Source organism: Theropithecus gelada, chromosome 2 (genome assembly GCF_003255815.1).
Source record: "Theropithecus gelada isolate Dixy chromosome 2, Tgel_1.0, whole genome shotgun sequence".
Lineage (NCBI taxonomy): Eukaryota > Metazoa > Chordata > Mammalia > Primates > Cercopithecidae > Theropithecus > Theropithecus gelada.
In genome coordinates, this window is record NC_037669.1 from 70,562,476 (window position 1) to 70,706,654 (window position 144,179).

A 144,179-nucleotide genomic window follows, 5' to 3' on the forward strand; every position below is an offset into this window, starting at 1 on the left:
GAAAGATAAGAAAGTAAAGGCTAATTTTGTTTTAAAAATACTCTACTGAAAACTGTCTGTCACGCACAAACACATTCGATTCCGTTAATGCTAGGGATAAAAATCATAGATCAGGGATTCTCAACCTTGGTATTTTTGAGATATTTGGCTGGATTTTTTTTGTTGTTGTGGAGGTCTGCCCTATGCATCGTACAATGTTTAGAAGCATTCTGGCCTCCACCCACTAAATGTCAGTAGCACATGCACCATCCAGTCACTTGAGACAAGCAAAAATATCTCTAGGCTTTGTCAAATGCCTTGTGGGGACAAACTTGTTCCTGGGTGAGAACCACTGATAAGAGATGGAATATCCCCGGGAAATTGCAGCCAGAGGTTTGAGGTCCAGGGGTGGGAGAGTGAGTGTCAAAAGAAAACTCTTATTCCCATTCCTTTAAGTGTAGTTGTAAAGGATAAAAGATGTCATCTGGATTCTAGAGGTTATAAATAGAGCCTTCTCTAGCAATTGGCACTAAAGTGAATAGTTGAAGTCTACTTCAAGACTAGAACTGTGCATTTTTACAGAATGTCCTTCCTTTCAGAAGAGGTTCACATAGTAAAGATGACTGTTTAAAAATGTATGTCATGATTTATTCTGAATGATTAAAAAATTATCTGGGAACTCAGTAGATCAAATCTTAACTACTGATTAAACAGAATTCTCCCTAAAACATTGAGGTCAGCTTTTCTTTACTAGCTTGAAAAAAATAAAAGCAGGTCACAAACATCTGTTTTAAGTCCCTGGAAACTTGAAAAGATTAAAATCAAAAATAAAAAGAAAATAAACAAAGTTTATTTTACCATCTGTTTCCTTACGGTCTCTCACTTCACGTTATTGCATTTGTGAAGAAGGACAGAAATCTTAAGCCTTTTGAATCCCTAAAGGAAGCCAGTAAGGAGGTCTTTGTGGATAACTTTAAAGGCAGTGAGAATTCAACTAAATCTTTTTTTTTTTTTTTTTTGGTTTTAAATCCAATTCAAAACATGTATTACAATCTCTTGGTGATGTACATGTTTCAGTGAAGTAAAAGGGCTGCCAGTCTATGCTACATCAGGCCTCCAGCAACTTAAGACAGAATCCTTTCATTAATAGCATAGAATCAAAAAATGAATCCTTGGATATTTTGAATTCATATTGAAAATTTAGGAAGCAATCTTAAGGACACAGGAACATTACTTACTTTGTTTTGATCCATTTAGTGGTATAATACATAAACAAGACCATCCTCTTTAGACCCATCAAATATTAGTTTAAGGGGAAGAAGCTTTTGCCTCTCATTACCGGTATCAAAGAGCTGCCATTTTCTAATAAAGCTTTCTTGTGACCAGTGCACAAATGTTTCTTCATCCTAGGTGTATGTGAACATTCAATCTCCTTCCTTATTGAACTTTATTCTTCTCTCAAATGGAGGGGATGCCTAGTTGCTGTTTTTATACATATTTTGTCTCAGGTGTTTATAGAGTCAATTTACTTTCTACCCCACCATTACCCAAAGCCATAGGTCCTACTTATAAGGCCACAGCAACATTCTTTCATGTGTTCCTACAGTTGAGCATTTTGTATATTAATACTTGAATATTCTCCAGTACTTCACTCTTTGCATTTGGGGGTTTGTTTCTTGGATTTCATTATGCATGGTTAAATGGTTAAATATCCACTGTGCTTTGTTCCTACCAAACAGAACTAATATTTGAACTATTTCTAACGTAAGTCATTATTAACTCCATCTAGAAACTGGCAAAGCCAACAGCTAAGTGAGCTGCCTGGTGGTCCTGACAGTTGAGTGGCTGGATAAAGTTTCATGGATTTTAAATCCTAAGTTCTAGTCATTATTTTTTAGTCTAGTAGGGGAGACAGACATTAAGCAAAGAATTACACAAATGAGTATAAAATTGCCAATCTGTTTAGGGTAGGGTTTCTCAACTTCAGCAGTACTGACACGTGGGGCTGGATAATTCTTTGTTGTTGAGAGGTCCTTGTGTGCATTATCGTACCTATGACAGCGTCTCTGGCCTCTACCCACTGGGTGACAGTAGTAACCACTGCACCCCTCCTCCCCAATTGTGTCCACCAACATTTCTCCAGATACTGTCAAATGTTCCCTGGGAGACAAAGTTATCCCTGAATGAGAACCAAGAAAATGTCAAGAGGAGGAAGAGATTTACGCTATTATCCAGAGTGTATTTGGTATGCTGTTATTCAGAGTGTATTGGGTGATTTGACAGGTCTTGGATCACCCGGAAAGATTTTCCTAAGGCCATGCTATCTGAACTGAGGTCCCAGTGATTAATAGGAGTTAGCTAAGCAAAGAGGGAAGGGGCAGCATTTAATTCCAAGAAGTACTTAGTGAATCTCTACTGGGTGCCAATTCCGTTCCAGGTGCTGATGATACAGCAATAAGCAATAGTCAAAAAAGGCCCTGATGTGTATGGAGCTTATCTTATGGTAAGGGAAGGCAGTCGATAAAAAGCTAAACAATTAAGGTAGACAACGTGGAGGGTTACTTTCTTTAGGGTGGGCAGGGCAATACTCTCTGAAGAAGTGATCTTTTCCTGGTCCCTAAATGAAAAGAAAGAGTCAGCCAAGCAAAGACCTGAGGGAAATGACTTTCAGGCAGGGATAGCATGGCAGCATATACATAAGTTACCACAGGGGAGAGTTTGAGAATGTCCAGTGCCAAATCTCCTTTCTGTTCGCTTGGAATCCTGATAAGATTGAGAACTAAAAGCCAGAGCTATTAAGCAGTTGCTTTAATGATTCCTGTTTCTGGTATTCATGTAGGCACAAATGAACTTGTGCCCGTATCACCATTGACACAGCAGAAATCAAAGATATATTGTTAGTGGAACTGGCATTACTGTATCTTTCAGGACAATTCACCCAAGATCACATTGGTTGAGTTGTCTAGAGAAGCTTTCATTGGTCATATGTGTTCTGTGGCTAAGAGAATGAACTCTTAAAATGTCGTTGATTATAAATCTGGCCCCCTTTCTTGAAGAACAAATTTACAAGAGAGATAAACAGCCAGCAATTCCTGTTAATAGAGTCTACAAGATTGCTTTATAATGAGGAAAGCAATTGGCAAGATCATTTAAAAAGAAGCAATGTGGCAAATGTATCCAGAAGCTATGTTTTCTAATAAAAAGGTTGCTTTGGATGACATACTATACTTAGCAGAGCACTTTTCTGTGTTTATTTTTCCCAAAACAGCAGCAGCTTCCAAATACTAGTCCCTCACACCCTTTCTGATAATTCACCAAGGACTCAGATTTCAAGGATACTGTAGAATTTTAGAGCTAGATTTATCCAACCATCCTGTTGTACAGAAATTGAATAACTTGACCAAGGTCATAAAATAATTTGTGGCACTGCCAAGACAAGTACATCCTTCTGTGAGTACTCCAATCAGTGTTTCTTCCCCTGCATGAACTCATGCCTCTGTTTTGCACAGATTGCTCATCCAAGGAAGCATTTTACAGACTGATACCCATACTTCTCTTTGGCATTGCTCATCACATTAAGCCAGCGGTTCTGAGCTGGGTAGATTTGCCTCCTGGGAAACATTGGAGAGAGCTTGGAGATATTTTTGGTTGTCACAACTTGTGAGTAGAGGCTACTGCATCTAGTAGGCAGAGGCCAGGGGTGCTGTAAAACATCCCATCATGCATAGGACAGCCCCCACAGCAAAAATCATTATCCAGTAAAAGTGTCAATAGAGACATCCCTTTGAGAAACTCTACATTGGCTTTGACATTACCTTTCTCACCAGACTTTTGTGTTAGTGAAACACAGGGCTATTCTTGACTTGTTTGTGTCCTTGCTACTGGCACTTATCCCAGCTACTGATATTCAGTGCATTTTCATTGCTTAACTGTTGAATTTAATTTAATTGTAAGCCACAATAAAAGATGGCAATTCATTCAAAAATCGTGGAAGAAAGCAGAACTGCAGAAGTAATCACTATGATTACTTCCCACGGTGAGTGGAAGATATTTAAAAATAGCTATTCTTTATTTTAGGGGTTGACACAGACAGATTTTAATCTCATAAGTGCTATCAACCCTCCCTTCAGAAAAATGTCATTCATAACAAATTTTCCATACAATGGGACCAATGAACTGTCTGACATACTAGAGGGTCAGGAGTCCTGGGTCTAGAAGAAAGTATACAATATCTTTCTCCTTACCCTTTGGATAGCGTAATAAACTACTGGCTTAACACTGATTGTCAATCTTTTCTGGAAAATTAGTTCCTACTTTAAATATTTTAAAATAAAATGACTCATATATGGAAAATGGCCTAGTAGCCATCTACCGACATAAACAAATAATATATAAAATATCATGAAGTGGCTAAAAGGAATGAACTAGGTCCATATTCTTCAACTTGGATAGATTTTTAATTTTTATTTATTTATTTCCTGATTTTATTTTGTTTTTTTACTTGATCTGATTTAGGTCAGATGGACAGATTTTTGACAGGCTGTTATTAGAGGAAACACACAGGCTCTGGTATGTTACATATAGTAGGATATCATGTATGTAAATTTAAAAATGTAAGTAACAAAGCTATACCATATTCATGGGTATGTATAGCCATGCAAAAATTTGGAAGCATTGATACAAACTTCATGATAATGGTTACTTCTGGGGAGTTGGAAATAAGAATTAAGTTGGTAGTAAGGAACAAAGAGAACTTCAGCTTTTCTGTAAAGTTTTTTATTTTGTCCGATGAAAAACAAAGGACAATGGACAATCCTGAGTAGTAGCTGTAGGGAAGTTTGTTATCATCTATTCTGAACTATTCTGTTTTTAAATTTTTCTGAAAAAGAAAAAATAAAAACAATCTCAGACATATAATGGAAGTTTTCAGTTACTGAAACTCTTAGAAAAATTATCTCCACTCCTTCGCTGAAGTGTGCCGAGGTTCTTACAAGTTTACTGTGTATTTTGTTTGGCAAAATAAGCAAACTGCCCTGAAACATTATATATGCTTGGCTTAGTTTTTACAGTCACTGGTTCACAAGTATTTTTCTTTTTCTGCCCACCTCGTTCTTATTCATGGTAGAGTAGTCAACCTGGTTCTTCTTAAATATTTTACTTTTTCTCCAAATTTGGCCAGATTTAGTAACCAGTTGAAGGGAGAAGAAGTGTAGGGAAGTAGAGATTAATAAAGTTTACTTAGTAGATGAATGGAAGTAGAATTATGCTGGCCTTATAAATGTTAGGAGCAATTTAGACTATGTGATCGTGTGGCTGAAAAACCACTTATTGTAAATTGTGTGCTCCAAAGCCAATGAATATTGTTATTTTCTTAACAATGTACAATGTTTGAAATCATGTAATTAGGAACATCATTTAAATCTTAGCAAGAAAATAGAAGCAGATGTTTGTATTGGAAAAGCCCTAGGACAGAAGCCAAGCAGACAAGGTTCTACTTCCTGTACTATTACTTTTTACTCTTAGGCAAATCACATTCACTCTCTGGGCCTCAGTTTCCTGATCTGCACAATGAAGAGGTTGGAATCTATCAGCAGCCACAAACTGGAGGCTCTTAAGTTATATGGGGCCAGTAGATATGGTTTTGTTTGGCTAAGTATTTAAAAACGGCTTCAAATTAGCTGTCAACATTTTATAATCAAGAGATATTCATAAAAAATCCACATTTCTGGCCTCTCTTGAAAAGCAATTCTGGCAACACTGCTATCTCAACAATAGGTTGTTACTGAGCGGGGGCAGGCGGGCCTGTAGACAGGGCACATGCTCTCCAACTGCCATAGTCTCCACTATTCCCTGTTGACATACATCTGACCCTCTGCACATGAGTTGTTGCCTGACCTAAGCATTTGAACTTGTAACCCTCAGACCAAAAGTTTTCTAAATTCCTTCGAGTTTTATAATTTCTTGATACTAAGAGAAAAAGGTGTTACAGAAAGTCAACAGAATACCTAAACTGAAGCAGGCATAAGAAAACTGTGCAAAGTCCGCAATCAAACTGGAAGAGCTCTTCTATTCACGTCTGGAGTTGAAAGGAAAACCCTGATGAACTCAATGGGACTTTTGTTTCCCTGTTTTATTCATTTTTAAAGAAAATAATGCATTTTGATGAAACAATCCTAGAATAATGAAAAAGGGGCCTAATTTTTAAAGGAAGTTATATTTCTAGAAAATTGGCACATCCAGAGTGACATTTTTAAAATCTAATTTTAGAAATAATGGAACAACATCAAACGGTGTAGGTTGCATTTGGAATCTTCCCTCTAAATACACTCAGGCACACCCACACACTAATCCAGATGTTTATGTTGAAATCTCCAATGTGTAATCACTAGCAACTTAGAAAACACTATACAAATGAAAACCCATGCCAGTTTGCAACCTCTCCAGTGAAAAGGAGTATTTCCCAATGTAATTACCAAATTATTTACTCTAATCAGTTTGGGATCCTTGTGATTAGGTAACATGGTTACAAAAAAAAAAAAGGAACATTTGTTTTATTTCCCGTGGAGTATCCTTGCTTTTTGGAAGGAAAATTGATAGTCTCTGAATACTCTAATTTAAGATTCCACTGGACTGCCAACCCTCAGGCTATCCACGATGGAGCTGGACTGTGGCACTGGCCTCTCGCCAAGGCATTTTAGCTGGCTAAGTGCCAAAAGAACATTATTAAAAAGCATTTTCACATGTAAGAAGTGCTTATTGGTGTGCCCTCGAAAGACAGTTATGTATGCATGATCACAGGGTTCTTATTCAATTACATTACCTCCATAATCTGGAAGCAAGTGCAACCAGAGTTAGCCTCATGCCACACGTTCATAGTCACAGCTAAATCAGCAACAGCTTCATGTTATGTTCAACCCCATGAAGTTGCCCATATTTGACCTATAATCCACAGAAAGACAATTTCCTGTGATTTAACCAATGATCTTTCTGTTTATGTTTAAACATAATTATTTAAGTTTCCTTATTTTGTTTTAATTTCAGGGTGTCATAATTAGTACACTTAAAACAAAGCACTTATTTTATGTTTATTTACATATTCAAAGATTGGAGATAACCACTTAATAATTCTGTGCTATGTTTGAGCATAAAACACATCAGCCTTGGTTAGGTTAGTGAAAGGAAAGCTTTAATTTCATCTCAAGGCCCTGGGGTTAAATAGAAAGATAAGGCATCAGTGATGATGAACATCCCATGGAGGCATGAAGTAATGGTTCTCCTTTTTGTTGATTACAGTGTGTTGTGTCTTCAAGGTGCAGAGTATATCTAGGGCTTATACAGAAATATATGCTGCAATGATACTCTTTAAGAAGTAGCAAAAATATCTTGAAGTATATCAGTGGGTGGCTGTTATTCTCATTAGCAGTTCTTAGTTATCTAGAGAGTGCTTTAGAAAGAAAACATGATTGCCCCTGAGTAGCAACAAGTATGGTTTTCTTTATGTGTCCAATGTCATTGTGATTCAATTTTTTTAGTCTATTGAAAATCCAGAAATCACTGAGATCTACCCCAGTCATTACATTCACAACAAAAGTACCACGTGTCTCCTGTCATGGTGGGCTAGACCTTCATTCCCTCTGGGTCAAACAGACCTGGGATCAAATTGTAGCTACTGACTTGATAGTTACAGGACCATGAGCAAGTTATTTCACCTGCCTGGGTTAATTTTCTCATGTGTAGAATGGAGCAAAAAAGGGTGATGATTACTTCACAGGGTCACTAATCAAATGAGACCACATGTACAAAACACTTAATGGACATGAGCACGGCTTCTTGTTACAAATTAATGAACGTCTACCCACTCACAATCCTTTAGCTATAAAATATGCAAGCAGTATATATGCTCTTGTCTCAAATTTGAATAACCAGCAGGAAATCTTTGAAAGGCAGAAACACTCTAATGAAAACGATAGTGCTGTAGGAATCATATGACCTCCTTTTAACTTTGGTTTTAAAATTGTGCATAAAAGAAAAATAAAAATCAAAGATAACTAATTGGCTTGGGTGAATACATTACGGCATATTAATATAATAGCTGATTTGTATGTTTTGTGTTTGCATGTACATTTTTAAAAGTTTGGACTATGTATGTCAAAGGTACTCATTTAGGGTAGTGAACTTGCAAGTAATTTTTCATTTCTACTTTATGTATTCTTTATATTGTCAAAAACTTCTCAGCGGGGTGCGGTGGCTCACGCCTGTGATCCCAGCACTTTGGGAGGCCAAGGTGGGTGGATTACCTGAGATCAGGAGTTGGAGACCAGTCTGGCCAACATGGTGAAACCCCATCTGTACTAAAAATGCAAAAATTAGCTGGGCGAGCTGGCGCACCCCTGTAATCCCAGCTACTTGGGAGGCTGAGGTGGGAGAATTGCATGAACCCGGGAGATGGAGGCTGCAGTGAGCTGAGATGGTGCCACTGCACTCCAGCCTGGGTGACAGAGCGAGATCCCATCTTAAAAAAAAAAAAAAAAAAAACACTCCCATGAGCATATATCTATACTTAGTACAGATAAATAAATAACTTTAAATTTAGAAAATAAAATATTTATGATACATGTTCTTATTAATTCAATAGCTGAATCTCAAGTCACACTCCTTCATACTGTATAAGACTGAGGGCTTGAAATGGGGGTCTGGGGAATTTCTAACACCCTCTTGCATCAAAACCATTTTATTATATATACAGCAGTTGGTAGGTCCTGAGTTTTCACCTGGAAATTCTATATTTCAAGACAGAATTGTTTCCTCTTTATGCTCCTTGCTGTCACTTTGTCCATATATATTTGTCTCATCACAACAACTAAATTATGAGCTTCTGAATAGCAAGACTCATTTCTTTTATCTTGTTTGTTGCAGTATTTTTGTTTGGTTGTTTTTTTAAAAATTTTTTTTTAATTTTTTTTTTGCATAGTACCTATCCTAGAGTTAGGTATTTGCTAGTCGCACAAAAAGTAAAGATGTGTTGTTTTCTCTCTGGATGTGGTTACCCCAGCCAAGTCTATAATATATAATACAGAATCCAAATAGGTAGTCCATGAGTAGGTTTCAGGTAGTTCCTACGGACATCCTATGGACATTTCAGTGGTTCCAATCTTTACTGTACAATGATTTCACCTACAAAGCTTTAAGAAAATCCTGATGCCCAAACTCCACCCCCCAGAGATTCTAATATAACTGCTTCCAGTATTGAAAACAAACAAACAAATAACAAAATAACAAACAAATAAAAACAGCCCCCAGAACTCTAATATGCAGCCAGGTTGATAATTCTGTATTACGATAAAATAAAGGAAAAAAATTTTGTAGGTTCAATTGTGTTGTGGTTTTAATTTTGCTGTTTTCCATAAATACTCCATAAATATTTATTTTTCACAAGATTGAAGTTGGAAAGAAAGCAGTCTCCCTCCTTTAATAATAATAGCTAGTATTTATTGAGCATTTATCATGCATGAGGCACTATTCCAAATGCTTTCCATATATTGACTAATTTAATCCTTATAATAACCCTATAAGTAATGCATTATTATTAACCCTGTTTAACAGAAAAAGCAAATGAAGTCTAGAAAAGCTGAGTATTTTGAAAAGCTGGGCTTCAAACCCAGAGAGAACAACCCCAGAGCCCCCATTTTTAAGCCAGAGCCCCTTTGCTCCAAGAAAATCCAGTAAATATCCCACATCTTCAAGGAAATTCTTCTGGACTACTCTCACCCATACAGATGGACCTTTCTGACATCTCTTACGTTGCATTTTCATGTAATAGTCTGTATCCAGTTTTTTCCCCAAACGTAATAAATGCCAAACACTTCTTAGATGCCCAGCCTTGTGTTGTACATCTTACCTGCATTGTTCCATTTTGCCTTACACTCTGTAGTGTTCTCTAACAACTGTGCTACATGTATTTATTTTCCCTCTGGAGAAATTGTGGCATTTGTGAGCACTGGGCAAACCATTATTCACTGCATCACTCCCCTACCTGGGGTCCTTATGCTCCGGTACCTGTTGAATAGATTGTTATTGTGCAATGGGTAGGGAGTTACCACACCTGCATTTATAGATAGGCACTGCCACTTTCCAGTTTCATACTATTGGGCAGGTCAACTAACCTCTCAGAGCCTCAGGTTCCTCCTCGGTAAAACAGGTCTCCCTTAACTCAACTGACACAGAATAGCTATTGCTATGTGCCTTATGCTGAACAAGGCAAAGGTAGACCCTGGCCCCAGGGGGCTTTCAGTCCACTCCCATTCCCCCAGGAGAATGCAATGAGATGATGCCAAGTGAAGTGCTTATTTGGCTCAAGTCTTGGGGGGCGGGGGTGGAGGCAGGGCATGTAATTACCACTCAATAAATGTTAGCTATTCATTCAATATATTCTATTTAATTAAAAGCAAACAATCCATTCGACATCAGAAGCAAATGTAATTAAACCTCATCCTGCACACATACAATATTCCACATCATGCCATCTTGAGCCTTTACTACTTCAGATCTTGCTTGCTACTTGCTCCCTCATGTCAGTAGCAGCCATACCAGGGCCTGCGAAATCAAGATGCCCAGTGCCCTCATTCTTTTTCTAGACTGGTGACCTGTCAAAAAAGAAGGGAGGAAGGCGGAGAAAGAGGGGTAGGGGAAGGAGGAGGAGGAGGGGAAGACGGAGGAGAAGGAGGAAGAAAGGCCAAAAACAGGGTCACTGAAACTGTGGAGTCTTTAAAATATTGACATTGGATAAATCAATTTAATTTTCAACAAAAATCCAAAGCTATGTGATTGTGTAGTTGTGAGACAATTATTTTTAAAAATGGATTTGCTTTTTAAAATAAATTAATTCATAATGTGTAGAGAAAAATTAATTCATGGTAGGTAGAGGAGTGAAGTCTGGTCACGGGACATATATTTAAGGCTGTTTGGGAAGTATTTTCTCCCAGCCCTGTCAGAGCACCTTTGGTGCTCTCCTTGTCAACTCATTCGAAGAGAATAGAAAAACTCTCAATAGGAAGTCGTTCATGAAGAATCCTCCTTTCCTCTCCTTCCTCTCCCATTTGCTGTGTTACACTCAGCACCAGATCAAGTTGGAATCTCTGCCCTGTCACTCATCAGCTATTTTAAGCTAACCTCTCTGAGCCTCCCTAGTTTCCTGTGAGGAACGCATAATAAAACAAAAATTGTTCTTAAGAATAAATGCCTGGTATGGGATAGGCTCGCCTTTTTTTTTTTTTTTTTTTTTTTTTTTTTTTTCCTTTCTTTCTTTCAAGTGCAATGGCTTCAGATTTGCGGGGATCTCAGAAGTCATTTCGCCAGCCCCTGGCTGGGTGCATTCTGCGCCTCCCTCAGCCACCGGTGCCTCATACCCTTTATTCCAACAGCATTCAGGTCCTGGGATGCCTGAAGCCGGGGAGGCAGAATCAAGTCCCGCCCAGCGCTTGGAGGAGTCAGAGGGAGCGATGGAGAGGCGCGGGCTGGTGACCCTCTCTTTCCCCTCCTCCTGGCACCGGCGCCCTTTCTCTGTTGGGGAAGGCTAGCCCAGCCCGCAGCCGCGCGCGGCTGGGGCCGAGGGCGCCCCCTCCCTTCCTCCCTCTCCCCCTCCTCTTCCTCCCCTCCCGATACAATGACTGGGCCGGAACAGCGCATCAGCCGAGCCTCATTGGCAGCGGCCGCCCCAGCCCCCGGAGAGGCGGCGGGCGGGGGCAGCTGGGGAGAGAGGGAGCCGAAAGCCCCGGCTGACAGCGAAAGGAGGCAGGCAGGACGGAAGGACGCGAGAAAGGCGGCCCGGGGCACAGCTGTAAGTGTGGATCAAAGCGAGGACGCACGGCGAGCGGCGGTGGCGGGGGCGACCTGCAGACCCGGGCCGGGGGATGCGGCAGGCGCTGGCTGCCCAGAGAGCCCGGGAGTCGGGCTGCGTGGCTCACGTGCTGAACTGGAGCTTGGACAGAGAGGAAGAGGAAGAAGAGGAAGGCAGCTGCCGCAGAGAAAGGCACAGCGCAGAGCGGACTTGCAGGACTGGCGCAGAGCTGGGTCTCCAGGTCCCGCGCGGTGCGCAGCCGAGACAATAAAGTAGCGGTCTACAGCCCCGGAGCGCCGCAGGGAGGAGGCGGCGGAGCAGGTAGGTGGGCGACCGCCCCAGGCTCCCCAAGCGTGCTGCCAGGGCGCGGCCGCAAGACGCGGCCACAGGCGCTCCCGGTGCGCCCCGGGCGCAGCGCGCACGTTTGGAGACCCCCAGCGGAGGTGCGGATCCCCGGAGCTTGGGAGAGTAGAAAACCCCGCCCTGGGGTTCGGGGTCTGGTGCAGCCTCCGCTGGAGTCCCTGGGGCACTTGGCACGGCTCTTTGGTCGCTTTGGTGGTATGGAGACAGGAAGTTTGGCGGTTTCGAGGCGTTGGCGTTGGTGGGGTTTGTAAATGCGCCGCCGGGGACCTCGTGCTTTGGTTGCCGCGCGTTCGTGGGAGGTCGGGAGAAGAGCTGATGAAGCCCAGATCCGGCCCCCAGAGATACTTCCAAAAGGCAGCGAAAAGGGGGGGGGCGGGAAATCCCTGGAGTTAGCAGCGGACACTAAGGGTTTGGTTTGGCTGCGCTTTTCAAATAGGTGTGTCAGATCCTAGCCGCTCCTATGTTGGAGAGGCAGTGTGCATGTGAATCGCTTCTTATTTTGCGGAGTATTTCACTTTTCATTTTCATCTGGGGAGGAAAAAATAAATATAATCTTTAGCTCCTACTTTGAGAAGTGCCATTTCGTTTGGAATAGAGGACAAACTCTTCCCTTGCATTGGATGTCCTGTGCTTTGAAAGATACTGAACAGTGCTTGCTCTTGTTCACAAAAGGGGTGAGACGTGTATTAAATCTTCTCCGGCCTGAGAAAGCAGCCGCGGGAGGAGGTCTCTCTCTCTCTCGCTCTCCTTTGTGTGGCCGCTTCCTTCCAGATGTGAGAGGGTTGGGCTGGGCGCTCCTGGGTGGAGTAATAATTATCCTGAACATTCCTGCGATCTGTTAGGACTTGTAAACATACCAGAGCCAAGTCCTCTGAACTTCGCGAACTGATTTGGTGTATTTGCTGGTACCCAGACGGCTGCGACTAGAGGCAGGGCCTTTCGGGAAAAAAGACCTTAGGGTGCTGATAGCAGCAGTCTTTCCGGAAAGCTGGTTGATGCTTGGAGATTAGGCAGTGGCGCCCCTAGAAACTTACTAGCCAAGTCGGAAGATGTGTACAAGATTATAGCGCGATCCCCAACATGCTGTTTCCCGTCCTAAAGGGAATGGATCTGTGAGGTTTCCAAATCAAATGTCTGGAGGGGAAGAAAAGCAGTTTCGCCTTACTTAACCTCACCAAGACGCACTTTCATCTGTCATACACGTGCTGTGAAGAATGGTGGTTTAGAGAGCTTACTGTGTGCCAGGCATCCTGGTAGGCACTTTTGGGGCATCATCCGTAATCCATGAAGTGGTAAACCTAGCCCTAGAGAGAGATTAAGTAACTTACCGGAAGTCCCACCAGTAATCTGTGCTTTATATAAGATCTAATTTCAGGTGCCAGGCTCTTAACAAGACAGTGCCTCTGAAAGGGATGTGCTGCAATGGTGGTGTTAATGCAGATGAAGAAAATAATAACAATAACTACCATATATATGTATATATACACATATATGCATATATACACACATATGTATATGTATATATACACACACATATATGTATATATACACACATATATATGTATATACACATACATATATATATATTTTTTGAGACAGAGTCTCTGTGGCCCAGGCTGGAGTGCAAGTGCCCGATCTCGGCTCACTGCAACCTCCGTCTCCCGGGTTCAAGCGAGTCTCCTGCTGCCTCAGCCTCCCGAGTAGCTGGGATTACAGGCACACGCCACCACGCCTGGCTAATTTTTTGTATTTTTAGTAGAGACGGGGTTCCACCGCATTAGCCAGGCTGGTCTCGATCTCCTGACCTTGTGATCTGCCCGCCTCGGACTCCCAAAGTGCTGGGATTACAGGTGTGAGCCACCGCGCCTGGCCCATATATTTTTAATAAACTTAAAAAGATGTTTAAGAGAGACTGACACTCAGTAAGCACTCTGTATGTATTTTTGTCTCTAAATTGTGACAAAACAGGTGGTGGATGTATTGGTGTTGCTACAATTCTTCTTCTTCTTCTTTTTTTTTTTCCCCGAACTCTGTCACCTAGACTGGACTGCAGTGGCTCAATCGCGCCTCACCGCAACCTCTGCCTCCCAGGCTCAAGCAATTCTCTTCCCTCAGCCTCCCTTGTAGCTGGGATTACAGCATGTGCCACTACGCCCGGCTAATTTTTGTATTTTTAGTAGAGACGGGGGTTCACCATGTTGGCCGGGCTGGGCTTGAACTCCTGACTTCAAACGATCCACCACCCGCCTCGGCGTCCCAAAGTGCTGGGATTACAGGCGTGAACCACTGCGCCCGGCCATTTCTTTCTTTTTGTAATCTGAAAATGTTGTAATAAAAAGTAACACACACACACACACACACACACACACACACACACACACACACCCCTCTTTTGAACAGTGCTTACATTTCCTAAAAGGGTGAGAAAAATTTAGACAACTCCAAGGACTTATTGAATGGTAGAAGTTTAATCACTTGTTTGTGACATCTGCAAGTAATATTAATCAAACATTTTATTTGCTTAAATTCAGAAATACAGGTGGAATGCATTTAAACAATATGGTGCTGGAACATGAAGAAATTACCTAAATACCGTATTTTAAGGTTTAATTTTCATTATCCATGGGAAAGTTCTCAGAAGATCTTTCCCCTGCAAGTGATCATGGTGATCACGATCCTGTTTTCCTGTATTAAACTTCACTTTGTTTTGAAATTAATAACTTTCCGTGTTAGTGGCAGAAAAGTGAATGGGTTTCTCAAACAGGCAGATGGTTGCATTTGAGCCTAATCTAGAAAAGCGTGGGAGGAGTTAACTTCATAGCCACTCCCAAGTGTCAAATCAGCTGAAGTTTTCTCAGTAATGTTTATTGTCACTGGCCTCTAGTTTCAGCAAGCCTGAGAATCCTAGTTCTCCATTTGATTCCACAGATTTAATCAAGACTCTGCATGCTTTGAGCAGACAAAAAGAAAGTTTTGGCTAACTTACAATACAAATAGGGTACGTGGAAAACAGTTAAAAATACCCTGCCTTATCCAGCCTGCAGTAATTGTCTAGCAGGAAATCTTCATAGTTATCTTATACACATAAGTGAAGGTTTGAGGCTTATACTGCAAGTGATCTTTCTATTTCTCCCTTTAAATCTGCCCCAGAGATCTGATCGTATCATGAATGCACTATTTGTATATGTTCGGGCCTGCTGAGGCTCACTGAAATGACTATCAGCCTATAGATAAATAATGTACTCAGTTCATCAGCAGGTCTTACATGTATCTTCCTTTACTTACGTATGTGGTTGTTAGATGTGGTTGTGATTTTGTTTTAGATGGAAGATTCTGGGGGGATAATTCATGTATTTCTAAGCCAGTAAAATGGTTTGTTTTCTCCTCTTCTGACAAATATGTGCCATGGGCAGTTAGAGAGAAGTGGTAAGATAACAATTTTCTGTTGCCAGATGTTTGATAAACCCTCTAGGTAATTTAGAGGCCAAATCTCTTATTCTCCCCAATGACTGGATTTACTGAAATTATCATGTCATTTCTTATCTCATTCTTCCTGGTGAAATCAATTTTTAACCTAATCTCGTAAGACAGTGTTTTTTCAATATGAAAGTCATAAAATCCATTTAGTGGGTTACTACCAGTATTTTTTTTAGGTATAACAAGACAACAAGTGTCAGCATCATCATATGTTCTAAGAGTTCTGTAATTTCATGAGACTTTGAGTCACTCCTATGTGCATTCTAGGTTGCAGTATAAAATGTGATTCTTAGCCATCAAAAAGTTTGAAAAGCACTGCCACGGGATGCATGTATCTGTTAGTGCTATTTTGATAATGAGTTACAAATCCAAATTTAAGTGGAATTAGGGTATTATATATGCATATATAGAATATATATATTTTTTCTTACATATGGGTTCAGGTTACTAAAAGGTACACGGGTAGGACTGACTTCAAGAGCATCTTGCTTAGGACTAAACAGTGACTTCAGGATCTGGTTTCTTTTCATTCCTCAGGTCTGCCTTTTTCTTCATGCCTCTGTGTATTGGGGTCCTTCTTGGGTGACAAGATGACTGTATAGCACTTGGTGGTTTACGCAGTTTCAAGTTCAAGTCCAGCAACCAAAAAACTCCCCTTCCCCAGTTGTTGAACAAAAAGTTTCAAAATGAGCTCTGATTCGCCCAGTTAGCACAGCTGGAGGAAATCTGTGTTAAGTGGCTTCTGCGGAGGTTGAGGGTTTTGCCCCAGCAGTGGAGTCCTACCCAGACCGTCTAGATGGAGGACATCAGCGGGCTGGACTGTCACATGAATACAGTTGTGGAAAAAGGGGGAAATTAAGGCTAAGAAAGTCTGGAATAAATATTCACCACAGGGTACAAGTGCCTAATGCACATAGGCTGATTCTTCTTCTTTTTGATGCCCCAAATAATGGAAAATGAGCTGAATTGTATTCAGGCAAATAGGTTATAAATACGATACGATTTTTCATGTGTGTAAGGAAAACTTTAGCTGTCACTTTTAACATGGTCAATATCAGGACTTATGAGATCAAGATGCAGAACAAGTCAAATTGATAGTAGTTACTTTATTTTCCAATGACACTGAGAAGAAAAAGGCAGATATATTGATTAAAAACCCACAGCCGTCCCAAAACCTCTTACAAGGGGGTGATTGTGATCCTGTTTTCATTTATGTGCAAATCTTGGAAGACATTTATTTGAATCAATTTGCTGTGCTAATCTAATGAAAGCAGTTATTTAAGTAGTGTCTTAGAGCAAAGTATTTGAAGAATACACCTCCTTAAAGCCCAGGGCAAATGAGCGCTCTATTCTGCAGCTCTTCAGCCTTGAGGTCTTTATTTGGGTCTGTGTTACTTTGTCCTTAGAGATGTGCTGCTTTTAATTGTCCTCTGTCACTTTATGTACAGTTATCCAATGGGAAAGGGGGCCCTAGTGTGTACAGCTGTGGGGACAATGTTCACTCATAGCAGAGGGGCCCTAGAAGTAGGGTGATCATGCTGGCTTGCCTGGGTCAATCCTTGTTAATGTCTATGCCTCCAGTTTGGACGATAAATTATATGGCCATCCCATGTATAAAGGCTACTGTTTTAGGGGGCCATGAGTAGGCATCTATTTAATAGATTAAATTATGTGATAAAGAATTCCTGGTGGGGTGCACTGTAATCCCAACATTTTGGGAGGCCGGGGCAGGAGGATTGCTTGAGCCCGGGAGTTCAAGACCAGACTAGGCAACCTAGGAAGACCTCATCTGTACTTCAAATTTTAAAAATTACCTGGCTGTGGTGGCACATTCCTGTAATCCCAGCTACTCAGAAGACTGAGGTGGAAGGATCACTTGAGCCCAGGAGGTTGAGGCTGCAGTGAGCCGTGATAGTGCCGTTGCACTCCAGCCTGAGCAACACAGCAAGACTCTGTCTCAAAAATTAAAAATTAAAATAATTAAACTGAGGAAGTCCTTACCATAACTGAAAGATAAAACTCCAGATGCCTCCCCTCCCCGGAGCGTTACCAGCGGCACCTCACCCTCCTTCTGACTTCCATAGCAGGATCATCCAGGTCTCCTGAATCTGAAAAGCCAGATTCTCCTGAATCTGAAAAGCCAGACCTGAGCTGCAGCAGCTTCCCGGTGGGGTGCCGCCTCCTACCCCCTCACCGTCCTCCCCTCCTCCCAGCTCCCCCACCCCCCACAGGGTGGTAGAGGCTCTGCAGGTGGGGGAGCAGCGCTGGGGCTCGTCGGCGGTAGCCATCAAGCTGTACATCCTGCACAAGTACCCAACATTGGATGTCCACCGCTTCAAGTACCTGCTGAAGCAGGTGCTGGCCACTGGCACGTGCCGCAGCCTCCTCGCCAGACCCCTCAACTCCAAAGCCAGGGGGGCCACTGGCAGCTTCAAATTAGATCCCAAGCTCAAGAGGAAAATCCAGCCCAGGAAGATGGCCCCTCGACGGTCTCCAAGAGAGCGGGAGAGGCCAAGGGGAAGGACCCCAAGAAACCAAGTGAGGCCAAGGAGGATCCTCCCAACGTGGGCAAGGTGAAGAAGGCAGCCACGAGGCCAGCAGAGGTGCAGAAGGCTCCTCCCAAGCCAGGTGCAGCCACAGAGAAGGCCCACAAGCAAGGCGGCACGGCCAAGGACACCAGGCCACAGCCGGGCGAGGCTAGGAAGGCACCCCCAAGCCAGACAAGGCCACGCAGGCCCCTTCCAGTGCCAGCAGGCTCAGTAGGAAGGCAAAGGCCAAAGGCAGCAGGAGCAGCCAAGGAGATGCTGAGGACCACAGGAAAACCAAAGCTGGGAGTAAGAGTTCAAAACCCACTGTCAGCAAGGTCAAGAATGGTGCTGCTTCCTCAACCAGAAGGTGGCAGGCCAAGGCCAAGGCTCCTAAAGGGCAGCTGCCTAGGGGGCTGGGCAGGGGCCAAACGCTAAGTCTGCTTCTGCTGCTAAGGACAGTGGCTCCAAGGTGGTGCCTGCACACCTGTCCAGGAAGACAGAGACCCCCAAGGGCTCAGGAAAAGCTGGACTGCCCATTACAGTCTCCTCATCCCAAGTGTCTAGCCAGAGGGCTGTATCCTAGGGCCGGAGGCAGGGGTGGAGAGAGACCGAGCCTCTGCCCTAGTTTTCATTCTTCAACAAACCACTGCTCTATTTATTTCATCATAAGCTATTTATCAATAAAGACTTTTGTTTCTTTCCCCCACCCCCAACACATACACACAAAATCTTGTGCAGATGTAAAGGCTCAACAAATAATAGTAGAACTAATGGTAACAATGGCAACACATGGTTACCAATTCACTTATGCTGGGAATTGCTCTGTGATGTCCATGAGGGTGCCCTCATTCAATGCTCACCACACCCTATGAGGTGGGGACTCCTAACACCCCTCACTATACAGCCAAGGAAACTGGTTATGCGGTTGCCACTTGGCCAAAATCACATAATATTTGTTGAGTTGGCAAAGTGTGTATGTTGACTAGTGTTTTATAAGAAGGCAGGACAGGTCATTGTTGTGAATACTGGTTGTAGCTTCAGAGGATCTACACTCAGATCCATCTTTGCTTCTTACTAAAGGTGTGCTTTGACCAAGTGACTTAACCTTTTTTGTGCCTCAATTTCTTCATCCATAAAGTGGGAATTATAAGAATTCCCATCTCATCAGGTTATTTTGAGGATTAAGTGACAAAATATAAAGAAGTGTTTAATGTAGTAACTGTGGTGGAGTAAATACTAAAAACATTCTAGCCATTATTATTTGTGCTTTGTAGAGGCTAGGAAAAAATAAATAATTCATATTATTTGTTGAACACCAACTATGTGCCACATTTTAAGCTAGGCATTTTTCAGTTGTCTTCTTTCTTCTTACAAATCCTCTGAGATGGGTGTTATGTCCGCTTATTGTTCATTTTACAGATGAGGAAAACTGAGATTCAATGAAATGAACAAGTAATGGAGCTTTAGTTTCAACTCCAGGTCATTCTGACTCCGAGCCTTTGATCTCATAATTATAATGTCATATTTTTTGACTTGGAAGGGAGCCTTGAGATCAGCTAACCCGTAAAAGTAAGCCCCAAAGAGAGGCTGTGACATGACAAGTCATTAAGGGATGGTGCAGGGCTAGAACCTAGGTTTTCAGCCTCCCACAACCATCTCTGTCTTGAAGACAAGTGCATTCACCCCGTAGGATAACCATGCTGAGTGGGCACAGCCACAGTTCAGGAGCACTGGACTTAGATGTCTTCTAATCCAGCTACAAAAAGTCTAGAGCTGTGTTTGCTAAAGTGGGTAGGTGTATCCCTGGTGGTATATGAGTTAATTTTAGATGATAGATAGAGAAACATTTTTCCTTATTGGCTATTTATTTTAATGTGTACCAGAAAAAAAATTCACCTATACCTTCATGTCTTGCAAAAGATTATATTCCTTTCTGCCTTGCTGAACAAACTATTAACAGATTGAATAGTATTGCTTAGAACGAGGCTGAGAAAGAAATCATGTCAGTGTAAAAATACGTATTAGGTAAAACATAGTGTAGATAGTACTGGAAAATGGCAAAACCTATGAAGGGAAGATGTGAATGACTGAAGTCTGGGAAATACTGGACTGGAGAGATGGTTCCTGAACTTGGTGCACATGAACCACTTGGAGATCAGATTCTGCTTCGGCAGATCTGGGATGGGGCCTGAGACTGCATTTCTAACAAGCTCCAAGTGATGCCAATGGTGCTGGTCTGTGGACCATACTTTGTGTAGCAAGGGATCAGGGAACCTGGAAGACTCTTGGGCATGTATTAAGTGCTGTAGAGGATATATAAGGCAAATCCCTGTCTCTCAGAAGCGTAATCATGTCAGGGAAAGGAGATGTGAATGAACATGGAAGGTGAACTCCCCTATCCAGACACCAAATGAGAAGTATGGTGATCTGTCTGGAGCTGCTGCATGGTAGCAGGGGGTGCACGGGATGGCATTGCGGCTTGGGCCTGAAAGATTTGCACAGCAAGTGGAGAGTTTCAGAGCATTTGACAAGTAGGAGGAAGGACAGAAGTAGCAGGGAAGCCTCAAAAAAGGCCCAAATGGAGTTTTCAGCAACAATCTGATGAACACAGAGAATCAGCATGGAAGGTCGGATCAGAATAAGTCCCCTTTTCAAAGCACAAGCCCCACTAACTGGTGTCTGATGATAATGGCTACCTTTTATTGAGCCCCTATAAGTGCCAGATGCCAGGCATTTGCCAAATACTTTCCAAGCAGCATTTAATTCCATCTCCACAATGACCCACAGTAACCCACATTCTGCAGAGGTGGAAACTGAGGCTTGGAGTGGGCGAGTGACTTGCCCAAAATTGCACAGCTAGTAAGTGACACACCTGGAATTCAAACTCAGAATGGAGTTTGTGCTCTTTGCTACCATGCTGCAAAAGTCTCTGCTTTTTGTTGTCCTTGGCAGTCTCAGCATAAGAGCTTGCCTTTTTCTCCCAAGAGCCTGCCTCCCAGAAGATTCTAATGGTTCATATTGTTCCAAATGAGACTATTGCCCCCTACAACAGATCCTGAACAAGCATCCAAAGTTATCAAATAGGTTGTCCTTAATCATTATTTATAAAAGATGTCATTCCTTTCTGCCTTGCTGACTAAACTATTACCAGAATGGAATTTTCGGCATTGTGATCTTCCATAAGAAGTAAGTGCAAAACTCCCCCAGATAAACACTGAATGTGTTGTCACAGTGAGGAGGAGCTTGGCTTTGGAAATCACTAAGTAGCCTAGACAGACAGTTATTGGAAATAATTATGCTCTTGCCACAGCATGGGGCCTGTCACAGCCCCTCCTGATTCAAAAGGTCTTTCTGGAAATACCAGCATCCATCTTCCAGCTGGTGCTTATAACAGCCGACAGCATCGGTGGGGGACCCAGCAATGGATGTGGCTGAGGATTATTGTCGGGCTTCCCTTGTTGCACCTGACTGAGCCCATCCCATCAATTCAGTCTTTGCAAAAGAGCAGAAGGCTCATATGTGACCAGAATGCGGGACAGGCACAAGGCATGTACGGCCAGCTTTGGCCCTGCTTCATCCAAGTGTAATACTCAACCCGAGTTCTGCCAGATAAAGGAGGGGCTGGGGAGAGAGGGGAGCTGGAGTTGGCACTGAATCAAGAACCAGGAAGGCCAAGTTCTGATCCCACTTTGGCAGCAGACTGACCAGAAACATGCTCATTAGCTCTCTGGATTTGTCAAATGGGTATTGACACTTGAGGTCCTTCCACCTCTAAACATTTTATGCTATGAACAACCAGAAGTGTGCACCCTGCACTTTGTCTGTGTTGGCTGGACTAGTCTCACTTTAATTTTTTTTTAAATGTCAGATAGATGCACTTAAAAGGCTTCCTAAGCAGTGGTGTATCAGTGGATAGTTTCAGTATAATTATTTGCCATGCAGTAAAAGTGGTATTTTGTGTAACTTGTCATATCAAATAACCTTTTAGTATTTAGACAAATCTCAAAACATTAAGAGAGTGTGGCTTATTCAATAAATCAGAAAAGATAAGGGTATGTGGGGCCATCACAAATGAACTAATTGCATTTATTTAAATGTGCAAACTGAAATGCAGAATCCTGACAAACTAATGAAAACCATGTGCCCCTAGACTGGGAACACAGAACGCCATCCCAGTTGGGCTGTAAGACTTAAATTGAGGACATATCATGGTCATTTGCTCCAACTGTGTTAAAGTAATTCAATTTGTATTTTTAAGAGGAAAAAAAAGTAGTGTAGTGTTTTATATACCTCCAGGTTCCCAGTCTAGCTGCTCTTTTACTGCCTGAAAGAATGGGGCATCCAGTTTACTAGAGGTCAAAAGTTTGATTCAAACACATTAAGAGGAAGAAATTGTTTTTGCAACGATTCAGATGCTTTAAACAGTTCAGATCGTGAGTGGTTCTCATTGTACTTTCTAGCACTGAACTTGATTACACTTGGAAAAGCATCCTGGAAACTGATCTTTGATCTTTTCTGGATCTCAGAGAAAAGCTATGAAAATGATGCTAATAAAGGGTATTTAAAAATTGGCAGTTTGTCAGCAAGGCTTCATGCTATTCCATAGATGCTTTCACTAAACGATGAGTGGGAAATGTAACTTTGTCTTCTTGCAGAGCCTACAATGCAAACATTTTTTCTACCATGTGTACAGTTTCATTTATATAGTGTTGTCAAGGAATAAGTAATTTGTTTCACTTATGTGATTTTTCCAGGTGATTGAAGCTTATCTCTTTGTACACACATGATTTTTTGCTTAAACTTTCTTTGATGAAAACATAGCACATGCTTCTTTACTTTTTTTTGCTTGGTGCATATAATGTGGCTACATCTTTTCCTGACTTGGGGTTATCATGATAAAGATTGCTTTTTGTTCTGTGCTGTAATCCTGTTATTATTTGACAGCTGAATTGTGTGGGATTGAGAGCCTCTGTGTAAATAGTCACAGATCCATGTTCTTTTAGAGTTACCTTTATTACTAATAATAGAGCTCCTCTGAGTAGTTAGCAAATCCCAGGTAGGATGCTAAGAATTCATATACATTATAATCATGGCTAAAAAACTGTCCACCCCACTCCAAGAAATGATCATTATTATTCCTCCTACTTTACAGGTAAAAATTGAAGTTTAAGAGATAAGTCGTAAGTGGTAGAGTTGAGATTTGAACCCATGTCTCTCTAACTGCAAGATGCCTATTGCCAGTTGTTGTAAAAGCTACTTCTTCTATTTCTCCTCTCTACCCCTCTTTGGGTATTTCTGTCTGTCCTGTTGCTTTAAAAGCCTTTGCCCAGGTAAGGACCCAAGATTAAGTCTGTGCCTATTTCGTGGAACTTACTGTTATGTTTTTCCTTAAGTGGAGTTCTGAGGGTATTTTTGATGATTTCTGGGTTCCCAGACATCTGCATATTTGCAGTTTCTAGAAGTCTAACCTGTGAATTCATCGCTGTGTATGCTAAGGCTTTGGGAGGGATTATAGGATTTTCTGCATTATGATTAAGCAGCACAATCAAGAAACTTGCAGTCAGAGGAAAGCTTGGCAATTCTGTAATGCAGAAGTTGGCAGACCTTTTCTGTGGAGGGCCAGATACTAAATGTCTTAGTTCATTTTGTGTTACTGTAAAGGTATACCTGAGGCAGGGTAATTTATTTAAAAAAAAAAAAAAAAAAAGGTTTTATTTGACTCATGATTCTGATGGCTGGAAAGTCCAAGATAGGGCTGCATCTGGTCAGGCTGCTTCCACTCATGGTAGAAGGGAATGGGAGCTGGTGTGTGCAGAGATTACATGATGAGAGAGGAGGGGAAAGGTGAGGGTTGGGGCATGCCAGACTCTTTAACAACTAGCTCTTGTGAAAACTAACAGAGTGAGAACTCACTCACCTTTGAGTGAAGGCACTAATCTAGTCATGAGGGATCCATCCCCGTGACACAAACACTACCCATTAGGACCCACCTCCAACATCGGGGATTAAATTTCAACATAAGATTTGGTGGGGACAAACAACCCTTATCCAAGCTATAGCACTAAATAAAACAGGCTTCGTGGGCCCTGTGGCCTGTATTGCAACTCCTCAATTCTGCCGTTGTAGGGCAAGAATGGCTGCAGACGATACATAAATTAATGGATGTGACTGTATTCTGGTGTATTTGTTATTACAAAAGCAAGCAGGGGGTAGATGTTGGCCCATGAGCCCATCCTGTGCCAATTCCTGTTATCATAGAAAAAAAGGTCCAATCGGGGTATTATAAGAGTCTAAATAGATAGGTGATTGAGAGTCAGTGTCGAGTAGTGGTTGTCAATCTGTGGCTCTGGAGATAGCTGCCAAAATTTGTCTCCTAATTCCATCACTACTTCAACTCAGGCAAGTATCTTAACCTCTCTGCCTTTCAGTTGTCCATATTTAAGACTGGGAAAATAATAATCCTTACTTCATATGGTTGCTTTGAGAATGAAAGTAATTATTTGTAAAGTACTTAGAAGGGTGCCCAGGACAAAATAAGTACTGTCTAACTTCTGTGAAATTAAGAATAGTAAGGAATACATTTCTAGTGAGACAAAATATTTAGTGCTTTGATGGAAGAAAGGGAAACTTCCTTTGCTCTGAGTGCAGTGGAGGGCAGGGATAAGGCTCCTGCCCTTTGAGGATGGGTGTGGAGAGGAGAGAGTGGGCAGTACAGTGGGTTAGGAAGAACTCTGGCCTGGGAGTTAAGGGAACTGGTTGCAGAACCCAGACAAGTGGTAATCTGCAGCATCCCCTGAGTCAAGTCACTGTCCTCTAGGGCCTTGGTCTCCTTATCTATAAAATAAAGAGGTTAAACTAGAGTAGTGGATGCAAACTGATAGCCCATAGGCTACATTCTGCCTATAGACATGCTTGGTTATTCCCTAGACGGTTTTTAAAATATTTAAATCAATCAATAGCAAGTATGAATCAGGAAATTCCACAAAACAATCTGGATCCCTGGTTTCTTATAAAAATTCAGAAACTCTAGCAACACTGGCTGCATTCCCACATGGCAGCAACTGACTAGCACAGAGCTATGGTGGCTCATGGGTTCTGCATTGATTGCTGTAGCAGATGCTGCTGGTGGCTAACCCTACATCTTTGCCCTGGCCGTGGTCGTGCATGCCAGCTTCACTTCCGCTGCCAGCACCTGCATTGGTTTGTCTGAGGACTTTCTCTGGCTGTGGAAGTGGTGGGCTGGAAATGCAGGGGAATTAACATCCATTCCCTCCAACAATGAACAGGGTTTGGCCTGTGGATACTCCAGCTCCCTTGCCCATCCAGTGAAACTAAGGGGTATATATTGTACACCTTTTCCCAGAGTTTCCTCATGGGGTTAAGCTCCGCTGGCCCATGGTGATAGGTGACTTAATAGGCTAGTCCTTTTTGTGTATGTGTGTGCCCTTATCTTTCTTGTCTCACTTATGCAGTGTCCCACTATTGTTTCCCGGGATGACCTCTCAGATAAATACCTTACATTTGAATCCTTATCTGGGGTTGGCTTCTGGAGGAATCCAGACTAAGAAAACCATAGGCTGGGTGTGGTGGCTCCTACAATCCCAGCATTTGGGAATCCAAGGCAGGTGGATTTCTTGAACCCAAGAATTTGAGAGCAGCCTGAGCAACATGACAAAACCCCATCTCTACTAAAAAATATATAAAAAATTAATCAAGCATGGTGGCATGGACCTGTAGATGCAGCTATTCAGGAGGCTGAGGCAGGAGGATCACTAGAGTCCACAAAGTCAAGGCTGCAGTAAGCCAGGATTGCACCACTGAACTCCAGCCTGGGTGACAGAGTGAGACTGTCTCAAAAAAAGAAAAAAAAGAGGGAGAGAGAGAAAGGAAAAGGAAAGAAAAAGAGAGAGAGAGAGAAGGAAAGAGGAAGGAAGGAAGGAAAGGAGGGAGAGGGAGGGAGGAAGGAAGGAAGAGAGAAAGAGAGAGAAAGAAAGAAAGGAAGATAGGGAAGGAAACCCATAGTTCTCATAATCCTTGCCATTGAGTCCCAATGAGAATTGCCCTTTTTTAAAAATCACACTTGAGCAGTTTTTCTCGGGTAGAGAGATATTTGTCCATCCCATGTCTATCAAAGGAGGGAAGGTAATGGACTAAATGGGCTGTGGGTTTCTGGAAGAATGAGATTCTATTTCCTTGTATAAGTAAAGAGTAGACTGGACGATTTTATGCAAATTGGTTTCTTCACTTGTTGAAATCTTGTCTCTATCAGTGTCTGCATTTGTGATTCCTTTAATAGGAGATCCTCATGGATTTTTAAATTGGGGACCATTTTTGTGGGGTATTTTGTGAGAAGCTATCAGAACCCTAAATTACCACTGGTGAATTGTTTTGACCTGCCTAAGAAGATTTATATTTTAAAAGAACAGACTTGAGAATCAAATTTGTATTCTAATTGGGTGACCAACCATTTCTGTTTACCCAGGACTAAGAAATTTTCTGGGACAAGGGACTTTTAGTACTAAAACCACGACAGGTTGGTCACTGTACTGTAGGTGAGGTCACACATAGGACCTTTCAAAGTTCAACCCCTGAAAGATTATGTTCCTGCAATATAAACATATTTCCAATAGTATTATATTTTAAAAATTAGCCCAAATGTAAAGTTGGAAATAAAAATAGCTTTTTTCTAGATTTCTAATTGCAAAAATCTGAGTGAGTTGAACAGAATGACTTTGGTTTTCCTTTTTGTCTTTGCCTCTGCTTTGCTTTTTGCTGGGCTGCTGGGTAACAGCACTATTTGTTGGGGGAGTTAATTTGGAAACATTGGGTATTTCTTCCTTTTTGGGACCTCCACTCACTCACCAAGAAGCAGCAGGTGCTTGGCACGTTTGCGCTCCACCCCGGAAGGGTTCTGGGTGTTCTCTTCAAAGGGGAGCCAGGAAAGGACTTCTCACCTTTGTCTAAGAGTAAAACATTCAAATGTACATTTATTTGTCCCTGAGTTACCTGTAATCCTTTTTTCCTGCATTTTCATCTATTTTCAGTGATGTTATATTTTACCCAGAGATGAGCTTGTGAAAATCTTTACCCCCAAATTAAAAGTGTGTGTAACAGCTGAATGCGGGAGAGAGAGAAAGAGAGCCATGCCCCAGGATGGAGGGCACAAATAGCAAAGGGTGTGAATGGCACCAGAATGTGGAAATCTCTGAGGATCAGAAGCCAGGTGTGGTATCTGCAGAGCACAATGGGAAAGAAAGACCTGGGAATTTGAAGTTTAAAATGATTTTGTGTATCAAGTCAGGAAATTTAGGCCCTGAAGTGGATATGGGAGGCACAGTGGAAAAGTTTTAAGTAGATTTGGAATGAGGATATTTGTGTTTGAATCCAAGATCTGTCACTTAACCAACTTTTTAACCTTGTGCAGGTCAGGAAACCTTCCTGAGTTTCAGTTTCCTTATTTGTAAAATGGAGACAGAAGGGAAGAAAAGTAACTCTTGTTGAGTGCCTGTTATGTTCTGGGGACAGTGTTAGGGAAATCAGAGGAATCGTTTTATTGAAAGCTGTCCGGTTCTGCAAGGTGGGTATAATTGACTTCATTTAACAGACCAGAAAATGGAGACACCAGAACCTAACAATTTTCTCAGCCCCACACAGCTGGTAAGGGATGAAACTGGAATTCAAATCTGGGTCATTCTGACTCCAGAGCCAGTGCGCTTTTTATGGTGCCAGCCTGTTACCCTCATGGGAATCATAACTTATTTCACAGGGTGTCTTATTTAAGATCTCCCGGAAGCAGATTCTGAGATAGACTACAAGTAATTTATTTAGGAAGTCCTGGAAACATCAGTTGGGCAGTCAGGAAATGACACGGAATAGAAGGCAGCCCCTGAAAAAGTATGTTATCAATTCAATTACCACCATAGGCTATTAGAGCTTGTTCCCACTGGGGAGGCTCTGGGAACCAGTGGAGTGCATGTACCTACAAATTTTCCCATCTGAGGGAAAATCTGAGGGAGCCGAGGTATTTATATACCATTTCCTGAGAGCAGTTAACTGAGGGCTACTTCTGCGAGGTGGAGTGTTATAATAATTTGTAGGTGCGTATGTCGTATCCCGAGCTTGGCAAAGTAGGACTCTAGCAGCACAAGAAAGTCCTCAGCAGAGAAATTCAGGTGCTGGCATTTGGAAGCAAGCCACTGTGCTCTGAAATGGTAAGGACAAGGGAGTGGTAGGGATGCCAAAAGCACCTGCTATGGTGGTTTTAAGAATTAGAGACAGACCGGGCATGGTGGCTCACACCTGTAATCCAAGCACTTTGAGAGGCCAAGGCAGGCAGATCGCTTGAGCCCAGAAGTTTGACACTAGCCTGGGCAACATGGCAAAACCCCATCTCTAAAAAAAAAAAAAAAACACAAAACTTAGCCAGGCATGGTGGCACACATCTGTAGTCCCAGATACTCAGGAGGCTGACGTGGGAGGATCACCAGAGCCCAGGGAGGTTGAGGCTGCAGTGAGCCATGATTGTGCCACTGCACTCCAGACTGGGTGAAAGAATGAGGCTCGGTCTCAAAAGGAAAAGGAAAAAAGAGATTAGAGACAAGATGTACAGTGGCAGGCTTCAGGCTACCACTGATAAAGAATCTACTATGAGTGTGCATATAACAGCAAGAAGACTTTTGAGGGCTTAGCCTGGGCCTTTGTGAATCCTCAAAGCCTACATAAAGTGGATCTGCATGTGTTAATTATGAACTTCTGATAATGCCAGATCTGCCCAGCCCACCACTTTGGCTTCTTTCCTGCAGTGCTTTTCAACAGTGGCTCCATCCCACTGAGGTACCATCAAAACATCTACCACCTTGGGATCTGGGTCCAGAGGGAGGAGCCAGAGTGGGTATTTTCAGCATAAAGACCCAGCCCACCTCCTCCCCTGTCCAGAAAACCAACATCTACCCACCCTATGTGCTCTGAGAAAGGGGAGTCTGAAAAAAGACTGTGAGCTCCATCATGGCCAAGAGCCAGGAGGATAAATGTATAACTTGGGTAGCATGATTAGCAAGAACTTTTGTTTTATTTTTCTTACAACAATAACAGCTTGTTTTCCTTTCAGCTCTTATGGTCACTGTTTCTTCTGGTGTATAATTACCGAGCAGTGCCCCAGCTGCAGTTTTGGGCTGTCCCACTTCCATTCTGCCTGCTCTCCATTAGCAGAGTTCCCCATTTTGTGTGGTCTTGGTTGGGCAGTGCTCAGCTCTTCCTCTGAACCAAAGAGTCCAGTCTCTCTTCCTATGATGTAATCTGCAAGTCTGGCAGAGACTGCTTTTTGTCCCCAAAATCCATTTCCTCTCCTCCTTTTAGAAATAGTCCCCACCTTTTAGTTTTGTCTGAGCATGTGGCTGTCAAGGTAGGGGCTACATTTCCTAGACTTCTTTGTCACTGGTGTGGCCATGTGACCAAGCTCTGCCTAAAGAACTGTGAGAGGAATTGTCACTTCTGAGTTAATCCCATTTAGAGGAAACACCTTCTACTTGTTCTTCCTTCCTTCCGTTGAGCTGGAACAAGGAGGTGTGGAGAGCCATCTTCAACCATAGGATGGCAGAGCATCAATATGGAAGGGGTATGGGTTCCCCCACCTTTGTGTGGAGCAGAGCTGTACTACCCAGCCCCCAACTGCTGCCAGACTGTTTACTACTTGGACTTGAATCAGTATTAATCTAAACCACTCTCCTTTGGTCTTCATTAAATCCAAGCATCTACATTCTAACTAATACAAAGGCTCAACACATGACAGCCTCAGTTAATTTGGAGTTAACTGAAAGATCAATGGAGGTTGGAGTCGGGAAGATTTGGATTAAATCCTGACTCTGTGACTTAACACCTGGGTGACATTGAATAAAAAACAAATCTAAACCTCTTCTGAGACTGATACATTTCCACATTTAATACTCCCAAGTGGGCCTCTAGGATAAGATGCTCAGCACAGTGATTGGTACATGGTCAACAATCAATGAGGGATGGCTGTTACTGTTATTTGTATCATTATTCATTATTCATAATACTGAGCTGTTGCTGACCAAGTCAGGCAGGATTAGAAACTTTACATTTGTTATCTCTGAGACCTAGAATTGGTTTTGCTATATTCTGGAAAGGTGGGGTCATCTATGGTAAATAAGCATATATTCCTTCCTATACATACCAACGATGGTGGTGAGCATTTGCTTATCTTAGGTAAAGGATGCAATCCAGTTAGTTGGGACAAAGGATATGTCTGATGATCAAGTGGACAGTCTCTGCTGGCTGGTGCCTTCTGATCCCTCACAGAGGGACTCCCTGGGTAGGGTGGTAAAGGTGGCAAGTGAAGGTAACGGAACCAACTGCTCAGAGGAGAACTGAATGTCTTCATTGTCAGCACTTTTCCCTGGCTCACCTGGGAAGCCACATCCTTAGTGTTTGTGGCCAACTGCTAGTTGCCTGCCTGACATCCATTTCTCCCATTCTTGGTAACAGAACCCCAATCTTAGTTAGGGGGGTAGTGTGCTCTGTTTAAAATCACATTTCCCATCCTCTCACACTATTAAATATGGCTCTGCGGCACTTCCAGGAAGGGCTGTTGTTGGGAGCTGACTCAGGTGGGAGGCATAGTCTTTTGCCTTTCCATTTCCTCTTTCTGCTGTCTAGAACACAGATACCATGACTGGAACTTCAGCAACCAATATGCTACTTTGAAACAAGACGAGCTTCAGCAACCAATTTGCTACTTTGAAACCAGACAGCATGGGCTCATGATGTCAAAATAGAAGAGGGAGGGTCTTCTATTGGTGTGGTACCCCACACCATACCTGAGTGCTGCCCTAAGCTCCTCCTCTACCACTAGCCTTCCTCGCCATTTCAGCTTTGTGCGTGTGAATGGGCCTTAACCTTATTTTACATTGAGCTTTCCAATAGCTTTCAAGGCTTAAAGCCCTGTGCTAAAGGACTACTTAGCCACTTCTGTCATCCTCTTATGAGGATGGATTAATTTCTTCATCCTTTTGCAAATGCATAGAGTCCAGCGTCCCAGCAGAATAATCATACGATATGATCATTCTGTCCATTGCACATAGGAGTGAATATTTTGGTGCTTAATTTTTCTCTAATGTTTTCTTCACCTGTTATTATATGGTGGTCAGAAAATTTTCTTTTAAATGCACTTTCCTGTATTTTGCTTTTCTGAGCATGTGAATGGATTCCTGAAAATTATTCCCTCAGAGGAGGAATCTTTAGAAAAGGCCTTAGAAAAATAACCTATGGAGTAACCTAGGGTTTGAAGCCTCTTGATTATCTCTGTTGAATTAATAAGCTCAACGCTCTGCTGGTTATTTAACTATTGATTCTCATCTCCAGGCCCACCTTGCTATGCGCTGAACTGTGATCCAGAGTCAAAGTCTGTAAGCTACATTTGCCAGGCTCCCTTATTAGCTGGCTTCTGATTAGGTTCTGTCACGGGAGGTATTGGCTGGAGATGGGGATGCAAGAGGTCGAGAGAAGGGACTATTTTTGCATCCATTGCATGCTTACATCCTTCCAACAGCAGCAGCCTCCAGTGGTGCTTTAGCTTGGAAATGCATGCTTGACTGGCAAGACGGACCCCAGTTTCAGATGACAAATAATGTCATCTGAAGCCTGATGGAATAGGCTATCACATGGCCCAATACTCACCAAACTCCACTTCTTTGCTTCCTGGGTGGCACACAGATTACATTGCTCAGCCTCTCTTGCTGGAGTATGGGGGAGGAGGAGGCTGCATTCTGACCAATGGAATGTGGATAGAAGTGTTAAATGTTTTGCCTATGCCTTGCCCATAATAACTGCTTGCCCATGATAACTCACTGTTTCCCTGACATTTTTTGCCCTCATCTGCTTTCTGGATAGAGAAGATCTAGGGCCTGATTCTAAGACCCCCAGGCTTGGCTGACTCACTAGAAAAAAACTTTATGACAGAATTCCTGTCCTCCCTCAAGCTGACCTGCATCAGATCTGGAAACGATGAGAAAGCAACCTTTGATGTGCTAGCCCACTGAGATATGGGAGGTGGTTTTGGGGACATTAGCATGACTTACTGAGTAGTATATGGATAGATGTCTAAAATAGCAGTCTTTGACCCTAAGGCCTTACCGTATCCAAAGAATCTGAGTCAGAACACGTCTTAGAATAAAAAGCAAAGTAGTTAAAGCACCCATAAATGTGTGTGGCCTTCACAACTTGCTAGAGGGTTCATTCATTGATTTATTCATTCAGGAAACATTAAGTGTCTACTATGTAACATGAATTGTGTGGGACCGTGAGGACCATAAAAAACAGGTGATTGAGCGAGAGGGTGCAACTTGGGGAGGGAATGTTACTTTGGATTAGCTACTGGGGAAAGTCTGTCTTTGGAACGACATTTCAGCTGAGCCAGAAAGCTGAGAAGGACCCCGCCATGGGAATGTGTGGGGGGTGGTTATTCCTAGGAAGAGGGTATGGTGAGTGCAGAGGCCCAGAGGTAGGAACATGCTTGGTAGGTTTTATGAATACAGAATGGGCCTGTGTGGCTGGAACATAGTGAGTAGGGGAGGGAGTGGTGAGGCACGATTAAATCAAAGATGGCCTTGTAGGCCATGGTTGAGCATTTGTATTTTATTCTAAGTACAATGGGAAGTTAATGGAGTTTCTTAAGCAGAGAGGGACATGATCTGACTCACACTTTAAAATAAAAGTCACATGGGATATTTACTAGGTTAGGAAACGATTAATGCAATCAGTAAGTTAGCTAGGAAGCTGCAACCATGCTTCAGTCAAGCGATGATGGTGGCTTGATCTAGGAAAAACACGCTTGGGGAAAAACCAATTAAGAAAGAGAGATACAGACTGAGGGGAGAGGCCAGGACTTCTGAGGGCCAGAGAAACTAACACAAAGACCAATAGAAGAGACTGTCAAGAAGTTAATTTTGTTGTGAGACTCACTGAAGATTTCCTCAGAGGCAGAAGTCGAAGTGCCTTCCTCAGTCGTAGGGCCCCGCCAGACCCCCATAGTGGGTGCACATCTGCTGTGTGGGAGGGAGAGCAGCCCTGATGCAGGGTGGGGGACCATCTGGGATCCCCCCTCACTGTCCCTGAGAGGATTAGGTAAGAAGAACAGAAACCAGTACTGACTCCATCAAGCTATACACAGAGAATCTCCCCATCCGGTCCAGATAGGATTGGAAGTGCTAATTCCCAGAATAAAATCCAAACTCACTCCAGACAGAACTAAGGTTATTCTCATGGGAATATCTAGAACAAAGTGAAAAATTTAGAGTACTAGAGACCCGAACAAGCCCATATGCATTTTCTGGTAGACCAGAGTAGATAAATAAGCCTTTCTAATATTCTGATGACCTTAATCCTTCCCTTTGGTCATTATTGATGTCGGCTTGTCTAAGAGGTTGGGTGCCTATGGCTTATTCTGGGAAGAAATCTCAAGGAGCAGGAGCAAGGATTGGAAAGTGGCCACCAGACCTCAGTCCCACTGAGGATGCTCTGAGATGCTATGTAAAATGCACCTGAGAATTTTCTACCCACCAGGAAGAAAAAAAGAATATTTTTCCATGGGCTCTTGTCCCCTTTGGGCCAAGGGTTTCTTCTTGGGTGTTAACTCCCTCACAGTGAGTGGCTCCCAGCAGCCATCCCATGCCAAGCCGCAGGACAGAGAGAGACCTGTGGTGTAGCTGAGACAGGGAGCAGCCCAGAAGAGAGGTTGCAGGGCGCAGCCCAAGAGGTGTCTGGTATACACCCGAAATCTCTTTTACAGTAGGCTTTAGCGTGAAGTACTCTTTAAAGATGTGGGGTTTTCAATTCACAATTGCAAAAATATGGAACCAGCCCAAATGCCCATCAATCAATGAGTGGATAAACTGTGATATATATATATATATATGTGATGGAATACTACTCAGCCGTAGAAAGGAATGAATTTATGGCATTCTCAGCAACCTGGACAAAATTGGAGACTATTATTCTAAGTGAAGTAACTCAGGTATGGAAAACCAAACATCATATGTTCTCACTCATAAGTGGGAGCTAAGCTATGAGGATGCAAAGGCATAAAAATTATACAGTAGACTTTGGGGACTCAGGGGAGAGTGGGATAAAAGACTACAAATTGGGTTCAGTGTACACTGCTCGGGTGATGGGTGCACCAAAAATCCCACAAATATGCCTAAATAACTTACTCCTGTAACCAAATACCAACTCTTCCTCCTGAAAACCTATGGAAATAAAAAAATTAAAATGTAGGGTTTTGATTCTAGAAATGTTAGGGAAGCTAGCCAGAGAGGGAAAGGGTCTAGGCAGAGAAAATAGAAGACAGCAGCCAAAAAGCCAGCAGGATCCCTGAGGCATGAGGAGGAATACAGTATTGCCCACGGGAAGAAGTAAGAGGATGACTGCTTTCCAACAGGGGGATTCCTGATTGTTGGTCAGTGTTCTCTCTCTACCCACCTGCCAGCCCCCGCCACACACACACAGACACTGCTGCTCTATTCATATTGAATTTTGGATCCTTAGGTATACCACACTCCCTCTTGACTGAGGTCCTTTGCACAACCTACCTTTCCGCTGCCCTCCCTAGCCATACGCATATTCACATTCCACTTGGCTAATTCTCACTCATCCCTGAGGACCCACATATCACTTTGTCTAGTGGCTTGCCTTTACTTCCCAAACCTTGGTAATATGCACTGCCTTAATTAGTACTTTTTGATTCTAAGAACAAGACACCCACTCAAAGGGGCTGGAGTTAAAAACAAACAAACAAATGGAGGATAGTGTTTCTCAGAATATAACCCACAGACTTCCATCAAGATCACTGGGATGCTTGTTAAACATCCCCATTCCTGTGCCATGCCCACACCTTCTCAACATATTCTTTAGAGGGGAATCTGAGATGTCAACACAGAAACAAGCTGCCTGGATGTTGCCTCTGCACGGATGTATTTGAGAACCACTGCCCCCAGAAGAATCTACTGGCACTCTTTGCAAAGAGTCCATCCAGGTCCCAGGGGAACCAGAACCTTATCAGGAATTGCTCTAGATCTGCAGGGGGCTGATCTTGTTTCCCTCCTTGTCCCTCCAGCCTACCTTCCTTGACTTGCACAGGGCTCAGTCCTAAACATTATATAGCTCCCCACAGGTAACTCTGACACCTTCAAAATCCTTGTTCCAAACATGTGGGATTGGTCTAACTTGGTCAGGGGTCGATCTTTGCTCCAGCCAGCTGTGGTCCAAGGGGTGGAAGGGGAGATAACACCAGGTGTCATATTCTCTGCTACCATGTGGGCCATGGCGTTCTTTAAGAAAAGGATAGTAGAAATAGAATACTGTCATTTCTAGCGCCAAATCGTATATGGTCTTGCCTTTTCTCTATTTTTTTTTTGTCCTTTGAGACAGAGTCTCGCTCTGTTGCCCCGGCTGGAGTGCAGTGGCGCGATCTCGGCTCACTGCAAGCTCCGCCTCCCGGGTTCACGCCATTCTCCTGCCTCAGCCTCCCGAGTATCTGGGACTACGGGCGCCCACCACCGCGTCTGGCTAATTTTTTGTATTTTTTAGTAGAGACGGGGTTTCACCGTGTTAGCCAGGGTGGTCTCCATCTCCTGACCTCGTGATCCACCCTCCTCGGCCTCCCAAAGTGCTGGGATTACAGGCTTGGGCCACCGCGCCCGGCCTATTCTGAGTTTTTTTTAAAAAAGGAGTAGCCCAGAGCTCAGATTCCTGTGGTTCTCAAAGTTTGACGTCTAAACCAGCAGCAGCAGCAGCAGCAGCAGCAGCATCTCTTGGGGACTTGCTACAAATGCAGATTCTTGAGTTTTGCTCTCTACAGAATCAGAAACTGTGATGGAGCCTAGCAAGCTGTTTTTGCAAACCCTCCAGGCGATGTTCATGGACACTTAAGTATGAAAACCACTTCACTAGGCCAGCAGGGGTTTCTTGAAACATGTGCAGCGGGAATGGAGCCAGATAGGTAACAGAGGCATGTGAGGTTCCACACTTGAGTTAAAGGCAGTAAGGAGGCTCAAAAATGTTGTGAGCCGTTAAAGTGCTTTCTGAAGAAGAGGATGGGTGGGGCATGCAGGGTGGATTTGAAAGCAGAAGATTGGAGTCAGGAAGCCCGGTTCTTTTCACAGCATGTCCCTGGAGGGTAGCATTGTCACTGTCCATTAATCCATTATTTGGGGGCCTTTGATAGTTTTGGACTCATTATACATGAGACCTTTGAAAGGTCAATATCTTAAGGATGAGACTTAATGGTCAGGCAATTTTCCTTCCCTTTGGAAGGATTTGGGTTATATCTCTGATCCTAACATGACTTTCAGTTAAATTTTTTTTTTCTCTGTTCAATTCTTTCTTAATCTTTATGATACGTATTTATGTGACTGGTGCTCTTTTTTTCAGAAGATTGTTGGACTGAACAAATCAATCTGACACTGGGTGGTATTTGGGCAAACTATCACAGAGGAAAAAGTGGAATGAAGGGAGTATGTTATACATATTGCATATTGTTGAAAAAACAAGAAATAAGCATTTACAGATTCAGGCTTCAGGAACAATGTCAGTTAATGTGTAAACTTTGGTGTCAATGGATTTTTAAGAAATGCTTAACAGAAAGTAGCATTAGTATCAGAGTTATGACCTGAATCCTTCCAAAGGCAAGGTAAATTGCCTGATCGTTAAATCTCACCCTTAAGATATTGCCCTTTCAAAGGCCTCATGTGTAAAGAGTCCAAAGCTATCAAAGGCCCCCAAATAATGGGTTAGTGTGCAGTAACAATGCTACCCTCCAGAGGGAGGATAGGTATAGAAGTATGTGAATGCTTCTGAGAGAAATATGGCCACAGCAAAGACATGTTAAGAAAGGTTATCCACTGTCCTGGGCCGGGCGCGGTGGCTCAAGCCTGTAATTCCAGCACTTTGGGAGGCCGAGACGGGCGGATCACGAGGTCAGGAGATTGAGACCATCCTGGCTAACACGGTGAAACCCCGTCTCTACTAAAAAATACAAAAAACTAGCCGGGCGAGGTGGTGGGCGCCTGTAGTCCCAGCTACTCCGGAGGCTGAGGTAGGAGAATGGCGTGAACCCGGGAGGCGGAGCTTGCAGTGAGCTGAGATCCGGCCACTGCACTCCAGCCTGGGTGACAGAGCGAGACTCCATCTCAAAAAAAAAAAAAAAAAAAAAAGAAAGGTTATCCAAGATGTGGGAATACAGCAAAAAGATGACTGTTAAACACCCTATTAGAGCTCTGTTCCATCAAACCCACCCAGCAGTTTTCCAGCTCTCTAGGGAATAATAACTTTGTTGGACTGATGATTAATTATTGCTTAGAGACCAGATTCTATAGTGTTAAATGTTAACTCATAGAAAACTGATAAGATCTGATGACTTCTCTCTGGTAGAGATTGTATTAGTTTCCTATTGCTGCCATGACAAATTACCACAAGTTGAATGGTTTAATATAAGCGCAAATTTATTGCATTACAGCTGTGCAGCTCAGAAGTCCTTGCCGGGTTTCACTGGGCTAAAATCAAGATGTTGGCAGGGTTGCATTCCTTCTGGAAGTTCCAGGGGGAAAACCTGTTCCTTTGCATTTTCTAGCTTCTAGGAGCTGCCTATATTCCTTGACTTTGGGATCCTTTCTCAATTTTCAAAGTTGCAGTATAACATCTTCCAATCTCTTTTTGACTTTGACCCTCTTGCCTCCTTTCTCTTATTAGGATTCTTATTATTACATTGGGCTCACCTAAATAATATCCCCATATTAAGATCCTTAACTTTATCACATCTGCAACAAAACCTCTTTTGTCGTGTAAATGATGTATCTGCAGTTTCCAGAATTAGGGCATGGAAATCTTTATTATTACTATTATCTTAGAGATAGAGTCTTGGTCTGTTGCCCACACTAGAGTGCAGTAATGCCATCATTGCTCACCACAGCCTCAAACCCCTGGGTTGAAGCAGTCCTCCTGCCTCGGCCTCCTGAGTAGTTGGGACTGTAGGCATGCACCACCACACCTGGCTAATTTTTAAATTTTTTGTAGAGATGGAGTCTCTCTTTGTTGCCTGGGCTGGTCTTGAACTCCTAGCCCCAGTGATCCTCCTGTATCAGCCTCACAAAGCACAAGCATGAGCCACTGCATCTGGCCAAGACATGGCTATCTTTTGGGGGCGGTTACTCTGCTTACTCAAAGATGCAAATGATTTTGTTCATGAGAGATGTTAATCCCAAAAGTTACAGGTTTAATGCAGTGCATGACATTAACCAGCATTGTTTCTAATTTAGCAATCTTATTTCGGCATTATATTTTCCACCTAGAAAGTATATATGTGTCAGTTTCTTGTGTTTTCCTTTGAACTCTGTCATCCTTCTGGTTTCTTTATTAATTAAATAAATCTTTAGATGCATATTCTATATCTATTAGTTTCATCATTATGTTTTTAATATTTTGAAAATTATTTTTGGCCACAATGATGGGAATACATCAGAGGAGCACAGGAGCCTAATGAAAGAGATCTCAATGGCCAAAGCTGCAACAGTTTGAGCAAGAAAGTAAATAAAATAGTACTGAATTATAACCCAAAGAATAAAATATCCATGAGTCCATACTGATACAAATAAAAGACCAAGTATGTAAATAAATTGGGGAGATTTGGCCTATTTCTTTAATTTTTTTCAGCAATGTTTTGTAGTTCTCAATGTACAACTATTTCACCTCCTTGGTTAGCTTATTTGTATTTGTATCAGTATATGATACAAATAATAGTGAGTTCTTTTGAGATCTGTTTAAAAGTGTGTTGCACCCCCTACCCCACCCAACTCTCTCTTGCTCCTGTTCCTGCCATGTAAGACACCTTTCCCCACTGAGTGATTTAGGCTCCTTGTTGAAGATCATTTGACCATACATGTGAAGGTTTGTTTCTGGGACCTCTACTCTACCCCGTTGGTCTATTTGTGTGTCTTTATGCCAGTACCACATAGCTTTGATTCTTGCAGTTTTGTAATATGTTTTTAAATCAGGAACTATGAGTCTTCCAACTTTGTTGGAATTTTAGGATGGATTTTTCTATTTCTTCAAAAAATGCCATTGGGATTTTGGTAGGGATTGTTTTGAATCTGTAGATCATTTTGGGTAACACGGACACCCTAACACTATTAAGTTTTTCAATTCATGAACACAGAATGTCTTTCCGTTTATTTATTTATTTATTTATTTATTTATTTGAGATAGAGTCTTGCTCTGTCACCCAAGTTGGATGCAATGGCATGATCTCAGCTGACTGTAACCTCTGTCTCTCAGGTTTAAGCAGTTCTCCTGCCTCAGCCTCCTGAGTAGCTGGGACAACAGGTGCCCACCGCCATGCCTGGCTAAGTTTTGTATTTTTAGTAGAGACAGGCTTTCACCCTGCTGGCTAGGCTGGTCTTGAAATCCTGATCTCAAGTGATCCATCCGCCTTGGCCTCCCAAAGTGTTGGGATTACGGGTGTGAGCCACTGAACTTGGCCTATTTCTTTAATTTTTTTCAGCAATGTTTTGTAGTTCTCAATGTACAACTATTTCACCTCTTTGGTTAGCTTATTCCTAAATATTTTATTCTTTTTGATGCCATGGCAAATGGAATTGTTTCCCTAATTTCCTTTTCAAATTGTTCATTATAAATGTATAGAAATGCAACTGATTTCTTGTATTGATTTTGTATCCTGTGCTCTTGCTGAAATTGTTCATTAATTCTAACAGATTCTTTGGTGGAATCTTTAGGTTTATCTACATATGAGATTTGTCATCTGTGATCAGAGATCGTTTTACTTCCTCCTTTCCAATTTGGATGCCTTTTATTTCTTTTTCTTGCCTAATTGCTCTGGCTTGGACTTTCAATACTGTGTTGAAAAGAACTGGCAAAAGCTGGGATCCTTGTTTTGTTCCTGATCTTAGAGGAAATGCTTTGTCTTTCACCGTTGAATATTACATTAGCTGTGGGTTTTTCATATATGGTCTTAATTATGTGGAAGTAGTTTCTTTTTATTTCTAATTTGTTGAGTATTTTCATCATAAAAGGGTGTTTAGTCTTTTCATATACTTTTTCTGCATTGATTGAGTTGATTCTGTAGTTTTTGTCCTTTATTCTGTTAATGTAATATAAACTACAGTGGTAATATGTAAATTGATTGATTTTTGCATGTTGAACTATCTTTGTATTCCAGAAATAAATCTCACTTGGTTGCCCTATATAATTCTTTTAGTATGCTGTTGAATTCTGTTTGCTAGGATTTTGTTGAAGTTTTTACATCATTATTTTTTAGGGATATTGGTCAGTAGTTTTCTTGCAGCATCTTTGTCTGGCTTTGGTATTAAGGTAATGCTGGCTTCATAAAATAAGTTTGGATGTGTTTACTGCTCTTCAATTTTTTTGGAAGAGTTTGGAGAGGATTGGTGTTATTCTTTTTCAAATGTTTGGCAGAATTCTCCAGTGAAGCCATCTGGTCCTGGGCTTTTCTTTGTTGGGAGGTTTTAGATTACTAATTCAACCTGCTTATTAGTTACAGGTCTGTTCAGATTTTGTATTTCTTCATGATTCAGTCTTGATAGGTTGTGTGTTTCTAGGAATTCTTATGTTTCTTCTACATTATCCAATCTGTTGGTATACAATTGTTCATTGCATTCTCTTATAATCCCTTTTATTTCTATGACATTGCTTCTAACATCTAGTTCCTTTCTAATTCTAGTTTTTTGAGTCTTACCTTTTTTTCTTAGTTCATCTAAGAGCTTATAAAATTTGTTGATTTTTTCAAAATACTAACTCAGTTTCATTGACTTTTTTCCTATAAATTTTCTACTCTCTATTTTGTTTGTCTCTGTTCTAATCCTTATTATTTCCTTCCTTTTGTTAGCTTTGTGTTTAATTCGTTCTTATTTTCCCAGTTCTTTGAGTTATAAAGTTAGGTTGTTGATGTGAGATCATTCTTTTGTAATATATACATTTACAGCTACAAACTCTCCTCTTATGACTGCTTTCACTGCATGTTATAAATTTTGGTATGTAATATTTTCATTTTCACTTGTCTCAATATATTTTTAAATTTCCCTTGTGATTTCTTTTTTGACCCATTGGTTGCTTACCTTTTATCCTTTTAATGATAGAACATTCCTCCAAGTTTTATTTGGGCAGGTGGATGCACAGTTAGAGACTACTTTCCCTAGCTTACTTTGCAGTCAGCTTTGTTCATGTGTCTAAGTTTGGGCTGGTAGGATGCTCTTTCTCCCTTCCCCTATTCTCATTGACTAGGAAATGAGGAAATAATAATATCTGGGACAACCACGTTGGAAGCCATGTTTGAAAGATGGCAGAGCTCACCCATCATCATGGATCCTTGGGTAACTCTATAAAGCAGAAATATCCACCTGCCCTAGATTCTCTGTTTCTCTTTAGACCATTATGTGAGAAAAAAAATGCAGATTTATCTCAATTAAACCATTGTATTTTGAGGGTCTCTTTGTTATAGTAGCTTAGCCTGTACGATATGAATACTTTAGCTTTACCAAAAGTGCTACATTGACCCAAGAAATTATGCAGTGGTGGCTTTCTTCTTTGTTGGCCTTCCTTATTAAGATATTTAAACTAAATAAGTAAATAAATTATTATGAAAGCATTAAGTAGGGCCCAAGTCTATGTATGTAGGGTTTTGCCTCTTAACTCCAGCACCATGCAGTGCCTCACTATGGTGAGCCAGAGTAGATGATTTTCTTGCTCCTCTTCTTTTTATCTGGTCCTTGCTTACCTCTGCAGCTTCTTCTCTCTCTTGCTTCATATTCTAGGAGAAGAACATAAAGCTCTCTTCTTTATTCTTTTGTCCTGTGACAGAGGATCTTTGACATGCTAATTTCTGTATGTGGAATGTTCATTGCCTCCTCTTAGCATCATTACTTTCTACCTGTACTCATCTCAACTCATTTATTTCCCTCTCCAAGATGTCTTCGCTGATCCCTCAGACTAGGTTGTACTGTCTTCTATGTTGTATATAGTCCAGGTCCTCTGAGAAGCAGATGCCAAAAGTGGATGAGATATCCAAGGGACTTACCAGGGAAAATACCTGTGCAGGATACAGTGCAGGAGTAAGAGGGGTAAGAATAGACAGGGAGAGCCTTCAGACCACAAATGCAGGTCTGATCCTTGAGAAAGGAGAAAGGGAGGGAAGAAGGAGTGGATAGGAAGAGTCTCAGACTCTACTCAGCTCTAAGAACACTTCAGTGATGCCAGTGGGGTGTTCTTAGACCAAGATGCATGTTAGACAAGTTCTGCCTCTGATAGGAATGGGAGCCATGGACTGGGGGTGGCCTGAAGGATCTAGAGGAGCAACAGCTGGGGCTGTCAGTCGGATATGCTCCCTGCAGTTGGAGAGTTGTGTTTCCATGGCCACCACTTGTGCCCACTGCATCCTGTGTTTTTAATTATACAGGCATGTGTGATTATATAGGCATGATATTCTTCTTGCTGCTTCCCCCTGTACTCTAAACTCCATGTAGGCAGGGACTGTGTGTGTTTTGCCTGGGTATCCTCAGCGCCTAGCACAGTGGCTGGCACATTTTAAACAGAGGCAACCTGAACATTAAAAAAAATTATAAGTTCTTTTTCAGTTTAAAAAGATTTTTAAAATTTTTATCTAACATGGTTTTAAAGAGGATTTGCCTTAGGGAAAAAAATGAAATGCAAAATAGATAGATTCTTTAGTGATGCTTATACAACTACTGGGACCATGAAACTGTAGATCTGTGTTTGATAAAATTTAATGTGATAAATGTCCTTATGGCAGTTGGTCAGGTCAAAATATCTAATCTCAACAAAATCTTAACCCCAAGAATTCATTCATTGTACTTGGAAAAATGGTGTTTGTTCTGAGATATCTTTATGAACTTAATAAAGTACTCTATTTATAAATGACCCCACATGTAAATAAAATGCTCTATTGGTCTGTGAGGAAAAAATGGTTAGATTTATTGGTCAACTATAAGAATGTAAATTATTCTCCCATGCTCACTGCTTTGAAGTTAGGCAGAGAGGAAGTGTCAGAATGTTCTGAAGTATGAGAAAAGGTCAGGCATGAAAACTGGGCATGATGACAGAACTGCATGAGAATGCTTGTTGTACCCTGTATGTGGACTTGTTAGTGTAAATGTGGGTGGTCTGGAAATTATAGAGTCGTGTATGGGAGTTTAGGGCTGCAAGTAGTATTAGTAAGTGTGAGCCTGCCTGCTGTGGTCATCAACACCTTTGGCTTGCTTGTTGCCTGGCCTCTTAGAGCTCTGTAACGCCAAATGTGTAAATTTTGATCTATAAGTATGCTCACAGGCTGGGCTCCTTTCCTTGGAGAGTGCATGAAAACTGAGAATTTGAAAGTTGAATTGGTTTTACTCTTGATTTATAATTTCATCTAAGTTCTTTCTCCCCAAGTGGAAATTGCTTTATTGTTTTGTCCGATAATAAAAGTAATACAAAGGCAATTCATTATCAAGGAGATGAATAAAACATCTGTGAATCGTCACCATAAGATAAATTGCTTAATAGTTTTTATATAGACTTCTGGACTGACTTCATTTCTCATCTTTATTTGGCTACTGCTTCTGACACTGTTGTTTTATGTTACAATAATTGTCATCTCTCTAATTTTTTGTGGACTTTCAACTAATCACGAAAATAGCTGTTATTACTATCAGTTTACTATATACTAAGAATTCTATAGGGATTGTGTAACTTAATCCCAGAACCCTCTCTTAAAGTAGACAAAATCGTTCTGGACGAATATTCAGGAGGAAACAGAGACCTTGGGAGGCACAGGTATACCTTGTAGCTATTGCGGGTTTGATTCCAGACCACCTCAATAAAGTGAGTATCAAATATTGCAATCAAGCATGTCACATGATTTTTTGATTTCCCAGTGCATATAGAAGCTCTGTTTATACTCCATAGTATAGTGTAAACAGAATTTTTATATGCACTAGGAAATCAAAAAATCATGTGACTTACTTGATTGCAATATTTGATATGTGCTTTAGTATCAAATTTTACTAAAATTTTAGTAAAATTACTAAAACGTGCCACAGTGACGTAAGGTGAGTACATGCCGTTGGACAAATGGCACCAATAGACTTGCTTGATACAGGGTTGCCATAAATCTTCCGTTTGTAAAAAACACAACAAAACAAAAAATTAATATCTGTGAAGTGCAATAAAATGACATATGACTGTACAAGGTTTCTGAGATTTTCCAGCAGTAGATGAGTTTATACAGCTGCAGCAGACAAATGCAATTGACGAGATGCCCTCAGGACTAGAATCAAATTTAGACCTACGTTTCTGAGAATCCTTTCATCAAATGCTTCTTTAAAGGTCTGAAGACACCCTAATAGTCAAGATTTACTTAATGACTCACTTCCAGCACCTTGAAAAATGGGAAATTGATAACTTGTCATACTTGATTCTGTGTACCCCTAACTAGATGACCATTTCTACCTATTACAACATGGCGGGAGGGAACAGCTAGTTTTTGCAAAAATTCCTAAGGGAAAATTCTGATGAATGTTTCTGTTGGAATTTGGCAAGGGACTTGCCCGTTCAACTGGCTGCAAGTGAAGATGCAGAGTTAGATGGCACTGCAAGTGATCGCTTCTGTCCCAGGGGAGGTAATAAAATGGTCAGAACCTCTCCTTCCTTGAAGCCATCACCTGCGTCATAGAACTTGCTTCACCGTCTGGCCTGGAGAGCTATGTCATTCTGGAGCAGGGCTGCTCAAATGTAGCACAAACCCCACTGCTGCAGAAGCCTGTGAACAGTGGAGATCATCCATGCGATACTTGACATAGCTAGATGGGAGCAGAGACAAAACTTCTGCTCTCAACAGGTGATTACATGTATTTGGGTTTAAAAGAATTCAAGACCTGGTCTAGAGAATAAGGTTTTAAAACAATGGGCTCAAATTCTAGCTCTGTAACATTCTAGCTGTGTGGTCTTGAGATTGTCCTGTGCTCTAGATTCCTTGTCTATGAAATGGAGATAACAGCAGTACCCACCTTACAGGTTGTTGTGAGGATCCACCTCATGGGTTGTTGTGCCTGACCCAGGGTGATGGCACTTTATGATGAATGGTGCCTATAATGTGTTGCTCTGTACTGTCCCAAACGAGGACCAGATAATGCAAAATATTCTTAAATCACCTGATATTTTTAATTTTCCCTTGTGATTTCTTCTTTGACCCATTGATTGCTTACCTTTTATCCTTTCAGTGATACAATATTCCTCCAAGTTTTATCTGGGCAGGTGGATGCCCAATTAGAGACTACTGTCCCTAGCCTATTTTGTAGTCAGCTGTGTTCATATATCTAAGTTTGGGCTAGGAGGATGCTTTCTTTCTCCCTTCCCCTATTCTCATTGACTAGGAAATAACAAAATAATAGCTGGAGCAACCGTGTTGGAAGCCATGTAATTTGTCCCAACAGGAATTTGTCCTCAAGGAGATTTCCCCAGCCTGTTCTGCGATTGAACCCTGTTGATAAAATTGATTTTTTTAAAAAATGGAAGACATCATCAGTAAAGTTGTTGAACAAAATATGGGAGCCCTTCTTTCTATCAAGTTCTGTTGCTGAATTCCAACTAGACATTAACCTCATTTAGTAAAATAAAAGTTTTATTTTTTTCTTCCATAAAATGTTACCCTTTATTATGTTATTTTTTGCCATTCAGGAAACAAAAAAAAAAGAGAGAGAGAGAGAAATACGTTCAGGAGAAAGAACAACTTTTAATGTTTTAGAGTCAATGAAATGCTATTTGGCAGAAATTAAATGCAGTACAAGATAGTGAGGAAGCAAAACTATTGCTTCTGAACCAACGTGAATAAAGCAGTTACTTTTTCAGTTAAGAATCAAAGGTTATCCATGTGGGAAATCCCTGTTCTTAGAGATTTCATGCCTTAAGTTCCATATGGCCATGCATAGAAACATGCATATAACCCAAAACCTCTTTAAAAGAAATAGGATTTTTAAAAAACCTTAATTTTTCTTACCTCTGGAAAAAAACTTATTTTCCCTCTATTTTGAACAAGCTCTGATCATTCTTTTTAGGGCTTAGTTCAGTAAACTCTAAATTCTTCTATCTCTGGATCAAGCCAGACCATCAGAAGGCTGCAAACCTGAGCCATTTTTGACCTCACAGAATCATATTATATTATGATGCCCCTTTCTAAAAATCAAAAGCTGATAAAAGAAACACCATGGTGCAAAGCAAAATGTACAAGGGTACCCACTACAGCACTGTTTGTAGCAGTAAATATGGAAATATTCTAAATGTCCATCAGTATGGTACTGGTTAAACATATTTAACACATCCATACCATAAAATACTATGTAGGTATTAAAACAAATGATATAGCCTTATATATACAGATATGGAGTGATTTCTAACATCTATTAAGTAAAAATACAAGGCACAGAACAATGTATGTAGTGTGACTCGAAACTGAAAAACACGCACACAAACTTACACATATACATACATACACATGTGCATGCATGGTTGCATATGCCTAGAATATCTTAGAACTTGAAATCAATAGTTGTTTCTTAAGAGAGAGTTTCAGAGGTAAAGGTTAAAGGGAGATGGACTTTGCACTGAATAACTCTGGATACTAAAAATTTACTGTCTGTATATACTGCCTATTTAAAAATCAAACCAAAAATGAATGGCCATTAGGAAGTTCATTCTGCTTGTGGGTGTCACAAAAACCAGCTCCATTAAAGGCTAATTTGTGTTCCACAAAAATAGTACTGATGCTTCACCCATCTTGGGGCTTCACAATACACATCCCTATATTAGAGTCTCTGTGAAGGTCCAGTCAGGAATCCTGTATAATTTAATTTAACAAAATTTATTGATCATATGACCCACCCCATTTTTGGTGGCACATTTTCTCTGAAATTAACACCTTGGAAAGTACAGCACTGCAGCATTTATATTAAAATAAATAGTCACCGCAGTGTGCACTGTCTCCAGCTGAGAGGCAGGAATTTAACAGTAGGATGACAGGTGCTGTGGCTCATGCCTGTAATCTCAGCACCTTAGGAGGCCAAGGCAGGAAAATTGCTTGAGTCCAGGAGTTCAAGATCAGCCTGGGCAACATAGTGAGACCCCATCTCTATCCACCCCCCAAAAAAAAATTAGCTGTGACTGGGTGTGGTGGCCCCTGCCTATAGTCCCAGACTCAGGAGGCTGAGGCAGGAGGAGTGCTTGAGCCAGGGAGGTTGAGACTACAGTGAGTGATGATGTTGCCAGCGCACTCCAGCCTGGGTGGCGAAACGAGACCCTGTCTCTAAAAGGAAAAAAAAAAAAAAAAAGAATTTGGCAGTAGAGTTACCTTTGTTTGCTCTGAGGAATTAGTACACTTCCTAACTTCCTAAGTACATTCATAAGAAGTCTGTATTTAATAAGATTTTTTTTTTTCTTTTAACACTTGGGTTCCAGGACGCACAGCACAACTATGCCTCAACTTTCTCATCCTTAGAATGGGCATAACAGCACCTACTTTGTGGGCGGTTGTTATGTTGAAATTGGATATCCTATGTAAATTGCCTCCCCTAATTAACATGTAAGAGAATTCCAACACTTATGAGTCCCCGCCAGACTGTCTTCTCAACATAAATGCGTGTTGTTCCCAAGAGGAAGTGGGGCGAAGATCAGGGCCAATCCATCAACATCATGGATGATAACATTAAGGCTCTTGGGGGTGCAGTGGATGTTCTTTGTACAAAGAATGGAGTATTTTTAACCACCTTTGTTGCTTGTGACTAGAAAGGTCAGTGGAGGAAGCGTGTCCAGGGGTGAAGGTGAGGGCACGATAAGCCATCCTATTCACCAGCATTCAGCGAATATTTTTCAGGCTTTGGAAAGATTAAACGCAGCTGTAAATGAGGCAGCTCTCTTATCTACTGTTAGTTGGTTGCTGCAGAGACCATTCTATTTGTAAACATTATCCAGGATTCACACTGACTAAGGCTTAAGCCTGGTGTTTACCCACCAGCTGCCTTCCCCACAGGATCCTTTCATATAATAGAGAAAACGTGTGAGTAGATTTCACCCAGGAGGCCGCCCTGAGAGTTTAACAGTTATGTTGGATTAAAATCCACAGCATGTAGAAAAGAAATTTTCATTTCCTTCAAATTCTTAAGAAGGAGAAAGTCAGTGTATCTGTAACATGTTATAAATAAATAAGGTTATGAGCCTAATGATACTTGGCTTCTTAGGTGCTGTGAAACCTTGGGTCAAAATTTTACTGAATAAGAAATTATTTTTCTGGATATTAACCACTTTCAAGAGGTTGATAGTAGAAACACCTACTTACAAGGACAAAGTGAGATGCTTTAAAGAGACTGTCTGCCACTTACAAGTCTTACAAGTTGATTTTCATTAATGTCACACTCCAGGGGGCTTCCAGTTGAAAATGGTAAAGAATGATACAAGTAAATACTGTTTGTTTCCTTTTTTTTTTCTTTTTCTTTTTTTTTGAGATAGGGTCTTTCTCTATCACCCAGACTGGAGGGCAGTGGTACGATCATAACTCACTGTAACTTCAAACTCCTGGGCTCAAGTGATCCTCCTGCTTCAGCCTCCTGAGTAGTTAGGACTACAGGCATGTGCTACCATGCCCCGCTTATTTTTTTATTTTTAATTTTTTGTAGAGACAGGGTCTTGCTATCTTGCCCAGGCTGGTCTCTAACTCCAGGCCTCAAGAAACCCTCTGGTCTCAGCCTCCCAAAGTGCTGGGATTATAGGCATAAGCCACTGTGCTGGCCATTATTTGTTTCCTTGAGGAGTATCATTGTCCATCAGAGCCTCTGATATCCAATAGAGGATAGAATCCCTGCGGGCTGTTGCTTCAGAAGATTAGAAATTGCAAATATCTCTAGGCATCACAAGGAAAGAGTAGAAAAGTTCTGTAGTTGATAGGATGAAGAGCAGTGACCCTTCAAATGAGAAAGGAAGTAGTGTGCTCAAGTGAGAAATAAAGCTTGAATTAAAAGTACCTGATATTCAAAGGTTTAGAAATTATGTGTGTCATCTTTGACCTAGCATTTTCATGTCTAGGAATGTATTCAAAGGAACCAACTAAGATGTGTGCAAAGATTAACCTATAAGATTATTAATCTTGGAAACAACCCAGATATCCATTACTGATAAATGGATAAATAAAATATGGTATATCTGTTCCATGGAATATTCAGCAATAGAAAGGAATGAAGTATTGGTAGACCTATAACATGGATGAGCCTCATAAACATTAAGTGAAAGAGGCCAGACACAAAAGACCACATATTTTGTGATCCCATTTATATGAAATGCCCAGAATAGGCAAATCTACAGAAATATCATGTACATTGGAGGTCGCCTGGGTCTGGGAGGGGTGGTTTGGGGATGACTACACTCGATATAGGTTTCTTTTGGGAATGACAAAAATGTTCCAAACTTAGATTGTGGTGATGGTTGCACAACTCTGAATACACTAAAAACCATTGAATTGTACATTTTAAGTGAGTGAATTTTATGAAGTGTAAACTATATTCCAATGAAGCTATTTAAAAAATTATTCATCCTGGGGTTACTTAAAATGAAAAAATATTGGAAAATAACATAAATGACCAACAATAGAGTTGGATGAATAAATTATTCTGAGCCTATAAGATGTTATACTTTGTAGCCATTAAAAAGAGATCTACCACAGAATGTACAGTATGATCCAATTATGCAAAATATGTGTATAAGCTTTAGAAGAAGGTCTCAAAAAAGCATATGCCAATATTATTTTACAGTGATTGCATATGATCCTATAGGAGTATGGACAATTTTTATTTTTTTCTCTTTGCTGATTTTAATACAGTGACCATTCCTTTTATGACAATAATCACGTGTAACATTGTATTGAGTACTGGTGTGCTGGGCTGAGTGTTTGACTGGATGTAGTGCATTTAGTCCTCCAACAACCAGGGTACTAGTAACTTATCATTTTACAGATGAGGACAGTGAGGCTGCAATGGGTGAATTTACTCAAGGTAGCACAGTGGGATGGTCTGCATGGTAGCAAATACTAACTCTTTAGCTGGTGATCTCCAAAGTGGGAAGTGTATACCCTGACGCAAGCACGCATGATGGGGCATGGAGAAACGTATTCAACGTCTATTTTGACCTCAGCCTTATCAAATTTCTGTGTTCAGGTGTGTTTTATACTATAATGTACCACATATTCTGCTTGCCTCATGTCAGGCACTGTCCTAAGGCCTCTGCAGATGTTCATTTAATTCTTACAACAACCCTATGAAGAAGCTGAGCTACAGAATCCATGCTCTTACCTAGTGTGCTATACTGTACACAGTATATTACTATGGTTATACATATATGCCATATACCAGGGGTGTCTAATCTTTGGCTTCCCTGAACCACACTGGAAGAATTGTTTTGGGCCACACATAAAATACACTAACACTAACGAAAGCTGATGAGAAAAAAAAAATGCATGCGTAAATCTCATAATGTTTTAGGAAAGTTTACGAATTTGTGTTGGGCTGCATTCAAAGCCATCCTGGGCCACGGGTTGGACAAGGTTGCCATATACAATTTATATATTAATAAATATGCAAATTTGGGATTACCCAATTTTTAAATTTTCTTACTGATAGGATATATCACCAAACATAGAATTGTGTTTTAAACTACACCACACTGCTTCCAGGATCACATTTTAAAAATACAAAGTTGGCCTTCTTTTTTGGTAGGAGGGGCGTGTGTACATGCCTGTGTGTAGACATGTTGAGAGACAATGCTAATGCTGTGATGTGGAGAGCATGACTTTCCCACCTGTCCTGGGGATTCTTCATTTGCGCTTCCTGATTGATCCTCTTTCCTTTTCTGCTCCCTCCCTCCCCTATAGGAGAGGACAGAAAATAGAGCGTGGGTGTTCCTTCCTTTCTCTCTCCCACTTCTGTGTGACTTCTGTGGCAGTCACTGCTTCCCTCTGTGTGACTCCAGCCCTGGCTTAGGGGGTGGGGGGGGGGGGCATTCTCTGTGGTTCCGGTTCTTACCAGGCTCAGGTAACTATGTGCCCTCACTTTGTACCCTTGAGTCCCAGGGGTAGTAACTGCTTGCCCTTGTTGCTAACCTTTTAGGTGGCTCCCATTCCTTGTTAGTTCCCTTGGCCCAGCCTACACCTCTGCAAGTAGTTTCTTCATTAATTCTCTTCACTTGAACCATCAGCCAGCATCCTGACTCAGGGAAACTCTCCTCTATGCCCACACAGGAGGCTTTACCAAGTGTCAAGGAATAAGGATGACCCGCTCAGTGCAATGATTTCACATTTCTGTCTTCTTTAAGAATATATATCCTGGGGATCCTCTGTGCATCTTCAACCAGGAAATTATCATTGCCGAGTGCAGCTGATGTTATAAAATCTATTTTCATAAGTCCCAATGAGAGAGTTCTGCCAGGAATATGTGTGATCTCGACCACATGCCTGACCTTAGTCTCTTGTCTGAAGCCAACTCCAGAGCAGCCCGGGGATAGCGCACCCCACCCTGCTCTCTGTCCAAACCACAGTGGTGACCCAGCTAAGCCACAGCTCTGGGTCCTGGGGCTTGGCCTACTCTGCCTGTAGAAGGCAGGGAGCCAAAGGGGCCAGGCTGTCATCTTCTGGCCTCTGGGGACGTTCAGATGTCCTTGACCATGGTCCAGATCCCCTTCTGGAACCCAGTCTGTCATCACATGTTGTCAGTGCATGTACACATAGTCTTCTTGGCCAAGCCATGAAGCCAGATCCAGGAAGTGGACTTCAGACACAGGTCAGCAGTGGGCAACAGGAAGGCCGGTCAGGCCAATATTGTTAGACTCTTTGTCTTCTTTAAATCTAAGGAAGTGGACACTAAAACACTTTCTATCATTGGCCGAGCCAATGCCCATAATTGGGCCACAGCTATTAACATCAGAAGGCTTGGAGCAGATGAGTCTGTATTCTCTCTCTCTCTCTCTCTCTCTTTCTCTCTTTCTCCCTGCTCCCTGCAGATAGAATAATAAGATAATGCAACAGTAGGGAGAATTCCTCACCAGAACACACAATTAGAGATTACTGGAGAGGTATAGAGATGTGGATTGCATCATCAGCACAAAGCTTCACAATTTAATTACTTTGGTCATAAACCTAGAAGCCGTCCTTGTTTCTGTTTTATCATTCTCCTTCACATCTAGTCCAACAGCAAACTCCTGTCAGCTCCCATCCAAAAGATATCCCAAATTCACCCATTTCTCTGTATCTCTTCTCCTACAACCATGGTGCAAACCAACCGCCTTTCTCCTCAGCTGTTGTTTTTCATGCACTCTGTGTTTCTACCTAATCCACTATCCACACAGGACCTAGCAGGAACTTCTTAACTACTACTCAGATCAATGGCTTCCCACTGCACTTAGGATAAGAGTCAGACTCTTTACTGTGGCACAAAAGAGTCTATAATCTCTTGGACCCCAATTACACCCTTTTCTCCTGGGTTCAGGGCACTCTCACCACACTAGTTTTCTGTCTCCTGTTGTAAAATCTGCCGAGCTGATTCCTGCCTCAGGACCTTTGCACTCACTTTTCCCCCATCTGGAATGCTTTTCATACCCAGAATTCCTTCCTATCAATTCTGTCTCAGCTCAAGTGTCTTTGCTTTACAAAGGACTTTTATGAGCAAGTATCCTTTCTAATGTGCCACTATCACTTATATCACATTGTCCTGTTTTATTTTTCATGATATTAAATTATATTTTTTTTGCTTAGCTATCTTCCCAAATAGAACATAAGCTTCATGATAGTAGGAAATTTATTAGATGATATTATTAAGTTGGAAATACTTCTGGTGTACAGTAGATATTCAATAAATACTCATTGAAGGAATAAGTCCTGGGTATAAATATAAACTTTGAATAAAAATGAGTGCCTGTGAGCCCATCTGCAAATCAGTGAATACTTGTAAGCCTCAGTTTTCTCCTCTATAAGAGATGCTAATAAGTGTCTGCTAAGTGTTTATTTACTCTTAGAACTCTTAACAGTTACATGTTATAGAGTTCTAAGCTATGAAACTTATATGAGTCTATTCATATACCACAGTACCTGAACAAAGAAAGATGAATCCTTGTTGAGAAGAGGAAGACTGAAACTATCAACAATTCCCAGAAAATACTTCTAAGCTCAATACCTTGAAGAGCATGCTGTATTTGCAAAACTATTCTCATAGTCTTATGCTTTCAGATCTCTCTCTCTCTCCCTCCCTCCCTCTCTCTCTCTCTCTCTCTTTCTCTCTCTCTCATGCACACACACATGCAGTCTTCAATCCATTCAAATCATTCAAAAGGCATACTCTTTGTTATTCAGGAGATAATTGTCCTAAAAAATATTCTTGTCATAAAATCCCCTTATTGCCTTTTCCAAAAATATTAAATGATAAGTTCGATCAATGTAACCTTAGCCCGTTAGCAAAACAAATTGTCCAAATGCTACTCATAAATGAAGATGAATGTCCAACACACCAGCTTGATTCTGGTGTCCTCCTCAGTTCTCACTTGAGGTCCAATTCTGGAGGCATTGCTCTCTTTTCACTGAGCTTCAGAATGCAAAGAAATTCCGAGGATAAACAGCTATCCCACTTCTCAGCTCCCATCCAGTTTCCTCGGCAGCATTCTCCCCAGCTACTCTTCCTTGGATGGTATACATGCAATTTAAAAAGTAATGTCTTAGCAGCCTCCCCAGAATGCTATTTCTTAGGGAATGGTGCTCAGTGTTAGCTAGGCTCACCTTGGACTCTACAACCCATGGAGGGGTTGTTTCTGGAAACATCAAAAGAGTTCAGCCAGACATGGTGGCATGTGCCTGTAGTCCCAGCTACTCAGGAGGCTGAGGTGGGAGGATCACTTGAGCTCAGGAGTTTGAGACTGCAATGCACCATGATTCTGCCTGTGAAGAACCATTGTACTCCAGCCTGGGCACCATAGCAAGACTCTATGTCTTAAAAAAAGTTCCATCAGGGCACTGTCTTCTATAATGGTAAAAATTACAGTTGCTGTTTCCTGAGTGTTTTACCATGTCCCCTGCACTGTGTTTCACTCTGTATACACAAGAATCCCATGGGGAAGGCATTATTATTATTATTATTATTATTATTATTATGAGGAGGAGGAGGATATTGAGACTCGTAAGTTCAGTAACTTACCAGTCATTAAACCACAAAGACAAAGCCCATATTTTTGACCACCACTGCATGTAACTGGGCCATGAACACTAAAACAGTGAGAAGCAATCAATCATCCGAAATTCCTTTGTGGTAACTTACAGGACATAAATTATAGACAACATGATAGGTGCTCGAGATTTATACTCAGTTATGTACTTTGACAAGCATTACAAAGATAACAAGTATATTAGTCAGCTTTTGTTAGGTTATGCTTCAGTAACAACTACCCCCAAGTATCAGTAGTTTATAACAAAATAAATTTATTTCTTGTTCATGGTACTCATTAGCTGTAGGTCAGCTGAGGCTCTGCTCCAAATATTTGCTCCATTCAGGGATTCATTCTAAGATGGGATAGCTACTTGACAGAGAACAAAAAAGGAATTATGACAGGACCTTGTAATAGCCCTTAAAGCTTCTGCTTGGATATAGCATATGTTGTTTCTTTCCACAGCCTGTTGACCAAAACAAGTCACATGGTCTGAGTTTACATCAGTGGGTTAGAGAGGTATTCTCCTACCTCAGGGTAGGCAGTGCCAGTCACATAGCAATGGATGGGGAAGCAAGCTATTACTGGGAGAAGAGCAAATAATTGGTAATAAAAATATAACCTACCATAACAAATAGAGATGTAACTCTTGGAGGTCAGATACAATCAATATATCTCACCTATATTAATTGAAAGTATTAATTAATTGAAAGTGACAAATAACCCATAGTGACTTAAGCAAAAAGGTGGACTTTATTGGCTTGAGTTAATGAAGCTTTAAGTATGACTTGGCCTGGATTCTCATGACGTCATCAGGACCTAATCTCTCTCTCTCTCTCTCTCTCTCTCTCTCTCTGTCTCTCTCTCTCTCTCTCTCTCTCTTTTTCATCTTTCACCTATACTCTATGCTGACTTCATTCTTAAGAAAGATGATTGGCCACAGCTTATGGCTTATAGTCTTGCACCTCTGAACCAACAAAAAAGAGAATGTGTCTGCTGACAGATTCTGCACAAGTCCCAAGATTGACCCAAATTGGATGAGCCTGGGTCACTCACCCATCTCTAAATCAATCAATATGGCCAGAGGGTTCAGTGTTTTGATTGGCCAGTCCTGGGTCATTCCTGGAGCAGAAAGTGGGTCCTCCTGAACCCAAACACTATGAGTGTTGACTCTTTCTCTAAAATTTCTGAAATAACAAAACCTCTAAAGAGTTCAGTATTAATGAATTTCAAAGCATTCACAATAACTTGCATAAATAGTCAAACAGATTTGAGCGTCTGGCATTTTTACAATACTTACTAAAGCCACCATCTGTAACCATTTTTCTACTCCTATTTTCCAAATCTAATTTGTCTTCATTACAAACAATGGTTAATAAGATGATATGGAAGATTAACTTAACATTTACTGAGTAAAACGGAGGAAATAGTATAAATGAAAATATTTGAAATGTATACATATATATATATATATATTTATTTATATATTTTTGAGACAGAGTCTTGCTCTGTCACCTAGGCTCGAGTGCAGTGGCACTATCTCGGCTCACTGCAAGCTCTGCCTCCCGATTTTATGCCATTCTCCTGCCTCAGCCTCCCAAGCAGCTGGGACCACAGGTGCCCGCCACCTCGCCGGGCTAATTTTTTTGTGTTTTTAGTAGAGACAGGGTTTCACCATGTTAGTCAGGATGGTCTCGATCTCCTGACCTCGTGATCAGCCTGCCTTGGCCTCCCAAAGTGCTGGGATTACAGGCGCGAGCCACCATGCCCAGCGAAAATATTTGAAATATAAACTAACCTACTTATTCAGGTCAGACCCAAAAAGATTTTTGTCCAGAATGCAAACCATATACTCATAGTCTGTTCTTGTGCCATAAAATCACTGCATACTGGTTTGGGTGGTTTTAATTAGGGAAATCTGTGTAGTGAATTATTAGTAAATTTTAGGTAAAACAATGGCCCTCAATTTAAATATATATTTCAACCTAGTCAGACAACAATAAAATATATTGTATGTCCATTTCATAGTTGAAATCATCACAATCCCTTTAGCATATCTTTCTTCTTGTGTTACTGAAAGTAACACTAGCAACACTAGTAACAAACAGGCCCCAAATTTCAATGCTAAACACAATAGAGGTTTATTCTTCATTAAGATAAGACTTCAAGATAAGACTTCAAGGTGGGTGTTCCAGGTTGACAGGCTGCTTCCTTCTATGCAGTGATTCAGGCATCCAGGCCTCTTCCAGGGTTTTTCAACCTCAGTACATTTGGGGCCAGATAATTCTTTGTTGTGGAGGGCTGTTCCATGTCACAGGATTTTAGCATATGATCATAGCAACATTCCCAGCATCTACTTATGAGATACTAGTGACTCCTTGATTCACATTGTGAAGACAACAAATGTCGTCTGACTTTGCCACATGCCCCCACGGAGCAAAAGTGCCCCTTGGTTGAGAGCCACTCATTTACTATCAAGTCTGGAATTAGTTTGGTTAATATTTCCAGTTGATTTCATTGTGTAATAGGGATTGAGAACCAATGTCTTCATCATTATCTCCATTCAGAAAAAGGAAAAAACACCATCTTTCTTAAAAGCTTTAGCTTAGAATAATCACACATCACTTTGATTCTGCCCATGACTTGAACAAGCAGTAGCCATGTACATGCCCTTTGCTCCATGCAAAGAGAAGAGGAGTGCTAGGGAATATAGTCCCTGGATGAGTGACAACTCTGTATGGAAGGGGAGCACAAATTTTGGTGGACAGAATCATCTCTGCCTTATCTCTCAACATTTCCCCTTTTGATACAGGACCCTATACCTCACGTATTTGGTGCCACCATTGCAGACTGTGCTAATAAGTGTCCTTTCTATAGATGTCGTTTTTAAGTAGGACTGGCAAGGTGAATTCCTCTCTTCCCTCTGCTATCAGAATGGTTGGGTTATGAGCTAGAGCTGCTTCTTACCAATAACGACAGAGTCCTTTCCATGTTCCAGGCACCATGCTAAGTACCTTACATATATTTGCTCATTTAATCCTTGCAACAACCTAAGAGTGAGGTGCCGTTAATTATGCCCATTTAACAGATGAATAATTTGACTAAGGTCAAGGGGCAGAGGTGGGATGCAAACCCAGTCTGTCGGATGACCCAAATTCATGCTCTTGTCTACCAAGCTACATTGATTCTGCACAGGAAAAGTCCATCTCTTTCAGAAGAAAGTAAAGCCAACGACAGAGAGTGACACAGCCCAGGGGCAGAGAGAGAGCATAAGCTCCAAGACCGACTCTCCTTCTGCCTTCCCATGGTGTGTTTATGCAGCCAAGAGATTCCTCTTTCTTTCTAAAGGGAGTTTGGATTATCTTTCTGTTCTTCGTAGAGAAAGTCCTGATTGCTAATGTCAGTAATAGCATTAACTCACACAGGTTCTCCTGTTCTGGAAATGCAACATTCTAGTATTAAAGTCATTCAAGACAAAAGGCAGGATTGGAAGTTCTTGTCTCTACATTAAAGAGGAGTGTATTCTCTTAGGAATTGGCACTCAATGTGTCCTTAGTGGGGTTGGAATTTATTAGGGAACTTAACACCAACCAACACTAGGGCCTGACTCGAGCTTCAATCTGGATGCTGAGACCAAGTGTATACCTTGCAACCATTTCTGGAATTTTACAATGCTAAACCCATTTTGGTTCCTTCCTTCCTTCCTTCCTTCCTTCCTTCCTTCCTTCCTTCCTTCCTTCCTTCCTTCCTTCCTTCCTTCCTTCCTTCCTTCCTTCCTTCCTTCCTTCCTCTCTCTCTCTCTCTCTCCCTCCCTCCCTCCCTCTTTTCTTTTCTTTTCTTTTCTTTTCTTTCTCTCCTTCCTTCCTTCCCTCCTTTTTTTTTTTGACGGAGTTTCACTCTTATTGCCCATGCTGAAGTGCAATGGTGTGATCTTGGCTCACTGCAACCTCTGCCTCCTGGGTTCAAGCAAATCTCCTGCCTCAGCCTTCCAAGTAGCTGGAATCACAGGTGCCTGCCACCATGACCAGCTAATTTTTGTATTTTTGGTAGAGACAGAGTTTCACCATGTTAGTCAAGCTGGTCTCGAACCCCTGACTTCAGGTGATCCACCCACCTTGACCTCCCAAAGTGCTGGGATTACATGTATAAGCCACCACACTCAGCTGATTGTTTCTTAGTACCTATTCTCTGTTGTGACTTTGACTACCATGCTCCTTGCGACACTTGTGAACTCAGCCTTCAGCTCTCATGATTGTTGTTTTTTATCAGTTGCTTACTTGAGGCAGACTACATACCTTTATCTGGGAACACTGACCCTTTCTGGATTCTCTATTTTTAGCCATCATCAGACATCCCCAATGCCAGCAACTTGCTTAGATTACTAGTCATGCTTTATTAGTATTCATAAAACTTGCTATTTTCTGTCTTACTGAACTTCCTTGCAGAGCTGGATCTGGTGCCCAATCATCTCCTCAGCCTAGTGACCACATCTATTTCTAGACCCTGGACCCACCCAACATAAACCACCTCCCTGTGGTTAACCATTCGTGGTGGAACATGATCACCAATAATTTCATCCAAGAAATACTATCATGGTTGGGTGTTGTGGCTCATGCCTATAATCCCAGTGCTTTGGGAGGCCAAGGTGGGAGAACCACTTGATGCCAAGAGTTCGAGACCAGCCTGGGCAACATATCAAGACCCTGTCTCTACAAATTTATTTTAAAAAATTAGCTGGGTACAGTGGTTTACACCTGTAATCCCAGGCACTCCAGAGGCTGAGGTGAGAAAATTGCTTGAGGCCAAGAGTTTGAGGCTGTAGCAAGCTATGATTGCACTCCACTACTGCACCCCAGTACTTATCATTACTATTGTACTACTATGTGCTTGGGGTCCCAAGATGAACAGGATATGTCATAGGATGACAAAACGTATCATACTCCTTGCTTGATCCATTCAGCAGTTTTTGTGAGAACAAATTATGTCCCTCACGCTGGCGAGTGCTGATGATAACCATAAGCAACATAAACACAGCCCCTGCCATTGAGAGAGAGACAGAGAGAGAGAGAGAGAGAATTCTAAAGAAGTAAGCAAATACTCATTACAGAGGCTGTAAATGCTAGGAGGGCGAATAAAGGGAGTGCTGGTGTAGAGAACCAGAGAGATCTACTTGGATACAGTGGTCAAACTTCTAGGACCTTAAAATGTTTCCTTACTTTGTCCCTAACCTTCCATTCCAGTAACTAGAAATTTTCAGATAGCAGCCAGACCTGGTCTAAATGCAGCTCACAATGTGTTTTGTTTGGCTAGCAAAATATTAAAAAAAAAAAAAAAAAAAAGATTAAGGCGGGGGATGGTTTTCCAGTTTGCCCCAAGCCCCACCACTCCCTATTGCTCCCACGTGGCCTTGATTATATACTTATATTTTCTGTCTTATTGGCTCTTAGCAGCATTTTGAGTTTGTAACTCTTGACCCCACCTCTCAAATACTTGAGGCAGTAAGATTGGATCTTGTACTGTACTTTACTCTCCCCTCATAATTTGATAAATTGACAAGTTTATTTGGCCAACAGTTCCCTTTTCTAAATGTTAAACTGGAAATTAAGCTAAAAGTCATGCATGTGAGTGCGAGTTTGTGCTTTTGATTGTGTATAAAAGAATGTGCATTGTTGGCTGCTTGTAAGATAAAATTTCAGTTTGCCAGTTCTTCAAGTAACAGCTCTTGCTTCAATAATGACTTCATCTGGTCACTTAAGAATCCTAATGGAGCACCTGAGACTGAAGATACAGAGATGGTTGATGTGAATTATCCCTCATCTTTGAAACACTCATACATAAAACATAGAATATATGTCATACTTAGAAGACCAACAAGAGGACTAAAATGTAACTGGAAACGCTTACCAGCCGTGAAGTGGTAGAGGTCTATTTAGAAAGCTTGCAAATAACTAAGTATGTCTATACAAGACATTCCAGCATGCTAGAAGGTTAGGTTGCCAAGCATCAGAGTTTGTCAAAAATTATGACTGCCTAAATGGAGTACTAAGGGTAATTATAGTTGTGCCTTCACTTTATGAAACCCTGAAATTACAAATCAGGTAAATTAGGGATGAGTGGTTCCCTGACAAAATGGTTTCTTCCAGGGTCGCAGAAGGGCAGACTGAATTTATGCACACAGCAAGGTCCCTCGATTCCTCCAAGAATGTATATTTGTATCGGATATATCTCATGCCTTCTTCCAGAAGGATTTACAAACAGTCTATACTGATCCACAAAATACAATCAGATGACGTAAATTAAAGCATGCATTTTTTCTCAAATCAAAGAAACCTGCCCAGGTTAGAATGCTGGTTTTCTGTTTAGCTAATAATTTTACTGTGTAAAGGGGACTAACACTTATTGAGCAAGCTACTGGCTGCCAGGAATTATGAGATGTTCATAACCCTTTAAAGAGGGATTGCTGGCCCTTGTTCACCAGTGAGAAACAGGCCCTCAGAGGTGAAGTGAGCTGCCAAGCTCACACGGGAGAAGTGCCAAAATCAGGATTCAAATGCAGGTCTTGCAAACTTTCACTCTGCATGTGGTCATACCACATGCTCTGCCGCCTCCCCAAGCATGCAAGATATAGAAAACAGAGATGAGAGGGAATCTTGATTGCCAGGTTCAGCTTCCTGCCAGGGCAGGATGTAATTGCAAGGCTAAGACTAGAGCCTATGATAAGCTGATACTAAACTTGTTCTTGGCAGACTGTCTTGGGACTTGTGGGGGGTAGGGCGGAGGAGGGGGAAGAGGGGGCTTAGGTCTAATCTCTGATCTCCGCTTGTTTGAGCATGAGAACACTTCCTGAATGATGGTCTTAAATAATTTAGTGGTCTTTGAGATATGTTACTGGTCTTCAGATGTTCATACCTGGAGACTTGGTTGCAATGGTGTGAGTTGCTGTGTCTGAACTTGGTCTTCGTTCCTCTTGTGAATCTAGCTGGAGGCTTGCATATCAGCACGTTATTTGGATGTGATGTCTCTCATGGTGTAACAGGTAAATTGTGAAAGCCTTTTGGCATTTTATTAATTGACTGTGTTGTGCTTAGGTTAAAAAGGAAGCCAGCATCATTTGTTTGGTTTTGTATTTGTAACTTTAACCTTGTCTCTTTTCTTCTTTTTCTGTCTTTTTGTTCTTTTTGCAGAAGAGAAGTTCAGAAAATAGAATAAGATATGTGCTTTTACGTAAAGTTTTCTTTAATTGCAAATAGGGGTCATTTTCTTTCTTTTGATTCTCTCACTAGCTCTTTTAACCAGAAGAGGATTAGGTGAGGAAATGCTTTTGCTTTTTTATTTTAAAACATTTTTTTCTCATCTTATCTTTTTCTTTCTTTTTTCCTTTCTCTTCCTTCTTCCGTCTTTCAATATTGAAGGACTAGATGCTTTGCAGTTCTTCTCATAAAGTCAGCTATAAATTTGAGGACAAACTCCACAATAAGCTATGCTTCATTCTCTTCTTCATTTTCCTGGAGTGATCTTCATTTTGTCTGGGTAGTGGCTGCATGGCTTCCCGACCTATTGTTTCTAGTGTTTGAACTCCCCTGGGACCAACTCTGCTTTGATTTTCCTTGCATTGGAAGTGCAAGCTAGTCTTTGTTGCTTTTTTCTCTTTCCTCCTATTGATCTTGCTTGAGACTAGTTTTACTGAAACAATTTTCACTGAGCTGGCGCTGCACCTTTAGGTGAAGAGGAATTTATTTTTCTGAAATCAGTCTCTCGGGGAGAGGTTTTTAGCATCAAAAAATTGTTAAGGAAATTCTGGCTCCTTCTTGGAGGGGTGGGGATGAATGGGGTGGAGTTTCGGAGAGGGAAAAGGCTTCATTCTTTTTCATCCTATTACTAGGGCAGAAGCAAGCAACCTTATCTAGTGCTTCATTCACCCTAAAGGCATTGGCCAACATCTCTTATTATAGGCCTGGTGTGGTGGGGGCAGCTATGACAGAGCTCCCGTCCTCAGGGAACATATGATCTAGTGAGGAAGATACACAGTAAATCCTTTAGCAAGCAAGCAAACAAATACAAATGGGAATATGGAAACCAAGACAGAAGCTACTGGTAGGTACTTGCGACGACACAGATACAATGAGAGGTAGGTGGTGACTGTGGGCTGCTGGAGCTATGGAAGTCTAAGACCTCTCTTTTGAGTTGAACCTCAGTGGTGAGAAGGAGGCAGTCCTGCAGAGGCAGGGGAGAGAGCTTTCCAAGTAGAAGGAAGCACCATTGCAAACGTCTGAAACAGGAACAAGCCTGGCATGTTTGAGAGACAGGAACTTGATGCTGTTTTGGAAGATAAGAGAAGCAAGTTTGTGGTAGAAAGAATCAAGGCATTCATGACAAAAAGAAGAACTGATGCAAAGATCTTAAAGAAAAGAGACTAACAAGATTAAGAGACCCTGTCTGACTAGTGCTGAGAACTTCATGCAGCACATGATAGATGAAAGTTTTTAAGCTTTCATTGGGATATAATTTATAAACCGTCATCTCATTTAAAATGTTTGTTCATGTTTAAAATATACAATTCAGTGGCTTTTAGTGTAATCCTATTAGGGCAACCAGCACCATAATCTTACTTTGGAATATTTTCATCATCCCAAAAAGAAACCCATACCCACTGGCAGTTACTTCCCATCTTCCCAACTCCCCCAGCCCTTGACAACCATTCATCCACATTCTATCTCCCTGGATTTCCTATTCTGGACATTTCATATATGTGGGATCATAAGATTGTGGTTTTTCTGACTGGCTCGTAATAATGTGTTTGAGGTTCAACCATGTTGTAGCTCTATCAGTACTTTATTCCTTTTTATCACTGAATAGTATTCTATTGTGTAGATAAATCACATTTTATTTACCTATCATCAGTTGAAGGACATTGGGCTTGTTCTCATTTTTTGGCTCTTGTGAAAAATGCTTCTGTGAACATCTGTGTGCATATCTTGGGATGGACATATGTTTTTATTTCTCTCTAGTGGATACCTAGGAATAGAATTCTGGGCTATATGGCAACACTATGTTTATTTTTTGAGGAACTGCTAGACTTTTCCAAAGTCGCTGCACCATTTTACATATACACCAGTAATGTTTGAAGGTTCTTGTTTCTTTCCACCTCTTTGCCAACATTTATTATCTGTCTTTCTTATTATAGCCATTCTAGTGGGTATAAAGTGGCAACTCACTGTGGTTTTGATTTGCATTTCCCTAATGAATAATGAGGCTGAGCATCTTTTCATGTATATATTTTCATTTATATATTTTCTTTGGAGAAATGTCTATTCAAATCCTTTGCCCATTTTTAGATTGGCTCATATATATATATATATAATTTATATATTTCCTTTGGAGAAATGTCTCTTCATATTTTTTACCCATTTTTATATTGGTTTATTTGTCATTGTATTAGGTTATAAGAGTTCTTTATATATTCTGCATATAAGTTTCTTATTAGATATACGATTTACAATATTTCTCCCAGACAGTAGATTGTCTTTTCACATTCTTGATAGTGTCCTTTGAAGCACAAAATTTTTAAAAATTTCAGTGATGTTCAATGTATCAACCTTCTCTTTTACTGCTTGTGCTGGGTGTCATATCTAAGGAATTGTTGCCTAACCCAAGGTCACAAAGATGTACTACTGTCTTTTCTTTGAAGAGTTTTATATCTTAAACTTTTTTTTTTTTTTGAGATGGAGTCTTGCTCTGTCACCCAGGCTGGAGTGCAGTGGCGCGATCTTGACTCACTGCAACCTCTGCCTCTTGGGTTCAAGTGATTCTTCTGCCTCAGCCTCCTGAGTAGCTGGGATTACAGGCATCCGCCTCCATGCCCAGCTAATTTTTGTATTTTTAGTAGAGACGGGTTTCACTGTGTTGGCCAGGCTGGTCTCGAACTCCTGACCTCATAATCCGCCCACCTCAGCCTCCCAAAGTGCTGGGATTACAAGTGTGAACCACAGTGCCAGGCCTATACCTTAAACTGTTATAGCTATGTCTATGATATGCTTTTAGTTGTTTTTTCTATATGATATGAAGTAGGGGTTCAATTTTATTATTTTTCACGTGGCTATCCAGTTGTCTCAGCATGATTTGTTGAAAAGACTATGCTTTCCTTATGAATTGGCTTGGCACCTTTGAAGAAAATCAGTTGACCATAGAAGTTAATTTCTGGACTCTGAGGTGGGTACATTTTTAATTAGTGCCATCTTTCTAACATGATGTGAAGCCTTCAGAGAGCCAAGCTCTGGTTGCGTGGTAAAGCAACTGATAGCTGTCAGGTGAATTTTGAATTGAAGGGCCTTCAATTTCTCTGGCTATAAAATGAATTTTTGGACAAAAGCTCTGGTGTTATTTACTCATAGAACTGGAAAGAGCCTTCAGGTAATTCTCAGATCCTTAACTGGGCTCCATTTTAACCACCCTTGACAAGGCAATATCTACTCCAAAGCTCCTTTCTCTCTCTCTCTTTTTTCCTCTCTTTCTTTCTTTCTTTCTCTTTCTTTCTTTCTTTCTTTCTTTCTTTCTTTCTTTCTTTCTCTCTCTCTCTCTCTCTTTCTTTCTTTCTTTTCTTTTCTTTTCTTTCCTTTTTCCTCTTAAAACATAATCTGGTGGAAGAGATGAAATTTTACAATGGGCACATTTAAATTAGGTGATACATACAATAATACAAATAAAACAGAATGCATTTTTATTTGAGATCACTTAATCACAAATTCAAGGGTAGTGATTTCTCAGTTTAGCAAGGTTTTTGAGGTAAGCTGTAAGAAACATAGATATTGGGTATTCATCTTCCCAGGTTCATGCTTCCTCTCTCCGTGAATCCTCTCCCTTTGTCTGTGGGCCATCCTCATGTGGCTAGCACTCCAACTGCCTCAGCATCCCTGGACAGCCTCCTAAATTCAGGTTCCAAATGTCTTCCTGGATATTTGCACTAGGATGCCTGCAAATACCAAAGGACCCAAACAGAAGAGTGATCTTTTGACATCTTCTAAGAGGAAACAGATTATGAGTCCTGTGGATTTATCCACTGCCATAGATCTGTCTCATTCACTAGCTTTCAATTCTTCTTGCCTCCACCAGTTCTGAGATAGTGGAGTCTCCTGACCAATCTCTTCTCCTGTAGTCTCTTTCTCTTTGAGATAGACTGGGTTAGTTCTATTGGAAAACCCAATCTCTAGACTCCCAAATCTTCCTTGCCTATGAAATAAAATTCAAATTTCTTAGCTTAATATTTAAGATCCTTCTCTATCTGATCCTTCATTTGCTTTACACGCCTTATCTCTGACTTTCTCAGTGTCATCTAAAGGAAAAAAAAAAAAAACTTTTAAAGATTTAAAGTTAGTTTTTTTTTTTTTTTTGAGACGGAGTCTCGATCTGTCACCCAGGCTGGAGTGCAGTGGCCAGATCTCAGCTCACTGCAAGCTCCGCCTCCCGGGTTTATGCCATTCTCCTGCCTCAGCCTCCCGAGTAGCTGGGACTACAGGCGCCCGCCACCTCGCCCGGCTAGTTTTTTCTATTTTTTAGTAGAGACGGGGTTTCACCGGGTTAGCCAGGATGGTCTCGATCTCCTGACCTTGTGATCCACCCGTCTCGGCCTCCCAAAGTGCTGGGATTACAGGCTTGAGCCACCGAGCCCGGCCTAAAGTTACTTTTATTCAGAAGCCTTACTGGTGACTATAGACTCAGGCCTATAGCCTGGGATTAGCCATTTAAAGAGGTTCTATGAGACTGCTCCAGCACAGCATTTCAGCCCAGTGTGCTCAAGAACAGGTGGTGGAGATTCAGTACATGCAAAATCACTCAGATTTGTTCAGAAATCACGTTAAAGCAGAATCACATCAAGGTTTGGGTATAAGAGTACATCTGGTTATAGATTACAGTGGCATAATCACTGACCCTGTCAGACGTTATCTTAAGTATAGAGAAAGGCAAGGTCTAGGGTCATTTATCTTTTAGGGAATATAGTGATTCAAACAAGAGACCTTGGGGGCAGGGACATGTTTTGTCTTTTATCGATCCTGTTTTGTCTTTTCAAAGTATCTTTCCGGAGAGTTGCATATCTTCACAGAGTCAGAGGCTTTGTGAAATTATTCTGGCAAGCAGAAATGAGCAAACATTGCTTCTTAACATTTGCTACTTTGCCTCACATCAGTATATGGGTTTTCTCTTCTAACCAAACTAATCTCTTCAGTGTTTGTTCAACATGCCTTGAGCCTTCCTGCTTCAGGGCTTCTTTTATGCTTTCCTCCCCATGTAGTATGTCTGCCACTGTCTCTCCCTTCTCCTTATACACATTTCCCCCCCTTTTCTTTCCAAGATTCAATGTAAATCCCCTTCTGCTCACTCCAGAGTGAAGTTATAGATTCAGTTCCCAAGACTTAATGGCTTAGTTACGTGACAGAGATTCAAACCAGCAATCCACAGGCCAAATCGAACTTACAAATATGTTTTCTTTTGTCCATATAGTGTTTTATAAACATGTTTTGGGGTGTTAAGCTATAAGGATGCAAAGGCATAAGAATGATACAGTGGACTTTGGGGACTTGCGGGGAAGAGTGGGAGGGGGCGAGGGATAAAAGACCACAAATATGGTGTAGTGTATACTGCTTGGTTGATGGATGCACCAAAATCTCACAGATCACTAAAGAACTTACTCATGTAACCAAATACCACCTTTACCCCAATAACTTACAGAAAATAATAAAAATAAATGTTTCGAATTAGTTGGCAACAGTTAGAAACCTGATGTTTCATATCAAAAACAACAATAACCAGATTTCCAGCCAACTTGGGAAAAATTCAGAGCAAGACTCTTTATGATCAACATGGCAACTACATGCAATTGCTCTATTGAACTGCCCCATGTAGCCAATGTATGTGTATGTCCACCACCACTATGCATTGTATTCTAGAATGCATTATATCTCAACCTAGAATCATCTGTAATTATTATATTCTAGAATACATATATCTGCATGTATTGGTGTTACAGAGATGCTAAATACATAATAGTGACGGCAGCGATGGGTTGTCTCATGTGGCTACTGCCATCACACTGGCTGCTGCAGGGAGGGCACAGGGAGGTGGACAGCCCCAAACCTGCAGCCCACTGCCCTGGGGGCCACCATACCATGATGGAGTTGGGCTGGGTCGCACCAGGTGAGGCGGAGCTCTGGGTCACCCCAAGCACCAGGGCTACAGGAGGAGCTTGCAGCAACATTGCCCCTGCCCTGTATGCTGGCCCAGGCCCAGCAAGGACCTGGAGCCCCAACCCCAGGCTGTGAGGAGGCTGGGCCAGGTGCCATGCTCCATGGAGCCAGCAGGAACCAGGGACAAGCGGGAGCCCTACCCCTTCCAAGTTGGTGGGGTGGGAGCTCCCCAGTTGCAACTGCAGCTGCCCAAGCTGTGGCTGCAACCCAGGCACCTCTGTGCTTCTGGGAGCTGAGAGTAGGCAGGAGCCCTGTTCTCCTGAGCGGGGCTGTAGCCGCCGAAGTCCTGGCTGCAGATCTGGGCCTCCTGCTTCACAAAGCAGGCAGGAGCCCCCCACCCTGGTACAGCTGCAACTGTTCAAACTGTGGCTGTAGATCCAGGCATCTCTGCACTCTTAGGGGGACCTCAAAGGCCCCACTTGCCCTTGTAGGCTCTGAGGTGCCTGTTCTAGCTGCCTTGCCTTCCCCCACTCCTGGCACCCACTCCAATCTCTGAGTGGAGTTGGGGCCAAACCTAAGCACTGTCACAGCCCAACCAGGTGTGTGCACCCTCAGGGCAGTGCTGACATGCCAGCCCCCTGCTGCCCTGGACCCCTCAGGGCTTTGGGCATAGAGGAGCATGGGAGGGGAAGCTGAGGGGGGTTGAGGACAGTTGGGAACTGGCCTGCAGGTGCCCCTTGGTGCCAGCAACCTGGGTGCCATGGATGGTCACGGCAGGCAGACAGGCTCCTGGGGAGAAGGTTGGGGAGTCCCCAGAGAAGCCCCACCTTCAGGCCGGGACAGACCTGAAGCCTGGGAACCAAGCTGCCAGTCCTGCCTACTGGAGGAGGAACTCATGGTGCTTTTTTCTGGACCTGCCCATGGCTGCCCATGGATGAATCAGCACATACTTCCCTCCTCTGAGGCCCATAAAAGCCTCAGGCTCAGCCAGAGCAGGGCAGAGGACAGACAGGATGGAGAGACGATGAGACGACCAGCTGCAGAGAGGAGTTATCCTTTCTGCTGATAGCTGGAGATGACTGGACAACCGGCTTCAGGGGTCCTGCAGAGAGTCAGGAATACCAGCTGTAGAAAATAATAACCCTCTCCAGGGACTCCTCTCCGCTGAGAGCTGAACATTTGATGGGATGACCTGCCTACAGATAGGAGCTAATCACTGTGGGTCTCCTCTGAGCTGTTCTAACACTTAATAGAGCTCCTCTTCATCTTACCCTCCTCTTGTCTGTGTACCTCAGTCTTCCTGGACACAGGACAAGAACTCGAGCAAAGGCACCATTGGCCACAGAGGTTTCCAGCCAGAAAATCGACACACCAAAGATCTTGTAACAATAGTACCTGGTACAAATATATAATAGCACCTGGTAGAATTCTAGAATGCATTGTGTCTTATAACCAGGCCTCCACCTTCCCCATCAAGCCCCTATGGGAATCTGACTGGGAAGTCAGTCTTACAGAGCTTATGACCACTTCTTCTTTGTCTTGAACTGTAAATCATTCTTCTGTTGCTCTTCACTCCTTGTATTTGTAATCTCCTAAATAAATGCACTAAGATTATTTTAACTTCCCATCCCTTGCTCAAAACATCCTACCCCTTGCTCAAAAGGCTTTGAGGTAATTTTTTTAAAGAATCGTGCATAAAAAAGAAGAGAAATTCAAAGACACAGGAGAATGCAGTTGCCAAGATTTTTTGTTTAAAGGGAAAAGAAAGTTAAGGTGTATTTTATTTCAAGGAGAACCAAATCGGCAAACTGAACCGACAAAAACCTCACTGAGCAGGGTTCTGGTTTCATTATTTATTTGTTGAATGTAACTGGTTTTGATTTTTAAGTGACATTTTCTTTCAAATAAAGTAATTTGGGGCTTTTGATAAGGTCATCATAATGGAAATTAAGTCTTCCATTTTATTTCTGTTGATTTTAAAAATAACTATAAGGGTCCACAGTTGGTTGACGTTTATTGCTTTTTATTTTTAGAAGTTGGCAAAGAGATCCATAACTGTTTTTCCACCAGCAGTTTCCAGGTTTTCTGTGTCTTCTCCTCATGAAGTTTCCCAGCATGAATTGTAGGGAAATGTCCCTTTGGTGACCATTTCCCAATATGGTCCCATATTTTCCAGTGTTTCATCATTAATATGAGGTGAGGCAGTTCTACAATCCATTTTAAGCTTTTCATTAGTCAAATCCTGAACCTTGGCATACTTTCTATCACAGACTCCAAAATATCTTCTTAGACTAAAGGTTTTCAGAGGAAACCTCTATGGGATTCTAAATCATTATAATCTTTATTATCATCAGTGTAAGCGCTTCATAAGGGAAAATACAATCTTGGACTGAAGGAAAGAAGTAGCTCTTAAGATTTATTTAAAAATCCAAGACGCTCTGGCAAAGGCCTTAGAAGCCACAGGCAGTCTTCTCACCTAAAATATTAGACTGTTATTCTCGCACTGACATGGGTTGGCAACATGGAGTCTTCCTTTTGACCCATGGACCTAGAAACATACATACTTAGTAACTAAGAGAGTACTTTTGGAACATCTGGTACCACCACTGTTGATATTTTTCTTTCAATGTACTGCCTTTTTTGAACTACAAAAAAATTTTTAGGAAGCAGCTTTACATGCCTACTCTCAAAGGAAGACCGATATTATTGAAACTGAACATTACTGGGATATTCAGTGCAATGAAACACACCGTGTTATTCAGTTCTTTCTAGGTCCTCCTGCCTAGCTGAGCATCTGCTGTTTCTGTACAACAGGGGATAGAGTTGGCGTTAGAGAAGTACTAAATATGTAGAAGTGCAAAACACTGTCACATATTAATTCAGAGGGATTAAAAGCGAACCAAAACAGAGTAACTGTTTACTCTGGGATGCCATGTTATTTAGGCACCCCTACGGGGATCATCTGAGGTCATTTCAGGCAGTGGCACAAGCCCCACACTTTGACAATCCCTGGACGAAGGATGTACTTCCTGTCCCCTCTAATATATTTTAGGAACTGTTGGTTAAAGATTTGATTCTTCAGTTAAAAGGAAATTGGCATCAATAAGCTTCTAGAAAAATCTCCACTGTTTGAAATGTTCACATGAAACATGCTCTTTTAAGGAAGATGTTACAGCATTGCCCCCGTTAGACTGCTGTCATTTTCCTGTCTCCTTCGTTTTTCTTCCCAATCCCTCTCTCTCTTTTCTTCCTCCTCCCCCTTTTTCTCCTCCTTCTCATTTCTTGTTAGACATCTTCACAAAACAGTCACCTGTGGGAGTGTGGTTTTGATCATTAAGTGTGGGAGCAGACACACTTCAGAGGTCTCCAGGGCATGGCTCATAATTCCCAACTTAGTTTACTAAGTTCTGTGATATTCTTAGGGCCACATAGAAGCTCTCAGCAACAATGCCTCTTTAGGGTTATTTTTAAAATACTCTAGCACATTACAGCTTTTACCCCCACCCTACTCCCTACCCCTTAAAGAAAGCTAGCATCTAATTAGAATGGGGCATTGAACTACAGGTCTGCAGGAAAACTTTTGCATGAGCAAAGCTAATAAATGTGTGTTCAGTGATTTCTGAAACCCAGGTGATGATTTTTGTCCCCAAACAGAATTTCAGCTTTTAAAAGAATTTGTGTGCTTTGTTTATTCAATTAGTTGCAGCTTTTGCATCATTTTAAAGAAGGAACTTGCATTGAAAAAAAAAAAAGATCTAGTCCACATTTATGAGATTTTCTGCTTGACTCTGCCTGTGTCTCCTTCTTTTGAGAATGTCTCTGTGAAGCCTTATTTCCCTGGTTGCTGTAGGAGCCACTGCTTTATACTCTGGTACCCTGTTTTCTGCTGACTGCTAGTTTATCCAGAGGTGAGTACCTGACTCCAACAAGGTCAACTGAAGCCCTTCTCTGGGATCAGATTCTTGAATGTGGGGCACTAAAGGTTGAAATTTTCTTTCTCCAGGGAGTGAAGTTGTGAAAGGTGAAGCTTGAGAGTTGCCGTGGCCAAGTGTTCCTCCTTATAGGAGAAGTCAGTGAGCCAGGAATTGAAGTTGACAGGCAGAAAGAGTTAAGTGTCTTGGCTGCATTTGAGCCCCTGACTACATCCTTTCCAAGACCCTCCTTCCTCCCTGCCACTCTTACTGCCTAACTATTACGTGAAATATCAAAATAGCCTCTCTAAACTTTCCTCTTTTGCTTAGGGATTTTCATACTGGGGTTCATTCATCTATAACCAAAAAAGTCCTGATAGGTAACAAATGATCATTATATAATTGAGTCTCATTCAGTAACCAACCCTATCATGAGCAAAGAAAAAATATAAGCACAGGTCAGGAAATTAGCTTATGACACCTCAGACTCTGATCCTCACAACAGCACTAATGAGGTAAGTAGCAACCTGGCCCTGTTTTATATATTAAGAACTGCGGCCCTAAGAGGTAAGGGCATACACTTGATGTCACGTTGCTGTGTATTGTGCAATTTAGAAACCAACAGCAAGACATTTTCTTTTTCCCTCAAATACATTCTTTCGGTCTAAGCTTAAAAGCCACTTCTTCCCAAAGCGTTTAGAATTCCTGGACCACATGAATTGCTCTGTCTATAGGCTTTCCTGCCATCCTCTCTTTCCTCCTTCATAGCATTTTATCCCTGGTTTAAGCAGTTGTTAAATAGTCCCTCTTCCACACCAGACAGTAGTCTCTGTGAAGGTAGGAACTCTGTCTATCTTGTTCACTTTTGCCCCTCATGTGGCATGTGCTTAATATACCTAAATGGTGACTGAATGGATGGATAATAGCACACGAGATTGGCAGCGATGTTCCAGTGTTTAAAGCAATCAGGGTATTAGAACGTATCTTCTAATTGTAATTCTTTGGTTTTTTCAGTGTTCAACATTTGCTGTTGTAATCATATATGTAGCATTTAGACTTGTAGCTTTGGGAACAGAAGTGCTCATAGATTAAGTACCAGGAATTCCACTGTTTCCCTGACTTTCCTTCTTTTGGGCTGGAGATTTTAATAAACTGTCAGTCACAGAACCATCCCCAATTCCCCACTGAACATACACTAGAACAACGAGAACCACTGCAGGAACTGAGCAGCGTTACTCAGGAACTTGACTCAGGGTCCTCAGATGGTAGTTTTGGAATGACCATTTGTAACTTCATGCTGCTGAATTTCCCCAGATATACCCTGGTTCCTACTCTACCAGAATTGTATTGTTCACTCTGCCTTTAATTCTGGGAACTATCTAAAGCCTTTCCAATACCTTTCTTTCTTCCTTTCTTTCTTATTAACTTTGGTTTGCTAGAACAGGTTTCTGTCACATGTATTCAAGATTCTGTAGCAATACATGAGCTAAGACCAGGCTGAAGATGAGAAAACAGAGGAGAGCAAGTAATTCAGACCATTGCATAGATCACTGGTGGACTTTACCAACCCTTGGGCATTGGCAGTTTAGAAGAGAATTGGATGACCGTAGGGCATCTCTAATTTTTGAATTGTGTAGGGAAGGTTGGAAAAGAGGGAGAAGAGAAGTTACGTTGCAGGATAGGAGAAGGCTCGGATGGGAGAAGTTTGGGAACCTAAGAGCAAACCCTTGAAAGACCAATAACATTTGTTAGAGGTGGGACTAGTAGAAGCAGCCTTCTCCTGTTGGATTTACTGGGTTTTCTCCTTATTGACTAAACCTTGTGTAGGGTGGCTTCTTCAACCCCTTGCCCAAAGCTACTTTGCTTTTCACCTAAATTTTTATGTCATATTCAGCAACGACAGATTTTCTTAAATTATATTAGTTGTATTAAACTCATTATTTAAAAACACTGTGAATGCCCACGTGGATGAATTATAAGCCACCAGTTAAATCTTCAGTGGACACAAAAACCTGAGGATGTTGGGGAAATAAAAGTATATATACTCGAATGATTAAAAGAGAGATCGATATGGCTGGAGAGGCAAATTAGGGTCAAATGCAAGATGGCTATATGAACATCATATCAGGTATGGGGTTTGTGGAAGATAATCAAATCTCCAAGTTCAGAATGAGGAGTGAGATGGAGATTCAGATATGTGCTGCATTGCCAATGAAGCCAAATTGTAGAATGTAGTTTAGACTGGAAGTCGAAATGTACTTTATTATATTGTAACCCTGTAACTGGACTTTGGAGTCTAAACTTGGGAAGAGTTGACTTGGTAGAGTGGGCAGAGCCACCAGTTGGATAGAAGATTGTACCTGACCTCACCCTTGTCAAGCCCAAGAATACATACATGCTTACTGGAGGTATGGAGTATAGGAAGAGAGAAGGCCAAAGAAAGCAGAGGCCAATAATTGGTCTTCTGCCATCCTTGTCAGATAAATTACCCCTGGAGAGAAGGGTTAAAGGTTTTCCTCCAGCCTTCATTCCTTTGGGGAATATCATTTCTCTTCAATTTGCAGTCATACGGAGTGGGATTAATGAGTATAACCCCCCTATATGGAAGTTAGATCTTAAATTTCAGAGGGAATTAGTCAAAAATAAGATTCCACCCCCCAAGTCAAAAAAAAAAGAAAGACTCACTTGAAGGCTTGGACATGCTACTACAGCCATTGGTATGGATAAAACTTCTGGTCCTTTGGAGCACTCTACTCCCAATATGCCCAATATGGTAATACCTGAACATTTGACCCATGGCAAGTCCCCATGGGATGTCCTCGTAACACCGGACTGGTGGCAACCCTCTTCCAGGTCCCCTCTCTGCAGCGGAGATCTTTCTTCTTTCACTTATTAAACTTTCACTCCAACCTCACCCTTGGTATCCACACTCCTTAACTTTCTTGATAGTGAGACAGAGAACTTCTGGGTGACATCTCAGGCTGCTGGCTATGAGAGACTGCTACACTGTGGTGCATTGGCAAAACTGTAACATTTTGGTGCATTGGCCAGAAATGGAAACATCAGAAGGGTATCAGTTTTGAATGTCAAGGAATCCAAAGCTTTGAAAGAACAGTTGTAATTGGCTGGTCTTCTGGTTGGCCTTTTTAGTGATCAATTATTGGCTGTATTAGTGAAGAGGCCCTTCCAAGATATTAAGAATGAGGGTGGAGATGCTGAAGATGTGATATATCCAACAAGAATCCAAGGGAGTTACATCTGTAATATGCAAAGAAAAAAAAAGTTGCAGAAAATGTCATCAGACAAAAGAAACACCAGCTAACAAGGAAGACATGCTGAACTCACAGTCTCTCATTTTAGTGACAAGATCTTCAGCTCTGTAAATGCTATCCTTGATCTTTCTGTTTTTGGAAGTGAAGTTACTCTAGAAATTCTGGTAATGAACCTGACAAAGAAATTCCCAACTTTAAGCTTCAGTCCTTTGGAAGCCAGTGGAAGACTCTCCATGGAAGGATCATTTCTAGCTGTCAAAGAGGCTCAGAGAATCTTTGCAAGTAAAAGCAAGTTCTCTTTTTTTGTTTGTTTTTTTTTGTTTTTAAAAAAAAAAGAGGACAAATTTTACCAGTGAGGGGAGAAAGTAGAATAAATAGAGCCCCCAAAGGAATCTGCAGAGAAGCAATAACTCTTTGGAGTCAGCTGAGACCTTAGTACCTGAGACTACTAGAGGTGGAGAAACACTTCTGCTCAACACAGATGTTTTTCTTTACCTGAAACAGAAATGTGGATTTTTTTTAAAGCACACTGAACAAATTCCATATTCTGAGTCAGAAGAGAGTGGATGGTGAAATCCCCATAATTTTTCTAAAAAGTACTCAAGCTGGTTCTCAACCAAACAATCCAAAACATATAAAGGAGCTCATTGAGGAATGGTCACATGCTCTTCACTTAGAGCTTAGAAAAGAGACATTTATTTTGGGGGGAAAAAAGGAAAGAATCATTAAATGGGGATATGAACAATTAAGTTTGAGATATCTTGGAGTCCTAACTAACCTTTATAGGACACACATTGACATTATAGGATCTTCTCCTGACACTAACCTATTTAAGAAGGGGTCATGAAATTAATAAGGCAAAAGATTAGTTAATAAAAATCTCAGCAATATAGTGATAAGGGCTGCATTCTCTTGCTGAGCAGTGACCATTGCCATGAGTGAGGCTAGCTTTACACACCTTATCTCATTAATCCTTATGATCACCCTTCATGGTCAGTGTTAACTATCCTCATATTATAGTGGAAGAAACTAGCATTTGGAGAAGTTAAAACACTTTTCTGAAGTGATCCAGTTGACAAGGAATGAGGCTGAGACTTAGCCCAGTCTATTTGATTACAAAGATATTATCTAAGGAATAAAGCTTTGGGAAAAAAAAAAAAAAAAAAAAAACACCTCACCAAACCCCTTGAGAGAATCTTACCTTCTCTGTGACTTCAAATGATTAGAAAAAGAAGTAGCCTTAAGATATGAGAAGTTGGGAAGATGGTTATTATGCCATGGGCAATTTCTTAACATTTACAGTTCGTGTTTACTGCGTGTAGAATTAGAGTGTTGGCAAAAATCACTTGGGAAACTACCTAGATGGACAGTATTGCTGATGCAGGTAATCATTATTTGACTAAATTCTATTGTTTCAAGCCTGCTGGCCATGTGGGATGGTTTTACTACTACTTATTTAGCCTAAGTGCTGATTCTCTTATTATAATTGTACAAATTGATCATATGAATCGGGTCATTCTTGTCATGCCCAATTGAAACAGAGTCAAAAAGTTAGGGGGAAAAAGTACTTAGGACATATAACTTTGCCCTAGGAATGTAGTTCTCTTTGAGCCTGGCTACTCAAACTGCTTGCCGTAGCCTGAGACCAGTTTTGTCTACAGCTGCTGAGATAACTTGTTGCAACTCTAGGACTAATTTACCTGTGGCCATTGCTCACCAATTGGAGCTTCCCAGCTTCCCAGAGCTTTACTAATACCAATGAACTTTCTCTTAAGACCGCAAGTAACATTCTTCTTTTTAAATAAAACCCTCAACCTTCTCTTTGTTCTTTGGACATACCAAAGACCACCTAGAAATGAAATTATTTCTTCTCAAATAAAGCATTAAATTAAAAAAAAAAAAACTAGACTGGTAATTTGAAGAAGAACTCGCAAAATGGTGTTTTACTATGCAAAATGCTTCTCCAAGGAATAGAGTCATTTGGAATGAAAAGACAAACCAAATGTTTTAGTATCTCTTCCAAACTCATCATGAGTATGCTTTAGAAAGAAATACACATCTTGGCAAAACAAAAGCTTTCCCTATTAATGTAAATATGATTTCCATAATGGACTGCACTGTGGTGCCTTCTCAATGTAATTGCAAGAAACCTCTTTGGCTGCACTGAGAAATCTTATTTACCACCATAAATAATAAACTTGTTTTCTGCAAAAGTAATCTCTTTGGAGAATACCAGTCCGAAATATTCCCATCATCTTGGAGTCTCTAATGTGTTTTGCAGCTGGGTGTCTTGGGGTATATTTCAACAAACCTCTGAACTAGATTTTCTGATTATGTCCCACAGAGAACTGTGCTATGCTGCTGTTAATCTGAAACATTCACTGCAACACAGCAATTTGGTGAAATTATAATTGAAACAAGGTACTTGACCCTGAGGGGACCATAGAGAAAGGGATTTGCTTTGGTGGCTTCTCATGCATCATTTAAAACCTGCTGGCGCTAAATCAAAGTCTCGCTTGTATCTTAATTATACAAAACCTTTATCAACAGCTATTTCAGCTGGGCTGTAGAATGCTGTGCTCTTAGCTCTATCCTTTTTCTCTATTTGTCTGTCTTTATTTTTCCATAAATTGAATTACTGTGATTAGTAACAATCTTGTGGAGTAGGGGCTTGCTATGGGATTCTGGTGACCAGTGAGCAAAGTATAATTAAACCATTGTCATGCAGTTTAACTGAGGAAAAGAGATTTGAAATCCAGGAAAATCAGTGAAGTTCAGTTATTTCATATACAGAAGGTAATAAACTGGGCCAGCAAGGTATTGCTGATTGCTGAGATCCTTCTGGGATTCACCTAAAAAGAAAAGATGAAAGGGATGTGTACTTTTACCTATATCTAAGTAAATAAGTTCTGCTAAATCATGTGGGGAGGCACTTAAGAACATTTCTTTGAAATTTTGCTTACATTTCTGAGTTGTTTTAATTAAAGAGTCAGTTGAACTAAATCAAATTAACCCTCTCTGCTTCTTCTCTAGCTGAGACTTCCTATACTGCATTCTGATGACTCCTTATGACCATTGCAGCTATGTTCCAATATTTATTTCTACCTTTTCCTTGTAGTAATAGAACTGGCAAATGGCCACCCAGAGTAACAACTACATCCCCGAGCCTCCCTTGCAATTGGTTGCAGCCATGTCACTAAGTGAGATGTGTGAGATTAATTTATAGGTTTTCTTTTTAAAGGGATTGGGTGTCTGCATGTATGTGTTGGTAGGAGTCGGAACAGCTGACTGAGATGAGAAGCTGGATGCTAAGGATGGCAGATGAAACTGTGCCCTGATGATGGTAGAGCTGCCTTAACCTGTCCAGGAACACCTCTGAAAACTCTTAACATAAGAAAGAAATAAACTTTTATCTGGTTGAAGTCACTGTATTTTAGGGTATCTTTGTTACATCATCCCAATACGATTCCTTACTCAGCTTTTGAAACTCAGACTATACAGGTCATAGGTCTGTATTGACGGCAAAGTTGGTTATTTTCAGCAGCAATTAACAGATACCTGGACTTAAACAGATTTGCACAATGAAGCAGATTTTTAACTCTCAGAACAGCAAGTCCAGAGGTGGAGCAGTCCCTCAGCTTGCTTGCTTCAGTTGCTTAATAATATTAAGGTCTCAGCTTCCTTCCCCCTATCCTCTGTCATCTTTGGTAATAGCTTCATCTTCAGGCTAGTAGCAAATATAGCTGCTCCAGTTCTGAGCATCACGTCCAGACGGGATAGAAGTCAAAGGAAAAAGAGAGACAATTTTTTTGTGGCTGCTCCTTAAGAGCAGAAAATTGTCCATAAGTATCTCCCTTCCCCAGTAGTGTCCCTTTCAAGTTTCAACACCCAATATTTATTGCATTCCTGACCCTGTTACTGACCAGGGAAATGAAATTACCCCTAGGCCAAACAGGTCCATCTCTAGGATTTGAATACAAACAGGTCCGTATCTCTGGCTGCATGAGAGAGCTTAAGAAATAAACATCACCGGGTGGAATAACTGGGAAATGAGTGATGGGTAGGCCATCAACAGTGTCTGCTATGCAAGAAAACACTATAAAAGGATCTGAAAAATATAAATGAAAAGGGAAAAAGGAAATAAGTGGGAGGGACGTAGTCCAAACAAGACTATTCATGAATTGATAATTGTTGGAGTTCATGAGGGTTCGTGATACTTTTTTCTCTGCTTTTGCATATGTCTGAAATGACCCGTAATTTAAAAAAATAAAACTTTAAATAAAAAGAAATAATCCCAGCAAAGCAACAGAATAAAAGGTAGCAGGAAAAATTTGGTCTGTTTTCATGTTTCAAGTGATAGCTAACATTTATTGCACATGTGCTCTTTGTCAAAAACTCTGTTAATCAGTTCAGAATGGCTTACACCAACAGGAGAATTTATTTGCTGGTGTGACTAAAACTTCTCAGGGTAGCTTTAGGCCCAGGTGAGTGTATCCCTTGGTTCTGCTTTTTTCCACATTGGTCGGTACCTAATAGTTCCTGACTGACTCCTATTTCTTCAGTGTCCAAAAGGAAACAGCACCCTCCTTGTTAGTATTTGTAGCAGAAGGTCCCCTGCTAGGATCCCATTTACCTAGCATGGATTCTGTACCCACACCTAAACCAGTCATGATCAGGAGAATGTGGTGCTTGGACAGACTAGTCATATTCTTCTTCTGGAGATGGGAGGTATATACTGGGGTTGAGAAGAGCTGAGACACTACAGTTGTGATTGTGTCACTTATTTCTCACAAAAAACCCTAGGCACATTCTTTTATTAACCCATGTTATAGAATTAAAAGTGGAGGCTTGACAAGGTCAAGTGACTTGCTCAGTCATGTAGCCGGTAATGGGAGAGCTAGGATTGAAACATGGGAAGCTTGATTTGGAGGACCACAGGTTTCGCTGCCTACAATGAGTGAAACAACTTTTTTGAACCTAGGTCTCTACTGGCTGTGAATCTCCATAGCCAATTCACAAACAGTCAGTTGCCACTCTAGAAGACTGTGTAGTGTGGTAGTTGTGAGCATGGATTTTAAGAGGCAGATGGATTTGTGTCCAAATAATGCCAGTTATTTACTACTCAGATGCTACTTCTCTTAATAAGTCACAAGTGCTTCTTGGTGAAGTATTTCTTAGCTTTATTGGCTTCTTTCCAGAGATGGGAAAGTTGAGCTCAGAGAACCAAAGTGACATGTCAAATTGCAGACCCAGAGAGTACCTCCACTTCTCATTGGCTCCAAAGCCCATGCTCTTTCCATCTCACCAGTGCCTTAGAAACCATAGCAGGACCTCTAGGGGAGAGAGATGGGGACAAATAAGCATGTTCTGGCTTTCTAACTTTTGCTTTGCGCAGAAGACTGGGATTCTCATTAAGGTTTTATTTTTTAAAAGACTTCTAGCCAGGCACAGTGACTCACACCTGTAATCCCAGCACTTTGGGAAGAGAAGGTGGGCAGATGGCTGGAGCCCAGGAGTTCAAGATCAGCCTGGGCAACATTGTGAGACCCTGACTCTATAAAAAATAAAAATAAAAATAAAAAATTAGCTGGGTGTGGTGGTGCATGCCTGTAGTCCTGGCTACTCAGGAGCCTGAGATGGGAGGATCAGTTGAACCCAGTAGGTCAAGGCTGTAGTGAGCCATGATTGAGCCACTGCACTCCAGCCTGGGTGACAGAGTGATCCTGTCTAAAAAAAAAAACAAAACAACAAAAAAAGTTTTTTGCTTTTCTGTTTGTTGATTTTAACTTTGTGTTATGAGAAAATACAAACATAAACAAAGGCAAAATGTATGATTATCATTCCTGTATCCAGCACGCAGTTTTCAACAATTATCAACTCATGGCCGACTGTGCTATATCAGTACCCCATTTCTCCCCTCCTTATTATTTTGAAGCACATCTCATATATCGTATTATTTTTCTGAAAATATTTCAGTGTGTATCCTCAAAAGATAAGGACTGTTTTTCCACAAAAACAATATCATACCTTTAACACTTAAGAATAATCCAGTTTCTAATTAAACTAAAGAGCTTCTGCACAGCAAAAGAAACTACCATCAGAGTGAACGGGCAACCTACAGAATGAGAATAAATTTTGCAATCTGCCCATCTGACAAAGGACTAATTTCCAGAATCTACAAAGAACTTAAACAAATTAACAAGAAAAAAACAAACAACCCCATCAAAAAGTGGGTGAAGGATATGAACAGACACTTCTCAAAAGAAGACATTTATGCAGCCAACAGACACATGAAAGAATGCTCATCAGCACTGGTCATCAGAGAAATGCAAATCAAAACCACAATGAGATACCATCTCACACCAGTTAGAATGGCGATCATTAAAAATTCAGGAAACAACAGATGCTGGAGAGGATGTGGAGAAATAGGAACACTCTTACACTGTTGGTGGGACTGTAAACTAGTTCAACCATTGTGGAAGACAGTGTGGTGATTCCTCAAGGATCTAGAACTAGAAATACCATTTGACCCAGCAATCCCATTACTGGTTATATACCCAAAGGATTATAAATCATTCTACTATAAAGACACATGCACACGTATGTTTATTGTGGCACTATTCACAATAGCAAAGACTTGGAACCAACCCAAATGTCCATCAATGATAGACTGGATTAAGAAAATGTGGCACATAGGCCGAGGCGGGCGGATCACAAGGTCAGGAGATCGAGACCACGGTGAAACCCCATCTCTACTAAAAATACAAAAAATTAGCCGGGCGCGGTGGCGGGCGCCTGTAGTCCCAGCTACTCGTGAGGCTGAGGCAGGAGAATGGCGTGAACCCAAGAGGCAGAGCTTGCAGTGAGCCGAGATCGCGCCACTGCACTCTAGCCTGGGGGACAGAGCGAGACTCCGTCTCAAAAAAAAGAAAATGTGGTACATATACACCATGGAAGACTATGCAGCCGTGAAAAAGGATGAGTTCATGTCCTTTGCAGGGACATAGATGAAGCTGGAAACCATCATTCTCAGCAAACTATCAGAAAGACAGAAAACCAAACACCGCATGTTCTCACTCATAGGTGGGAATTGAACAATGAGAACACATGGACACAGGGTGGGGAACATCACACACTGAGGCCTGTCGGGGGGTGGGGGCTGGGGGAGAGATAGCATTGGGAGAAATACCTAATGTAAATGACGAGTCGATGGGTGCAGCAACCAACATGTCACGTGTATACTTATGAAACAAACATGCATGTTGTGCACATGTACCCTAGAACTTAAAGTATAATAATAATTTTAAAAAAGAATAATCCAGTCAATGTTAACCTAAATGTCTCATGGAATTTTGTATTTTCTGAAGTTTTTTTTTTTTTTTTTTTTTTTTGAGATGGAGTCTCACTCTGTCACGCAGGCTGGAGTGCAGTGGTGCAATCCCAGCTCACTGCAGCCTCCGCCTCCTGGGTTCATGCCATTCTCCTGCCTCAGCTGGGAGCCCACCACTGCGCCTGGCTATTTTTTTGCATTTTTAGTAGAGATGGGGTTTCACCATGTTGGCCAGGATGATCTTGATCTCCTGACTTCATGATCCGCCTGCCTTGGCTTCCCAAAGTGCTGGATTACAGGTGTGAGCCACCGTGCTCGGCTGAAGATTGTTTTTGAATTAAGGTCCAAATAACATCAGCTTTTGGGGATTGGTTGGTATGTCTATAAAGCCTCTTTTAATCTGTAAATTTTCCCTCCATCTTTTTGTTATTTCCCCTTGCAGTTTAGACATTGAAGAAAATTGGTTATTTGACCTGCGGAGTTTCTCACAGTCTGAATTTTGCTAATTTCATTGCCATGTTGTAATTCAGTGTTCTTTTTTTTGCTTGTTGGTAGTTGGATCAAGATAGTTGTTAAGATTCAGGTTCAGTTTTGTTTTCTCAAGACTAATTTGTTGATGGTGTGTGTTCCCTCACACCTGCTTCCCTGGGATTGCACTCTGCAATAAAGTGCTAGTACCCAAGCGCTCATTTTGTCATGGAACATAATCTGCATTCAGTAAGTTTTGACAAATGCCTACACCTATGTGACCCACCCTTGCAACCAGATCTAGAGCAACCATCAGCCCAGGAAGTTTCCTTAGGCCCCTCACCAGTCAATCCGCTCTTCTCACATTCCTAGGTAACCACTGTTCTGATTTATTTCAGCATCAAGCTTCACCTGTCCTAGAATATCATATCAATGGAATCGTGGAATCTAACACATACAGTTTTGCCTGGGGGAGGGCAAATAGGTGAATTGCATTAGGAGCCCCATTGCATCAGGTGGTCACTCTGGGATATTAGCAATCAGTGATGGATCCATTAATTCGTTAAGAGCTGCAAAGTAGTGATATTCTAATTCTGTCAGTTTTTCCTTCCTGTCGTAGAAGGACCACTTCTATAAGAAAGGGGTCTCCACATTTAAAACATTTACAAACCATTGCATACTGAGTATCACATGGTCTTTACTTAATCTGTAGTCCCAGTTTCATGTTTTAGAGAAAAGAAAAAAGAAAAACACCATTCCCAGGCCGTATCTGCCTTAGTAATCATATATAGGTGACAGTTTACTTTCTGACCTGCACACAGTCTGTGGGTAAGGGCACTGCTAATATTACCGCTAATATTACGTTATCCTACTGCACTCACCTGCCAAGCTAGCGTATTTTCGAGGTGCTCTCTAAATGGTCAAAAAATGCCTCTGTCCTGTTACCAGAAAACTTCCTGGCCAACATACCCTTCCCATTTCTGACAGAATAGGTATTGATGGGCAAAAAAAGTGACCAGCATGTATTTTAAATTACTATAAGCAAAAGTTTAACACAGATCAGTTGATTGTTTATTCAGAAAGTCAGCCTTGTTTGCTGCTATAACCTCAGAATTGGGAGCAGCAGAGTATGCACATGGTAGTTGCCCCACAAATATATTTGAATGGGTACATGAGTTAAGTAAAGGGTATAGTGTAGTTTTCCAGATGAATCAAGGTGAGGCTTCACCTATTCACTGTTTACTCCCTCTTGCTTCCAGAGTAGTGTTTCAGGAACCCGCCTGCTCTGGGAATAAGTGATTAATCATCTTCTGTGATACCCAGTAATCTTTCTACTGGGTGGATCTCTAATAGAGAGCCTTTCAAAGCTGTACTTAGGAGATAAGGCAGTCATTTCTTTGTGCAGAGAGAGTCCTCCTTTTGCAAATTTCCTTGTACCTGTAGCTTTATGCATTATGCGCCAAAGTTTGCTTATGGACTTTCCTTAGAGTCATGGTTACTAATAGTTGAGGAGTTTCTCTTCGGATAACTTATATAAGTAGAGTATTTTATGAAAGAGCATAAGACTTGGAGTCAGATGCAGTCTGGCTCAAATCCCAACCCTGCCTCTATTACATTGTGTCATCTCAAGTCACTACTCAGCCTAACTGGAGCCTTAATTTCCTAGTCTATAAGCCAAAGATAATAGCTATCCTAAAGACTTACTATGAAGATAAAAAAATAGGATCTGTGATACACTCAGGTCATTGCTTTGAATATCACTCATTACATGAAAATATTTTGGTCATGAACTTTAAATAGCGGTATTTGTAATTATTTTGGTCTACCATGGAAGTGATGTATGGTACATGTACTTCAATGGACCAGAATTATGAGAAAAACTCAAAATATACCAAGTTAGAACCTCACCCAGGTTCCCTGAAAAACAGATCCCCCAGGCAAAACTGTATGTGTTAGATTCCACGATTCCATTGATATGATATTCTAGGACAGGTGAAGCTTGATGCTGAAATAAATCAGAACAGTGGTTGCCTAGGAATGTGAGAAGAGCGGATTGACTGGTGAGGGGCCTAAGGAAACTTCCTGGGCTGATGGTTGCTCTAGATCTGGATGCAAGGGTGGGTCACATAGGTGTAGGCATTTGTCAAAACTTACTGCATGCAGATTAAGTTCCATTACAAAATGAAAGCTTGGGTACTAGCCCTTTATTGCAGAGTGCAATCCCAGGGAAGCACGTGTGAGTGTGAATAACGAGTGAGCAGGGAGGGCAAGGAGGTGAATACAAGGAAGTGCCTCATAGGTGAGAAAGCTGGCTTTGTGACAAGCTGACTACATGGTCTTCTAGGGGTGTCTTGGGAGAAGCCATATGAAATTATTATGCTTCTGAGAAGTGCAGGGGGAGAGAGGAAGAAGAGTTCATCGATCATTTCCCTGAGAGACCAGGAGGAATCGCCTGCCACAAGTACCTCAGTCGGTGGCTGTGGCAGAGGCCTTGGCTCCCTGGCTGTACAGCGAGCCATTGCCAGGGCCTCTCAGGACAGAAACAAGGCCAGTGCACAGATACTGGGTGATGCACAAGTGACTCAGGTGTAGGCACAGGGAGGTCTATGCATGGCTAAGGGTAAGCTCTGCAGAGCTGAATGCATGAGTCAAGATCCTGTCTCTACCACCCACCAATTATGTAGCTCTGGGCAAGTGACGTAACCTTGCCAAGCCTCATTCTTCCTGTAGCTGTGCTGTTAGTGGCCCTGGGCCTACCCCAGAAGTTGTCTTCAGACAGTTCTCACGCACACTGACAAGGCTGTTTGTGTCTTTTACCTGAGGGCTTTCTCTAGCCATAGGAGTGAACTGCTTCTCACTATGACACAGGCCAGACATCAGGGAAGGGACGGAACATCTCCAGGAGTGGCCCTCAACCAATGAGGAGTAAAACTGCAGGATAAAACTGCGGCCTTCTAGCCCCTCCATGGGAACATTCTGAGGCGTGCTCACACAGTCTCAGACAGTTCCCGGCAATACTGAGCTTTGGTTACTTGCGGCTCTGGTTACTGTTCACGAAGGCACCATGTTTTGGCATCCTTCCCTTCCCTGACTCCATTCCTCACTTCCCTACCTATGCTTCCTGGTAATATTTCCCAGAAAAATTCCTCGTCCCTGACTCCTTGCCTCAGGGTCTGCTTTTAGAGAGACCCAACCTTAGGACATCACCCATCAGCAAAATATCGTGAGGATTCATTGGGATAACATAGAGAAGGCCCCCAGAGCAGGCCTGCCTCTTACCAAGTATAAAATAAATGGAGCAATCATTTTGGCTATTTCACCTACAGGAAGGATGATACCATGTTATGTATCGTCCAAACGGGGCACTTTTGAGAGGGAAAGGTGGCACTCTGTTAATTGCTCAGAGACAACAGGTAAAAACTGGGGCCGTCGTGGAAAAATAAAGGATGTATTATCACCTGACAGTCATGATTTCAGTAGAAAAGAGGTTTTCTATACAAAGGAAATCCTAGCCTAGCCCAAATACTATAAACACCCCTTAACTGTTTCATAATTTCACTGTTTATTTTAAGAGTCCATGATCTGTTTCTTTTTTTTTTTTCTTTTTTTCTTTTGAGACAGAGTCTCACTTTGTCCTCCAGGGCGGTGTGCAGTGGTGTAATCATAGCTCACCATGGCCTCAAACTCCTGGGCTCAAGTGATTCTCTCACCTCAGCTGCTCGAGTGGGTGGGACTATAGGTGTGTGCCTGGATAATTTTTATTATTTTAGAGATGGAGGTCTCACTGTGTTGCCCAGCCTGGTTACTTTTATTTATTGATTTATTGATTTTAGAGATGGGGGTCTCACTATGTTTCCCAGGATGGTCTCGAACTCCCGGCTTCAAGCAATCCTCCCACCTCGGCCTTCCAAAGTGCTGGGATTACAGGCCTGAGCCACCAGGCCTCACCAATTTCACATTTTTATGTGTCATTGTTTCTTAAAGTAGAGGTGTGTACTGTGTGCTTTATTGCCTTAAAGAGATAATATTAAACCTCTAGTTTGCAACTTAATGAAAATGTCACTTACAAAGAACTGACGGGGATATCACACACACAGAGAGGCGCTTTAGATCTAGACACAATGGAAGGAACTATTCAGACTCTTCCTGGTAGAGTAGCAAATTGAATTTTGAGAGACCAAAAACTTCCGATATAGAAAGCTAATATCCAAATGTGATGCATTTGAAAGAATATGAGAATTATTGTTTAGATAGTGTTGACCAAGAATAGCCGTTTCTCATGGTGAAAATAAGAAATGTAGAATCTCAGCTCCAATTAGAGCTGGAAGGAGCCCTAGGGATCATGTATCTGGTGGTTCACAAACATCTCTGCTGCTGAAGTCACTTAGAGGATCTTTTGTAAATATGCAGAGAACTGGCCCTTAGGCTGGGAGGCCACAGATGGCCTAGAGGAGGGCTCGGGAAGCTGTGTCCTGTGGGCAACCTGGTCAAATCCAGACACACCCATTTGTTTCCATATTGTCTGTGGTTGCTTTGGTTACATAATGGCAGAGTCAAGTCTGAGTAGTTGTGACAGAGATCATATGGCCTGCAAAACCTGGAATATCTGGCCCTTTATATTAAAAATTTGCCTCCTGCTAGCCAAAAAGAAACTGTATTTTAAAAAGCTTTCCAGAAGATTCTGGTGTGCAACCAGTTTTGGGAATTACTGATGACAATTTGTGTCCTCCGTTTACAAATACAGTAATCCGAGAGCCCCAAAGAGTGAAGTGACTTGCCCAACCTTGCTAAGCCGAGACAAGACTGAGGAACATCTCACTTTTTAAACCTCATCTTCCTACCACATCACCCTGTCTCTAAAGATGCTACTACCTTCCGTTAAAAATCAGCCTCTTCACTTGACCATTGTGGAGCTCAGCAGACAGCAGTCGGTTCTCTGGCCAACAACATTTGATGATGAATAATACAGTGAATTGGCTTGTCATCTGGCATCGTAACTTTCACGCATGCCAATACGCCTTCCCTTTGTCACGGGCACCATCTGGGTATAAAACCATGTGGAATTTCCAACAAATGGCATATGATAGACATGTGTGATGGAAATCTCTGAAGCGAAAGGCTGTGGGGAATGAGAGGGGTCATGCATGCTGACAGAGAATCATTTATTCCTTGGTTCATTCATTCAACAAACATTTACTAGTGCCTTACTATAACCAAGCACAATGCCGGGCACTGGGCATTTAGTCTCTCTCTTCATGTATCCTGTAATTTGATGGAGGTAAACAATAAATAAAAATAAATAATGGATAACTACTTAAATAGATAAGTAGATAGAGACACCTACAGTTGCTGTGAGTTTGTTATAGACCAGAACAATTCAATAGGGAACACAAAAGAGGTAACAATTACCAAGTGCCTGTTATGCCCCTGGTAGTCTTTTGACATGTTATGTATGTACTGACTAATTTAATGCCCACAACAGTCCTGTGGAGGTAGATGCTATTAATACTTTAACTCTCATTTTGCAGATGGGAAAACTGAGGCACAGATTGGCTCATTGTTTTGCCCAAGGTCACATGGCTAATGGTGAAGCCAAGATTTCAATATATGCAGTCTGACTCCAGAGTTTGTAATCAGTGTGTTTTGTGCCCCTGATAAAAGGATGCCAGTCTAAGAAAGCACCATTAAAGCTGTTCTGGTATCTTTCACAAATGCATAGCACATACAGGCATTTTATAAATATGTAATGAATGTATGAGTGGATTAAGGTATACATATATCTGTATATTCTTAAAAATTATGTCTAGCATAAAATGCGCTGTAGTGAGTCCTGCATTATCCATCCTCATTTTTTTTCCTTTCTGAGTATTTGAGCTATTACCAGCTATTTCAGCCAAAACACTGCTGCACTTTAATAAGAAAGGTGAAATGCAATAATTAGACAGAGCTCATTAAATCAGTTAAATGATTCTGAAGTAGGAACCAGAGAACCATAATTTACTGAAACGTTTGAAGTATTAGTATGCAGTGAGAATAATAAAAATATGAAGTGAAATTCTTACAAGATCGCTGCAAGAAAAAAGGCAGTGGATCATAAACATAGAAGTACCAACGGTGTATTTATTGCGTTTTGTTAGCACATAAAGCACTGTGTGTTTAGCAGGAAGTTAAGCACATTCAGAGTCTCAGGAAGTGTGTGTGCCCTAGAGGTTTGTAAGGATCAGATGCTTCTGAGTTGATTCCCCATTTCAGAATGAATCAGCAGGCAGGTGTTCTTCAAACCAGTTTTAAATGACATCTTTGTGAATCGGAAGCAGTGGGTCTTTGGAGCAAATTAGACTCCTTTTTTTTTAAACCAGCCCATCAGCTTCAAGGTTAGACTGTTTTTTTTTTTTTGCCACCTCATGGAAGACCCACATTCTCCCTAGGTAATAAGAGTAGAATCTACCAAGTACGCTGGCTCTGATTACAAGCGTGTTTTTCCAAACCATGTTTGAATCTTAATGGCCAACTTTGGTCCTCTCAGTAATTAATACCCTGAAGATATCCAAATACTTGTTCTGCTCACAGGATATTTAACCATGTCAGATGAAAAGGGAGAATTTGACTGGCTATATATTTTTTGAAATCTTCAAATCCTGTAACATGATTAATTAGCCCATCAAATGTCCGCCTTCCATGTTCAGTCTTCGTATGCTGAGGACACATTGTAGCTCTTCCCTACTTTTTGGCTAACCCCTACTTTAAGGCTCAGTTTAAATGTTGTGTTCTCAGAAACCCATGTTAAATCTCAGACTAGACTAGTTTTTCCTGTATTTTCCCATCTTTCCTGTCCTTTCTGTTAGTATAATTTGCATAATCATTGTTTAATGCCTCATGCTCTGTGAGCATAGACTGTGTCTATCTAGTTCACCATAGTATACCCAGCCCACATGGCCCAATGTGAAAATCTAATCAATAGTCATGTAATGAGCACATGTATCCTAGAAGCTAATGAGCTTTATTTGACTCCATCTATGAGAGCTTTCTGGGCTCTGTGGTGTAATTTTTGTTATTAATTTGCCATTTGCTTACAAACTCTTTTAGTGTGAGTTCCTCCAAAGCAGAACCTGAGACAGTATCTTGGGTGCAGGAAGCTGTTTTGGGAGAGGAGATTCCCAGGAAGCAGGAGAAGGAAGTGGAGAGAGTGAACAAGAGATGGAGAAAAGCCAAGAAAGATGGCTTCTATGGGCAACAGGGGCTCCTGTCTGCCAAGTCTGCAGCCCAGAGGCTGAGGCATTTATCCACTGCTCCCCATTGTTGAGGGCTGCCCCTGGCGGGTGTTACCTCCTCCTAAAAGCAGAGAGACAAATGGTGGAATAATGCGGTGGGAGCTGTCCGTATTGCTAGAACTGTCAACGTCAGCTAAGGCTGAAATTAGGGAAATGTGATTGTAGGGACAAGGGTCGGCTACTAAGCCAGAAAACTTCTTTTCTAAATATACTTTCTAGATAGAAATGGTAAACTGTGCTTCAGAAATAATTCAGTGGACTTTTTAAAACTTTTTAATATAAAGAAAAACATCCATTCTGTTTGGAGGACAACATAAATAATTTAGGGGAAAAAAAAGTGGCACAAGATTTTAACACTTCAACCTTGGCCATGTTACCATTTTAGTGGAGGGCAGTAATGACAAGCAGTGTGCCCAAAGGGACACACTCCCAGGACCCCAAGTATATGTTTAAAACCTGGTAGAAACATTGTTGCTTTTTTTTTTTTTTTTGGTTCCCAAGTTTCATTCAAGAACTCATACAAAATATTCTGGATAAATGAAATTTAATCCTCATCTTCCTCCTCTTCTTCGTCCTGGTTAATCTGGAAGTAATGTAATTCGTAACTGTCTTTGCTGTTAGCAACTACGCACAACCAGTCACATAAATTATTCTTCAAATATTTTTTGGTGAGATATTTCAAATACCTTTTGGAGAAAGCACCTCAGATGTCACAGTGATCTTGCTCTTGCTCCTTTTGATGGTCGCCACCCCTCCACCAAGGTTCCCAGCTTTTCCGTTCACTTTGATCCTTTCTTGCAAAAACTGCTCAAAATTGGCAGCATCCATGATTCCATCTTCTACAGGGTGGGTGCAATCAAGAGGAAACTTCAGAACCTGCTTCTTTTTTTTGCCCCCCTTCGCCACAAGCTTTTTCACAGGTGCCATGGCGGCAGTGGAGTTAACATTGTTGCTTTTTATGTAGACTAACATTTTATTTTCTCTATCTTCAATATAACTTATTTTCTCTTTTTCTTATTACAAAAGTAAAGCATATTTATTCTGGATAATTGAGAAAATACAACTAAGAACAAAGAAGGAAATAAAAGCCATTTATAGTTCCCTTACCCAGATACAGCCATGCTAACAGTTTTTTCCTTTCAGTTCTTTATCCAGACATTACAAAAATATAACCGTTCTGTTCATACCACACTTAAAATTTTGCTTGCTGTGGACATTTTTCTATACTGGTAAACATGAACAAATAATTCCCTACTTTTTTTCTTTTTTCTTTGTTCCTTCATTCCTGTCTTTCTTTTGCAAAAACAACTTTAACTTTTCATGGTTACAAAAGTAATACATGTTCATTGTTAAATACACACACGTGTGTGTGTGTGTATGTGAATTAGACAGCACAAAAGGAACTTCTACCATTTAAAGCAGGAGTCTGCAAACTTTTTCTCTATAGGGCCACATAGTGAATATTTTTAGCTTTATCGGCAACACAAACTCACAAACTGTGTTGCAGCTACTCAACTGTGCCATTTTAGTACAAAAGCAGCCATAGACAACATGTAAAAGAAAGAGTGTGTCTGTGTTCCAATAAAACTTTATTTAGTGAGTCCAGGGTCTAGTTTGCTGACCCAATCTAGGGGAAAGCACTAATAACGTACAGACACATGGTTTTTTTTTTTTTTTTACAAAAATGGAATCATACTACATAAACTGTCTTGTATGTATTTAAATATTCATTTGTGTCTGTTGTGTGCCAGCTCATAAACAATGGTGTATACAGTGGTGAACAGGACAGACAAGGACCCTGCTTTCCTGGAGTTTACTGCAGGAGACACGATTAACATAGTAAGTGCTCTGAAAGTAATGAGGGGGCTGTGATGGAGAAAAATCAGCTTTCTAGTGTAGCATAACTTTTGCAACCAATCTCTTCTTTACGGGCATTTAATTTCCTTAATTATTTCTATTATAGACTACACTGTCATAAACATTTTTGGGACTAAGCCTTTATGAAAAACCATAATTTTTCCCTTAGGCTAAATTCCTTGAAATGGAATAGCTGAGTCAAAAGGCATATGAATTCTTTTTAGTCTTTTGCTGAGCATGATCAAACTACTTTCTAGAAAACATATATCAACTTACACTTCTACCTCGGCTGGCGTTTTTTTTGTTGTTGTTTTATTTGTTTGTTTGTTTTCTGTTTTTCTCACTTCCTTTGTGCAACGACTTTGAGTTTCATGATTTGACAAAGTAAAATGAAACTGTCATAAATCTTAGCTGTGAAACGGAAATGAAGAGATAGGGAATCATATCATATGAGGGAGAGGAGCCCTGTTTCAGATGTTTCGTCTCTGGGGGCATCCTGTGATTCAATCCCTATATAATAGTTGGAAATAAATCTCAGAAATTCTTTACAGATACTAGGCACCAGTTATTAACTGCCTTCACTATGTGCCAGAAACTAAGCTAAGCCCTTGATGTGCATAATCTGAATTAAGCCTCAAAGCAAAATGGAACTGATGTCAAGTCGTTCTGATTTAAGCCTCAGAACAAAATGGAAGTGAGAAGCTACAAATGGCCAGGTGATGGTGGAACAGGATCCTGAACCCACAGTAGAAGTCTCAAGCTGCCAGCCCTGTGGTTTGTTTTCTTTGGCTCACATAGTAGGAGGCAGCACAATGTTTAAAAATTTATTAACATAGTTAAAAACATTAAAAAATTGGAAAGTGTCACATAAAATCCATAGTTAAAACTTCGGAAAAATTAAAATACCTAGCCACTCTTGGGGTCACATTCCTACTTGCTGTTAGTTGGGTAGAGTCAGGGAGTATCTCCTTCTACACACAGGACAGGAGTTCCTATGATGATACTATTGAACTGAGATTAAAGCCCACTCAAATTCCTCCTTCTTCATTCCTACTGTTATCACTGGGGATACAGCAGGAGAATGTGTTCTGCCTCCTCATCCAATCTACTTCTCTTATTTATTTGATTGCCCTGGGCTGTGGGATGGTATAGGCCTGAGGAGGAGGCAGACCTGGGTCCAGCCCACCACTGCGATCCTGCTTGGGTCCTAGTGTGGGGGACACATCAATGCTTGCTTAGGTGAGGAGATACCAGGTTCTTGTGGGGACTCTTGTTTTCTAGGCTTCTGCCTCCCTCCTTTCACATCCATTTTTCTCACTCATCCTTTATCCGTCATCTGAATTTCTTTCTGGTACATATCACTGCACCTTTCTTGGCCACATGGATTGCCTTTCTGCATTTCACCTTAGAGAATGCACTTGGCCAGGACCTGCTCTCAAAGGGTCAGGTCATCATCTCCTCCTTTTTCCAGTTCCTCTCTGCCAAATGCCATGCCTCCAGCCAGGTCACGTGCCCATCTCTCCCCCACTGGGAATCCATGACGAGACTGGTCTTCTACAGGTAATATTCCTGGGATTTTTTAAACTTGACACTCTCTGTGTGTCTCCCTAGGCTAGAGGACAACTCTGATAGTCCTAGTGGCTTTGAGAGCCAGAGTTTGGCTAGCTCCAGGAATCACTTTGTATTTTATTTATTTAGAACTGTATTATGCAGCCAAGGAGTCTGCTTTTACATACATGTGGTTTCCAGGTACCAGGCGCTATGCACGGTGCCAAGTCAGAGAGTACCAGAGAGCAAAGGACAATCTGAGAGTCTGAAGGTGCCATCAGAGAGTAAGGACCAAATGCAAGAGTATGACCCCTGCACCAGGAGTAGATTCAGAAGGTCCCTGACACAGAGCCAGCCAGATGAAGGAGGCTTCTATAAGGTGCTGCAACACAAGACACTGTACATAGATACAGCTTGTAAAAACACCAAATCAAGTCTTTTAATGCCCATCTACTCAAGCCCATCTCTTCACCTCTTCCCTAAGCCCACCTGACTGTCTGTGTCTTCAATAAACTCTCCCATCCCCACACTTCTGGAATTGTGTTGTCCAGTATGGAAGCCGTTAGCCACACATGGCAACTGAGCATCTGAAACATGGCAAGGCCAAATTGAGATGTAGTGTAAATATAAAGCACACACTGGATTTTGAAGTCTTAGTAGAAAAAATAGAATGCAAAATATTGTATCAATAAACTTACATTGGCTATATGTAAAATAATAATGTTTTGGCTGTGTTGGGTTAAATATATTACTAAACATTCTATTTTTCTTTTTTACTTTTATTAATGTGGCTGCGGAAATCTGAAAATTACACATGTGCCTCTCATTTGTGACCCATGTTATGTTTCTGTTAAATAGTTCTGTTGTAGAGTACTCCCTGACCTAGCTACATGAAATGTGCTTCTTTATGAATTTGCTATTTGCTATATATTCTCAGTCTCTAAATAGGTGTAAGACAAGACTAATGTCTAGTTTCTCTCTGTTTCATCAGTCTCTGCCCAAGTGTCCCTTTTTCTATTAGAGATCCAATGTGTATTTCATAATGATTCTTTCATTCACTTGACAAATATGTGTTGAACTCATACTCTGTGACAGACTTCCCTGGGAACTTAATAAACTTTAACTCAATACCTAGCATAATCCTGACAGGGTAGAAATTATTAGCTTTGTTTCATAGATAAGGAAATTAGGGTAGAAAATATAAATGACTTGCTCAAGGTCACCCACTTGGTAAGTGGCAAGAAACGATTTCACTTTTGTCCAGCTCCGAATCACATGCCCTTTCTACTTAAACATGTCAATCCTGTTGATCCTTCACCTCTGTCCAGTTGCTCCCTCAATACTATCTTCTTCTTTGTATATACACACTTATTACAATGCTTGTTAATAGTCTATCTTTCCCAGTAGACTTCATGTGAGGACAGAAACTATTCATCTTCCGATCACTGTTGTATCCCTAGTACTTTGCACTGCCTGGCACTTAGTAAATATTGGGTGAACATATGAAGGAATAAATGATGATACCTTCTTCCTCCTACCATTATAAAGTTTGTGTTGAATTCCATTTTCCTGGAGAGGATACAAATTAGAATAAAACTCTACAGCTATCTCTCAGCAACTCAGTGTCTCAACAATATTGTAAACATTTGTTTTGTATTTTATTTATTTAGAGCTCCATTAGGCAAAGAAGAAATCCATTTATGTGAGAGTCTGGGAAAGAAATCTCTCCTTCCCTGCTTGTCTCTCTTTCTGCACATTATGTTATCTCAGACCAACATGACACAACCAGCCACCTGTCTTTTGTCAAAAGAGAATATGCATCCTCGCAACAGCTGTGTGCTGGCTGTTGCCAGAGCCTTAACACAAAACCGGGACTGGTGGGTTTTTTAAATTATCTTGGCATAATTTTTTCATTATGGAAGTGATCTCTGAATAGGTTGTAACATGCCAGGACCACCTAGTGGTTATAAGAAGGAAACCATCTCACCCACCAGAGAAGAAAGGCAGCCTGGCATGGAGAGAGGATTGCTGAGCTACAAACCATAAGGAATGGTTGCTAGTTTCAGTTTTGCCATACTCTGTACTCATGGATGGATAAGCCATGATACCTCATTGCTGTAAACCTTATTTTTCATACCTATAAAGAGAATACATTAAAATAAACCAGGGAGGACAGCACCATGGCTTGTGTACCACCCTGCTGTTGCCACCTTCCACTGCAGACATTCCCGATCAATCACAATATACTCTTCCATTGATCCAGGCTACAGCTTCATAAACCTTATCACAGCACTTCCTACAGCTATCACCCATCAGTCACTGATCATTGCCGGGCCAACAGTTCTTTCTGGAGTCTCACAAATGTAGGTAGTGGTTTATTGTTTGTTTGTTTTGGTGTAGGATAGAAAGAAAAGAGATCACAGCAGGACATTTTTTAATTCTCAAAAACCATCCCTACTTTACTTGGAAATCACCACCCTGGCTATGAAGACATCACACATCATCCTCTGAGATTCCCCTGTTGTGGAAAGGTCCTTGGGGCCCTGCTGGTTCCTGGAAGCACTGAAAAGGCAGAGGCTCTGAGAGGAGGGAGGGAGCCACATTCTTTCTGAAGCTCTGCTAGAAGTCATCATTAGGATATGGCTGCAGCCTTGTACATAACCTAAAACTCTGAGGGATTAGCTGGATTGTGGGAATTTCTTCTTATTAGTCAGAGCCCCAGTGTGCGGCTCTTCAGATCACTGTTTAAATTTGGACTTCTCTGGAAAGTTTGATTTAGTGGGAAGGTCATCAGAAAATGACTTTTCATGGCAAATGTACCATCAGATGGAAAAAGGCCACAGAACTGGCTTACTTTTTTTGTTGTTGTTGTTCTGTTGTTGTTGGATTGGTTTTTTTTTTTTTTTTTGGAGGGAGACTTTCACTCTTGTCGCCCAAGCTGGAGTGCAATGGCACAATCTTGGCTCACTGCAACCTCCGCCTCCTGGGTTCAAGCGATTCTTCTGCCTCAGCCTCCCGAGCAACTGGGATTATAGGCGTGTACAACCACGCCCAGCTAACTTTTTGTATTTTCAGTAGAGATGGGGTTTCCTCATGTTGGACAGGCTGGTCTTGAACTCCTGACCTCAGGTGATCTGCCTGCCTTGGCCTCCCAAAGTGCTGGGATTAGTGGTGAGTGCCACCACCCCCAGCCTATTTTGTTTTTCTGAGACAGTGTCTCACCCTGTCACCCAGGCTGGAATGAACTTGGGCTCAAGCGATCCTCCCACCTCAGTCTCCCAAGTAACTGGAACTACAGGCCTATGCCATCATGCCTGGCTAATTCTTTTCAGGCTGGTCTCTAACTCCTGGGCTCAAGTGATCCTTCTGCCTGGGCCTCCCAAAGTGCTGGGATTACGGGCATGAGCCACTACATTTGGCCTGAGCTGGTTTACTTTTTTAAAGCATGAAAACGTAAACATAAATAAATGTCTGAAAGTAGATAATCATGATGGCTAATGATTATTGTCTGCAGGCATTGTATGAGATGCTTTACAAATTTCATCTCACTTCATTCTCACAACCTTGAGAAATCAGTGACCTTGTTCTCCCCATTTTACTGGCAGGGAAACTGAGGCTGAAGAAGGTAAAGTAACTCCCACGCCCACAAGCTTGCCAAGCATGGGAGTCAGGATAAGGAGCCAAATGTGTGTACTCCAGAAGCAGCCCTCTTAGTTTCTATATCATAGTGCCCTACTAAAAGTTTGAGTGATTATCTTAAAGTATTGAGATTAACAATTTTAAATTGTTAAAAATTGGTCTAACAGTTTTTCTTTGTGCTTTTCTGGGTTTTCCAAAATTTCTGCATTGAACCTCTATAACTATTGAAAACAAAACAAAACAAAAGCCTTAGGAAGAAAAATCACAAGACTAAGAATTTAGAATCTGATTCAGAAGACCTGGATTTCACATTCAGTCTTTTTAGCTGGTTGTCTGACCTTAGGCTGATCATTTCACTTGTCTGGGCCTTGGTTTCCTTGTCCAGAAAATGTGATCATAGGGCTGGATGATCTATAAGATTCCTTTTAGGATGGAAGTTATACACATTTATTTGAATGGGAGCTAGGAGGTAATATCTAGATGCATTCATCCGCTTTTTCACCTCCTGGCAAGTGATGATTATTTAAGAGTCAACTCTTTTGGGTTATGTGGCATAAAACACTTGTAGCTTAGTGCTCTGGAAGCAAAATAAGCTCCTTTTTAAAATCAAAACTGTAAGGTTCTCAAAACGAATGTATTAGAACACAATCTTCATTGTCATCATGCAAGTCTTCATGCAGGACTTGACTTTTTAAATACAGTTCATTTCTGTCATAGATGTCTATTTGGTTATCTAGTCTAAATTTAGTGGTTGTGTGGTATGGAGGTCTTTGAGGTAATGTTACAGTTAAAACACATGGTATCTTATTAAGTTGGTTGCATTTATAGATCTTGAGAGGCCTTGGGGTGATAAAAATCTGAGTTATGCATTGAATTAAACAGAGTTATATAAAGCCTGTTGAATATTAATTTTGTAATGATTCACCTTACAGTTTTACGAGGCTAGATATAAAAAGATGCTGTGAATAATTGAGCCCATCGTCTGTAAAATGAAGTCTAGGGAATGGAAATAAAGAGAGCAAAGCCTTTTCCTTCTTTGCTCACTTGTACCTGAAAACTCAGCCTCCCCAGTTTGTTAGAGCATTGCATGAATGTTTACTAAAAAAATTCAAGGAGTGTATACTAAAGAAAAAATTAAAAATGTGGGCATTTTGACCATATTAAAGTTTTCTTTATTCTTTATAGTCTGAATATTTTATAATTTTTTCCAGGTTGCATTTTTCAAAATTGTTTCTACAATAAAACAAATTCTTGCATGAGACACAAAATTATTTGTATCTCTTGTCTCTCAAATTGCCCTTTGCAGAAGTTATACAAATGAGCAATAAGCCCCCAAAAATGATGCTCAACATTATTAGTCATCTAGGAAATGCAAACTCAAATTACAGTGAGATGCCAACTACTTCATAGCTATTAAAATGGCTAAAATGTAAAGACTAACAATGCCAAGTATCAGCGAGGATATGGAGCAACTGGAATTCCCATACACTGCTGGTGTAAATATAAAATGGTAAAACCACTTTAGACCATAGATCTCAGTTTTTTATAAAATTAAAAATTCCTGGATCATAGACTCTCACAATTCCACTCCAAAGTATTTACTGAAAAGCAATGAAAATATATGCCCACAAAAGATTTGTACTGGGGCCAGGCGTGGTGGCTCACGCCTGTAATCCCGGCACTTTGGGAGGCCGAGGCAGGTGGATCACCTGAGGTCAGGAGTTCGAGACCAGCCTGCCTAACATGGTGATACCTTGTCTCTACTAAAAATACAAAAATTAGCTGGGTGTGGTGGCACACGCCTGTAATCCCAGCTACTTGGGAGGCTGAGCCACGAGAATCCCTTGAACCGAGGAAGCGGAGGTTGCAGTGATCTGAGATCGCAGCCTGGGCAATAGAGTGAGACTCTGTCTCAATAAAAGGAAAAAAAAAAATTGTATTGGAATATCCATGAGAGTGGCATTTATGATAACCCAAACAGGAAAGAATCCAAATGTCCATCAGAAGGTGAATGGATAAACAAATTGTGACATAGCCATACAATAGAATACTATAAAATGAAACAATAAAAAAGAACAAACTACTAATATGTGCCATAACATGGATGAATCTCAAAAACATCATACAAACAAACCAAAAGGAGCCAGAGACACAAAAAAATTCAGACTATATGATTCTATTCTTATGAAATTCTAGAAAAAGTAATACGTAATGTCAGAGAGCAGATCAGTGGTTTCCTAAGGGAAGGACAGGAAGTAAGTAAGAGAGAGAAATGAGCACAAAGGGATATAAAGGAACTTCTTAAGAGAGAAAAATGTTTTGTTATCTTCTAAATACCCTGACTTGATCACTACACATTATATACCTGTAACAAAATTTACAATGTATCTCCTAAATTTGTTCAAAAAAAGAGAAGGATTCCATATCTTGATTGTGGTGGTGGGTAAGGAGTGTATATATTTGTTAAAATCTGTTTAACTCCACACTTAAAATGGGAATATTTTATTGTGTATATATGTTATACCTGAATAAAGTTGATTTTTTAAATGCCTTCTTCAATATCTTTCTTATTGGTACATTAGGATCTCTAGAAGATGATCTTATAAGATCTTGATTGCAAATCAAGTTTCTGGTTATTTACTCATTATGGAATCTTGAGTCTCATCTTCACATATATGAAATAGGTACAATAACTACATTTGGCCAACCTCACAGATTTTCCCTAAGAAACAAAAGAGATGATGAGTATATAAAAGAGATTTATAAATTATGATACTGTGTAGAAAATTGGCTGTCACTACCACTCTGTAGCTCACTGTGCAAGTCAGGGTGGAATTCCCTTCATCTGACACCCATTTAAAACTTCAGTTAGTTGATCCTCTCATTTGAGCCCCAAATGAACCACCCCTATATTGAATGCCTGGCTAGAACACAGAGTACCTCAGCAAAATTTCCCTAGCATTAAAAAAAAATTCTACCTGCTTCAATCTGTGTGACATGTGGATCAACCCACTCAGACTCTGAGCCCTTCACTTCCAGCAGTCACTACCTACACAATCATTCCCTCAAGAAGCACTGTAAGAGTCATCTTAGCTTGTCAATGAGGCTTACATTTCATTTGACTGATGTCTCCAAAGGGTCTTATGTTTTCAGAGGAACATGTACTATGTCAGAGATTCTAAACTAGTTGTGGGGTGACAATGAGGATATTCATAGAGAGTGAGATATGTCTCTTCTGCAAATTAACTTGTCTTCCAAGCAACAAACTGAGTTTTAACTCTGAGTAGAGGGAGAACATTGAAAAGTTGGGTTCTAATTTAATCTAAAATAACACATGGCCGGGTGCGGGTGACTCACGCCTATAATCTCAGCACTTTGGGAGGCCCAGGCGGGCTGATCACCTGAGGTGAGTTCAAGACTGGCCTGGACAACGTGACAAAACCTCATCTCTACTGAAAATGCAAAAATTAGCCAGGTGTGGTGGTGTGTGCCTTTATTCCTAGCTACTAGGGAGGCTGAGGCAGGAGAATCAGTTGAACCAGGGAGGCAGAGTAAGCTGAGGTCACACCACTGCACTCCAGCCAGGGCGACAGATTGAGACTCCATCTCAAGGAAAAAAAAAAATTTGTAGGCCAGGCACGGTGGCTCACGCCTGCAAATCCCAGCACTTTACAAGGCCGAAGCGGGCAGATCATGAAGTCAGGGGTCCGAGACCAGCTTAACCAACATGGTGAAACCTCGTCTCCACTAAAAATACAAAAATTAGCCAGGCGTGGTGGTACATGCCTGTAATCCCAGCTACTCAGGAGGCTGAGGCAGGAGAATTGCTTGATCCTGGGAGGCTGAGGTTGTAGTGAGCCGAGATCACGCATTGCACTCCAGCCTGGGTGGCAAAGCAAGACTCCATCTCAGAAAAAAATAAATTAAATAAATAAATAAATAAAACACATGCATTTATTTGACAAATAGTCACTGAGTATCTACTATGTGCATTGTCCCAGGCTATGAGGATGTAGCAGTGAACAGGACAAAGCAATATCTCCCTCCCCTTGGAGGTGAAATTCTAGTGGGATGAGAAAACCATCAAGCAAATAAACAGTGTAATTTCAGGACCAGACAGAAAACAAACAGGAGTAGAGAATAACACAAATGTAGCTTAACACTATTTAGGATATAGTGATCTGGGAAGGTCATGTGAGTTGAATTGGAATTACGAGGTGGAACCAGCTATGTGAAGATCTAGAGAAATAATGATCCAAGCAGTGACACAGCGAGTGCCAAGTCCCTGCAGTGAGAATGGGCTTGACCCATAAGGTGGGAAAAGGAGGCCATTGTGGGGTGTATTGAGAGTAAAGGGAAGACTGGCATGAAATGAGATTTCAGAGGTAGATAGGTATCCACATAGGAGCTGGAGTTTAAGTTTCAGTCTATGTAAAATCAGAAGTCTCTGAGGAGTTTTAAGCAGGGGGTTTGATGAATGAGAAGTGGGATGATGGAGAGGAAGAATATATAGGTTTATGTCCTGAGCAACCAAGGGGTGGCAGGAATCTTTCTTAGGAGGCCACCTGCAGTGATTGGCTAGGGCGTCTGCATCCTTTGTCTGCTATTAGAGCAGAGACCGAATTGCTCTGAAGACTGGAATAGCAGTATTTGTAAATATCCTGTGACGTGAACTCTGGTTGTAAAGAGTTCTGTGATTCTCCAGACATGCTAATAAGTGGGTGCTGGAAATGTCGTGATCTTCTAATCACAACCTTCTTTTTATGAGCCTTTTCAGCAGACACCAGTTCAGGGCAAGCTCCAAACCCTTTCTGGCTGCTGTCATTTCTGGCGGGTATGTCACTCATACACATCACTCTCACTGCAGCGGCAGTGCTCGGAGGAGTTTACTTTGGCTTTGCGAAACTTTTTGGAAGGTTGCCTATTTTTGTTAATTGTGGCTTAGGAATTACTTTGTCAGAAATTTTGGAGCCCAGGAGTCTAAAAAATTACAGAGTATTATTAAATATGTAAGAATTGCTTAATTTCTCCATGTGGTATGAGATTTTGGCTGAAATTGGATCCTTGGGCTATTGACGTCTAGTTTAGCATTGCAGAGCCAGTTTTGCCTATTAAAACAAGTTTGGAAATTGTTTAAAACAATCTGGTGGGTAAGTGTGTGTAGAGATTTTGTTGTTTCTTTATGTTTATGGAGATGAGTAGTGAACTTAGCACTGAAACAGAAGCAATCATCTTACCTTGTGAAAATCCTGCTTGAGTAATAATGGGAAATGTTATCTTTTAAAATGTGTTGGTTATTTTCTTCTCCATTACAAACATGATATAAGTTCCTCCTAGAAAATTTGGAAGGTATGGGGTGAGAGTCAGGCGTAACCTAATCACACAGAAATCCATGAGATATTGAAGTCTCCCATAAAATGATAGAGCTGGAATGCACTTTTACAACTATGTGGTTGAAAGAATAAAACAACTTTATTTCAATAATCACAACACTTCTGATACCAAATGTGTGGGTTTTCCACACTAAGCAATCAGTTCTCCAACTCTTCATACACCAACTGGGTGTCCTTAATTCAATTCAGTTCAATTTTGATTTCACAAAATCGACCTGAAATTAGCATCAGACACTGTAATCCCCCAAACGGGTTCTTCTTGCCTGCTATACAGATAAACTCAATTCACTGAGACAGCATTATTGCAGTAAAGAAAGAGTTTAATTAATGCAAGGCTGGCCAAGCAAAAGGATTGGGGCTATTACTCAAATCAGTCTCCCCAAAGAGGCTAGGGTTTTTCAAGGATACTTTGGTGGGCAGGGGGCTAGGGAATGGGGAATGCTGATTGGTTGGGAGATGAAATCATAGGGGTGTGGAAAATGGTCCTCGTGTGCTGTCAACCTCTGGGTGGGGCCACAGGTCCAGCCGAGTCCCTGATAGGGGTGAAGTTAGTCATCAAAATGCAAAAGTCTGAAAAACATCTCAAAAGACCAATCTTGGGTTCTATAATAGCGATGTATCTACAGGAGTAATTGGGGAAGTTACAGATCTTGTGAGCTCCAGAACAATGGCTGGTTATTGTTTTAACTGTGCCTACATCTTAGCAGAATTCAGGTAAGTAATTCGAACCTTGTGGGCTTTCATTAGTTTTACAAAGGCAGTTTAGTTTGCAGAAGGGCTATTGTCGTTCTTGTTTTAAGCTTACACTATAAACCGAATGCCTTTGAAAGTTAGCTTGGCCTACACCCAGGAATGAGTGAGGACAGCAAGTGTGTGTTGCTGGAAGCAAGATGGAGTTGGCTGTGTCAGATTTCTCTTACTGTCATAATTTTGCAAAGGTGGTTTTAGCCTCACAGGTTAAGGGCTCAGGCCCATAAGACAACCCCCATTTCAGACGCCATGTGCAAGTCCTGGGCCCCCTGCACTTTTGACCAACTTAACTACAAATTAGGGGTTCCTATGACCGCCTGCTCATGTTTGACAATTAGCTATAATAGCTCATAGAACTCAGAGAACCACTTCACTTACCAGTTCATTAGAAAAGATATTATAAAGGATGCAGACAAACAGCCAGATGAAGATGTTCATATAGGGTAAAGTCTAGAGGGGTCCAAAAAGCAGGATTTTCTGTGCCAGTGGAGTTTGGGGTGTGCTGCTCTCCCAAAAAGTGAATGCATTCACCAGGAGGCTCTCCAAACCCCATTGGTCAGGGTTTTTATGGAGGTTCCATTAATTAGGCATGATTGAGTACATTGTGGCTACTGGTGATTGAACTCAACCTCCAGCCTCTCTCCCCTCCCTGAAGGTCAGGGGGTGGGACTGAAAGTTCCAACCCTATAATCACATGGTTGGTTCCTCTGGCAACCATCCCCCACCCTGAAGCTGTCTGGGGCTGGAATCCCCCAGACATCTCATTAACATAAACTCAGATGTGGTTGAAAGGGGCTTATTAAGAGTAACAAAAGATGTTCCTCTTACCCCAATCACTCCGGAAGTTACAAGAGTTTCAGAAACTCTGTGCCAGGAACTGGGGAAGAACAAATAGAGATTTCTTATTCTATCACAACATCATACTGGCCCACCGTCTCATTTTGCATATAAAGAAACTGGCCCAAAGCCACTCAGAGTCTAGAACCCATTTCCTCACTACCAGTTTTGAACTGTTTCCTGATTGTTTATGTGGCTTCATAAGCAGGTCCGGTTCTCAGGGCCTCAGTGGAGGCACATGGATCCACTATGCCCTCTTCTTGGGCAAAGGGGACAGGACATAGCAAGTCAGTGGGTGCACATGTGGCTCCATCTGCCCCCTAGTGTTTGGGAGGCTGCATCGTCTTAAATAAGGATGACATTAAATTGCCTTAAAGTAGGTGAGTATTTCTCATAAATGGTTGTTGGACTACATGTGTTAGAATAATCTAGGGTGCTTATTGAAAATGAAGGCTGCACCTCTGGTTTGTGGAATCGGAACCTCTAGAAGTGGGATTGACAATCTGCCTTCTTAACAAATTCAGATTCACTTAAAAATAACACTTTTTCAATAAGAATAAAACTTCTTGGCAGGGCATAGTGGCTCATGCCTATAATCCCAGCACTTTGGGAGGTTGAAGCAGGAGGTTCACTTGAGGCCAGGAGTTTAAGACCAGCCTGGACAACACAGTGAGATCCCATCTCTACAAAACAATTAAAAAATTAACTGAGCATGATGGTGTGCACTTGTAATTCCAGCTACTCAGGAGGCTGAGTTAGGAGGATTGCTTGAGTACAGAAGTTCAAGGCTGCAGGCTACAATTACATCACAGCCTGAGTGACAGAGTGAGACCCCATCTCAAAAAAAAAAAAAAAAAAAAAAAGAAACTTCTTTGTTGAATCATTCAAATTGTGTAATCTAAGATAGATTAGCTAGCTGGGGATTTGTAAATGGATAAAAAGTTTCTGGATTTATGCAAATAAACTTAATAGCCATCTCTTAGGAGTAGAAATGGGCCGAATAACAGTGGCAGTTTCACTATTCTAAGCCACTTGGAAACATGGTATGCAGAACATAAATGTGTTTGGAATCCCTTTTATAAGTATTTCTGCAGTTAAACTATTTCTTCAAGAGACTTGAAATGTCTTACATCATTATTTATTGCTAATATATGCGTGGCCAGTGGGAGAAAGGAAATACTCCTTTGTTGATATAAGAGGACACAGGAGGAGCAACCAGGGGCATTGGGGGAGATCCATGTGAGTTCATTTCTCCACTCAGTTATCCATTCAGCTCATATTCATTGAACAGTTGCCACGTGCCAGGAATTGTTGTAGGTTCTGGGGACACAGAAAAGAACAAGAGAGCAAGTCCTCAATCATGCGGAGCTTATGGTCTATCATGGGGAATGATACACCAATAAAGAGTTCAAAGAAGATAAATTCAAATAGTGGCAAGTGCTGTGAAGAAATGAAGAAGCTATGGCATTATGGATGACTGGTGGGCTACTCTCTGGTGGGCAGGGATGGTTTCTCTGAGAGAAGACATCTGAACTGAGGCCCAAACAGCAGGAAGAAACTAGCCATATGCATATCTGGGGAACAAGATTCCAGAAAAAACAAAGCCTCAAGGACAAGTGTCCCAAAATAAAATGAGCTTGGTGTGTTTGAGTACATAAAGAAAACCACTCCACTCTCACTGCCTCACTTGACTAACCTTAAAAACAAACAAAAAAAAAGTAAAGAAAACCACTGTGGCCAAAGCTTAATGACTAACAGAACATACAATATAAGTCCGGGAGGAAGATAGGAAACCATGTCCTATAATCATGCTCCAGTATGGAGTTTGAATTTCATTCTAAGTGTAACAGAAAGTCTCAGAGGAGCTACATTTGGGGAGGGGTGATTTGCTATCTTCAGATTTGGGTTTGAAAAAAATCACTCCAGAGCTCAAAACCACTCAGAAACTCAGAGTAAGTTTTAAGAAAATATACATCTGCTTCAGGAAAAAAAGGTTATTGTAAATTATTTTTAAAAGAACTAAAGAAATGACAAGAGATACCATATACGTGGAAGAGGAAGATCAATATCATGAAATGTTGAGTATTTATAAGTATTTATAAATTCATTGTAGTTCTAAGCAAAATCCCCAGCATTCTGAAATTTGAATGAAAATGTAAGTAATCAATAATTTTGTTGTTCTTGTTGTTGTTGACAGAGTCTCTCACTCTATTGCCCAGGCTGGAGTACAATGGCATGATCTTGCCTCAGTGCAACCTGTGCCTCCTAGGTTCAAGCGATTCTCGTGCCTTAGCCCCTCAAGTAGCTGGGATTACAGGTTTGCATCACCACACCTGGCTAATTTTTGTATTTTTTTTTTAGTAGAGATGGGTTTTCACCACATTGGCCAGGCTGGTCTCAAGCTCCTGGCCTCAAGTGATCCACCCACCTCGGCTTCCCAAAGTGCTGGGATTACAGGCATGAGTCACCATGCCCAGCCACATTCAAGAATTTATTATAAAGCCATAGATAGTATTATTGGTGAAGGGTAATTGAAAAATAGATCAATAGGACAGAAAAGAGAGCCCAATGTTGAACTAAACAAATATGGTTCTTTCTATATGATATAGGATGCTTTAGAAGTTACAGAAGAAAACATAGTATCAAAAGTAAATGGTATTGTTACAACTGAAAGCCCATAAGAAGAAAAAATCAGATTCCTACGTCACACTTTGTACAAGAATAAATTGTGAGATGGATTAAAAACTTAAATATAAGAAATAAAAATGTAAAACCTTTAGATGGGGAAAAAAGGAATCTTAGAATAAAGTAGATTTTATAAACTAGAGACTCAAAAATCACACTCAAGATTGGATGAATTTCACTATATTGAAATGTATAATTTCTGCATAGCATAGCACCATAAAATAAAAAGACAAGCAACAAACTGGTAGAAGGCATTTGCAACCCCAAATAACTACCAAAAGCAAGTTTCCAGAATCTCTAATGAACTCCTACAAATCAAAAAGGGGAATTTAAACTACCCAATAGAAAAATAGACAGCTTATTAACAGGCACTTCCACAAGGGGGAGACATGAATGAGCAGTAAAAATATGAAAAGGTTTTCCACAGTGGTAATAAAAGCAGGAAATGCAAGTTTAAAAATCATAATGAAACTGCATTTTATGCCCGTCAGAATAGCAGAAATTCAAAAGGCTGACAGTGAGACTTGGCAAAGAATTGAGGTAAACAGGCACTCTGAGCCGTGGCAGGTGGTACTTTGGAGAGCAAGTTGTCATTCCCTAGTTAGACTTCTAAACACACAGATTCTACAACACCAGGATTCTGCTTCGGGACAGAAATCAGCAGCATTTCTCAAAGGAGGGACTGTTGGTGTTTTGTGTGGGACAAGTCTTTGTTATTCAGGACTCTCATGCACTGTAGAAAATTTAGCATCCCCCCCATTCCATCCCCATCTCACGAAAGATTGTCCCACATTTCCAAATAATACCTTGGAGGATTGGACCACCCCAGGTGAGATTTACCGGGAGAAATTCCTGCATATACCCACACAGTGCTGCCATGTACTCTCATGTAGGTTGTTCCCCAAACACCTCTCACAACTAAACAGAGAGGCCTGTGTACAGAAGGAGAACCATGAGGATGTGTGTTGTCATATCCTTTGTTATAACAAAAATTGGACACTACCCAAATAGCCATCAGTCCACAAATGGAGAATTAAACTATAATTCAGTCATACAACAGAACACTATGCAAAAGTTAATAATCTAGATCTCAAAAAATCATGTTGAGTAAAATTTAATAGGCAGCATAATACACTTTATAAAAAGTTTAAAATTACAAAATCATAGAATATATTTGGACACACATACACACACACACACGAACTAAATATCTTCCAAATTCGGAAGAATGGTTGCCTCTGAAGATGAAGGAAGAATTGGACTGGAGAAATTAACATAGAAGATAAATTCTGTGTGGTTCTATCACTTAAAACGGTAAAGACAGGATGTGAAAAAATATGAAAACAACATTTGTTAGTTTTGAATGATGGGCGCATGGATAGGAGTTTGTTGCATTTTCTTCTGTATATTTCCATATTTTACCCCCACTTTGGCTGCTGAATGTACAGTGAATGGGGGTGAGTGGAAGGGTGAAGATGGAGATTGGGTGGTGGGAGGCAGTACTGGAACCAGAGAGGAGCCAAGCGAGGACCCCAGCATCCCTCTCTCAACTGCTTTGAACTCCAAGAGTGTGTGACCACTTTTTTGCTTCATTTCTTTATTGCCCAAAAGGTTTTCCTGGATGAACACTTCCCCTTGTAGCATCCTCTGCCTTCCAAGTATTGAAATTGTCACCTAAGCAAGCCAGGAACTTGTCAACAGCTAGATTTTTTAGCAGAATGACACATTCAAGTGATGTCTAAATAATTTAAGTCTGCCCCATCCCCATTCCTACAATTTTGCTTCTACATCCTTTTTTGTCTTGAACATTTTTTTATTGTGGTAAAATATGCATAACAAGGCTGGACACAGTGGCTCATGCCTGTAATCCCAGCACTTTGGGATGTCAAGGCCCAAGAATCATTTGAAGCCAAGAGTTCAAGAACAGCCTGAGCAACAAAGCGAGAACCTGTCTCTACAAAAAAAATTAAAAGTTACCCAGGTGTGGTAATGCTGCCTGTGTAGTCCCACGTACTCAGGAGGCTGAAGTGGGAGAATCACATGAGCCAAGAGGTTTGAGGCTGCAGTGAGCCACGATTGCATCACTGCACCCCAGCCTGGGTGACAAGGCGAGACCCTATCTCAACAGTGTGTGTATATATATATACTATTATATTATATAATATATACTATATATACAGTATATACTATATATACTATATATGTACTGAGGCCCAAACTATATTATATATAGTATATATAGCATATATAATATATTATATATAATATATAGCATATATAATATATTATATATAATATATAGCATATATTATATATAGCATGTATCGTGTGTATTATATATTATATATAGTATATACTGTATAGTATATATGGTATATATATTTAATATAGTATTAAATATTATTGTAAATAATATACTGATATATAATAGTATGTATTATATATTTTGATTAATATTTATTATATAATACATACTACATATATAAGTGTATGTTATATATAATAGTATGAATAGTATACTAGTATATACACTAGTGTATATAATATTTTATATTTTATATTATATATTTTGTATATATACACACATAGATAACATAAAAGTTACCATTTTAACAATTTAAAAATTACAGTTGGCCAGGCACAGTGGCTCATGCCTGTGAACCCAGTACTTTGGAAGGCAGATGCAGGAGGATTGCTTGAGCCTAGGAGTTCCAGACCAGCCTGGGCAACATGGTGAGACCTCATCTCTATAAATTTTTTTAAAAAAAACTGGGCGTGGTGGCGCATGCCTGTGGTCCCAGCTACTTGGGAGGCTGAGGTGGGAGGGTCGCTTGAGCCTGGGGGTTTGAGACTGCAGTGAGCCATGATTGTGCCACTGCACTCCAGCCTGGATGACAGTGTAGGGCCCTATCTAAATGCATTCACAATGTTGAACAACCACGACCACCATCCATCTCCAGAACATTTTTCATCATCCTGAACTGAAACTCTATGCCCATTAAACAGTAACTTCCCATTCCCCAGTACCCCCAGCCTCTTGTAAATTCTGCTCTACTTTCTGTCTCTGTGAATTCAACTGTTCTAGATAGTAATTACTATTCAACTATTCCAGATACTAATCACTCCATGTAAGTGGAATCATACAATATTTGTCCTTTCATGTCTGGCCTATTTCATTTAGTATAATGTTTTTAAGACTCATTTATGCTGTAACATATATCAAAATCTCATTCCTTTTTAAGGTGAAAAGAATTATAGTCCATGGTATGTATATGCTGTATTTTGTTTATCCATTAATCTGTTGATGGACATTTGGATTGTTTCCACCTTTGGTAATTGTGGATAATATTTCTATGAACACTAGTGTGCAAATATCTGTTCAAGGCCCTCCTTTCAATTCTTTTGGGTATTTGCCCAGAGATGGAATTGCTGGATCATACGGTAATTCTGTATTTAACCTTGTGAGAGACTACTAAACAGCTTTTCACAGTGGCTGCACCATTTTACAATCCCATCATCAATACACTAGAGTTCCAGTTTTTCCACATTCTCACCAACACTTCTTATTTTCCTTTCGTTCCCCAAATATCTGTCCTAGTGGGTGTGAAATGGTATCTCATTGCGGTTTATCCTATAGTTTTTTTAATTATCAGTGTTAGGAAAGCATTTTACATATTTCTGTCTGATTGATCTATAACACCTATGTTTTTTAGTATTTCAGCATTTCCCAAAGTGTGCTCCAGAGAATATTGATTGCATTATTAGAGGTTTTATTATTAGAGATTTATTATTAGAGATTTCATATATTAGAGGTTTCTGTGGGATAAGAAAAGTGAGGGAGGGAGACTCTCTGGTTAAGTAAGCTGAGAAAGGAAGCAAACTCCAGTAGAGTCATTTCCAGCGCATATATAACTTCTGCAAATTCAGCAAGTGAGTAGGAGATGGTAACTCAGTCTCCTGTCCTTTGATTGGTCTCAGTTTTTTCAAGTCTTTTATGCTGAGAATGATCCTGTTATTTAAAGATACGCATCTTTTTATACAAATGGTCCATAAATAGAGTCTTTTATGTAGTGCTTGAAGAAAATTTTATCTGTCGCAACTTTGAAGGAAAAACTGCCTATATTCATGAAGATGTAGTTCGTGGGCTCTATGTTGGCACTTTCCCTAAGGGATTTTCCAGTTATTTTGACTCTACACAGTTTTCACTTTGAACTGACTTTAGAAACTACCTCCCAGGTAAGATGCAATTTTACTGTCTATCTTCCCCTTGAAGATTGGAAAGACCTTGAAAAGCCCTACTGTAAAGGAACCTGATTAACACAGTTTAAACCAGGAGTTGGCAAACTTTCTCTGTGAAGGGCCAGATAGTGGATATTTTCAGCCCTGTGGACCAGACAGTTTCTGTTACAGCTATTCAACTCTGCCGTTGTAGCTCACTAACAGCCATAGACAATGAATACATAAATGAATAGACATGGATGTGTGCCAATAAAACTTTATTTAGAAAAATATGCAGCATGCTAGATTTAAAACTACTGGCAAGCAGTAGTTTTCTGACACTTGGTTTAGACCATCATGACCAAGGTTTATTGAATGGCCTTCCTCTCCTTTTTTTTTTTTTTAAAAAAAAACCTAAAACCTGTAGTAAACCCTTAGATTCCTACACTTGAATTCAAATATTAGAGGGCTTCACCTCTTCATGAATGACACTGAAGGTTGATGACAGGTTGTTACTTTTCAGGTGTCTGGATTTTCATCTCTGTGGTACCAGAACTAGTCGCTTGGTGAGTGTTAAGGGCTGAATTATGCCAGCCCCTAGACTGATATATTGAAGTCCTAATTCATAGCACCTCAGAATGTGACTGTGTGTGTAGATAGGATCTCTAAAGAGGTGATGAAGTTAAAATTAGGCCTTGAGGATGGGCCCTAATACAGTGTGACTGGTGTCTTTATAAGAAGAAATATGGGCACAAAAAGAGGTACCGGGGTGTTTGGGTACAGAGGAAAGACCATGTAAAGAGGTGGCCATCTGCAAGCCAAGGAGAGAGGCCTCAGAGGACACCCGCCCTGTTGACACCTTGATCTTGAACTTTCAGCCTCCAGAAATGTGAGAACATACATTTTGTTGTGTAAGCCGTGCAGTCTTCGGTATTTTGTTATGGCAGCCCTAGCAAACTAACAACAGTAGGTGATTGTAACTCATCTACCCCACCTCACTGAGATCTTAAATTTCTTTGTTCATTCCCAGATACCCAATATCACAAGTATCTTGTACCAAATTGTATAGGTGGAGTCAAGTGCTTTAATTATATTTGCATATTTGGTGTGTTCATAGATCTTAAGACATATCCCTCCTGCATGTTAACACTTATAGAATAGATTCTCACAAGCCGGGCGCGGTGGCTCACGCCTGTAATCCCAGCACTTTGGGAGGCTGAGGTGGGTGGATCACAAGGTCAGGAGATGGAGACCATCCTGGCTAATATGGTGAAACCCCGTCTCTACTAAAAATACAAAAAATTAGTCAGGTGTGCTGGCAGACGCCTGTAGTCCCAGCTGCTCGGGAGGCCAAGTCAGGAGAATGGCGTGGACCCAGGAAGCATAGCTTGCAGTGAGCCAAGATCGCACCACTGCACTCCAGCCTGGGTGACAGAGCAAGGCTCCATCTTAAAAAAAAAAAAAGATAGATTCCCACAATGCTCTTATCTCAGTTTTCCTTTCTTTCTCTCTTTAGTTTCCTTCCAAATACTGTCCACTTTGTTTCTATTCCTGGATTCTGGGGTTTTCAAATAGATGCATATTTTTTTGGTTTATAGTGCTGCTTATTGCAGGCAGGAATGGAATCTGAGAACTAACCAGTTATGTGTAACCTCAGACAAGGTATCTATTTCCCTGACTTCCTTTCCTTACCTTCCTAGTATAATAGCATCCATATTATCTTTGGAGTTTCTAGAAGCATTAGCAGAATACAAGTGATGTGTCTGGCATAGTGTATGGCTTATGTTGTACACTTAATAAATAGCAGCTATTGAAAGCAATCAGAAGATATCTGTTTATTTCTCTTTTTTCTGTCTTTGTGATCCAAGTTGACAGCAGCTGTGTAGTCTTTGTTAACACCCACTAAAGAAGTAAAGGATTTAACTAGTTCTTTGCACATGACATTAGACACTGCTTGGTATATCATTGTTTACAGGGCTTAATCCCTCAAGGAGCTTTTGTCTCCAGGCAGACACAAGAAAGATGTGGAGAGATGACGTGATAAGGCAGAAAATGTACTGTGTCATTCCAGTTCCAGCTCTGCCCTGTGTAACATTTTACAAGTTGCTTTCTCTCTCTCTTTCTGGACCTTATTTATCTTATTTGTAAAGTGGGAGCTTAGACTAAAACACATCTCTAGTGTATCCTTTTTTTGCCTAATGTTTCGCCGAGAGATCATGAGGACCAAGAGGATGACTGGGTGTGAGAATTCTTCATACCGATCTTAGTACTACCCAAACCGTGACTCCATGCCCAACATGCTTTCCTCCTAAAAGGGCACTAAAAAATATTGCCTGTAAGAAACTCTCAACCTATTCTCCTTTCCGTGCTCTCATTTGAGTTAAGCTCCTTGAATATTGAGTTCCTGCTAGAAAAATGGCTTTGTTCTATAGCATCAGTAAGGAGAGAGAGGGCAAAGGTGTTTGTGAAGAAATCCCATTGACTTCCTGCTTCTTGTGCCAACTTGCACCTAGATGCCTTGCACATCCAGGGGGAGTGGAGGGGCAGGTGGTGTGGGGAGGTGCCATGCGGATGGTGCCACAGAGCGTTTCACTTACCACATGGCAGAACAAGGGATACCACATCTGCCACTTCTGCCTTCCTCCTTGTCCTGTTTTTACACACGGGTGCGTGTGAAACAGTGTGACCTCACAAGTGACAAGGGAGAAGCATGCTTATTGACCTAAGTGGAGCTTCTGGGGGGAAAGCTGTTTTCTTTTCTGTAGTAGGGAGAATGAGAAATACGTATACGTGAGGATATCTTATGGCGTGATATGCACGCTAGATTTCATCAGTATTCATGATGTGTTTCATTCTCACCACACTGACATCTGTTAAAAACAAGATTCAGGAATGCCATTCTGGTTTCAGTAACTCTGAAACATGGCTTCCGAGGGGATGTATTACTGAGTTCTCTCTCCCATTTGACAGCCCTGATTTTGCAACTGAGTGTAGATAACTTTGAGCACTTCAGAATCTCCTCCTACAGAGACAGTAGAAGTCTAAAATGGTGTGTTCAGTGACATGCATCCTGTAAGAAGACAAATTGGTATGAAATCTTTAGTTGTTAAGGAGACTAGCCTCAATTTCATCTGTATTTCGAGAGAACTCTATTCTAAATCTCATGTAATTAGGCGAATTTCTAAAACTGTAATTAAACTGTAGTCAGCCTGGGGAAAATTAGAAATAAATTAGAAGTGTCACTGACTTGAGATTTATAGTTTCTCCGCCTGTGCCTACAGAAATTAAGGAGCTTCTCTCTTCTGTATTACAGGCTTTGATGAGAAATCCAGAAGAAAGAATATGTGAAAGAAAAAGATGACATCTATGCATAGCAAAGAAAATCTCAAGATTATTACAGTAAAAACAAAAGAAGGGCAAGAGAATACTCACTAGTTAAAGGTAAGTGGACGTTTCTGTAAATGCTGAACTCTTTGTTATGTTAGATAGAACAGAAAAGTGAGTTTATGTGTGTTTGCATGTGAGTACGCATTGACTTGTCAAGCAGGGCTTGGACAGAATGTGATATGTGATATGGCATATTAGCAAAATATTTGCATTACTAGCAAATGATGAAGAAAATTAATAAATACAGTTACTCCCCTACTTTCAAATGAAAGTCAAACACCCCGAAGTTGAATGATATGCTTACATTTTATAGGTCTTTTCCTACAGAGCAAAATAAACAAAAAAAATTAAAATGTACTAATTGTACTATGCCTTAGACATATTTCCTATATTTCCAATATTTATACACACATTTATAAAAGTATTTTCTTTTTATTCGCAGTTGAGCAGCTTCACCAACTTAAGTCCAGTGGACAACTGAGCAAAGCAAATAGTTGATTCTTTTTATATGTGCAATGATTTTCATCTTTAGCTTAATTGGAGTAAGGGAGTGCTTTGTATGCTTAGTATCATTACTTGGGTTTTATTTTCCATTTTCCACTGCTTTTATAATATAAGAAGAAGAGGATGGAATATTTGAACAGTTGCACAAGCATTGTCATAATGGTAGCAATGCTATAGAAACCAAACTGCTAGGCATGTAGGCAATACAACCAGATGAGGTCTCAAAATGTTTCTTCATGAGATGCTCTCAGAAGTTCATATCTGACAGACAAAAACGGTTTGAAGAACATCATGTAAAATATGCAAAACTATGAACTGCACGTAAGTGAAATGTGCAACAGTTAGGAACAGCATTTTATGTCTCAAAATGCTTCCTCTGGTGAAATCATTGCAGTTCCACATGCTGGCGCCTGCTGGAGAGATGTAGCAGTCAAGGACGTTGACTCTGAAGATCTTGCCCTACCACTTACCACTTGCATGATTGTGGTCAAAATGATTAATCTCCCTTTGTCTCAGTTTCCTCATCTGTAAAATGTGGGAGATATTAAAACCTACCTTACAGAGTTGCTCAGCAGATGAAATTAGTCAATATAGGCAAAGCACTTGAAAGAATGCTGAGCACATAGAAAGTGCTCAGTAATTATTGGTTGATTTTATCATTGAGTAAAGTGTACTCAGGGATGGAAATTTCATTTGTTTGTTTTAAAGGGGGCAAAGATGTGGAAGAGCATAACAGATGTTGGGGAAGTGGAAGATACCAGTTCTTTAACTCTGGGCATATTTGTACTGTTCAAGCAGCTGTCAAAGGAACTAAAGAGTGCCAGGCAGAGATAGAAGAAAGCTACAGGGGATCAGTGTACTTCTCAAACAAACTCTTACTGATTGTCTCCTTGATTCGAGTACCTTGAGAAGCATTGGAGAATACAGACTTAAAGGATGCGGGACTTTTCTTAAGTTACAAATAAGACCGTCTTAAACTCTTTGCTGTAATCAGTAAGGCTGGACTTGACCTGGTCCCAGACATTGTCTCTAACCTCACCTCCTTAGCTCCCTGTGCTCATTCTTGCCTTCTTTGATTCCCTCTAAAACATAAGCAGTGATTTTCCACTTGGATTTTTTGCACCCACTGCACAATGCTGCCTGGCTTCTTACACTCCGTTGTTCCTGTATCTTTTTCCTTTAAGTCTCAGAATGGGGCTTCTCTGGCTTCTCTACTAAAGGAGCTCCCTCTGAGAAGTGAGCGTCCACAAATATTGTGCCCACTGTCATTCTCATCAAAAATGAATGTGAGAGCCTGTTTTTCCATATCCCTGCAACAAGGAGTATTCCGAAATTGTTTCATTGTTGCCAGTCTGATAGGTGCTGAACTTGATTATTTAAAGTAGGTATAAGAGAGGATGCACAGATATGCAATGAGGGCAGAAGTTAGTCATTCATTAACTCACCTTTAGAGCCTTCCCTGTTTTCTTTATAGCACTCATTACTAGCAGGAATTAATTTGTCTCTTCAGTTACTTTTCACCTGCCTTCCCTCCTGGTGTATAAGTTCCCTGAGGCCTGGGACAGCATTTGCCCTCTTCACAGTAATGTTCTGGGATCCTGGTCCAGCAATTGCCATATACGAGGTACCCAATAAACACTGTGAGAGTGAAAGAATGAATGAGAAAGACAGGATCTTGTAACTGAAATAGACAGACAACATCTTTACAACAGTGCTAGAGGCTCAGAAATAGAAGGGAGTCTTACAAAAAGTTAGACCCAGGTAGGCAGGAGCAATATTGAAACCATTAACAGCCTCTCAGCACAAATAAGGATCAGCCTAAACAGGCATTGGCCATAGTGCTGGGCAGGGTCTAAAAGGGCCTCTTTTGGCAGTAGATTTTACCCTTGAGGTGCTGGATTGTGGGGAGGTGGCTGGGATTCAACAGTGGGGCTCAGGGGACTGGTCAGTTGCCAACCACTATGGTGGAATTGCCAGTATCTTAACCAAGCACAGCTGTATGTGTGCATTTCTACTCAATATCAGTCCTGATTATAGTACCAAGCAGAACTCTTTCTAGTCCTGTTTGTACTGGAATACTGTTCTCTGCCTTGGATCAATAAAAAGAGTCATCTAGGCCTGGGTGCAGTGGCTCACGCTTGTAATCCCAGCAGTTTGGGAGGCTGAGGTGGGTGGATCACTTGAGGTCAGGAGTTTGAGACCAGCATGGTCAACATGATGAAACCCTGTCTCCACAAAAAATACAAAAATTAGCCAGACATGGTGGTGCATGCCTGTAATCCCAGCTACTTGGGAGGCTGAGGCAGGAGAATCACTTGAATCCGGGAGGCAGAAGTTGCAGTGAGCAGAGATCGTGCCCCTGGACACCAACCTGTGCAGCAGAGTGAGTGAGACTCCATCTCAAAAAAAAAAAAGAAGAGGTCTCCAAATAGAGTCAGAGGACTCTGATGCCCTCAAATTTCACCCCGAGCACCCTTCTGCCCGCATTGCATACCAGCAAGTCCTCCCTTATACCTCTTTTATTTCATGTATGTGGATTTTGTACTAATATGTCATAGTTTTGCACATTTTAGGGATACATGTGATATTTTGATACATGTATACAATGTGTAATGATCAAATCAGGGTAATTGGGATATCTATCGCTGTGAATATTTATCTTTTCTTTGTGTCGGGATACCTATTTTAAATAACCATGCTCATCACCTATGAGACTGGCAAGGACAAAAAATATTTTAAATACTCCTCATTGGAAGGATATGGACAAAAAGGCTCTTGTATACTGTTGATGAGAATACCAGTAGGGGCAATATTTTTAGAAGTTAGCTTGGCAGTGCTTATCAAAATTCTAAATGCACATTCTTATTGACCAGGTAGCATAACTTTTAGGGATTTATCTTCCAGTTAAACTATCTCAAATACAAAATGATATATGCACAAGTGTGTTCACTTTAGCATTGTTATAGCAGCAAAATTACGGGAGCAATTTGTGTGGTTGCTGATCAGAGAGGAGTGGATAAATGATGGTGCTTACATCTGATAGAATACGGTGAGACCTTTAAAAAGTGTCAGGTAGATCTCTTAAATGTATTAAGTAAAAGAGTGAAAAAAGCTGCCAAAATGGTGTGTATTATGAAATCCTGACACATGCTACAACATGGATGACCCTTGAGGGCATTATGCTACATGAAATAAGCCAGTCACAAAAGGATAAATACTGTATGATCTTACTTATATGAGGTACCTAATGTAGTCACATTCATAGAGATGGAAAGCAGAGTGGTGGTTGCCAAGAGCTCTAGGGAAGAGGGAATGGGGAGTTACAGTTTAATGGGCACAGCATTTCAGTTTGAGATAATGAAAATGTTCTAGTGAAGGATGAGAGTAATGGTTGCACAACAACGTGAATGTACTTAATAGCACTGAACTGTACACTTAAAAATGGTTTAAATGATCAATTTGTGTTTTATCTGTTTTACCACAGTTTTTTTAATATTAAGAAGAGGAAAACTTTCCTGGTTTTTCCAAAGAAAAAGTATTAATAGTTTAAAATACCACCATAATACATTTTAGTGACAATCAGCTAAAATTTCTTAGTAGTCTCAGGATCTAAAACAAAAGTACAATATTTTTAAAAGAAAAAAAAACTATTTTCTTTTTTTTTTTTTTTTTCTTGAGACAGAGTCTCTCTCTGCCGCCCAGGCTGGAGTGCAGTGGCGTGATCTCGGCTCACTGCAAGCTCCGCCTCCCGGGTTCACACTATTCTCCTGCCTCAGCCTCCCCAGTGACTGGGACTACAGGTGCCTGCCACCACGCCCAGCTAATTTTTTGTATTTTTAGTAGAGACGGGGTTTCACTGTGTTAGCCAGGATGGTCTCCATCTCCTGATCTCATCATCCACCTGCCTCGGCCTCCCAAAGTGCTGGGATTACAGGCGTGACTACCGGGCCAGGCCTGTTTTCATTTTAAATGATGCCTCATACACCTAACTTTAGTGGTGCAAATTAAGAAACAACAAATTACTAGCCAACTGCCAAATCACAGTACCTCCTAGTTCTGCTGGGGATTAAATGAGTTAACACTTGTTCTTTTAAGAACTTTACAAGGGTTAAGTTATTTAATCCCCAGCAGAACTAGGAGATATTGTGATTTCCATTTCACAGATGAGATCACTGAGAACAGAGAGGTTATGTAATATGCCCCAGGTCACACAGCTAGTGAGATGCAGAACTGGTTGTCATCAAACCCCAAAATTATATGGCCCCAGAGCACAAACTAGTCTGAGCCACTGTTTTACCAACTCCCAGCTCTGAAGAGCTTCTGTATTAGAAGAGCAATCTATAAACTATGTTGACCTTTTTAAGATTTCTAATGCATAGTTACAACTGAAAAGCTTGAGTGCACTGATACAGCTACTAGCTTTTCTTCAGTAGATGCTTGTTAACTTGAAATATGTAAATTATTTGTCTCTAACTGGGAAATTATTCTTTAACATTTACCTAGCTCCTTGGCTGGGTGTGGTGGCTCATCATCTGTAATCCCAGCATTTGGGAGGTCAAGGTGGGCAGATCACTCAAGGTCAGGAGTTCGAGACCAGCCTGGCCAACATGGTGAAACCCAGTCTTTACTAAAAATACAAAAATTAACTGGGCATGGTGGCGCATGCCTATAATCCCAGCTACTTGGGAGGCTGAGGCAGGAGAATTACTTGAGCCTGGGAGGTGAATGTTGCAGTGAGCCGAGAAGGAGCCACTGCACTACAGCCTGGATGACAGAGTAAGACTCCGTCTCAGAAAAAGAACAACAAAAAACAAACAAACGAACATTTACCTAGCTTCTTAGTGAACACGGTCATGGAGGAGAACATGGAAGGGAAGGCTACATATAAAAACACAAGTGTTCTAAGGTTTTATCAGAGAAGAGCTCTGAAAGGAATTCTCCATATTGGATGGGGAAAACGTGATCTTATATTCTTCTCCCTAAGGTTCATGTCTCCCAAAATATTAGGTTCATTGTTAAAATATAGTTCATGTTTATATTCAAACAAATTTAGGAAATGCTGAATTAAAAGGCGTTAAATAGTTTCTCTTCTGCAGGAATTCTTAAGGACTTAGATAAACACCATGAGTTGCCAAAAAACAGGTATATTAAATAATATATAACAATATATTATATAACATATAAATATAAATATATTTATATTATATTATATTATATATTTATATAATATGTAATTGTTTCCCAGAGTTCTTTTTACCACAGAGCCCTTCTCCCATGGAAAATGTTGAGGGGTTAATGCTTCCTGGATCACTTTTTGGAAATCTTTGTATTAGGGATTTTCCAAATCTACCACCAGAGGTCAGTTTTCCCCTCGTTTTATATTCTGACTAAACATTGACAAAACTTAATTTTCTCTTTGCACACCTGAGACAGGCTGACATTTTTCAAGTAGACTTTGCTTAAAACTTTTAAGAGATGAGTGAAAGAAATAAGAAAAATAAGAATCCCTATAAATAGTCACATTTCCAAAACCTATGAGGCTGAGCCAAAGAAACAGCAAATCTACGAAGCTCTCTTGTACCAGTATGGAGAACAAATTCTCAGCCATATTGCTTGGCTCTTTTTCCCTCCTGTTTCTCAGCCAAGTGGCCTTTCTGTCATCTCAGCCCCCAAGCGCATCTGTGGGCTTATCTTATTACATCTGAGGATAAATCCCATAGACCCTTGTGTTTTCACGGTTCAAATTATTTTCTGATTTAAATATCCTGGGTCTGCAGTGTGATCTTTCCTTTCAGTCCTAGTTGGCAGCTCTGAGATAGCTCTGTGATAATGAACAAATATGGCACTCCTGTGAATGTTCTAGTCCTGAGAAAAGCAACTATGCAGTTAATATGCTACCCTCCCTTCCCCTGCCAGGACAGACATTATTAATCAACACAGCACCCTTTCTTTATAGAACTCAGGTCTCACAATACTTTCTGAAACAGGACTCCAGGCAGGCATTACCAATAGATTGGTGTTAATGTGAAAATACTCTAAGCCTAAATTGTAAATTCCTTCCACCTCTGGACTATTCTCTGTTGACTGTCTTTTGAATGTTAATCTCCGTAATCCTCTACCCAACACACACACACATGCGCGCGCGCGTGCACACACACACACACACACATACACACAGTTTTAAAAGTTTATTTCAAATCCACAATAATGAAAACCTACTCATTACAGCCCCAGCATTTCCTTATTCATACCTTATCCTTAGCAAACTATATGGGTGCAACACCTGATTTAAAGAGAAGGCTTGTTACATCCCAGCATATGCCAGAAGCTCCACACTTAGCCCATTCTGTTGTTTAACTTCGGATTCCTATTGATAACATGGCATATGCCCTATTTTAATTAGCACTTGCTTAGAGTTGCCTTTGTGTGAGGTATTTAGGAAATGGCCTGAGTTCTTGATCAATCTTTAGTAAAAGCTGTGGTATTAAAGGTATTAAAAGGCCTAACCTGTTATGGTAGACTTTGAAACTAATTGTCATCTGACAGTTTCATTTCTTTTTAATGCTGAAAGCTTATTTTAGCATTAAAGAATAAGAGGGTAATATAGTGTAGTCATTAAGCATATCCTCTGGAGTTAGATGGGGTTCAACTCTTGGCTCCCCCACTTACTGTGCTTTGGGGTCTTTGGAGAGTTACTAATTAATCCTTCTAAGTCTTCTGGAAAAAAAAAATTAAAAATAATACCTACCCCATTGTGGTGCTTTTATAAAACATTATTTTGCATCTACTTTGTATCAAGTGCAAAACATCACTGTGAGGATTGAATGAATTGGGAATTTACTGCACCTGGCACCAAGGTGGAACTATTATTAATCTTTTAAAGCACTTTTATGTTTCGGCTGAAGCCATCACGAAAGGTAGGGGCAAAAGAAGACATGCGTGTTATTGAACTGCAGATCGATTAGAGATGAGATTTAGGTGTAGGCTGGCCAGCAGGGTCAATATTTAATTTTTCAATTAAATATTGTGCATTGGAAGTGAACTTTCCCCCGTGGGCAGTAGGGTATGCTGTGCGAACAGGATAACTACTGCTAGCACTGGTTTCAGGTGACAATGTCTCTCTTCACCTTGGGGGAGTGTGATCGTGAACTAATGAGCAGCAAGTTCAACTATGCTGATAGTTCTCTAGCTTCTGTTTCTTGTGAACTTTAACTCCGTGTGTGTTTCTTACGGCAGTAGAATTGATTAACATTTACTGCATGTCCTTTCTGGCCAATGCAGTGTTGAAATGAATTTACCATGTAAGTAGGAGGTGACGCTAATACACTGGATGTTGTTAAGAAGGCATCATGGAAATACTATATAAATTAACTACTGATTAGAGATAATAACACTATGAAAAACCATGGAAGAGATGAAAGCCTTTTAAAGCAATAATAGCCCATCACCTACCTTCCTATTTGCCTAAGTCACTGTCTGGCTGTAGAGAGGTAAGGAGAGGTAAAGTACATAAAAGCAGAGGGTTGCGGGTAGGTAGAAATAAAAGACTGTTATAGTTCAAGTCCTAATTACCAAAGCTAAAGTCAACAGCACCTATGAATTTTCTATATTGCATCTATATAACTTGTTATTTAGAATCTTACATTCATTATTTTAGCTTTGTCTCTTGAAATCAGCTTCAGAAATGACCTTCCTAAGCAAATTTTAAATTCACCTTTGAATTTTTAAAGAAGTTGCTTTTTTATTTAAATCCCACATTAGGATTTAAGGTAGTCAACATATATCTTACCTCAATTCTTTTGTCTTATAAAAGTAATTCTGTTTCTGACAATCTAATAGGAGAAAAAATATCTCATTTGTTTAATATTTATTTCTGATTATCAGTGAAGGACTTTTGTATATTTATTGGCTGTATTTCTTATGAAAATCGCTTATTTCCATCCCTCTTTTTCTGTGGATTTGCTTCTTATATTAGTAAGTTAAGAGAGAAACAATTCAGAGGTGACAGACTAAGGCACATGTGCCTTAATAATACAATCCTGACGGTGCTGTGGCTTTCACCTGTAATCCTGTTGCTTTGGGAGATCAAAGTGGGAGGATCGCTTGAGTCCAGGAGTTCGATGCTGCAGTGAGCTATGATCACACCACTGCACTCCAGCCTGGGTGACAGAGCGAGATCTTGTCTCTAAAAGATATATAAATGTAAATATAACAATATAATCCTGATTTAAAAGTAATCCCAAATAGTTGGAGAACATAAATGTTCAGCTTCTGCCTGATCTTTAGAGTGGCTGATAACCCATTCTCCCTTTTAGAGTCATTCTTGAGCTCACAGATGGCTGGTTCCTCTGTCTGAGGTCCCTGTCAGCCCTGTGGCAGATGCAGAGAACTGGAAGGGCAAGCGTCCTTGTAGTCCCTGCGGATTTCCATAGAAGAGGCAGGTGGTACTGTTGAACAGTCCTCCTCGGCAGACGGCAGTGGCATCATTTGGCTTAAAGAAAGAGCTTTAAGAGAAGATATGTAATTCTGGCTGGGCGTGGTGGCTCATGCCTGTAATCCCAGCACTTTGGGAGGCCGAGGCGGGCGGATCGCTTGAGGTCAGGAGTTGGAGACCATCCTGGCCAACATGGCGAAACGTCTCTACTAAAAATACAAAAATTACCCGAGTGTGGTGGTTCGCACCTGTAATCCCAGCTACTCGGGAGGCTGAGGCTGGAAAATCACTTGAACCTGGGAGGTAGAGGTTGCAGTGAGCTGAGATGGCACCACCACACTCTGGCTTGGGTTACAAGGCAAGATTCTGTCTCAAAAAAAAAAAAAAAGAAAAAAAAAAAAGATATGTAGTTCCTCCATCAGTCTGGGCAGTAATTGAATCTTATTTATTTCTTTATCTTTCACTTGGAGGAAATGTTGTCTTGATGAATAGCCAGAGTGTTTTTTGCTTATTTGTGTGTTTTGTTTCTTTGTTGCCCAGGATGGTGGGATAAGTAAAGAATGACTTGTTTTGCCAAAATGAGATTTCTCTTAGGGCCATGCTTTAGAAAATGGGATTTCTTTAGTAAGTTGGCAAAGCTTATGAACCCTTTCTTAGAAAAATATCTTTTAAAATTAAACTTAAATTATTTTGAAATAACAGTTTCTAAAACATTGAATACTATAAAAATTTTATATATTATAAAAACAAAGGTTCTTATATATTAATGCAATAAAAAACAATTTCTAGTAATAGATCTAATAACTACTGTAATGTCAAAGTTGTCAGGAGTATAAACAATATTTTGCAATATATGTAACCACCATGATCAAAATATCTGTGGTTTCTATTGGTGACTGAGTCACAAGTACTGCTAATATTTCTATAGTTTGTTACCTATATTCACAATTGAAGAAACACTAAATTCCAGTTAGAGACAGTGATAATAAAAATTTATAAATTGCCCATATAATTCAAGTTCTATTTTTGAAATCTGTGCAAAGATCACTTGGGGCTTATGGATGCCCCAAAGTGAGTCATCCTTGGCTGGAGTGGGGATAAGGGTTGACTACAAAGGGACATGAAGGACTTTTTTGAGGTGCTAGAACTGTTCAATCATGATTGTGATGATGGTTACGTGACTGTATATGTTTGTCAAAAACTTACAGACTATATGCCAAAAAGGGTGAAGTTTGCTGTACGTAATGAGGCCTTGATAGAAGAAGTAACGAAATAAAAGAATTAGGAAGGGAAAGAAAATAAAAGAAAGAATAAAGAGTTGAATATTCCTGCTAGTGAGAAGAACTACTGTATAAAGGTCCTTGTTGTATTGGAATTGGGTTTCCTACACAGTTATTCAGTGCTTTATTGAGAGTCCATGTAGCAATAGGGAGTGAAGTGAAAAGACTCTGAAACAAGACTCCCTGAATTCAAATTCTGGCTCTGCCACTAATTTGCTGTGTGACCCTGGGCAAGTGACATGACATCTCTATGCCTCACTTTCTTCATCTATAAAATGAAAACGATAATAATTGTACCTACCTCATAAGATTTTTTGAGGGTTAAATGGGCTTATATATTTGAAGTGCCTAGAATAGTGCCTGGCACATAGGAAGCATTATAATGTCATATAGTATTTAGAAATGCTTGGGGAAGAGGCTGAGGCCATGATGAGGACCTTAACACCAGTAACTGCATAAGTAATCACAGAAAAATAGTATTTGGTCAAGAGAAGTTAGTCATTAATTTTTTTAAATGAGTGTGTGTCCCAAAGACACATCAGCTTACTTGTTAATATACTTTTAAATGCATTTGAAACACCTCTTTTTTTTTTTTTTGGCTCTGTCTGAACCTCAGCTCTCAAATGGATCCAGTCCCCAACATCCTCTTCCGTTTCCAAATAACTTCCTCTGTTGGACCACCCCACATGATGCATTTCCAAAAGACAAAGCCAGTGATTTTTATGCAGTGTTTGCAAATAACAATCACATCCAAGGATATAATAAAGGTGCCAGGTCTTCTGGTTGACACAGGCAGTGAATACTTATATTTGAGTCATTAATTATGGTTGGTATGCAGTACCATCCAGACAGTCCAGAAAGCTGTGTTAAATATGTACAATGCAGGAAAATGTTCATCAGTGAAGTCTCCAGTGGAGTCCTGCTGAAGTGTTTCACTAGTTGGAGCACAGTTTGTGGGTTGGCAGATAAATGACCTATAAGTGAAGACTTTTAAAATAACTTTCTATTGCCACACACAGTACCAGACAACAGCCTGGTTATCTGGGAGACCAGAACCACAGAATTATGGAAACCTAAAATCATGAAGTCATCCAAAAACTTTATTTAAAATAGTTTCAGCCTTTCTCACTAAAGCTTAAACACAATTTGTTTTTGTTTTGTTTTTGTTTGTTTGTTTGTTTGTTTTTTGAGATGGAGTCTTGCTCTGTAACCCAGGCTGGAGTGCAGTGGTGCAATCTCTGCCCACTGCACCTTCCGCCTCCCGGGTTCAAGCGATTCTCCTGCTTCAGCCTCCTGAGTAGCTGGGACTATAGGCCTGCACCACCACGCCTGGCTAATTTTTTTTTTTTTTTTTTGGATTTTTAGTAGAGACACGGTTTCACCATACTAGTCAGGCTGGTCTTAAGCTCCTGACCTCGTGATCCGCCTGCCTCAGCCTCCCAAAGTGCTGGGATTAGAGGTGTGAGCCACCACGCCCTGCCTGCAATTTATAAGGTAGCAGAAAGGAACATACGACATATCACAATGACTTCTTTTTAGTGTCAGCATACAGTCAATTCTCATTATTTGAGCTAGTTATATTCAATAAAGTTGCCATGAACACCAAATTAGCAAATACTGAAACATCACACCTAGGGAGAAATGAGTTATGCTGCTATAAACCTCGTCACAACATTCTCATTAGCCAGTCAGTACATAACCTTGTTTTAAGTGCGTTTCTGTTTAAAGACACATTATTTAATATATATAGTTGATTCATTAACATTGAACTCATGCCAACAGTACTATAATTCATGTTTGAATGAAGCTTATCTAAGACATATTATTTTTTTTACAAGGACATCGCATCTGTCTTCCACTTAGGAACTTTGTCCATTTGGGCTGCCCTGACAAAATACCATAAGCTGGGTAGCTTATAAACAACAGAAATGTATTTCTCACAGTTCTGGAGGCTGGGGAATTCACCATGAAGACACCAGCCCATTGGGCATCAATGGATGAGGGTCCTGCTAATGCCACTTGACAGTCCACTTGATTTGGTAGACACTGAGAAGGGTCCACTTTCTGGTTCATAAATGGTACCTTCTCATGTGTCTTCACTTGGTAGAAGGGGTAAGGCAGCTCTCTGGGGCCTCTTTCATGAGGTCACTAATCCCATTCATGAGGGCTGTGTTCTCATGAGCTAATCATGTCCCAGAGGCCCTATCTCCTATCATTCTTACGCTGGTGATTAGGCTTCAAACTATGAGTTTTGGAAATACACAAACATTCAGACCACAGCTAATTCAGCAGTTCAGCCCTGTCCTTGGGAGGCATTTTAAACAGCAAAATCACCAACCAAAAGCACCAACATGTGGAAAACCTGTTGCTAAATAGACTATGAAAGGGACACGTGTACCTAACATGAGCTGAAACAAAAGGGCAGTGCTTTATTTTGTTATACCTAAGCTGAGAACAGGAGCATTGGGTGACTCAAATTTTTTGCTGTTCCCCACAAGTCAGAGAATGATTGCAAAAATACCTCAAACAAAGACCATGTATGGTGGCTCGTGCCTGTAATCGCAGCGCTTTGGGAGGCCAAGGCAGGAGGATCACTTAAGCCCAGGAGTTTGAGGCTGCAGTGAACTATGATTGTGCCACTGCACTACAGCCTGGGCAACAGAGCGAGATGCTGCCTCTATTTTTTTTTTTAAGTACCTTGGTATTGATTTTGGAGTGGTGAATGAATTCTAACCAGTAGGCAAGTTTGAATTTGTAAATAATGAGGACCAACTATGTCAATAAATTTTGTCTCACAAAAAAAGGGCCCTTATGGTCCTTCCCTTCATTCCTGAACGACATTGGCTAACTATACAACTTACATTGGACTCATGCCCAGTGAGTCATATATATAAGTCAGAGCTCAGCTCTCCCTGCCCTATGGTTCACCAGTCTCTCCATCGGAGAGCTTTCAGGGCATAGAGGTCTGCAAGCTACTGCCTGTGGGCCAAATTCAGCACAATGCCTATTTTGCTACTGTCCTGAGCTAAGAATTGTTTTTCTTTTTCATTTTTAAATGGTTGTGGGGGGAAATCAAGTAACTATTTGACACATGAAAATTATACAAAATTCAAATTTTGGTGTCCACAGATAAAGTTTTATTGAAACAAAGTCATGCACATTTGCTTACATGTTGATAGCTGCTTTCATGTTATAAGGCAGAAATGAATAATTGCCATAGTGATCATATAGCCCACAGAGCTGAAAATATTTACAGTCTGGTCCTTTATAGAAAAGTTTGTTGACTCCTGACCTAAAACATTGCAGCTTATCACATTGGAGGCTCTTGCACAGGCAGTTAAAAGCTCTGTATGGAAGTGATACCTCACCTAGCAGGGTTTCTGTCTCCCCTGCCCCCTCTCCTTTTTTTTTTTTTTTTGTTTTGTTTTGTTTTGTTTGTTTTGTTTTGAGACTGAGTCTCGCTTTGTCGCCTAGGCTGGAGTGCAGTGGCATGATCTCAACTCACTGCAACCTCTGCCTCCTGGGTTCAAGCGATTTTCCTGCCTCAGCCTCCTGAGTAGCTGGGACTACAGGCGCACGCCACCACACCCAGCTAATTTTTTGTATTTTCAGTAGAGACGGGGTTTCACCATGTTAGTCAGGATGGCCCCGATCTCCTGACCTCAAGTGATCCGCCAGCCTCGGCCCCCCAAAGTGCTGGGAGTACAGGCGTGAGCCACCACACCCGGCCCCTCTCCTTTTAATGTAAGTTTAGATTTCAAATCCCTATGAATGTACTTTGTATGTTGAAGCAGATTAGAAAGTATCAGGCTGCTTCTATTAACAGATCTGCAGAAACCAATTTAAATGCAACTGAAGGGAACTCATCAGAGTGAAAATAAAATAATGACACCGACATTTTTGTGTTAAAGTTATGCCATGAAATTCCAGTAGTGTTGTTTCCTATCAATTAAGAAAGTAATATTTGTTTCATTTTGTCTTTATTTTTCGTTTTAATAGCCGAACGTTATCTTAAACATCACTTAGGCCAGGGCAATCCGAGAGAATTTTCTACAAAGTTGGACATGTTTCAGATCTGTGTTGTCCAATATGGTAGCCACTAATACCTGTGGCCGCTGAGCAGTTGAAAGGTGGCTGGTGTGACTGAGGAACTGAATTTTTAATTTTTGTTTAATTTTAATTAATTTAAGATGAAATAGTCACATGTGGCTAGTGACTAGCTTTTGGGGCAAGGCACATCTAGACTCAAGATTGCCAACTGCCCTGCAGGCTTGGTTTGTTGCCAACACTTAAAGATTGGGAGACTTTATATAAAGGTCTGAATTGTGGCTTCCCGTGAAAAAATTGGAGGATCTGGAGACACTGGGGATGCCCTCACTGGACAAAACATGTGCTCTCTAGTCCCCACTGTTCCCTGCCATCCTGTACTGAGCCTGCTACATTTTCATTACCTGCCTGGCCTCTGTTGGCACTTGTATGTGCAATCCCTAATCTAATTCAACCTCAGATGACTCTTCATACGGGAAATGCCCAGAGACACAAAGTGCCTTATGCAAAGTCATTCAGTAATTAATACTAGGGCTGGCACCAGAATCCAAGGGCCTGGCTGGTGTACTCTCTCCCAGAGATCCGACTACTGGCATCACTGGGGCTATGTGAGGATGGAGGAAAAGGGGGACCAAGTAGCGCCTGGGTGTATCTAAGCTGCCCTCACAAATCTCATCCTCACTTACTTCCAGGCCATGGGTAGGTTGGGCACTGGGTGGGTGAGGTCTCTGCCTTCTCCCCATCTGGGCTGACTCAGTGCGAGCCACAATGGGGAGTGAGGGCGTGGGAGGGAGGGAGACCTGAACTTTCCCTGGTCCTTTCCGTCTCTGACTTCCTGTCTCATTGTTTACCCCTGCCAAGTCCAGTGTTCTCAGGGAGGGCACATCTGGTAACACATTGTTGGCCATTTATCCTCCCTGGCATCTTTGCTTCACAAAGTTCCTCTGCTCTTTTGGATCCACCTTTCTTTTTCCAAAGAGCTTTTGGCTTCTTCTGATGATGGCCAATTAAATATTAGACCAGAGTAAAAGTAGACTACCTACTTAAATCCACACAAGAGGCTGTGAAATAGTCTTCCACAGTATGAGTGTTACATATTATTGGGCATTTCTCCATTCTCATGTCCCGTTCAGGTCCCTGAAGTGCTTTCCAGGGATTATCTTGTTTACCAACCCCAGCAGATCAAACATCTTGACTCATCTGAAACCTGAACATCTCTAATTCAGAAAGAGGGAGTTTAGCACAGTGACTCGGGAGACACATTCACCTGAATTTGAGCCCTTGTTCTGCCAGTTGCTAGGTCAGTGACCTGGAGAAAATCACTTAACCTCCTGAGCCTGAATTTTTTTCAAGTGTCAAAAAGCTTACTTTGTAGGGTTATTGGTGAGAAATAAATCTGATCATGAATGTAAGGTAGAAACCATGGCACCTGAGACATATGATTGCTCCGTAGATGAAAAGAATGTAGGGTTGTTGTTGTTGTTGTTGTTGTTGTTTTTGATATCCCTTTTCATACAAGTCACAGCTGTTGCTAGAAAGCAATTCTGCTGGTTTAATCAAGCCACTCCCCCTTCTGAGATTTTTCCCAGGGACTATTTTGCTTATCAACCCCAGCAGATCAAACACCAAACCTGAACGACAAATTTCAGCCATTTTAAGTCATCAGCGTATGGTAATTTGTCACAGTAGCCATATGAAACGAACACAATGGCGATGGTGTCTGCTTTATAATAGAATCAGGTTTGCCCTAGGCAGTACCATTCAGGACATAGGCGTGGGCAAAGACTTCATGACTGAAACACCAAAAGCAATGGCAACAAAAGCCAAAATTGACAAATGGGACCTAATTAAACTAAAGAGCTTCTGTGCGCAAAAGAAACTATCATCAGAGTGAACAGGCAAGCTACAGAATGAGAGAAAAATTATGCAATCTATCATCTGACAAAGGGCTAATATCCAGAATCTACCAAGAACTTAAACAAATTTACGAGAAAAAGAAAAAACATCAAAAAGTGGGCGAAGGATATGAACAGACACTTCTCAAAAGAACACATTTATGTGGCCAACAAGCATATGAAAAAAAAGCTCATCGTCACTGGTCATTAGAGAAATGCAAATCAAAACCACAATGAGATATCATCTCATGCCAGCTAGAATGGCAATCATTAAAAAGTCAGGAAACAACAGATGCTGGAGAGGATGTGGAGGAATAGGAATGCTTTTACACTGTTGGTGGGAGTATAAATTAGTTCAACCATTGTGAAAGACAGTGTGGTGATTCCTCAAGGATCTAGAACCAGAAATATTATTTGATCCAGCAATCCCATTACCAGGTATATACCCATAGGATTATAAATCATTGTACTATAAAGACACATGCACACATATGTTTGTTGCAGCACCATTTGCAATAGCAAAGACTTGGAACCAACCCAAATGCCCATCAGTGATAGACTAGACAAAGAAAATGTGGCACATATACACCATGGAATACTATGCAGCCATAAAGAGAATGAGTTCATGTCCTTTGCAGGGACATAGATGAAGCTGGAAACCATCATTCTCGGCAAACTAACACAGGAACAGAAAACCAAACACCGCATGTTTTCACTCATAAGTAGGAGTTGAACAATGAGAACACCTGGACACAGGGAAGGAACCATCACACACCGGGGCCTATTGGGGAGTTGGAGGCAAGGGGATGGATAGCATTAGGAGAAATACGTAATGCACATGGGGCTTAAAACCTAGATGATTGGTTGATGGGTGCATAAAACCACCATGGCACATATATACCTATGTAACAAACCTGCACATTCTGCACATGTATCCCAGAACTTAAAGTATAATAATTAAAAAAAAAAAAAAAAAAAAACAGGTTTGCATTTGAGGGTTTTGAGCCTGAAGATAATTTGGCCAGATTTCAGTGGGTTGCAATCTAACATAATATTTCTCAGCTGGGTGCAGTAGCACACACCTGTAGCCCCAGCTACTTTGGAGGCCAAAGTGAGAGGATCACTTGAGTCCAGAAATTCAAAGATGCAGTGTACTGTGGGTACCTGTGAACAGCCATTGCTCTCTAGCCTGGGCAACAGAGTGAGACCTTGTCTCTACAAAAAATTTTTTAATAAAGCAGTTTCTCCCTGAAAGATCCTTGGAACACCTGCTTTTTCTTCCTGTCTGTAAGCGTTCAGCAGCTAAGAACACCTGCTTTGCATCTTCGGGGATGCTTATTTAGAAATGCATTACGCAGAACCACCTGCAAAACAGTACCTGTTATTAAGGGCAGACCCAAAATTTAGCTTTGAGCTACTTGGTGTGCCCTGGCAGTCAAAGCAAAAAGTGATTCACCTATATAAAATTTTTAGTATTTAATCTTTCTAACTCAGAGGACAGGGTACTTTATTCAGCAGGGGAGTCTAGTTTTCATCTTGAATAAATGATTAATTTCACAGAGAATAAAAGATGAATAATAGCCTGTACTACTGTCTTTTTTCTGCTCCTTAATATGTTAACTGAAAACACTGAGTATTTCTTTGCTCGACAAATATTCCTTGAGCCCTACAATGTGCCATGAAGGATGGAGAAACAATAGAGACCAAAAGCAGACAAAGTAGTTTCCAGCTCTCAAAACCCCACAGCCCCATGGAAAAGATCAAAATTAAATAGTCCCATAAATAAATGTGTAATTGCAGACTAAGGTAAGTTGAAGAAAAGAATCACTGTTCTGAGAAGTTATTTATCAGAAGAACCTGGCCTAGGCTGAGGGAATCAGGGACAGCTTTCTCCGGACATGACTCTTTAGCTGACAGCTGAAGACTGAGTAGGACTTAACCAGGAAAAGGAAGAGGCTAAGGGTTCCATATGGAGACAACAGGGTGTGCAGTGGCCATGCAGCCAGATGTTGTGGTGTGTTAGAGGGCAGAGGGGGAAGAGGGGGCGTGGAGCAAGGGGCACCAGAGAGGTACATGGGGCTTGACCATGGACACAGAAGACTCTTGAAGGTCAGGGGCATATGGTTGAAATGAAAGAACAATTGGGGGCATGGATCTGCTCCCCAATCCATAGTATCTTGTGACTCTGCATTCTTTTAGAGGTGGGTGCCCAGCCTTGAGAAGTCAGTATGGGGCTTTCTTTATCTCCATTTGATGGATTCACTCATATTGTTGCCTGTTCACAAAATATGGATGTTGACTATTTCTTTCTTTTCACTGGGCAGTGGTCAATGCCTTAAAAAGCTTTTAAGCTGGCCAGGCGCAGTGGCTCACACCTGTAATCCCAGCATTTTGGGAGGCCGAGGCAGGCAGATCACAAGGTCAGGAGTTCAAGACCAGCCTGACCAACATGGTGAAACCCCATCTCTACTAAAAATACAAAAACTAGCCAGGCATGGTGGCACGCACCTGTAATCCTGGCTACTCAGGAGGCTGAGGCAGGAGAATCGTTTGAACCCGGGAGGCGGAGGTTGCAGTGAGCCGAGATCTTGCTACTGCACTCCAGCCTGAGTGACAGAGTGAGACTCCATCAGGAAGGAAGAAAGGAGGAAGGAAGGAGGAAGGAAGGAGGGAGGGAGGGAAGGAGGGAGGGAGGGAGGGAAGGAAGGAAGGAAGGAAGGAAGGAAGGAAGGAAGGAAGGAAGGAAGGAAGGAAGGAAGGAAGGAAAGCTTGTTCGCCGTGAGTCTCAACATAAGTATAATAGAAGCCAAGGTTAGAGAGTTCCTCATGGGAGTCCCTGGAGGACAACACAGCTACTTGCACTTCTGGGTACACCTTATGCAGCTACCTGCATAGGCTGGGCCTGCTTTCTGGGCACACCCTTGACCTCATGCAGCACTCATGATAGTGTTGAAATGCAGCTCCTTGAAATGTGCTTTACATCAACCCGATGGCACTGCTCACCTGGAGCAATAAACAGCATCTATTGATTCAACCCTAATCCCACCACTTGGGGAGGCCGAGGCAGGCGGATCATGCCCTAAGATTACCATTGACTTTTTCTGCCCCTGGGCCACTACATGTTCATTGAAGGAATGCCTTCTAATTTTATCTTCCTTTGCTGAAAAGAAGAACCATCTCTTATACAATGCATGGTTTCTAGCCACATAGTAGAGATTTGTAAAAAGCGAGGGGAAGCATACTTTTAGCGCAGAACTGTTTTGTGGTTTTTTCCTTCCCCATGTCTGATCTGTACTACTCATCTGCTTGATGGACAGTCTTGTCCTAGTTTGTATCTCCATTGTTAAAGCAGCACCCTGATTATTTCCTGTTTGAGGTCTTTTGAAGAAGGTGTTATGTGTTTTCTGCAAGCTTTTATGATTTTATTCAGACAGGCATCTGTTACCTGCAACCACCTTTCTCCTCTAGAAGCACTCTCTCCCTATAAATGAAATGTAGCTGTATGATATTTTCTAGTTTCCTTCTGGAGATGGGAACATACGTGTTTTGAGGAATATACCATATGCACATCTCTTCTCCAAGCCAGCATCATCTTTAGTAAGAAGAAATGAAATTCAACAAAACATCGCAGAATTGAGAAATTCCAGAAAGTTCTGATTTCCCAAAGGCATGGAATGACATTAATGTAAACAAAAGAAAATAAGCAAATAGAAATTTCTCTCCACTTTTTTCTTACATCTCTGAGAAACAGCTAGGAGCCGTTTGCACCAATTTTCTTCTTGTCCACACTCTGCAGCTCCCGGCATAGGAGATGCAGGGTTTTATTGTCTTCATTCTGCTGCTTTGTGAAATGCTGCACATCTTTTGGACGTGTGGTGAATGCAACACATTCCCTTGAGATTAATGAGGCAATCAAGTCAACTCTAAAGCTAGGGAAAGAGGAAAATGGGAAACCTTGCTAATTCAAGCATCTTGCATATTTATTTCTATCTTAAAGCCACTGCTAGGATTTAATGACATTTGAGGGAGCCTGGTTATGAAATGGGGTTACAGCGATTTGTGACTATGGGCAGGTACCGTTCTGAGAGAGTCACTATAGTGGGAAAGTATTTGAGAAGAATTAGTGAGAACACATAGTGTGCCTGATTGCATTCAGTCAGGACAGTAAAATAAAGGGAGAGATACAGTTCAAGGTTTATAGATCTGGCTCTAACATCACGATGGCCTGGGGTCAAGTCCAGGCTAACTAAGTGGCCTTGAGGAAATCACTTCTCTGTGCCTCATTTCTTTAACTGTAAAATGGAGATAATCAGGATAATGCCTACATTATAGAGTGGTTGAGAGATTAAATGAAGTTATAATACATGTAAGCACTTGGCTCATTCATGCTCAATAAATACTAATGATTACTTTTATTCATATTATTGACTAGTTTCATGTGTTAGTCTAGTTGAGCATCTTTAATCCAGTCATTCAACAAACCTGACTCTTGTTCCTAGTATACATGAGGCACTGTACTGCGTATCAAGAGTATAGCAATGAACCACTATCACAGGCAATGGAATTACTGTAATAGAGGTATGAATAGACTACAGTAGTGGGACAAAAGAGGAAACCATGACTCAGAGACCCATTGGTGATAATAGGTAACCACAGAGAAGGTTTGATTTCGTGCCTGGTGCATGTGAAGCTTCCCACCTAACTTCAAGGAACTGGGAACAGAGTGGAGCTTGTCACTGGAATTCTCTTAGGTCTCCTCTGACCGCTCATTCATCCACTCAGAGGCCCCAGCTTCCGCACTCAACATGATAAATTAACCCTTTCCAATGGTAAGACTTGAAATTAGTCTCTTCACTCATTCAAGTTCTGCTCTTAGATAACCTATGTAAATTAATGGATAGGAAAGAATGAATGCTTTGTAAGTGTGCATTGTGTTACAATACAGCCATTTGTGTTTTAAACAGAAACAGCCAAATGAAATTCTCTTTGGCCTCTACAGGGAAGAACTTTGAGCACGTGACTGCCTTGGGTACTTGAAGCAGCCCATGTTCCACCTTTATCTCTTCTTCCTCCTGCTTCTACCCACTTTCAGTCCCATCTGCTCTCACTAACTTTAGAGTTATCGAAAGAATAGCAATCAGTAAAATAAAATCAGACTTCTGAAAGTTGACCAGCCTACCACATAGTCTGACTCCAGTAACAACTTTTGATTTCCAGGCACTCTTTTCCTGTGACATCAAGTGTCCTCAGTCTATATTTCTTCTATTCTAATTCAAAAGGTCTATCGAATCTGCATCTCAGTCTTGTAAAGCAGTTAGCTTGGGCTGTAGGGCCGGAATTCCTGGGTTCAAACCTGGCTCTACCAGCTACCAACTGGAAAACCTTGTATAATTTTCTTAATCCCTCTCTGCCTTATTTGAAAAATGGGCATAATAATTGGACCCACCCCCTAGGGTTTTTGAGCACAGTAATAAATCTATAGATGAAAAGTGTTGAAAGTAGTGCTTGGCACATAGTAAGTACTCAATAAATGTTACCTGTTTTTACTGTCATCTAGAGAGAAGTGCAATTTCTAGCTAGATTAGCAAGTGGGTAATATTCCTGCTATATTTATGAACACTCAGCCACTTATTTTTGCAGTTGGGCTTCAGAACAATCAAATTTAAAAATCACTCAGTCAGGGGTTTGTTCTGATTTGATAAAGATAATTGTTCAAAAGCAAGGACCTTGGACATCTTCCACTTTAAGAAGCATGTGGTGAAACTAGACTGGAGGCTAGTATATCGTTAACTGGAATCCCAGTGTGAGTTATATTATAACCACGTCCCTAGACAGTTATCCAGGATATTGTAAATTACTCACTACTTGATTCAATGAACTTCTTAAAAGTTTCCCTAGACAGGAGATCAGGATCACCTTTGGAACTGGAGACTTTGTTCATTAGTCAAATATTTTTATGAAGTCAGGAGACAGAACATTTCTGATTCCTCATGCTTCTGACAAAGAGATTTACCCTGCTAAGGGATGGAGCCTGGGGTGATTCATATCCTGTAGGATGAAAAACATAACTCAGAAACTCAGTGCTGTCAACTTCTCCCTCTCTATCCCAGGTTTAAATTGTGTTGTATTGCCTAGATGCATTTATAATCATCCAGGTATACCTTGCTTCAGACTGAGGTGTGGGTGGTCAATTGTATTTTTGTGAGTTGAGTCATATTTGTAAATACTCTCAGGACAATGAAAATTTAAGGGAGTCCTAAGTTAAACCTTCTTCAGTTTTAAGAAACAACAGAGAATGGACAGCATGAGTTGCAAATTGGTGACTTACAGTTAGAATACCCTGTGAATTAGTAGCCACCATGCAGAAAATTAGGATAGTTCAGGTACAAATCTGGACAAATTGTTCTGATGTGTTTTGTTTTTAATTCAGAGTTTTGGCACCACTTGGCCATCATTATCACTTGGGGCTGAATGGCGGTGTCCCCGCTTCAATAGGGATGCCATCTCTAGTTTGCCACAGGAGAATGGGATCCATAGGACTCATGGATTTCACCTGGCTGACCCCTTAGGGCTTACAGCCCCTCTTCTATAGGCCAAGTATAAATTTTCAAACTTCGATTTGTTTAAAGTACTGTTTTCCATTGTAATTAGAAATATCGTTCTTGAGAGGCTGAGATGGGAGGATTCTTTGAGCCCAGGAGTTAGAGGCTGCAGTGAGCTCTAACTGCAGGGAATCATACCTCCAGATTCCAGCCTGGGCAACAGAGCATGACCCTGTCTCAAATATATATATATATGTTTCTTTTTTCCCCTTGTTCCATAACCTTTCAGGCATTACTTTTATTAAGAGAAGATGCTGAACCTCATGGGTAAAATATTCTATTTTCCTTCCTTCCTCTCAATGGCCATTTCCAGGCCATGCCTACTACCCGTGCTATCAGAGGGCATCAGTTTGACTGTCTGCCCCTAGGTGGAGCACTTTTCCAGAAACAGCTTGTACAGGTCTTGCAAACTACATACACATTCGTACGCTCGCGTACTCACACACGCATTCCTACACTTACACTTACCCATACACTCACGCAGATATTCACACGCTTACCCCTGCACTCATACATTCACTCTTAGGCACAGGAGTGCCAGTAGAATCTGGAGACTTAGCAGAAGTTAAGAGCTGATATCGGACCTGCTTTTGGAACTTGAAGTTGGCCCGAGTGTCCTGATGGAGAGGAATGGTCAGGAGCAAGAGATGGGCTCAGAGAGGAAGGTGCCAACCAAAGTTCACCTTTGTTCGTTTGTCCTTTTGCTTCATAGTCTAAGGGAAGCAAGCCAGGGGTCTGTTCTGTGCACTAGGAAATTGTGTTTGTTGTCAGGAAATCTGAGCCATTTGAGGAAAGGGTGGAGTTCTTGTTGGTATTGCTGGGGGTTATGGGGATCCTGAAAGTGGAAGAATCCATATGACCAGGAGAAACCCCATTTCAAACCAGCTTAAACCATAAGAACTGCTTTTTGGCTCGTGTAACTGAGAACCTGAAGGGTTCTAACTTCAGGTACAGTTGAAGAGGCTGCCAGTGTTCTCTGAATTCTCTTTACTCTGCCTTCTCCACATGTGGTTTGTTATCAGATTTTCTTCCTTTTTAGTAGCAAGAATGGCTGTGGCAGTTTAGTCCTCACATCTCAGCTTTCTATATACAGAGAAGAGAGGGTTCCTTTATCCCAGATTTCCAAGCAGTAGCCCTGAGATTCTCTCTGATGAACTGGCTTCTGTCCCAGGTCCCCTCACATGGCAATTGGTTTATGCCAATTAGGTTTCCCCCTGAAGGGGGGATTAGCACCTGGGTTGTGTGAGGGAGGGTTAGATAATGTATAAAAATTGAGATTTTTCTCAGCAAGAAGAATGAGGATGAATGCTGGTGGTCACTGTGCCATCTGGCCAACCCCTTGGCTGTCCAGAGGTGACTGGGAAGTAGCTCATTGTGTTCCTGATGCCTTATGAGGACAGATGAGGCACTAATACTCCTTTTACTGGGTCATTGCAAGCTTTCTGTGGTGCACACAGAGAAATGGGACAATGCCTAGGAATCTCCTGGTTGTATGAGTTTCTGATTTAAATGAATTCTTGTTGGAAATGTCTCAACAGCTAAGTGGATTTGCTGCTTCAACTTAAAGAAAGAGAGAAGTTCAGACATCTAGCTCTAGGGTAAAGACTGAGCCAGAATCCGCTAGTAACCTCTGCCTTCTTCCCTTTTGCATTCACACATTCAGCACAAAGAAGTGCTGAACCAAGCGATGCCAGTTTTCTGCTGAGACTGAGTAGTGGGATGACTATAGGCTCTCTTTCCTGGAAACTCACTGTGAGCCAAGAACTGGCCTTTTAAGACACCGTGCATATATTCCTCATGAACAACCTTAGGATGGAACTGTTTTTCTATTTTACAGATGGCAAACCAGAGCCTTAAAGGGGTTAAATAATTCCTCCAAGATTATAAGGTGGGTAACTGCAGAGCTGGGATTTCACCCCAGGTTGATAGAATCTGACTTCAAACCTGAGCTTCTCACTGGCCTCTCCGAAAAACACTCTAAGCAGTGGTCCCCAGGTGCAACTTGGGCGTGAGCCCTCCAGTCTTTGACTCTTCCCTGCTTGAAATTCCTCCTACTGGCGCCATCCCTGCTCTAAGGTGGCTCTGGTCCCCTGCCAGGACTCCATGCAGCTCTCTCAAATGCTGCTGGCTCCAGCTCAGCAGAGCTGCTCTTGTTTATTGTTCACCCCCCACTCTCCCTACCAAGTCCTGCCCGTCCAGCCAGTGCAACAAGCCCTGACTCCTTTTTATGATATCATTTTCCTGTTTTACATCATTTTCCACTCAAAACTTACAGGTCCCACGTTCTGCTCCATCACAGTCCTGCTCTCTCTTAACTAATATGTTCTCCAAGTGCTGGTAGATTATTGGATTAAGTGTTCCGTGGAGACAGCTTTACTTTTCAACAAGGGCTTTCTGGAGAAAGCATCAATTGGCGGAAATTTCAGACTAGCAAGATGATGCCTTTGGGGGTACTTGGCTCTTGAACCATGCTTGATAGGCAGCAGCCTCTTGCATGCATGTGGAGGAGCCCATGATTGCATTACTGACTATTAATTGAAAGGAACATTTCAGGTCCGACGACTTCAGGGTTCTTCATCACTTCGAAAGGGACTTTTCAGGTTTGCTCCTAAATTCCTTTCTAGAAAGAAATTTTCCCCTGATTTCACCTTTCCATTTCATCTATGCATTAATTCGTACCCATATTAATTCGTACTCACAATCTAGATTGGGGTTGACCATGGCCTGTTTTGTAAATAAAGATTTATTAGCACGCAGCTGTGCCCATTTGAGATGTATTGTCTTGGCTGCTTTCCCACTGCAACAGCAGAGTCGAGTCACTACAATTGAGACTGTATTTGTAAAAAGTGTGCTGACCCAGATGACCTAGGTCAGTGAACTCCACAGATGCTTTTCCATGACCCCCTAATTCCTTTTTCCCCCACATGGCCAGGAACAAAAACCTCAGCTAGCCCTGGCTCCACAAGGAAAAAAATAAAAAATCAAATGCCCAGTATTTGGAAAGGAAAAACACAATACAACCCTCATTTCCCTCTCAGTGAAAGAAATGGGTGACATTTCTGCAGCCACGTCTGGGCCTATGGCAGACATTGATCAATCATAGCACTCTTTCCCACTGGGCCTTAGAATCCTTCTCGAAGCAGTGCCCAGGCAGCCACTACCAATCAACTGGAGTTGGCATTCGAGTGGAAAACTGCTTTCCATCCCTGGCCCAGTGGACACCATCAGATCAGAAAATCACAAAGGCAAAAATCCTGTTTAATAAGTAACCCTTGAACATCGTTTGGGTTGCCATGTCACACATTGCACCTCTTGTTAAGTCCAGAGTTGCAACTTAAGTCACTATTTCTGTTTCTTAGATTAAGCACCAGATAAAGTAGTTGTCTTGAGGTTAGGGACCGGGTTGTATGGAAAATGCCTCCCTTTAAATAGTAGAGTCATTACACTGTGCTGCGCTGACACCATGAGAGGTATCCAGGAACTGAGCCCCACTGAGAATATTCTTAAGTCCCATCTAACGCTCACCTTTATGAAGTGGCTTCATAGGTGGAATCACTTACATTACATTATTTCTTTCTCATGCTAATCCTTACTGTCTTTTATACCCAAGCATTTGTTGAATTTACGTTCAGTAAAAGATATATATAGTATTGCCAGGGGCTGGAGTGGCAACGTCTATATTACCACTTTCTTCCTTAAACCAAGTCACCTTCACCCCATGTTCTGATTTATACAAATTTCAGGAAGATTCCAAAAGACACTCTTCAAATACTGGTGCAAATACTTGCTTAAAAATCTGACATTAGGATGGGTGTGGTGGCTCACACCTGTAATCTCAGCACTTCAGAGGCCAAGGCAGATCTCTTGAAGTCAGGAGTTTGAGACCAACCTGGGCAACACAACAAGACCCCCGTCTCTACAAAAAAAAAAAAAATTAAAATTAAAAACTAGCTGGGTGTGGTGGCACACACCTGTAGTCCCAGCTACTTAGGAGGCTGAGGCAGGAGGAGTGCTTAAGCCAGAAGTTCAAGGTTACAGTGAGCTGTTTGAGCCACTGCACTCTAGCCTGAGACACAGAGCAAGACCTTGTCTCTAAAAAAAAACAAAAACAAAAACAAAACCTGACATTAATGACATTTGGTAAGACGTGGCTAAACATAGTCATTATTGACAGCTCTAGAGCCTGCCCCGAAGGCCATGTTTACTGCCACAAAACTGACTGAACCGGCTTTTTTGAAGAGGAGATGATAGGAAAGTTGCAAACAAGGAGGCAGCATCACTTAGCAGTTTCTCACTTGTTTCCCCAGAAGTTGGAGAAGAGAACAGAAAGGAAAGTGAATATTTTACAATGGAAATGTGGCAAGGCTATTTAAAGGGTCAGTTGGTGGGGAGGATGCTCCTTCTTACTTGCTGAGGACCAGCTGAGCCTGTGGGAATGACAGCTATTGACTGGGAGGAGCCCGATGCACTGGGAAACTCTTGTTAGGGCCTTGCACAGTTGGCATCTTGACAGCAAAGTTGTGAGCTGTGAGTATCGGCTGGAATCCAGCATGAGGTTTTCCAAGAGCCATTGTTCATTAAACGTGGAGCTCTAGAAGTGGGGCCCTGAGAGTGTGAGTGTGCTTCTGGCCATTTAAAAGCATTAAGCCCATCTTGGCAAAAGGTTTCAGCTGTTGGCACCTCATGTGTTTTTGTGTTGGATTTATGGAAAAGGGAATAAGAAGTGCAAGGGTGAGGGCCTTTTTAATAAAGTTTTAAGCTTTCAGATTCAGGGGATCCCAATAAAATTAATAATGTGGTATTATTGATATTCTTTGGGTGAAAAACAAAGCAATGCATCTCTTTGCTTCGGAACAGATGAAAGAATGTAATAATTATTATACCCAAGGTGCCACGTAACCAAGTCATTGAAAATGCAAAATATTATTTGAAATCACATTAATAAAAAGGTTGGTACTATTAATATGGTGCCTATCCCGCAGTACTGTTTCACTACAAGGGACCAAGTTAAATTTAAATTTCAATTGGAACTAGGAGGTTTTGTCTGCAGACCAGAAAGCAGGTCATCATGGATCATTTAATTTCTGGCACCAAGGAGGGTAGGACTGGGAAACATGGTATCAGAGTGAGCCAGATGTTGTGGCGTATCCCAGAACTAGAATGTCATGGCTTAGCAATGGTTCCTTCCTTCGCTTGGATATGTTTGCCTCAAAGGTAAGAGCCCTTGTAGGGAAGATCGGCTGCTTCTGCTGCCCAACATCCTTCTACCACTTCTTCTGGTAACAGGAACTCCCTTTTATTGGGGAAAATGTTCTTTTCACACATCTGACCAAGTTGCCCTGCATAGGACTGCCAGTCATGGTACCCGCCCTCCTGGACCACAGGATGGCGTCTGCTTCTGGTTAACCCAGTCGCTACACAGACTACTATGTCCTCTAACCTGGCTACAATGGCTATGATAGTCAATTGGCATCCTTGCCCATGATTTAACCTGCAGGAGCTAGCAGAGAAGAGCTCTCTTTCCTCTCTGATTGTGAGTCTATAAGGACATACACTTGGATGTGCCTTTGGTTGTGGTTTTATACCCTTTTGTGATAGCACACCCAACGGAGTGAATGACATGTGTAAAGGAACACACCAGAGAACATGAACGAACTGCGTAAAAGAAGCAATGGCAAAAGCAAGGAGAAATAAAACATTCTTGGCATCTACAAGGTCTGTTTGACCCTGCCTATTCTCTAGTTTGTTGTATGAGCCAATAAATTCCAGGTTGCTTAAATTAGTTATAATTATGTTTCCATCATTCACGAGCAAAGAGCTCTGACAAAGACTTTATAGCCTCTGTATAGCTGGCACCCCACATTTCTCTTCTAGGCTGTCGGACCAAGTTTTTAATCCCTTTCATTCCTGCCTGTTATTTTCAGGCATTGTCATAAGCCCTAAGGACAGAGTTGTGATGAAGACAGTCAGGATCCCTGCTCTCCTGGTAGCCATACCTGAGTATAACAAGATCTCTTGCATCCTCTTTCTATTCCTGTGGAGTCTGGGGTTCTGAACCACCTGACTGTCAACCTTCTCAATGTCTTCTTGATTAGTGTTCTCATTCCAAGCTGCTCACATGAACTTGCTTTCTGTTTGTCTTGACCTACTTCATTTATGCCCAACTCCATCCAGTATCAAGCACAACACTCACAGTTCTGCCCGGATTATTGACCTCTGGATACTTCAGTGTCTGAACCTAACCCATCAACTCCTTTAACCTCTCTAAGTTTCAGCTTTACTATAATAGAAGTAATAAACCTTCATTCTCAGCAAACTATCGCAAGGACAAAAAAACAAACACCGCATGTTCTCACTCATAGTTGGGAATTGAACAATGAGAACACTTGGACACAGGAAGGGGAACATTACACACCGGGGCCTGTCGTGGGGTTGGGGGAGGGGGGAGGGATAGCATTAGGAGATATACCTAATGTAAATGACGCGTTAATGGTTGCAACACACCAACATGGCACATGTATACATCTGTAACAGACCTGCACGTTGTGCACATGTACCCTAGAACTTAAAGCATAATAAAAAAAGAAGTAATAATAATAATAATGATGTAAAATATAGGTCATAATAATACTTTATTTCACAGGTCATTGTGAAAATGAAATGATTAATGGCTGTTTCATGAAAGCAAATCAACATAAAGTACCTGGTTATTATTTGATTCTTCTAACTCTAATAATCATATCTCAAAGCCAGAGTTACATTTTCTATCCTTAAAATTTAAGAAAGTAATGCTATGAAAGAATCCTCTGGATCAGAAAGTCTGTGCATTTATTTAATTTTAATTTTTCTGAATTCTGTTATGGAGAGAAATCTCATGGGCAAAAATACACTAACACTGTATTTTCTGTTTGCACTTTTGTTCAAGAAAATCTAAAAGAAAACATTCTTAGGCTACCAGGCACCGTGGCTTAGGCTTGTAATCTCAGTGCTTTGGGAGGCTAAGACAAGAGGATCACTTGAAGCCAAGAGCTCAAGGCCAACCTGGGCATTATAGTAAGACCTGTTTCTACAAAAAAAAAAAAAAATTTAAATAGCCAGGTGTGGTGTTGGATGCCTATAGTCCTAGCTACTTGAGAGGCTGAGGCAGGAAGATCGCTTGAGTCCAGGAGTTCAAG

At 41.1% G+C, this 144,179-nt stretch overlaps 3 pseudogenes across 1 annotated transcript; 2 read left to right on the top strand and 1 right to left on the bottom strand.

The window, feature by feature from the left end:
* The first annotated feature begins 15,576 nt into the window (after positions 1–15,576).
* On the top strand, positions 15,577–18,766 carry LOC112619321 (annotated as a pseudogene).
* Positions 18,767–20,649: 1,883 nt separating this feature from the next.
* On the top strand, positions 20,650–75,732 carry LOC112619322 (annotated as a pseudogene).
* Positions 75,733–90,462: 14,730 nt separating this feature from the next.
* On the bottom strand, positions 90,463–90,865 carry LOC112618924 (annotated as a pseudogene). Its single transcript, XR_003118142.1, has one exon. The product of XR_003118142.1 is annotated as a 60S ribosomal protein L22 pseudogene (transcript).
* Positions 90,866–144,179: the final 53,314 nt, after the last annotated feature.